Source organism: Sapajus apella, unplaced genomic scaffold (assembly GCF_009761245.1).
Source record: "Sapajus apella isolate SASKATOON/1434 unplaced genomic scaffold, GSC_monkey_1.0 scaffold142, whole genome shotgun sequence".
Taxonomy (NCBI): Eukaryota; Metazoa; Chordata; class Mammalia; order Primates; family Cebidae; genus Sapajus; species Sapajus apella.
In genome coordinates, this window is record NW_022437082.1 from 1,877,970 (window position 1) to 2,022,148 (window position 144,179).

General features: G+C 42.8%; 4 protein-coding genes across 9 annotated transcripts in view; all 4 read left to right on the forward strand.

Annotated features, from left to right (window-relative positions):
• Positions 1-8,591: 8,591 nt before the first annotated feature.
• PASD1 (PAS domain containing repressor 1) lies at positions 8,592-75,254 on the forward strand. The gene is made up of 15 exons (XM_032264119.1): positions 8,592-8,619; positions 15,707-15,795; positions 22,737-22,826; positions 28,887-28,986; positions 29,811-29,921; positions 31,254-31,384; positions 33,969-34,051; positions 49,532-49,616; positions 61,622-61,745; positions 65,823-66,052; positions 69,567-69,718; positions 70,093-70,306; positions 70,701-71,173; positions 72,437-72,692; positions 74,527-75,254. Exons 1-15 carry the CDS (start codon positions 8,592-8,594, stop codon positions 74,650-74,652), a joined length of 2,292 nt encoding a protein of 763 aa, XP_032120010.1. The 3' UTR covers positions 74,653-75,254.
• Positions 75,255-95,232: 19,978 nt separating this feature from the next.
• PRRG3 (proline rich and Gla domain 3) lies at positions 95,233-102,146 on the forward strand. Of its 6 annotated transcripts, none has more exons than XM_032264085.1 (4): positions 95,233-95,417; positions 99,338-99,375; positions 100,567-100,727; positions 101,066-102,146. In XM_032264085.1, exons 2-4 carry the CDS (start codon positions 99,369-99,371, stop codon positions 101,591-101,593), a joined length of 696 nt encoding a protein of 231 aa, XP_032119976.1. In that variant the 5' UTR covers positions 95,233-95,417; positions 99,338-99,368; the 3' UTR covers positions 101,594-102,146. The 6 variants fall into 6 exon arrangements, with proteins under 6 accessions (XP_032119976.1, XP_032119973.1, XP_032119975.1 ...); XM_032264082.1 differs by lacking the exon at positions 95,233-95,417 and adding an exon at positions 95,720-95,908 and having other exon boundaries at positions 100,543-100,727; XM_032264084.1 differs by lacking the exon at positions 95,233-95,417 and adding an exon at positions 95,750-95,908.
• Positions 102,147-116,590: 14,444 nt separating this feature from the next.
• FATE1 (fetal and adult testis expressed 1) lies at positions 116,591-123,506 on the forward strand. Its single transcript, XM_032264089.1, has 5 exons — positions 116,591-116,767; positions 117,764-117,891; positions 121,745-121,836; positions 122,262-122,340; positions 122,982-123,506. Exons 1-5 carry the CDS (start codon positions 116,662-116,664, stop codon positions 123,111-123,113), a joined length of 537 nt encoding a protein of 178 aa, XP_032119980.1. The 5' UTR covers positions 116,591-116,661; the 3' UTR covers positions 123,114-123,506.
• Positions 123,507-137,521: 14,015 nt separating this feature from the next.
• The window catches only part of CNGA2 (cyclic nucleotide gated channel subunit alpha 2), a 7,194-nt gene continuing 536 nt past the window's right edge, over positions 137,522-144,179 (forward strand). Inside the window, exons 1-6 of the mRNA XM_032264087.1 lie at positions 137,522-137,659; positions 137,852-137,944; positions 138,630-138,800; positions 139,872-139,979; positions 141,580-141,686; positions 142,014-144,179. The exon at positions 142,014-144,179 is cut by the window's right edge and continues 536 nt beyond it. Coding sequence (XP_032119978.1) covers positions 137,550-137,659; positions 137,852-137,944; positions 138,630-138,800; positions 139,872-139,979; positions 141,580-141,686; positions 142,014-143,419 — 1,995 coding nt within the window. The 5' untranslated portion in view covers positions 137,522-137,549 and the 3' untranslated portion in view covers positions 143,420-144,179. The remainder of the gene's footprint in view (positions 137,660-137,851; positions 137,945-138,629; positions 138,801-139,871; positions 139,980-141,579; positions 141,687-142,013) is intronic.

The window sequence follows — 144,179 nt, forward strand, 5'->3', positions numbered from 1 at the left end:
TTCAACATGGGTTTTCTGCCAGGCACACTTTAAGGTGCTGGGAATACAGTAAGTGACAAAACTGCCCTGACTCTGTTCTCAGAAGGGGCCACAGAACATGCAACTGTGCTCAGAATGCACCTCAGCTTTGGTCTAGGAAAGAGTGGGCATTTTACCTATGCAGGTGTGTGTGTGTGTGTGCATGCGCGTGCTTCTGTGGAAATGAACTCATTTTCTTCATAGCTTGGATTCCCTTACAACCTTGTCCAGGCCAGGGTTTATGCTTGTGCAGTGAGACCTTCTGAAAGAACTAAGGTTAGAGAAAAGCACAGTCAATCAGTAGGGCTACCTCAAAAAAACCAGGATGCCTGACTCTGCTTCTGGATCTCTTTTGGAGCATGACTTTGCCACTTGCTTTTCTTGGCATATTCAGTGTGGTGTATGGCATGCATATTACATAATCCAGTGTAGATTAATTTGCATTCTTGATTTTATCCATTGGAAAGCTATGTTCCCTTAAGACGGATGAATAACTGATAAAATATTGTCTTATGAGTTGTAATTTTTGATGGAAGTTTTGATTGAAAATAAATTGGAAATTTCTACTGACTTGGTTGATATATTTATGTCATACACATTTAACATCATTACTGTCTACTTGAGAATTATAAATATTTCATTCTTTCTCACTGATTAAATGCCTTTAATAAACCTTATATGAGAAGAGAAGATGACTTCACTCAAGTTAATGAAATATGTCATAATGCATTTTCCCCTATAAACTTAAATTCCTGGAACCATATTGAGATTTGAAAGACCATTTTCCTTTGCTTGAGCAATTGTTTATAAAGAATGTGTATATGTCTCTCCCTCTATAAAGACAGAGTTGATCCCTGATAATGCACAGCAATTTTTATAACTACAAATATATGATGTGATTATCTTCCACAATGGCATTTTAAATAGTTTGAGGTTTTTACTTTGAAATAAACAAATATTCTAACCAGAGTAATATCTAAAGATGTATTAGTCTCTGCATTCTGCTTTTCTTCTGACCTTTTCTGGTTTTCTTTAAAATTCCGTGTAAACATTTTAAATAATGTTTACATGAGCCAAACACTTTCTAGCCATTACTGCACTGTGAGGCCACAGAGTTTTCCTTCTCTCTGTCAGTCTGACTAAGCTGACTGACAGACTGGGTGGGGGAGGACAGGCTCATCTGCAGAGCACATTTCTGGGTGCTGCTTAAATAAGAACATTCTGACAAATTGCTGATTAGGCCTGCCAGGAACTGCCTAGGATTTAGGCAACCCCACAGAGAGGGCAGTTTTTCCGTGGTTCTAGGGCACTGACTAGTTAACTTCAACCTCTTCAGATGTGGAAGAGTGAGGATATGTTCTCTCTTGGTTTTTCTTTATGAAAGATAGAATATTGTTCATGATTGTACTTGGCATCATTAGAAATTAGTGCTGACATTTTTAACTTAATTCTGCTCAATTAGGACCAGAAACCTCAATCTTTGCATTGCTCTTTCTCTGGGACTTTTAGTACCCCTGCCCTTTGCCTGCTTAAGATTCATTCCAGCCCCTTGACTTCTGTATTTTTTCTCAGGGAGTTTTCCCCCATCCCTGCCCCAACTTCTTGACTTAGTCAATCTTTACATCACAGTTCTTTTTTTTTTTTTTTTTTTTTTTTTTTGAGACGAAGTTTCGCTCTTGTTACCCAGGCTGGAGTGCAATGGCGCGATCTCGGCTCACCGCAACCTCCGCCTCCTGGGTTCAGGCAATTCTCCTGCCTCAGCCTCCTGAGTAGCTGGGATTACAGGCACGCGCCACCATGCCCAGCTGATTTTTTGTATTTTTAGTAGAGACAGGGTTTCACCATGTTGACCAGGATGGTCTCGATCTCTTGACCTCGTGATCCACCCGCCTCGGCCTCCCAAAGTGTTGGGATTACAGGCGTGAGCCACCGCGCCCGGCTATACATCACAGTTCTATACTTCAAGTACTGTGGCTAATATTCTTAGTGTCTCTTGTCCCTTTTGATGCTCAGAAACCCTTGGAGTAAGGGCTAATCTGAGCATCCCCCCCGCCCCATTCCTATATGTGGGCTGTTACATGCTGTTGGGGACAATGTCACTTCAGTGCAGATCAGTACAACTACAGGGTTATTTTCTTCTACCACATGTTGCACATTACAAAAACATACATTAAGTGCCATGATATCCTGACTCTACGCTCAGACCTTGGACAGCACTTATTTATGACATGTTAGACTTACCTGGCAGGCCCGCTGCATGGAGATTGGTTTCCACACAGTTCTCTCATTATTGCCTGAACAGGTGCTGTGAAGAAACGTCTCTGTATTGCCATATTTTTGCCATTGCTGACCCCTCTGAGAAGACTGCATTCTTCTCATAGTCTTTTAGATTAATACTGCTATTAACAATCTCTAATTAAAGCCATAATTTATTGGGTGGCCGCCATGAGTCAGTCATAATGCTACCCACTTTATATGCATTAACTTAATTCTCATAAAAACCTTGACGCATAGGTATTATAACTACCATTTTAAAGTTGAGATAATTGAGACTGCACCCAGCCAGGACAAGCTTCACTTTGATTCTAATTCAGGATTACAACTTTAGTGTCATTTAGTCCTGAAATCTTTGTTCCGGGAGATAGATCACATGAAATGTATGCCAGATAGAACCCCTGCAACATGTTTCAGGAGCATTAGCAACAGGAGCCCAGATTTTGATCAGTAAGTGGCTTGTCTCTAGAAAAGGTTGGTATTGATGTGGAACTTGAGCTAAAAGTCTGAAATTTGGGTCCTGGAAGTTTTGAGACTGAGAGAGTTAGACAGAGGATTCTTTTGACTGGACGTTATCCCAGTTAGACACCGATAAACTTATGTTATCATAGCGGTTACACTGGAAAGTATGTATCTAAGTGATTCTCAACTACAGAGAACCAGTGATGAATTAAATCCATCTATTCAGTGTGTTTTCTTGTAAACTAAAACAAATATCTATGATAGATGTACACACACATCTATCATGCATTTTTCCAGAAAATTAAAAATGGGTAAGAACAACACCCTTCCCTCCACCTCTCAGAAGAAATGTTTGCAAGTGTGACCCTCTTGACCTTTATATTATACTTCAGTAATAAAATTTGATGGGATTTTAGATTATTTGCCATTGATTTTGGAAAAACGTGCTTATGCAAACTGCTATTTCCAACTAATTAATTATTATTTTGCGTAGGAGGACTGACTATTCTTGGCCTGAGAGATTTTAATTAGCCTTACTCTTTTTCAGTCTTTCCATGTTCTTTCACTGACATAAGTTTCTGAATCTGTTGTTTTAGAATTAATTACTGAGTGGAAAAGAGGCAAAGTTCATTAGCAGTTAGGTGTTTCAGCCGACCTTGTCCAGTAGGTAAGGAGAATGGTCAGGTGTTTATCTGTGCATTTTGAGTGTCTGCTCTGTGTGAAGCTGGGTGCTGTTGGAGGTATCCAAGATATGCAAAGCATGGCTCCTGTCTTTACAGAACTGTAAACAAATTTTGTTGCCCCAAAACACAGAAAGGGCTATAGTAAACACACACATACACACACTCTCTCTCTCTCTCTCTCCATTTTCTATCTCTCCATGATAAAACTTCAAAATTTTAACATCTCTTTTATAATAAATCAAATTTCAATTCATGCATGGATCTTCTGTACTATATGTGTGTGTTTCACCATTATTCATTAGCCTAAATACTGTCGCTTTATAATAAGCTTTGATGTCTAGTAGGCACACCCTTTATATTGCTGTTGTTCTTCAAAGTTATTGTAGATATTTTGGTCCTTTACTTTCCACAGAAATTTTGTAATTAACTTGTGAAGTTACAGAGAGAAACAAAGCAAAACAAAACAAAAAACTTACTGGTTAGATCTGAATTATGTAAATTCATAGATTAGCTGGGAAGATCTGATAAATTGATGATATTGAGCCATCTTTTTCACAGACTTGGCATTGTCACTGCATTTATTTAGGCCTTCTTTTATGTGATACAATAAAGCCTTATTATTTCTAGTGTAGTATTTCTGGGCATTTTTGTTAAATTAGCTACTAAGCACTGTATAGTTTCCTTTCTATATGAAGAAAACTATAAATGTTATTTAAGAACATGAAAGACAGGTTTGAATAATTGTAGAGTGAGAGAACTTTTCTTGATGGAAATATATACCATAATGATTATAATATAATTTTAATAAATTACAATTAGATTATTGAAGTTTTTGGAATTAAAAATTAATTTTTATAGTAAATCATCTTGAAATATTTTCTAATTTTATTTGGGGTTTCTTCTTTGACTCACAAATTATTTAGAAGTATGGGATTTAATTCCCAAATATTTGAGGGGTTTCCAGATATTTGTTTGTTTATTATTGATTACTAATTTAAACCTGTTGTGGTCAGAGAACAAAATCTGTGTGATTTTAATGCTTTAAATTTATTGAAACTGGTTTATGGCCCAGTAGATGTTGAATCTCATTGGCTGTTTCATATACAGTGGAAGATAATGTACATTCCATAGTTGCCTGGATGTGGTGTTCTGTAAACATAAATGGGACCAGGTTTGCTGGCAATGTTGTCTTTGATATCCTTATTTATTTTATCTTTACTTATTCTATTGAATATTAAGGTGAGTGTTTTAATTATCAACTCTTAATTATGTATTTATTTATTTCTTCTTTCATTTCTGTCTGTTTTTACTTCACTGTAAAGCTTTGTGATTAGATGTAAAGCTATTTAGCATTGTTAGGTTTTCTTGATTGACTTCCTTTACCATTTTGAGATGTCCCTCCTTTTTCGTAGTGATATTCCTTATCCTAGTATCTATTTTGTGTAATATTAATATAGTCACCCAAATCTTTTATCATTATATCTTTGTGATATATATATTTTTATCCATCTTTTAACCTGTGTCTTTATAATTAAATTGAGTTTCTTATAGACAAATATAGTTTGGTCTTGCTTTTTAAAAATCTAGTCAACATTCCTAAACTACATTTGTGTGTTTAGTCCATTGATAGTTTATGATTATGAATATGTTTTGATTTAAGTCTGCCATCTTATTATATGTTTTCTGTTTGTCCTGTTTGATCGCTGTTTCCATTGTTTTCTTTTTTCTGCTTTATTTTGGATTAAATGAATTTTTAATTAGTATTTCATTTTATCTCTTTTTTGATTTATAATCTATATCTGTGCCTTTTATTTGTTGCTTTAGGCAGTTTGTCATATAAATTTTTAATTTATTACAGCCTGCCATGAATTAATATTGTGCCACTTCATGTATAATGTAAGAAGCTTACAACAGTAGATTTCTATTTTCCACCCTCTTGTCCTTTGTGCTTTATTGTCACAGGTTTTACTTCAGCGTATATTATAAACTCTAGAGTATTTTGCTTTTACAGCAATTATCTTTTAAATAAATTAAAGAAGAGAAACATTATTTTATATTTATGAACATAATATATTCTTGCCAGTGCTTTTCATTCCTTTGTGTAGATCTGAGATTCCATCTGGCATCATTTTCCTTCTACCTGAGGTACTTCCTTTAACATTTCTATTAAGGCTGGTATGCTTTCGGTGACTTCTTTCAGGTTTTGTTCACCTGAAAATCTTTACCTTTAGTTTTCTAAAAGGGTGTATTGTTGCTGGATGTAGAATTCTAGGTTGATTTTCCAACCCCACTCTAAGCACTTTAAAGATGCTCCATTGTTCTTTGGTTTGAGTTGTTCTGATGGGAAGCCAGACAGAAAACATCATTTTTCCCCCTGTATTAAATGTATCTTTTATTTCTGTATGCTTTTAAGATTTCTCTTTAAAATTGGTTTTTGGCAATTTGTTTTAGTTTTTCTTTGTGTTTATTTCATTGAATTCACCAATATTCTTGAATATATTAGTTTATATTTTTCATCCAGTATGGCAAAAAAATTAGTAAATTTTTTTCAAAAAAATTTTTTTGCCTCGCTCTTCTGGGAATCTAGTTACTTATATTTTAGATTGCCCGATACCATCCCACACTGAGAGAGACTCTGCTTATTTTCCTCTACTCTGGCTGGATAGCACTCACATGTCTTTCACTTGCGCATGAGGTGTGGTTGTTATTTAGTTTTGTATTCATAGCATTTATTCTCTCCCTGGTAGTTGATCTTTGACTGGTCTTGTAGAATGTCACTTTGCATAGGCACAGCTTAGCAATCAGCTAAAGATTCAAGATGACATGTATGCAGATTTTTGAAACCCTTTTTCCCTCAGAACTCCCTTCTTTTTGGTACTCTGCTCCACAACTTGTAACCATCTTGGCCTTCTGAACGCTTATGTCTGTCTCCTAAAACTTAATGAGACCACTCTATTCTGCTTGAGATCTTTCTCCCTCAATCATGGTCTGGAAGTGCCCTCAGGTAGAAATCTGGGATTATTGCAGGGCTTTTCTCATTTTTGCTCTTATCTCAAAGATCACAGGCATGCTCTTCCTTCTTTCCAGTGTCTTAGAACAGGCATTTCCTATAATTTGTCCAGATTCCTAGTTGTTCATGGCACTATTCAAAGTGCTGGGATTACAGACATGAACCACCACACCTGGTCAATTTACTAATTTTGTTTACTAATTTGTTTACTAATTTTTGTTTACCTTTATTCCTAATAGGCATTTAAGACTAAATGCTTTGGCACTGCTTTAGCTGCATTTTACTTTAATATGTTTTTAATATGTAGTATACTTGTAATAGTTTAGTTTTGAATATTTTCTACTTTTCAGAGGTATTTAGGAAGTTTTGTTATTTTGAATGTTCAAATCAATGAGGTTTTGTATTGTCTTTTTATTCTTGATTTCTAATTTATTTGCATTTGGGCCAGAAAATACGACCTATACGATAGTATCCTTTGTTGTTTCTTGATCTTTTTTATGGTTTAGAATGGCTTAGCTGTTTTTTGTGCTCTTAAATTTCACCATGATGTTTCTAAGCATGGTTTTATTTTAATTTATCCGTATTGGGTCACATTTTCCATTCTGGAAAATTTAAAATGATCTCCTTACTGCCCATCTCCCCTTGCCATTATGTCCATCTGGAACCCCTCTTAGATGTATATTGTGCCTTCCCATTTAGTCCTTCATGTCTCATAACCTCTTGTTTCATATTTTCCATCCTATTTTCTCTTACGGTATGCTAAGTTTCCTCATAGCTCTATCTCATTTACTAATACCCTCATCTGGTGTTTCTAATACATTGTTCAACCCATCTTTTAAAAATTAATTTCATTGGATATATCTATTTATATAATTTCAGATTCATCTTTTTCCACATTTATTTGAAGTTCCTGGGGGTTTCATACTGCTGAGGTATGATGGATTTTTTGGGACTGATAGATTATTTCCTTATGTATTTTCTGAATTTGAATGGTAGGCTCATCTTCAACAGTGCCTTATCTGTGGAAAATCTGTGGAATCTGTCTTTAGAGAGTATCTCTCCAGAAAAGGTTTATCTTTGCTTTTTCTGGAACCCCAAGTTTGATTCACTATGGTGGTATCTTTTCTCCTTCACCTAGAGAACATGCTGAGACAGGCAAGCTTCCTGTTTTCTTCTTTTGTTGGTGGGAGGATTTTTTTTTTTCAATGTAATGTTAGCCTTTGAGGGTCCTGGCTACATGTAGGGAGACGTGGTGAGTTTTAGTTTCACTTCCCTGTTTGGGTTATTTTTTATCCAGTATATTGTTTTTCAATGTAATGTTAGCTTCTGGAAGTTCTGGCTATACATAGGGAGAGGTGGTGAGTTTTAGTTTCACTTCCCTGTTCGGGTTATTTTTTATCTAAGAGAGCATTAATGCCAAGCACAGGTTCATGTTTTGTGCTCAGTACCTTTTCAGTGTTTGACTCCCTGAGCTTTCCCTTACTTAGAGAACATTTAAAGGATGTTTGCTATATTTTATATCACTTTTTGTGACAAATATGTATTGCGATGCCATTGACATCTACCTTGAGGCTTTGGCCTTGAGGTGATGTATGAGTCTAATTGCACAACTCAAAGCAGAGGACTTCAGTGATTTCAGGGCCATTGTTTTATATGCCAAGGATATCTGTGAACATCAACAATAATGCAGATTTTCCCTTTTGTGGCATGGGCATGAAGCTTTCAAACTACATCTGTCTTCATTTCCTCAAATTTTCTCAAAGTTAGTGAAAGTTAAATAAATTTAAGGGTATATAACTAAAACTACAAATATTTGTTTCTTTGGATAAAGTGGTGTAACCACAGAATGTTTTTGTTACTTTTACAAATATATGCTTCATTTATAATGTTATTGTCAAAAATATTCATTGGGGATTACACAACAAAGCAAGTCTTCAACATCTACATAACATACGAAAGTGTTATTGGTGCTTAATGAAATTCTGTCTTTAAAAGAAGTAGGCATTCCTTGAGGGAAAAGTGTTACGCAGTTGAGAATTTTGATTAGTCTTATTGCTTTACCGTGATTCATCGTAGATTGATTTCTTAGTAAAATGTTTCTTCACTTTGATTTCAGGAGTCTTCCTTATACCACTGAATAATGAATGAAGATGAGCGAGAAAAAGAGAAGAGGTATGCATTCATAACTGACTGACATTTTTCTCAAAGCCCTCTCCCTTGTCCTCTGTTCCCATTTCACGTCTAGCAAAATCCTACTTCCTCAGGGAAGCCTAACTCACTCAGAGAAATATGAACAGACACTTATGAGGCCCACAAACATATGAACAAATGCTCATCATCACTGGTCGTTAAAGAAATGCAAATCAAAACCACATTGAGATATCATCTCACACCAGTTAGGATGGCGATCATTAAAAAATCAGGAGACAAACACCGCATGTTCTCACTCATAGGTGGGTGTTGAACAATGAGAACACGTGGACACAGGGAAGGGAGCATCACACACTGGGGTCTGTGGTGGGGAACTAGGGGAGGAACAGCGGGGGGTGGGGAGTTGGGGAGGGATAACATGGGGAGAAATGTCAGATATAGGTGAGGGGAGGAAGGCAGCAAACCACATTGTCATGTATGTGCCTATGCAACAATCTTGCATGTTCTTCACATGCACCCCAAAACCTAAAACACAATAAAATATATTTTAAAAAATCAGGAGACAAACAGATGCTAGAGAGGATGTGGAGAAATAGGAACACTTTTATACTGTTCTGTTGCTGGGAGTGTAAATTAGTTCAACCATTGTGGAAGACAGTGTGGCAATTCTTCAAGGATCTAGAAATAGAAATGCCATTTGATCCAGCAATCCCATTACTGGGTATATACTGAAAGGATTATAAATCGTTCTATTATAAAGACACATGCACACATATGTTCATTGTGGCACTGTTTACAATAGCAAAGACCTGGGACAAACCCGAATGCCCATCAGTGATAGACTGGACAAAGAAAATGTGGCAGATATACACTGTGGAATACTATGCAGCCATAAAAAAGGATGAGTTCATGTCCTTTGTAGGGACATGGATGAATCTGGAAACCATCATTCTTAGCAAACTGATACAAGAACAGAAAATCAAACACCACATGTTCTCACTCATGGGTGGGTATTGAACAATAAGAACACATGGACAGAGAGAGAGGAGCATCATACACTGAGGTCTGTTGTTGGGGTAGGGGAGGGACAGCAGGGGCGGTGAGGTTGGGGAGGGTTAACACGGGGAGAAATGCCAGATATAGGTGACGGGGGAATGGAGGCAGCAAACCACCTTGCCATGTATGTACCTATGCAACAATCCTGCATGATCTGCATATGTACCCCAGAACCTAAAATACAATTAAAAAAAATGTGGTTTCTCCAGTGGTTTTCTTCATAACCCTCAGCCCAACTCTATAATACTTAGCACATTACCTATTTACCTAACAGCCCTCTTCCTCAAACTGTGTCCTCCATGCCTTGCCCAGTGGCTGCCTAGAGCTGACTCTAAATAAATGGTTAACAAATAACTGACAAGTATACAATCCCTGATATGTTTTGAGCCTTGGCTTGCCTACAGCTTAAATTCGTTTATGTTTGAGAAGATTAAATTAACTTATTTTTTCATATCAAACTTCTAAAATAAATTTAAGTACACTGATCAGAAAGCTTTTGTCAAAAGTTTTCAGTATGATCTGTGGTTTTTAAAAGTTAAACAAAAACTCAATTAGCATTTTACAGTTCAGTCTTCTGAAAAGCAGCATTGGCTTTGAAGAGCCTCTTGAGTAATTATAGACCATTTAGAAAAAATTTTATTTTATCAGAAACGCTCTTGTTAAAACAGGTAATAATATGTGGTGGAACAAAGACCCAGCATTAAATTCAAATTAATTTGGACTTACTTTATGTAATTCTTAGGCCACTGTGCCAGTTACTGTGCTGGGCTTTGTTCTGGAAGAGATGAAGAGACAGATATGGTCCCTACCCTCAAGGGTCCCACAGCAAAGGGAGATGAAGTTGGCTTTCATTTCCTTATTTTAATAATGATTATTATTGTTGCTCTATGGGTAATCAAGGGACTGGATTTTTGCTCAGATATTGACACTAACTTCTCCTTTTCTCTCTTCTCACCTTCTATTGTTCCATCATCTGAATTCCATGCCTGACCCTTGCCATTAGTAAGCCTGACGGGTTTTCTTTTTCTCAATTAGGGATAAATCTGATGAATCCCAAAAGTCAAAGAAGTTCCAATTGGATGCTGTCTTGACAAGACTGCGCACAATACTGCAAACTCATGGCTATCCTGTAAAAGGAGGCAAATCTAAAACATCACAGGGCACTACTACCCTTTTACAGAAGGAAAAAGGTTTGATTTGTTCAGCCTGTGCCATACTTATAGATTTTCAATTAGCCACATTGAAAATTAGCTGTGAGTGGGAAAATTTGGTCTCTCACTTTACTTTAGTCATTTTCTGGGAGGGATTAATGATTAGAGGAACTCTTGAAGTACCTTCTAATACACAGATAGTTTGTTTCTTTCCATTCACAAGTTTGTATATGGTTGAGACTTAAAATCTGATTGAGATTTATGCAAAAGTGGACCAAGGAAATGAAAATTAATGGAAGCATATGTGGGAAATAATGCAAATTTCTGTATCTTAAGCACTTAAAGGCATGTGGTAAATATTGCCAAGGGAAACATGGCCCCGAGGTTGTAAAATATTACCTGTAATATTTTAAGGTTTAACTTAGAAGGTTTAACTCAACACATCTGAGTGGGTCATGCCCATAAATATGTAAATATGCTGTAATAATCTCTTACCTTAAATTTTTTGACCCCACGATACCTCCAGGTATTACCCTATTTATGTGTCCTCCTTCACAGAAAAGCTTACTAAAATGATTTTATAGGCCCTGTTTCCACTGGCTCACATCCCATTCTTTCTTCAACCCACTTCACTGAGGCTTTAGCTCCTACCATTCTAATACGACTACTTTTGTCAGGAATACCGGTAACCTTCACATTGATGAATTATTTGGTCCTTTAACTATACTCATCTTTCTTTTTCTTTATAACAAAATATTTACCTCTTCATTTTAATCAAGTGATTAGAAAATACATGAACAAATAATACATGGGGCAGATAAGTGTGGTGAAAAGAGAGTTGGTTTGGATGAGAGTTGAGAATTACGGCCTCATTTTGAGTGAATTGAGTAATTTTCCACACTTCTAGACTCTTCAAAAACATTGGACCTGTGACCACTCTCTCCTTTTTGAAACACTTTTCTCTTAGCTTCTGGGACAGCACAATCACCAGGTTTCTTTTCTGGTTCACTGGAGTATTGGTCCACTTTCACGCTTTTGGTAAAGACATACCTGAGCCTGGGCAATTTACAAAAAAAGAAGGTTTAATTGGACTTACAGTTCCACATGGCTGGGGAAGCCTCACAATCATGATGGAAAGTGAGAGACACATCTTACATCGCAGCAGGCAAAAGAGAGAATGAGAGCCAAGCGAAATGGGTTTCCCCTTATCAAATCATCAACTCTCATGAGATTATTCACTACCATGATAACAGTATGGGAGAAACTGCCCCCATGACTCAATTATCTTCCACCAGGCCGCTCCCTCAATCAAGTGAGAATTATGGGAGTACAATTTAAAATGAGGTTTGGGTGGAGACACAGAGCCAAACCGTATGAATTGGCCACTCCTTCTCTGTGTATTTTTACTTCTTCCTCTCCTTTCAACTTCTAAACAGGGGTGTGCCTATGGCTCAGTCCTTGGACTTTTTCCTCTTTTATATTTACACAGTACTCATTTTCCACATTATCTCATCTATTCCCTTGATTTGAAGTGTTATGTAGATGTCAGTGACATCCACTTTTAAAATCTATCTCCAGCCCTGAACTCCATACCTGAGAATCGCACTTATAAAATCATCAAAAGAGTTTTCTACATGATGTCTTCACTTGGATATTAAACAGAAAGGTTAACATGGCCATAAAGGAACTGTTGATTCTCCTCCACTGGATTGGCTCTCTCATCCCCACTTCTGGTTCTCTTCATATCAATAACTGGCAACCACCAGCCATTCTGCCAGCTGCACAAGCACAAAGTCTAGAAATCATTCTTGTTTCCTCCACTTCATTTACCATCTTATCCAATTCCTCTGAAATTTTTTTTAGCTTCTACCTCTGCAATATGTTTCATATCTATACATGTCTCACCATTTGTGTAGCCTTGATGTACCACCCAAATCCAGGCCACCATCATCTCTTACTTTTTTTTCTTTTTCTTTTTTAAATTGACCAATAAAAATTGTGTGGATTTGTGGCATAGAACATGGTGTTTTCATATATGTATACATTGTAGAATGGCTAAATCAGCTAATTGACATATGTATTATCTCACATACTTACCTTTTTCTGATGAGACCACATAAAATCTACTCTCTTAGCAATTCTCAAGTGTACAACATACTGTTATTTACTATAGTAACCATGACATGGAGTAGAGATCTTGAACTTATTCTAACTGAAATTTTGTATTCTTTGCCCAGCATCTCCCTATTCCCTCATCTGTTACTTTTGATGAAGGTTCATAGCTAGATTCTGCTTCTACCTTTGCTCCCCACTTTATTCTGTTTGGAACAAATAGTCGTAGAGATCTTGTGAAAACCTACCATGTCACTCTCCTGCTTAAAAGCACTTCATGGGCTGGGCCCAGTGGCTCACGTCTGTAATCCCAGCATTTTGGGAGGACAATGTGTGTGTATCACCTGAAGTCAGGAGTTGAAGACCAGCCTGGCTAACATGGTGAAACCCCGTCTCTACTAAAAATGCTAAAAATTAGCTAGGTGTGGTGGCAGGCACCTATAGTCCCAGCTACTCGGGAGCCTGAGGCAGGAGAATGGCTTGAACCCAGGAGATGGAGTTTGCAGTGAGCTGAGGTTGCGCCACTGCACTCCAGCGTGGGAGACACAGCCAGACTCTGTCTCAAAATAATAATAATTAAAAGCACTTCATGTTTCACTCAGAATAAAATATCAGTTTCTTACCATATACCCTACATGATCTGGCCCTTCTTATCTCTCAGGCTTCATTTCCTACTACTTTACCCCCTGATCATCCCACTGCAGCCACTCTGGGATCCTTTCTTTTCTTTAAATAGGGAAAATTATTTCCTGCTTCATGTTGCACTTACTGCTTCATCTCCCTGAGATGGTTTGGTCCCATGTCTTCACATAGTTGCTTTCTTGTCAATCAAATCTGACAAGTTTGACAAATCTGACAAACAGCTCAGATGTTACCTTCCTAGTAAGGCTTTTCTTGATCACTCATTCTTAACAATTATTGTATGTGCAGAAGCTGTACCAATTATTGTACCTGAAACTGTCTGTTCTGTTGTCTATGCGTTGATTATCTGTTCACACTGCTCCATCATTCTGTAAGATACAAAAGAACAGTCACCTTGTTTTTCTTGTTTATACTGTATCCTGAACCTCTAAAGCAGAATATGACCCACAGCAGGAGCTCTGTAAACATTTGTCAAATAAATGAATAAAAGAGGCTCAGTTTAACAAATACAGAATCCCTGCTATGACTTAAGCACCATGTCAGACATTGGGGATATGATGAAGAATTTGTATGATACGCACTGTAGAGGGTAAACAAAAACAAGTTCATGGGTAATAGTAAAGTAGAAAAGTCCTTTGTGGTTTATTTATAAAATACACTGGTTATCCTTTCTTGGCAATATATGGACTTCCCTATTGTTTTATTTCTTTGAAGTATAGGAGATGAAAGTTATTAAATGGAACTGGAAGGCAATGGATAAATTTCTTCAGAAGTTGACTACGGAAGAGTGTCATGGTTGTTTTCTGAATTTGAAGAGCTCTGCCTAGAATTGAGTCTCCAAACTGGGACAGTGGTCAGGATCACTGATCTTGAAGCATTTATGCAGTTGGCATGGCCTACTTTTCATGTTATTCCTATTTCACACCCAGTTACACACCCTATTTTTTACATTGTACTTTAAGGTCTGGGGTACATGTGCAGAACTGGCAGGATTGTTCCATAGATACACACATGCCATGGTGTTTTGCTGCTTCCATCCCCCCGTCACCTACATCAGGCATTTCTCCCAATGTTATCCCTCCCCAACCTCCCCAATCCCAGCTATCCCTCCCCTATCCCTTCATACCCCAACACACTCGATTATGTGATGTTCCCCTCCCTGTGTCTATGTGTTCTCATTGTTCAACACCCACCTGTGAGTGAGAACGTGCAGTTCCACACCCTATTTTTATTCCCTCATCATTGAGGGCTCTAAAGCTCTCCTTATGCATGGCCTCCCTCTTATCCAACTCTATTCCTAGAAAAGGTTCAAAGACCCATGCCTGTCAAGAAAGCAATAGCCACTGTCAAAATTATCCTTGTCATAGGATTTTACACTTTTAATGGAGATCAAAGTTGTATGTGATGGGTCTCATTTTTCTGTAAGGAGAAGGAACTAATGTTTATTGACATGAAGCATTAAAATAACTTGAGATTGGAGGGCCGTGTTAGTGAAATCCCTTTGCTAGTGAAGTTAGTGGAGTAGGTAGAGTTGAGGAGGTAGAGAGGGGCACATGTTGACAGCAAAGACTAAGCACAGCAGCAGAAACACTTCCCATTGGGGAAACCAGAAAACCTTGAAGAATGTGATAAGACAGATGGTGGAGAGGTCAGTACCAGTAGCTTTGAAAAGATAAAAGATAAGGCTTGAAGATATTCTATTTAAGGGCCTTACTTAAAGCTTAAATACATTAAAGTAAACAGTGAAGTTCCATAATTTAGTCGGGACTAGGGGAGTGCTTTGGGAGTCTGGATCTGTTTAGAGCCCTTGACTTACCTGGCAGATTATGGATACTGGGTTTTGGTAGAACTCAAGAGAACAAAAAAAGAACTAGAAGTTGAAAAATCATAAAATCTTTGGACAGGTCATAATGTGTGTGGCAGAAATTGAATTGGATGATCTTCAAAGTCTTTTTCAATTCCAAACACTTCTGTTTTTATGATCATTTATATACAATTAGTTAGTCGACATCAGATCCTTCATTAGCACTCAGCATTTTCTCATCAGTCTTTTCTATAAATTAAGTATAACTTTGAAAAATCTAATACCCATAGCTAAGTATTTTAATGTGACACTGTTCCGTCCTTCGTTCTTTTTTTCTAAAAAGTTAAAGTCAATCCAGAAAGGTCTCAAAAGAAATTAAATTGGATGCCATCATTTCGTACCTATGATGACTTCAACCAAACGACGCTTCAGGTAAGAGGGCTTTTGTTCTTTGATTACTTCATATGTTGAATACATATAATAGATGACAAAGAATAGTGTTTTTCAAAGTGTGATTAGGAGATCATATGCATCGGAATCACCCAGGGAGCTTGATAAAATACAGATTTCTGGGCCCTAACTTAAATCGTCTGAATCAGAATCTCAAACCTGTGAGGGCCAGGAGTTTGTATTTCTCTCAGGCTCCCCAGATGCTGCTTATGCCAACTGAGTTTTGAGAACCACTGATTTTGAGTTACGACAAGCACAAACAAGTCTCTGCATAGGTTAGTGGCAAGTTAAGTGGTTATCTGGTAGACTCATTCAACATAGATTGCTATACTCTAATGAATTAGCCTTCAGGTAGTTTTCTACCCTTCAAGAATGTAAGGTGTTTATAGTTCCTATCTCCAGGAGAACCAGTTAGTTTCACAAGCCACAAGCACACTGAAGGACAACAGTCCTTCAAGGTGGACAGATAAGGATCCAGATTTTGCCTTTCTTACTTACTTGCTGTGTGTCTTGACTGAGTTAACATCTCTAAGCCTTGATTTCTTTCTCTTTAAAGTGGGTAAAAAATATCTTTATCTCGCTGAGATGATGTGAGAATAAAATAAACATGTATGAAAATTTATACTATAGTGTTTGGCACACATTAGATGCCCGGAAATTATGAGTCCAGTCCCTTTTCCCCTTTGGTACTGGCTGACCACCCAGCACTATGACCATTAGTGGTCATAATGGGGTCTGAGAAAGGCATTGTGTGAGTGAATCTTTTCAAACCTATCCCAATGTTAGAGGCAAAATTCTACTAACTGTGAATGAGTGGAGCCATATTTTAATACTCTGCTTCATCTTTCTTCCTTTCAAGCAACAGACTCTCACTTTTTTTTTTTTTTTTGAGACAGGGTCTCACTCTGTCATCCAGATTGGAGTGCAGTTATATGATTGTGGCTCACTGCAGCCTCAACCTCCTGGCCCCATGTGATCCTCCCACCTCAGCCCCCAAAGTAGCTGGGACCAGAGGTGCACACTACCATGCTCAGCTAATGATTTTTTATTATTCTTTATAGAGACAAGATCTCACTATGTCACCCAGGCTGGTTTCCTGAGCTCCTGGGCTCAAGCAATCCACCTTGGCCTCCTAAAATACTGAGATTACAAGTGTGAGCCACTGTACCTGGCCTTCTCTCAATTTTATTAGAAGTTTTGTTTTAGGGATCTTATACACAAATATTTGCTAAATAGAGGACTTAAAATGTGTTATGTGAAACCCTGTTACTAATTTTATGAAACCAGATGCTTATTTGAAATATTTTAGGAGCTAGACAAAGTGTAACTATACCATACAGGGATAGTTATGTTCACAACTACGGAATATACAACATTCAACTGGAAGGATAAGACTATCTTGGGTAATTCCCTCCTTTTCACTTTTTTCCCCTCCATTAGGCTTTACTAATTTCCTTGGGAAAGCCTATTTCTTATTCATGAAGTTTTTTCATGCAATAAACAAGCTATCTCAGTCTGGCTAATCAGAGCTGACTTTAACCAGAGATGGAGACATCAGGGAATCTGAGAAGAGAGACAATAGAGGCTCTTTGTCTTTACTTTCCAGTTTCATTACAGCTTTGGCCGTTCTTTTGAAGCATGAAAGAAAGTGGAGTTTGGAGAGCAAGAGAGTGAGGTGGCTTTGTTCCTTATGGCTTGTATTTTAGAGCAATGACTTAGCTTTGGATGTTTCCTTCCTGTTTGCCATACTGTTGGTCAAACGTAACAGCCTCTTGACATCTGCATAACAACCTACACAGTGCTCTCATATAGAGTAGCTAATTTCATTCTCACAAGAAGCTTATGATTAACTTAATAATGATGTCAATCCCCCTTACTGTAGGAAAGAGGAGACCAAAGCTGGGAGAACTTGTGCCTTGCCCAAATCCAAGACTGTTGAGTAGCACAGCTGAGTAGTACACCATGTTTTCTCACCCACACATCAGCCCACAGGGGTCCAGACTAACTCAGAGCAAACCATCTCAGTAGAGAATGTGGTAATCAAAATGCCAAAAGCAAGCAGATATACAGAAAACGAGTAGAGGAGCAAAGTGCTTTACCACATCTGCCTAGACTCTTTTCTGAACCTATGTGTTTGGAAGTTCACTTCAGGCATGTGGCAGTTTTGGATGTCATCTTTTGATGTCTAATAGGAAATAGCAAACACCCAATTTTAAAAGCTTTTACTTAAAATTGTGTCTTACAGAAATGTATATAACGTATATGAACAGTTAAAAAAAAACTACAAGTAACACTGAGCTTAAGAAATAGAGCATTATCGGATCCTTTCAAACTCCTTTGCCGTAATCTTCTTTTTCTACACCACTTCTTTCCTACCATTTCCTGAGTTCTGTGTCGAGCTTCCTTTGCTTTGCTTTGTATTTTTAGGACATATGTATGCATCTCTAAGTGATATGTTGTTTTCTTTTGCATTATGTTCACCTTTATGTAAATATATTGTATGTATTCTTCTCTGACTTGATATTTTTGCTCAACCTTTCTTTTTCAATTCATCCATGATAATGCATGTAAATCTAGTGCATTTATTTTTACTTCTGTATTCTTGTTAGAACATACTACACAATTACTTACCCATTCTACTGTTGATAAGCCCCTGAAATCTGTTTTAGCTCATGCTCCTTAGGAAGTAGAGGATGAAGCAAAACTGATATGCTAAGGTTTTAGTGGGATATGCACTCTCAGGGTAGTGAGGGTGAGGGGAAAAGTAAGGCAAAGAAGAAGGGAATTGAAAGATAGGGTGGTTTATTACCAAGCTGGATGCAGCTTCACAAGAACACACAGTGGGTTGTTCAGTCACTCTTAAACTATATAAAAGGCACCACACCTTGTAATAGTCTGTATAGGGGAAGAAGAGAAAATATTGTGTCTACCACTTCCTTTCTATCTCCTGTCATTAGTCAAAAGTCACATGGATGTTTACATGGATTTACATTCTGTCCTTTGGGTTACCTGGCTTTTCTGGAAACCCACTGCGGTACCCAGATCCCATGCCCTGAGGTGGATGAAGTTTACAGCTTTCATGAATCCAGTCACTTTGGATGGATACTGAAGCCCCTCCTGCTGGTGGAGTTAGGAGACTAGACTGGAACTGCAAAAGCAGAGCTAACATCCCTGGCTTGATTGAAGGTGGGATGGGGTATGAATCTTGAAGAGGCGCATAAACTGGGTTTGGTTTAGCTATAGGTTTTTGTTATTGTGAGCAGTTCTGGTTTGAACATTTTTGTTCATATATCCTTTTCCATATAAGCAAGAGTGTTTCTAGGTGTATATCTAGGAGTGAGATTGCTGGATGGTAGGGTGGAGTGACAGGGTGGCTTCCCTCTACATGAAAGTGACAAATTGCTTTTCAAGTGGCTGTGTTTCACTGTGTATTTTACTGTTCATTTATATTCCCAGTAGTATGGATGAAAGTTCTTATTAATCCACATCATTGCTAATAATTTATTGTCTAATTTTTAAATTTTTGTCAATTAGGTGGGAATGGAATGGTGCCTTGTTTCATTACAAATGACAATGAGCATCTTTTCACAAATTTTGAGGCCATTTGTGTTTCCTCTTCTATAAGATGCTTGTTTCTAGCCTTTGCTAAGTTTCTTATGGTATTGTTCTTTCTAACTATTCATATGTTGGAGATTTTTAAAATAGATTCTGGAAATGAATCACTTGCTAGTTATGTGTTGCAAATTTCTTGTGCTAGTTTGTAGCTTACCTTTTCACCATTTAAAATGACTTGACAAACAGAAATTATTAATTTTAAAGTAATCAAATTTACCAGTCAAAGAGCGTTTATTTTCTTGTTTAAGAAATCCTTACCTACCACAAGGTAATAAATATATTATCTTATGTTTTATTTTAAAAGCTTTAACATTTTATCTATTATATTTAATGTGTTTATACTTTTTGAGTTCATTTTTGTGTATGCTATGAAGGAGAAACATTATAAATATAAGAGAATATTTTAAATTAATGATTCTGTTCCTTAATGGTGATGTGATTGGTCATATTTCCTATTTCTTTCAAAGTCACTTTTTGTAATTTATGTTTTTCTAAAAATTGCTTTCAAATTTATTGGCATAAAGTTGTTCATAATTTTCTCTTGTTATTTTCATGTCTGAAGCTTCTGTAATTATATCCACTTTTCACCACTAATGATTCATATTGCCAGAGGTTTGTCAGTTTTAATGTTATTTTCACAGAATTGACTTTTAACTTCCTTGATTCTCTCCATTGTGTCTTTATTTTTTTTATTTTATTAATTTTTGCTTTTAGTTTTATTATTTACTTATCCTACTTTTTTGGGTTCATATTTTGTTCTCTTAACAATTTTAGATTATTTAATTCATTGATTTGTCACCAGTCTTCTTTTCTAATATGTACATTTAAGCAAAGATTTCCAAGTGTTGTTTTAGCTGCATTTCACAGTTCTTGATAAGTAGTGTTTAAAAACTATTTTATTATTCTTTCTAATCTCCATGATAACTTATTATTTGTCCTGTTATTTATTGTGGTAAAATTTATATAACATGAATTTATCATTTTAATTGCTTTTAAATATGGAGTTCAATGGCATTAAGTACATTCACATTTTGTGCAACCATCACCACCATCCATTTCCAGCTTTTAAAGCTTGCATAACTGAAACTCTGTACTCAAACAGTAACTCCCCATTCTCATTTTCTCCACATTCTTGGTAACCACCATTCTACTTCCTGCATCTATCAATCAATTTGGCTATCCTGGGAACTTAATATAAATGGAATCATACAATAATGTCCTTTGGTGATGTGTTTCACTTAGCATAATATCTTCATGTTTCATCCATGTCGTACTTTGTGGCAAAATTCTCATTCCTTTTAAGACTGAATAATATTTCATTGTTTGTTACACATTTTGGCTATCCATTCTTCTGTTGGACATTTAGATTGTTTACACCTTTTGGCCATTATGAATAATGCTTCAGTGAGCATAGGTGTACACATATCTATTTGAGCCCCTGCTTTCAGGATTTTTTTTTTTTTTTTTTGGTATACATCCAGAAATGGAAATGCTGACTCACATGATAGTCCTATGTTTAGTTATTTGAGAGACTGCCATAGAGTTTTCTATAGCAGCTTTGCCATTTTACACTACTACCAATAGTGCATAGGGGTTTCAATTTCTTCATGTCCTGTCCCAAAACTTTCTGTTTTGTTTTAATCATAGCCCATCCTAATGGGTTTGAGGATTTCATGACTTTATCCAAATGTAGAATCCTGCTTGCAATTATTTGGGCTTCCTGAATATTAAGATTGGTATATTTTATTACTTCTGGATGATTTTCAACCTATATCTCATTGAGTATATCCTCTTCTCTATATTACTTCCTTCTGGAACGCTGATCAGACATATGTTGGACTTTCTCATTCTCTTCTCGGTTAAATTAAATTATCTTATTTTCCATTTGTATGTCTTCTAGTGTTACATTCTGAGCCATTTCTTCAGCTCTTCCCAGTTCAAAAATTTTATTTCTGGCTGTGTTCTAACATACTATTTAACCTATACATTAAGTATCTAATTTTGATGGTAATATCATTTATAGACATTTTGTTTGATTATGTTTTATAACTCATTAGTCAGTTTTGAGTCTCTTGTTTCTTCATGTTTGTAGTGTCCTTTATTATTTATTTAAGCTTATTAAGCATACTTATTTTGTATTCTGTATCTGATAATTCCAATATCCGCTATTTTTAAAATATGAGTCTACATTTTATTATGTCTATTGCCTCTTGTTTGTAATGTTTCATCTCTTCCTGGGTTTTATTTTTTATTATAAGCTCATATTATTTGTAACTTTATCTGCCGGAATTCTTTGAACATTCATTTAAAAATAATTCTCTAGATGTGATTTTGATTTCCTTTTGTTAGACATATGGGGTCAGTACCACATTAAACTAAATACTAGACTTTGATTGTTGAGGTCCACACAGGTAGTGTATGAATTCTACCTCCAAGTTTGTGTGAGGGTGGGCTTCTGTTTAGCACCTCTTAAAGTTGGCTATTTTTTCTTTTCCTACTCTTCCCAGGACTGAAGCTGAGGCAGGTATGCACATTCCCTGTCTCCTTTCATTGGATAAGATTTTTCTGTTTCACCTGTTGAAGGTGTCACCCTTTTGGAGACTTGGCTTTATGTTGTAATCTTTGATTTCACCTCCTACCTTGTACAGGCCTCGGCTTTGCTTTTGTCCCCTAAACTTTAGGCCATCAGTGTTGGCAAGATACTCTCAAGGCAAATACAGGGTCTGATATACTCTGATGTCATAATTCTCACAATATAGTCATTTTTGACACCAGATTATTTCCCTTACTTTACCAATAGCTTGTTTCTGTTTTGAAAAATAAGTTTTATTCGTCATTTTAGATATTCTCTACCAGGAGACATTTGTCTGGCTATTGAATCCATTATATAGCAGGGAAGTGATGGGTATATCCATATTTATAAGGAGATGACTAACCTAACCACAAAGGAAAGTGTCCTTAAAATATTTTTAACATTTTTGAAGTTAAGTGTTCTAAAAGTGAAACAACCTACACACAGAAATGAATCTTCTTGGCTTGTGTTAGAGAACTTCATGTTAATTGGGTGTATATTGAAATTTGTTTGTTTAAATGACACATCATTTGATAAACATTTCATGCTTAAGGTTAAGTAGATTCTGTGTAGGAGGCAGAATAATGGAATTTTAATTAAGTCTGTGCCTACTTTATTGACATTTAAGGACTGCAATACATTTTCAGTGTGCTATTATAATTATGCATTTAGAAATAAAGCTATCATTTTATTATTGTTCCACTATTTAATTACATTATTATTCTCCTGTCATTAGTCATTAGATGGCTTTATGATTACACTGAGCACAGATGGAGTGATTATTTATGTGGATGAAAACATCTCTTCTCTTCTTGGACATGTATCAGTAAGTTCTTCCTACTTTTGGGAAAGTGGATCATTCTGGTTTGTTGTTTAGGGGTTTATTATTTATTTTCAGGAGCATAAAACTCATCACAGAAGATGTTTTCAATGTTGTCAAAACGTGCCCCTGTTTTATTGTCATTTCCATGGGTTTCAGAATACTATAGATTGTCTTTGTAAACAACATAAATTTATATTTTAGTTTTAGAATCTGAGAAGTCCAAGATCAAGGTGCCAACAGATTTGGTGTCTAGTGAAGGCCCACTCTCTGGTTCAGAGACATCTCTATTCTTACCATAACCTTACATGGTAGAAGAAGCAAAGGAGCTCTTTGGGGGTCTTATTTATTTATTGAGACGAAGTCTTTCTCTGTCACCCAGGCTGGAGTGCAGTGGTGCGATCTTGGCTCACTGCAACCTCCGCCTCTCAGGTTCAAGTGATTCTCCTGCCTCAGCCTCCCAAGTAGCTGGTATTACAGGCACACACCACCACATCTGGCTAATTTTTATGTTTTTAGTAGAGACGAAGTTTCACCATATTGATCAGGCTGGTCTCAAACTCCTGATCTCAAGTGATCTGCCCATCTCAGCCTCCCAAAGTGCTGGGATTACAGCCGTGAGCTACCATGCCCAGCCTAGAGGTCTCTTTTGTAAGAACACTAATCCCATTAATCATCTCTAAAAGCTCCACCTCTTAATATAATACCATCACATTGAGAGTTAGATTATTTCAATATATAAAGTTTTGGTGGACATAAACATTCAGTCTGTAGCAAGGCATTCATATTCCACTTATATATGTGTTTGAACAGGGGTTACCCATAATACATTTACCAACAACAGTCCTCCCAAACAAACTGTCTGCCATTGGCATGGCTGTGTTAACAAAAGGTTTTGGGAGAGGATATGAAGAAATTGAAACCCTATGCACTATTGGTGGTAGTGTAAAACAATCACATCTCTGTTGTTGTTTTACATATTCCTCATTCCACACAGTTGTCTCAAGAACTTGACAAACCCTGATCCAGAGATCTATAGTACTCAAGTTTGGAATGTGGAAATTAATAGAAGCTAGGTTAGATTATCCTGTAGTTAGGTTGGAAGTAAATTAAAAACATTTCACTAGTTTAGCCAGGCTAGTTGGCATGTTCTGTGACCTTCTTGGGAACTCACAGTCTTTATACCCTTTAAAAAAAAAACTTACAGATGCTAGAATCAATCTCTTTTATTTCTAATTCTCTTTCATTCTTTAAAAAAAACAGTTTACATTTCCAAATTCAGCTTATATTTGTAGGATACGAAAACAGCTGAATAAAATGCAAATAGTAGAGATATTTATTGGATTGCACTTTAGTATGTTTAAATCATAGAAGGACAATAATCTTTTAAAATCTATATTAAAAGAAGGAATGTATGATTATGATCCATTACAGCTTAAATTTTATTATAATGAAAACCAGAAAACTACTCAAATTCTTGTGGCATCAGATATTGCATAAACCAAATTGGTCATTGACTGAGACTGGTGACTTTTTCTTATTATGCAAGGATTTTTTTTTATAGTGATGGTGTTAGTTGAATGAATAAAATGGTGCCTGTTATCATCATCATCATGGTATTAAACTTTTATCCGTCATCAAACTTTTATCCATGCCATCATATTTTCCCAGTCGTTTATTTCATTGAGTTTTTTTTCCTTTGGAAAAACTCAGTCATTTGTAGTAGTAAGTTCTAATCACTGCCCCCTGTTCTTAGTAGCCTGCCTTCCTACTCACCCTACTCCATCATTCCCCCCCCAAAATAAAATCAAATCTGGGGGTTTACATATGTTTATTCTCTTTTTCAGTTACTGACTGTACTAATATTTGTGTGACAACTAATAGGTATTTGCAAACTTTGCTTTTGAAAAACCACCTTAATTTTTTGCTTGTATTTATCCTTGCTTCATTAGGCTCTAAGTACCTTGATCTTTCTACCTTGTATAATAAGAAAAGCAAATGCTAAAAACTTACAAAAGTAACATAAGGTTGATCGTGCTTTCAGGTCTTTGCCCTTTTTTTTTTTTTTTTTTTTTTTTCTTTGCCCTTTTTCTAACTAAGGAACAGAGTCACTGGAACAGGTCCACTGTTTCAATTGGTGGTTAATTATAAGGCTTATTGTCATTATTCCTATCCCTAGACAACCAATAAGAAACTCATTATCACTAGCCGCATCCAAGGGAATGTGGACTATCAAAAGATAGCTCACTTTGAACTCTTTTAAGGGACAATCCTATCTTCATTTTAAAACTAATGAAAGAACTTATGAGACATAGCACTTTGTATCTTGTTATGGTATTACTTTATATTTTGCATCATAATTGATTGTGCATATTTAATCTGCCCTACTACACTATGTGCTCATTGGAATTCGTTGTCAGGTTCATCTTATGTAACCCTTATAAGAACTAAGTATAAAATCTTATTCAATGAATAACTTCATGTAGAATGTCCAAAATATGGGAACTGGTCTAGTAGCAAATTTTCTGTTCCTGATGCAAATTGGACTTGTGGCAGCTATGGTGTAGTGGAAAGGACATAGGCATGGAATTGGATGGAGCTTTCATGGGAATTTCATTTCTGCATTTCTGAACTCTCAACAATTGGACAAGCCTTAATTTCCTGATAAATAAAACAAAGCGTAGTTCTTCCTCTTCCAGGGGATTAAGTGAGCTTGTATATGTGAACATACCCAGAACAGTGACTGGCATGGAGCAATATTTTATCATGTGTTAGATGAGTGAATGAATGAGTGGTCTCCACAGGGATAACCTAGTTTGGCATCTAAAGTCTATTTTATAACTAAACCAATGAAAGCGTTTTTATTGAGAAAGCTAAATTTAGTTTTAAAAAATCTGCATTTATTTTGGGAAGTCAGTATTTTACTGTGTGACTTTCACTGTCAACATATATTGCCTGTTAATTTCATAATGTTTTGTTTGCCAGATTAAGGTAACATATCCATCCTTAATTAAGCCAAGCTTGATTGAGACAGCATCCATCTGCTAATTTGAGCACTGAACAGTTCATAGGCTGGCCTCTACAAATAGACCATGAAGATATATTTCAAAATATTGATTGTAGATTATGAATACTAATCAGTTAAAAAATCATTGCAATTTGTGGTTCATCACACAAAGTCATTATTCAGCTACAAAGAATACTTTATTGCTTTGTTCCTATCACATTAAAAGCTCATTACTTCTGTATCTGATATTCAATTTATCCACATCTCACCATATTTCAACTACATGATACAGTATTATTCACTCATTCAACCAATATTTACTGAGTGCTTACTAGTGCCAAGCTCTGTTCTAGGTGTTGAGGATGTAGCAGTGAGAAAGACAGACAAGGTCTCTGTTATAATGTAATTGACATTTTAATGGGGAAGGCAGATAATAAACAGATAACAAAAAAGGCAATAAGAGAATGTCAAGGAATTGGTGCTATTTAAAATACTTTCGAGTAAAGACCTGCAGTAAGTGAGGGAGAAAGCCATTGCAAATATTTGGGAATGAGTGCTTCACATTGAAGGAGGAGTTAGTTTAAGGGCTATGAGATGAGTATTTGCTCTCGTTGTGTTTGTATGTGAATGAGGAGTTAGGTGTACCTGGAGTGCAGTGAGCAACAGAGAGAGAATGAGAGCAGATAAGGTCAATAGCAGCAAGAAACGAGAGCATAGAATGGTGCAAGCCCTTATAAAGACTTTGGCTTTTATTCAGAATGACTTGGATAACCAGTAGAAAATTTTGAGTGAGCAGAGGAATAGCATAATGTGACTTATGTTTTGAAAGGATCACACTGGGTGTTCTATAGAGAATGGAGTGGTGGCAGGAGCACGGCAAGAATAGATGCAGGGAGAGCAGTTACAACTACTGCAGTAATCCAAACTGGAATTGCGACTTGGACCAGGTGGTGAGAAGTGGAATGAGTCTGTATGTGTTTTGAAAATTGGCCGGGCGCCTGTAATCCCAGCACTTTGGGAGGCCGAGGCGGGTGGATCACGAGGTCAAGAGATCGAGACCATCCTGGTCAACATGGTGAAACCCCTTCTCTACTAAAAATACAAAAAATTAGCTGGGCATGGTGGCACGTGGCTGTAATCCCAGCTACTCAGGAGGCTGAGGCAGGAGAATTGCCTGAACCCGGGAGGCAGAGGTTGCAGTGAGCCGAGATCGCGCCATTGCACTCCAGCCTGGGTAACAAGAGCGAAACTCTGTCTCAAAAAAAAAAAAAAAAAAAGAAAAGAAAATTGATCCATTAGAGATTGCTGATGGACTGGATGTTGAATTTGAGAGATAAAAGGCAAGTCAAGGACAAGTAAATGGGTAAATGGTGGTTGCCATTACTGAAAACAGAGAGGAACATGTTTTGTCAAAGAAAAGATCAGGAGTTATTTTGGATATCTTAAAATTGAAATCCTATTAGACATCCAAGTTGAGTTATCATGTGGGCAAGAGACGAGTATCTGTGAATCACTAACAGATAGGTGGCATTTAATGAGATGGAACTGGAAGAGACCATATAGGGAAACAGGCTTAATGACTTCTCCGTGGCACTCTGATGCCTAGTATTCAGGAAGCAAGAGTAAGGTCCAGCAAACTGTGAAGGAGTAGCCTTTGAGGTGGAAGCATATCCTTATGTGTGTGGTGTCCTGGAAGTCAAGTAAATGCTTCAAGAGAAGAGGAAGGATCAACTGCCTCCCATGCTGACATGCTTGGTAAGATGAGGGCTGAACAGTGATGATTTGATTTGGCAATATGGAGGTCATTAGTGACTTTGGCAAAAGCATTTTCAGTGGAGTGGTTAGATATGAACTTCATTAGTGTGGTTTCAAGAAAGAGTGAGAAGTGAAGAAATGGGACGGGACAAGTTTAGTTTGTTTCAGGAAATTTTGTTCCAAAGTGGACCAGATAAGTGGAGTTTTAATTGAAGGGAGAGGTGGTAATGTAAAGGAAGATTATGCGTTTTTAGAATTTTGTGTTGTTGGTTTTGTTTTCCTGATTATTTTTAAAATTTCTTGTTGATACATAATATTTGTACATATTTATGGCATGCATGTGATACTTTGATACTTGCAAAGAATGTGTAATGACCAGATAGATAGATGACAGATATTACCGCAACTATAATACAGTATTTTCGTATGCTTATGGGAATACCCAGTAAAGAGGTAAAGAAAACTTGATGTGTGGAGTAGGGTGAGAATTTCTAGAACAATGTCTTTGGATAGTCTACAGAAAATGGGATGCAGTGCACAGGTGGAGGACTTAAATTTAGTTAGGAGCTTATTCATTGGAAAAGGAGGGCAAGCATGTCTGTAGACACAAGAACAAATAGGTTGGTAGATTTGGTGTCAGATGTTGACATTGCCCATTTTTTTTTTTTACTGAAATAAGAAATGAGGTCGGCTGAAAATGAAGGAAGGCTGGGGATTTGAGGTTTGAAGTAGGAAAAAGAGTAGGGAAGCAAATTGTCTAAATACATGATTTTGGGACAGAGTTGAAAATGTGTTTGAAATAATATACTCTTGGTTGTGGGTTTTTCTTCATCTACATGCAATTGCTTGGGTAAAGGTGTATGGTAAATGAAAGGTTGGAAGCAACCAGAGTCAACATTTTCCCAGGCAAATATGGTAGAGGGAAAGAACACATAAGAATGATTACAATGACCATGGAATCTGAGCTCTATAGGGAAAGATGTCACGATTTGATGAAGATTATGCACAGTAAAAATGTGATAGGAATGGACTAGATGTCTCAGTGGATGGAATAATTATTGGAAAGGTGTATTTGTATGAGCGCACTGAAAAGGTAGGAGGTGGTGTCATAAAGTAGGATGTGTGAATTGTATTTTTTAGAGGTACAACAGGTATAACCGTAGATGGCTGAGGTAGGGCAGAGCATAAGCTTACTGGAGGTAAGGAGATAGAGGAACTGAACAGTATTAACACAGATAAAAAACTTTACTCTCTCTTTTTTTCCCTCCTTTTCTCCTTCACCTCCTTCTCTCCTCTCCCTCCAGGCTGAGATTGTGGACAAAAAATTATTAAGCTTTCTGCCTGATGAAGAGAAAAATGAAGTCTCACAAAAGATTATTCTCAAATATCCTTTGTTAAACTCAGGTAGGTATTTATTTTTTTTCCCCATTTATTTATTTTATTGCATTTTAGGTTTTGGGGTACATGTGAAGAACATGCAAAATTGTTGCATAGGTACACACGTGGCAGTGTGATTTGCTGCCTTCCTCCCCATCACCTACATCTGGCATTTCTCCCCTTGCTATCTCTCCCCAGCTCCCCACCCCCCACTGTCCCTCCCCTATTTCCCCCCAACTGACCCCAGTGTGTAGTGCTTCCCTCCCTGTGTCCATGTGTTCTCATTGTTCAACACCCACCTATGAGTGAGAACATGCGGTGTTTGATCCTCTGCTCTTCTGTCAGTTTGCTGAGAATGATTGTTACTTGTCCCTTAAAACCTAAGAATGTATTACTTTTAAAAACTCAGGTATGTATATTTTTAAAAGTAATACATTCTTAGGTTTTAAGGGACAAGTAACAATCACTCAATGGGTTAATTTTTTAAAGTTATTAGAGCATATCTCATATATTAATTTACTTTTATATAATATTACAATCTATATGTCTAGTGTTAAAAAATCTCTCCTCCAATAAATCTCATTCTTCACTATGGACCCTGATTATTATAGCATTTGTACAATTGCATTAGTGCTATGTAAAGAATGGACCATTGTGTATATAGTGTTCTAGCTAGTGCCCTACTCTACTGATACAACATAGATAGCTATGTAAGTGCTAATGTTTGTGGAAAGAAAATAATATTTTTGTAAAATCTAGTCTAAGTAAGACATTGGTCATATGAAATAATCCAGTAGAATATGGTAAAGTACAAATGTAGACTTGTTTTGTATTTGTTCTCTTTTTAATAGAAACACATATTGAATTTTGCTGTCATTTAAAAAGAGGAAATGTTGAACATGGTGATGGTCCTGCTTATGAATATGCAAAATTCATTTTGAATGTAAAAGATGTTTCTAACGGTAAGCAATTCTGTTTATGTTATCTATATAACATTCATGAGTTATGTAGCCCCTCATTACTAACGTAAATGCTCTTCTGCTTGGCAGTTGCAAACTGTCTGATATCCCTATGACCACAGTTTCTGACTACTCACATTAATTATACTTTAAAAAATTAACAGTGAAATGTACAAGGTGGGGATCATACCAAATCATGATACACTGAGTTAAGGATGGCTCTTTCTTTTTATAAAACAAAGAAACGATTGCAAAAATATAACAAAAGACATTTAATGCATATCCAAGCTGAAAATAAAGGGGACTCTATGTGTACCAGAAATCAAAGTTTAAAGCAGTATGAAAATGGTAAGAAGAAGCTGATTTTGTGGCGGCCTCAGTGGATATTAAGTCATGCATAGGCTCCTTTGGCTGGGGTCTGGAATTCTAACACCCAGTCAAGCACCAGTATATAAAACCTAGAGATCAATAAAGTGATCAATAAAGTTCTGGCCATTGGCCTAGAGGAATAATGAGTAGGTTTATCATCTCTCTGGGAATTTGAATGGACAAAAATGTGCCATTTGCAGGAAACAAAAACCCAAATTTTTGTTGTGTGTGGATATAGGGTCCATTTTATAAATTTTGAGGTTTCAGAAACTGCAAGCTGAGAAATTAACATAAATTAGGTAACATTAACTGGTTTGGAGCCATTAAAACATCTGGGACTTGAATCAGAGGTAAATAACCCAAATAGCTAACAAATATATGAAAAGATACTCAAACTCACTAATAAGCAAATAATGAAACATTTAAAAGCCACTAACATTAGCACTCTATGCCCATCACAATGGGAAAAATTAGAAGTGTGAATAATACCAAATATTGATGAAGATGTGAAAAATGAATAAATAAATTAAATTGAGTCATGCAAAAGCTGGCTGATGTATTTGTCACGATTCTTGGAAATTAATGGTCACACCTTTTGAAAAAATCTTACTTGACTATGTATGCAAGATTACACACACTCTCTCTCTTTCTCTCTCTTTCTACCCATGTGATCTATATAAAAGAGAGGAGCCACATTTCTTTTGGAGACTAAAATGTCCATACACAGGGTAATAACAAAAGACTGAAAACTAACCTTAAGTCTCAACATTTGATTTTTACTAACGACTTCTTTATGTTTTGGTGGGGAGGATGGCTGAAAAGGAAAGAAGACAAGAAAAATCCCATGGCTCAGAATTCTGAAAATAGTCAATGGGTTAGCAAACAGTACATGGATGTGGCAGGTGTTCGTCTTCTTGTTTAACTGACCCACCTTTCTGTTGTCACATGTGTGTCTATCTTCCTCAGAGTCTACTGTGTTCTTTAGTAGTTTCTGTTCCAGCCACCGCTATGCTGACTTGTCTGCTGCACATATTTCTTGGGAGGATCAGTTTTATCTTATGGGAACTGTTTGTATTCTCAGGACTCAGCTCCTGCAGGTGAGTACACTGTGTTTGTGCTTCCCCCATTGTGGCGATGGGGGCTTTCTTTGAAAGGTCATATCCCTTTTCATCTCTCAGCAACTGGACATTGCTAAATTACTCAGTGTATGCAGAGAGTTGTGCTAGGATATGTTAATAAGGAAAATCAGCGCCTATGTTTCAGAAGGTGAACATCTCAGTGAAAATTTAGACACAGTTGAACGAGATACACAATCATTTACAAGGATTCTTGATATAATATAAAATATTATAAAATGTAGGTGCTGGGGACTGGAACACATTAGGAGAAATGAGCATTTTGGCAGGTGGATAAAAGAAGGCTTCTGATACCAGGTGAGTTTTGAGGCAGCTCCACCACAGACCCATTGGGTTGCTGATTGTAAAGGCTTTTGCTCACTTGGTGTTCTGTAATATGGCATTCACAAATTCTAGCTCTAAAAGGAATTCACTTTGAAATTCATCAGATAGATTCAGCTTCCATTAATTTATCCATTCAGTAACATATTTAGTGAGCACCTACTGTGTTCCAGGTACTGGCTAGGTGCCAGAGAGATATTAGGGAGATAGGCAATAGCTAAGTAATATTGAAAAATGCCATGGAGGATGACAGAATAGTGTGCTAATGACTGGTAGGGGTAGGGAGTTCAGAGAGAGTGGTCAGGGAAGGTCTTTTTTGGGTAATTTGTCTTTTGAGCGGAGACCCCTAGGTATGCTAAGAAAGGAGGCAACACAGGTAGAGGGTTCAACATCTGTAAAAGACCTGAGGTAGTAACTAGCTTAGAGAGTTCCAAGGAACAAAGTAAGTTATGTGAGCAGAATAAGGTGAAAGAGGGAAGGAGCAGCAGAAAATAAGCTCCAAGAGGTAGACAGGGGACATATTATGTAGAACTTTGAGATCCATGATAATCAGTTTGGGTTTTACTCCAAGTGTGTTGGAAAGCAGGAAGGTGACATAATCTGATTTTCTTTTCTTATTTTTCTTTTGAGACGGAGTCTTGCTCTGTTGCCGAGACTAGAGTGCAGTGGCATGATCTTGGCTCACTGCAACCTCTGCCTCCTGAGTTAAAGTGATTCTTCTGCCTCAGCCTCCCAAGTAGCTGGGATTATAGGCACCCATTACCGCACATGGCTAATTTTTGTATTTTTAGTAGAGATGAGATTTCACCATGTTGGCCAGGCTGGTCTTGAACTCCTGACCTTGTGATCCACCCACCTCAGCCTCCCAAAGTGGATTACAGGGCTGCGCTACTATGGCCGGCCCTGATTTTCTTTTTTAAAGGTCAGGCTGAATACTTGGTGGGAAATGGAGTACAGAGAAACAAGAATGGTGGAAGGAAGAGGACCTAAGTGAAAGATGATAGGGGCTTGGACTATGATTGTAGTAATGTAGATAAAAGTGTACTGATTTGGGGTATATTTTGGAGACAGAGCCCTTGCTGATGAGTTAGAAGTGTCTGGTAGAAGGGAGAGAAACATCTCATGGAGGACTCTTAGCTTTTCGGCTTGTGGGACTCAGCAAATGGAGGTGGCATTAACAGATTTGAACAAGATTGGGACAATGTGGATCAGGCAGTGTGGGAGGCTAAAATCAAGGGCACTGTTTGGGCAATGTGAATACTGTGTTGACATTACAACATAAAACCTTGGCCCAGTCACATCCTTTAGCCTCAGTTTCTTTTTCTATAAACGGCACTCATAGTACCTCCTATTAGGGCTGTGAGGAATAAATAAGACAGCTTCTCCTATATGGTAAGCACTCAGTAAATGTGAGCTATTACAGTTGCCATGATCATTGTTATTACTGTCATTATTACTGCCAGTTATCCAGAGAGGGCAACCTACTTGCTTTACTTTTCATCTCTGTTTAAAATGTGGGCTTCCCAGACCACATTTTAGAAAGTATGGAGGGCACCTTTGCATTCATTTTTAGAGCAAGTCATATCATTTCTTCAAATTTAAGATGGTAAGAAAAGCAGTGTAGAAGAAAGACAGTTGAGAGAAGTTGCCTAATACGATTGCCCCATTCATTTTTCCTTCTTTGTAGCCCTCTGGGATTTGAACTGTCACGTCTGCCATGAGAATACAGACATCCCATTTTGGAAGTCAATCCCAACACCTACTTCATTGTCTGAGAAAGAGAAAATATCTGATTTGGTCCAATACCCTGGTTACCCTTATAGCACAAGGAACTCTATTTGTGATCTAATCCAGTTTGTCTCTAGGTTTATAGGATGTTTGTTGCGTATTAGCAGACACTTTGGAGAAAAAATCTTCTGCAAACAGAGGGCTTTTGGAGGAAGAATTATTTCACAGCATGACTGTGTAGTACAGTAGAACAGTGATGAACTCACAGTTCAAACTTTGAAATTCTGCTCCTGGATCTACTAGCTGTATTTCTTGAGTCAATTTTTATATCTTTATAATTCTCAGTTTTCAAATCTGTAAAACTCCAGTGCATTTCTCACATTGACATGCAGATTATTCGTAACATTGGACATGAGCATGCCTCCAAAATTAATATATGCTATGCATTTTTACTAATATATATATCAAGTATCTAAATATTTGAATTTTTTTGCAGAGACTTTACACTCCAAGGGAAGTCAGTGACAAATTTGTACTTACACAAGATTCAGATGAGGAACCTTTTGTGGGAGATCTCAGGTGAGCAGTAGTGTTGATACAGGTAACAAACATGTAGAATACAATTTTACTAAACAAAACTAAAACAAGAGAAATGATACCTGCAGATACTCTTTCCCCATCAAAATGAAAATAAAAAGAAAAAAGAAACAAATGGGCCAGGGATGGTGGCTCATGCCTGTAGTCCCAGAACTTTGGGAGGCTGAGGCAGGAGGAACCCTTGAGCCCGGGAGTTTGAGACCAGCTTGAGCAACATAGTGAGACCCATTTCTACAAATAAATAAATAAATAAATAAACAAACAAAATAAAAAATAAATAGCCAAGTGTGGTGGCATGTGCCTGTGGTCCTAGCTACTTGGGAGACTGATGTGGGAGGATCACTTGAGCCGGGGAGATCAAGTCTACAATGAGCAATGATCATGCCACTGCACTCCAGCCTGGGCAACAGAGTGAGACCCTGTCTCTTAATAAATACATGAATAAGTGAAACCAGAATAGCAGTCTACTAGTCTGAACTTCCTTTCTCGGCTAATATAATTCACATGTTTTTCCAACAGAATATAGATACAGATGATTGGCTTTTTATTTTTTTTAAAAGCATTAAAGCAACAAATAGAGAAAACTTATCTGACTCAGACATGTAATGACTTTCAAATTAAGGTAATGCATCTTAATATACTAGTTTATTACTTATTTTTTCTTGAAAATAAAGGTAATGTTTAGACACTTTTAAATGGTAGAAGAGCAAGTATGCATTGTGGTAACTGCTAATTATATAGGCATCCATCTTTTGTGAATCTAATATGTTCTGTAAAATTTGTTTGCTAACACATTTTCAGAGAATAGAAGCCAATATTCCACTATTTTATGTGAGAAAAGTAAAAATATATTCTTAACCACCAGGAAAATGCTGATTAATTTGCCAAATACCACGAAAATCCCTTTATAAACTTATTTAACAGCCCACAAAGGATTTCTGTAAAATGTAAATTATTTATAATAATATATCGTTATGTACCATTTGGTACATAAACTCATTGGTAGGTATGTTTGTATGCAGTAAGCCACAATACCATACACTATTCAGTGTCTGGTGTTAAATATATTAAAGGTGTGCACTGTATGTCAGTAATACTTAGTAAAATAAAATAAGAAAACAAGGGAACTTTGCAAGAGGTTTCTTGGGATCAAAGGCACGCTTGTATGAGTTCTGGTGGTGAGAAGAGTGAGCTGGAAGCTGAGGCCACTGTTATTATTTGGGGGCAGGAGGAGGTAAGGAAGCCAGAGTTGATGAAGGAATGAGTTAAACAGGAAATATCTGAGGCTCATCTGGATTTAGGAGAAGGCAGGGAGAATCTTCCCTTCCCATCAGAAGAGTACAGAGGCGATTGGCTCTCAACCATTGTCTGATGCCACACACAGAACAATGGGATGAGAAATAGAACTCATGGTGTCTAGCTATTTGCATCCCCTTTGCATGATTAAAAACTCTTGCTAACATAAAGCTGCATTTGTGTTAATAATTGTGTGTTGAATGTGACAACGTGACATGTCTGCTCATGCCATAATCACATTTATTTGTACCAGCATGCTGCTTTTGTGGAATCTAATTTTTTTATGAATCTTCAGTATTTTATTTTTGGTTTCTAGGAGTGGGGAGCACATGCATGACCAAGCTTAAGACTTCTAGCCAGTCAACTCTCTGAATGTGCTTTATCACTCCCAGCTTTTCTTATAGTACATGGACTTCAATAGGTCTGTTAGTCTTGCCCATTTCCTTCATTAGTTTCTCTACTTTCTTAGAAGAAATTTGGAGAACAAAATAGCTACAAGACAACATGTTTAAACAACATAAACTCGATACACTATGCCATAAGGAGAATGACTGAGACACAGTAACAGCACACTGGCATGCCCTTGTCTAGGCATGCATGACTTAAACATATTCTTGCATGTGCCCTAAAACAGATTTATTTAGCAGGTTTGGGTAATGAATTTTGTTTAAAAATTAGCATATCAGCATAGCAAATATTCAGATAGTGAGAGTTCAGAGAGCAAAGATACCTGTATTTTTATTTAAAGGTAGAGTTGGATGAAAAATATTCCGATGCAGCAAGGAGCCAGCTACCACATCTGTGGCATGATCTTCATAAGATATATAAGAAAAGTGTTTTCTGAAGGCTTAAAATTATATCTTTTCTAATATTATAAGAAATTAAGACTCAAATGTGGGTGAATGCACACTCTTTCCCCTAAAGTTCAAAAGTAGACAATGAATTTTTTATCATGTAGGAAGTAAGATAGAAGAGTGATGCTTAAGGACAAAAACGGATGCATTTAATGAAGAAAAGTCTGATTAATTCCAGACTGATTGTACGTCTCATATCCCTCCCTCCTCCAACTCCATGGCCACTACTCTGGCCCCAATCTCTTCAGCTCTCATATGATGGGTTGTTGGTGGACCTGGCTGACCCACAAACCTGAGCTCTGTAAGGCAGGACCTGTCACCTTCATCCCTGTCCAGTACAGAGCCTGATAATAAGTAGACAGAAGTGACATCTGCTTATTAACTGATTGATTAATTGAGCTTATCAAAATAGTAATACATTCCAGGCCATGAGATTTCTCAAACATTATGCAGTATTGTTAGAAAGCAGTGCAAACCAGTACCCTATTGTTTTATTTTTTTCATGGATTTGTCCCTTGTCCCCTCGATATTTTAAATTAAAAAGAAGAGATCGCATCATATCACGGTTGTAATTTTTAGTTATTAATAGTCTGGCTCCCATTTTACCCCCTGGGAGATGGTTAGAAAACCAATCATTCACAAAGATCATAGGGACCTACAGCTCCAAAATGTTTTCCTTATCTTGGTAATTCCATTATTTTAAGATTAAGAAGCATCCTGCTAAGAGGCTTGAAAGTTTTGTCTATGCTTATGAAGGAAACACAAAGATGGGAATTTGAAGTGTTTAAAATAAAGGGTGTATTTCCACATAGAATGTCCTGTTTGTGCATGTTTAAGATTTGAGGCTTAAAAATATTTCATTCCAGGAGAGGGACTGAATAGCAGGAGTATTTTTTTACTGAGGCTACATGTGTACTGGAGTGGAAACTCTTGCTTTCCTGGACCATTGAAGGTAGAAAGAAGTAAGGGATTTATGAGTCAGTGAGGGGCAAGCAAAGAATTGAATACTGAGTAGCCCTCTTCTGTCTTGCTACTGCTAGAGTCAAAAGTAAGCAACTAAATTACTCTTCGGATTTTCCCAGTTGTTTGTAGTGGTAAGGCCCAAATTCCTATCATAGCATCATCTTTTAACACAGTGCATTTTGTACTTTATGAAGTTATTTTATGTTTATTAATTCAGTTATTTTCTACATATCTACGAGGTAGATTTTAGACTCATTGTACAGGTGACAAAGTACACTCACAGAGGATGTATAATTCGCCCAAACTCACACAGCTGGTTAGGCAGTAGAGCTGTATTTGGGACCTAAATTACCCTGGGCTCCATTCTGTGAGGACACCAGTTTCAGGAGCTGTGGCCAGTACATGATTCAAGGGAGAAAACTCGAGGAGTCTTTGGGAAGTACATGACCAGGGATGTTACTAAGAGAAAACATGTTCTTTTTAATTTCACCTTAAACTTAGAGGAAGGAGACTATACCAATTAGTTGGCCCTAATACTTTTTACAAAGATGGCACTTTTTCACCCAAGCGTAAAGTAGAGAACACTGGAAAATGAAATGGCAAGTATTTCCCAGGTTCCAGTAGCTCTTACCTGTGCTTGCCAAGTCCTTAGAAACTCTGCTTCAGGACTGGAATTGGTCTCTGAGGAAACTGCATCTGTCAGCAACTCCACCAAAAAGAATGTTCCTGCCTAATTCCTCTTTCAGTGAAGACACACCTTGTACAAAGGTGTGGGGAAAATTTGGCAAAGATGTACAATGGTCCTAATTAGTGAGTTTTTATTGTACTGGGTCTTTATACTGTACTATGCATTATACTATACTGTACTGTACTATACTATACTATACTGTACTGTACTGTACTGTACTATACTATACACTATACTATACTGTATTGACTCCATTCCTTATGTCTGCCCCATCGTGAGCAGGGGAAGAGCCTTGCACATAATTGTAGATGTTGCTAGCATACCTAGTCTTACCACTTTAGTCCCAGTGAAATTTATTTGTTCACACAGAAAATATTGAGCATCTACTATGTGGAAATTTCTGTTCCAAGATTTAAGGATATAGCAGTGAGCAAAAATCTTTATCTACATAGTGATTACATTCTTATGGAGGAGAAAGATAATAAATAAGTCAATAGACTATAGAGTAGGTGAGATGATGAGGGCCAAGGGAAAAAAGGAGCTGTGAAATGAGGATAGGGAATGTTATTGGGGGAAAGTTAAATATTACTAGATTTTGAAATGGCATTTTTACAGGTTAAAAAATAGAGTAATATTGGCAATTCCCTGTGGTTTCCTTGTGGCCAGAAAGGGCCTCAACAAGAAGGTGACTTGAGTTAACATCTGAAAGGAGTGGAGGAGCAAGCCTCATGGATTTTGGAGGAGATATTCAAGACAGAAGGAAGAGCAGATGCCCGGTCCTTGAGGCAGAAGCACATGGCAGAAGCATATGTTTGAGAAAAAGTAAAGGAGCCAGTGTAGGTGGAACAGCCACCAGAGAGGAACATTCAGAACATACAGGGCCTGCGATCAACTGTGCAGGAAGGGCCAGGATCATGTCAGCTCGACCCTGCCTTGTGGAATAGTTCCTTTTAGTCATTCACCATTATTTCTCTTGTTTGTCAATGTCGTGTGGAGACCTAGTCAACACTACTTGCTCTCCCTTTGCAAGTTACTTTACTATTTCTACTGATTCTACTCCACTAATTCTACCTGTCATCTTTGGCAAATACTTTGGAGGTCTTCTGGTATAGTTTTAAAACAACATAAAATTAGGATTTTTAAAAACTAGAATGGTCGAGTTTTGTGTCTTAGCTTTGCCATTTACAGGTTGTGTGATCTTGGAGAAGCCTGTTAAGTCTCACATTCTTTATCTATAAATGGTGAGGATAGTTACTGCAGAATGGGTATGAGGCTCAAATAAAAGAAAGAAATAAGATTTACATGTTTTGTAAAATACTATGCAAAGTCAAATTATTACGGATTAGAAAGTAGTTCATTATTTTTTGTATATGGATGTCCAGTTGTTCCAATATCATTTGTTGAAATATGATCATGTTCCTGCCCTGCTCAAAAACTTTCATTGCTTTCCCCATTGCACTTAGAATAAAATCAAAACTCCTTTTGTATGGTCTGTAAAGCATACTGCTCTGATGCCTGCTTATTTCTGAAACCTCATTTTGTATTATACTCCCTTTTGTCTGTTAGACTTCAGCTTCCCTGGCTTCTTTCTGTGAATTCTCAACACACAACACAGAGCCTTTGCACATGTTTGTGTCCTCAACCTGAAATACTTTTCCATTATGTTGTTCAATAGTTGGCTTATACTGGTTCCCCTAAGTCCATTTTTTATTATCTTTGCTGGCATTCTGCCCCTTTCCTTCATCATACTTATTACAATTTTTAACTTTATAGTTATCTCTAAACTAATCATTGACTGTCTGGATTTCCCATGAAACTGTAAGATTAATGAGGCTGCATTCACAGTGCCCAGTACTGTGCCTATCGTCATAAAACTTGCTGCCTAGTGCTGAGATGGACAAATAAACAAGAAGCTATAATAAATACACCATTCTGCATAAAGGCCATTTAAGTTCTTTCACTATTTCTACATGGACTAAAATGTTTTCCCCTCTATATTTTGTATACTTTAATCCTCCTTACCTGTCAAGAAAAAGTTCCATCTTCCCTCTCTGAGAAGTTCCTCCTGCTGCCCAGTTCAGAAGAGCTCTTCCCTCCCTGCTTTCCACTCTCCTACTGACACTCTCCACTTTGCCTTGAGATCACAGAGACTGACAGCTCTTCTCCTAGAAAATCAAAAGCTTCATGAGAGTGGGATCCAAATTGCATTCAACTTGTGTCTCCCTCAGTACACAGACTAGCTCATTTTATTCAATTAACTCATTTTTGGATTTCTAGAATACAATCATGTGTTTAGCCATGTCTCTCTCTTGCCATTGGAAACTAACAGAGCTGATTTTCAGAACAAAAAAGAGAAAACAAGGCCAAACTTCAAATTATATCTCATATTTACACACCTAACACATTGGCCATCAGCGTTTTAATAAGCAGCAAAGACATAAAACGTTTTCTTTTAACATATACTGGGACTTGACTGGTCCCTGTTGCTTTATTTCCCTAACAGTCTCAATAATAGTCCTATAAATGTGACAGAAAAACCATATAACATGTTATCTTAGAGGGATGATTGAGGTAGTTATAAAAATAGGAAGAGTCAGATGCCAAATAAAACATGGGCTGTTTGGCAAAACCTTACCATGAATGTATGTACATAGTCCAGATCCTCTGAAGTTACTGGCTGTATTAAGAAGTTGGTCCTGGTCTGTTTTATGATGTAAAAATGTTTGTGTGTTTTTCTGTGTCTTGTTTCATTGAAGTGAAAGCAAATCATTTTGACTGAATAGTGACAAACATTAATTGATAGGATAGTTTTTAGACTGGAAAAAGATTTGATAATAGAAATATTTAATGAATATGAAATTAATGAAATATTAAAGTCAATGTGGTACCTTATGAACTGTAGAAATTTTATCTGAGCTGTCAGTTCTAGTCCTTCAAAAACCCTGTCCTCTTTGAGTGAGAGATAGATCCCTATAGAACACCCTGTCCTCAGCTGGAAGGCTTGGCCTTAAGGGCTTTTTAGTTAGTGGGAACAGAGCAAACTTTCTTTATATCTTACCACACAGTGCTAGTCTTAGTATAGTCTTGTGTCTGATTTATGAATTTCTCCTGGAATGAATTTTCCACAAATATATGATGGTTAACTGTGTAGCCTTGACATTCATTCTACCTATGAATGTCTTTAGTGTTAGCAGCTGGCATCCAGGCATGTTCCAGTGACTCACAAACCAAAGCTATATGTTGCCTTCTCTACATTTAAAAAGGGGCAGGGGGCGGACCACAGAACACTGATCAGATTCTAAAATTGCCTTCATGTTTGCTTAGTATTTCTACACTGCTCAGAGGCAGCCAATATCATTAGTATTTTTTTGAGATGACAAAACCTTGAAATTTTGTTTTGTTATTTTTATAGCAATAGAGTTTCTGTTGACTTAGTGCTAATTTTTCTGTTTTCTCTTTATTCTTTGACATTAGGGCAACTCTTACCATAGATTACTTGCTCTTCAAGGTACATCAGACTAAGGTTTCTACCATGTCGATGATTTGTATTTACTTTTTAAGTAATGAATATTGTGCGTTACTTTTTTTTGTTTGTTTGTTTGTTTTTAATTCTGGTGAGGAAATATCACCAAGCGCTGTTCGGTATTTTTCCTCTTTTGATGTGTTTGTGGAAAACTAGTGTAACCAAAGAAGCACATTAGAGGAGTTCAAAATGGCCCTTTAGAGAGTGATGCTTTCTATGAAATGGGTAGAGAATGATTTTAGTGGAAATTTTCCCATTTTGACTTCATCCTTTGTAAAACACCTAAATATATGAGAGTCAGAGCATTTAAGTTTGGTTTCTTTTTAGTTGTATATTAGTAGTAATTTGAAACAGGTCTTCACCATACAGCTAAAAGAAAAGTTGAATTTTCTTAGCTATGCTATGAAAGTAATTACCTGCCAGATAAAAGGGACCTTATATTCTAAATAGTTAAAACTCCACATTTTGTTTTAAATCTTCATTTTCTAATATGAAAAATCATCTGAGTTAATCTGTATGGTGTAGGTTCAGTTATGTATCAGCTTCAGATATATATATATATCCACACAAAGAATATGATTTTGAAAGTCTCAAGAATCCATATCTGTGTCTTGTACAGGAAGACAGGAAGACCAAAATGGAAGGATTATAAACTCTAACTTATTGTCTCATAGATGTCAGCCCTCTTTATACTGTGGCTAGGGAGCAGTAAGGGGTGTGACGCTCAGGATAGGAAATTAGAGAGGAGAAGGGGGCATTATTTCCTGAGTCATTTTGTTTCACATTCTGCCTATCTCTCAATCCCAACACACACCATAGGCGTGTGCCTTTGCGTGTGCACGGACGCACATGCACATGTATACCAGACATTTTCCTTTTCTATCCTTTTAGGCCCTGGAGTAATACATTACTCTGCTATAGAGGACCGGTAAATTCAAATAGTACACTCCTTTCATTCAGAATATCTGAATAAAATATTATACTTTACCCCTCTCATCAAAAAAAAAAAAAAAAAAGACAGAACATTTTGTGACTAAAAGTTAATTTCTTAAGCAAAAAGAAAATTTCTGGAAGCAGTCACTCAGGAAGAGTTTCCAAAAACATTGATATGCTAAGATGGTAAAAGATGGGATTTGTTGTCCCCTTGTTAGCAGGAAACCATGATCTTGAGCAGCTTCAGGTCCATCAAGATCTTTCCTAAGTGAGAATGCAATGGGTTCCTCTGGCTGTAAGTTGTCCATTGTCTCTGCTGTCATTGGAGAGAAAGAAACCATTCACCTGCTCGTGTTTTTTCAAATTTCAAAATCCAATCTTACGTTGTAAAACAAACAAACAAAGAAACAAACAAAATATTGCTGATTTTGGATCACAGGCCATAGTTTAGACCCCTTATCTATTCAGTATACTAAGTATCTCTTCATATCAGTATATTATTCTTGATTATATGCAGTGACTACATTCTTGATTATAGTCAATAGATATATTATTTTTTCAACACTTTAAGGAATATTCAATTTGTAAAAAGTTAAAAGTCACAGAATGGTTTACCATTCTTTGGAATAAAAACAGAATTTTAGGATTTCATATGAATATTTTTAGCTTATGCTAATTTAATGTTTCATTTTTAAACAATTCATTTTCTAATTTCTCAATGATTTAGCATGTTTTCAGATTTTATCACCAATATTATCAAATGACTCATTTGCCAAATTTGCCATTTTTTCTCCAAACTTATATCTTTGAACTCTGATAAAGCTTAATGACTTACAGTAGATTGAAATATTTTAACAGCTCTTGAAGATACTTAGGATATATTGTGCTTGACCAATTTTTCTATTAACATTTTAAGGAAGATTCCATTTGTCTGTACCCCAGGTCCCTTACTGCTGCAGCTGAATTGAGCAGGGGACAAAACAGGGGAACTTGTGATGGGGAATAGAAACAAAGGAGAGCCAGCATCCAGCACAGCTTGGGCTACTAACCCCTGAAGTTGGGTTGGGAGGAAATTGGAGTCCATGAGAGAAGGAGATGAAGAGCTAAGCAGGTGTCTGAAGGCCTCAGAACTCTGAAATCCTTCGTTCCTACAATAGTCTTAAACTCTGCTAACTCAGCATGCTGCAAATTTTATGACTAGCTTAAAGAAACAGGTTTTTAGTAAATCAATATATTTGGATAATTCGACAAATTGATGTTTTGATTCATGTTCGGTCCATTTGTCTCCTGGCAAGTTGGCTTTTGGAAAATTTCGTATTAATAGATTGACTTGGGAAGTTGGTATGCTTTCTTACTGAAAAGCAATGGCTTTCCAAAAGCAAAACTAAGATGGAGCCAGGAGTGGGTCAATATTGCATCCTTTCTGGAAACAATAGTGTGCACAAACTACTTGGCAAAGTTAGTAATAGCTTGTAGCTATCTGAAGTTCATTCTGTGGAGGATGTTAGTAGGTTAACTTATGGTACGAATATAAAGTAATGTAACTGATCTTAACATATGGGCCTATCAATTTCAAAGACATACACATTTTGGTAATAGAGACAAATGAAGGCATCACATGCTTGTATCAAAACATTTCATGTACCTCATAAATATATACACCTACTATGTACACACAAAAATAAAAATAAAAAATAAAAGTAAAAATAAACAAATTAGGGCATATTGGACATGTGCCCATGACAAAATTAAGAGATTTCTGGCTGGGGTTGAACAAAACTAGAGATTATTTTACTGCTTCCTAATGGTGACACAACTATTGCCTTTACTGGTATAAGGACTTAGCAGACTGGGTTCATATTCTGGCTTTATCATGTACTAGTTATTAACTTATATGTTATTAATGTTATAAAGCTTTATTTTCCTCATCTATGAAGTGGAGACGACAACAGAACATATGTCATTGAGTTATTGTAGGACTCAGAAAGATAATATGTGTAAGATACTGACCCCATGGTAGAAAGTTGATAAATGATAGTGTTTCTTCTGTCAGCCAGAGATGAGATTGGTTGTGGATAGGGAGTATGGTTAGTTAGCAATTACCTCAAGATTGAGGGTGATGATGAAGCATTCACTTAAAGTTATTGATATTCTGAACTGATCAAAATTACATCCATTGACTATCTGCCTTTAGGTAAGTTTCCTAAAATGAACTAAATTCATCTTCAAATAATGTAAATTATTAAGATGAGGCTGGGCGCGGTGGCTCATGCCTGTAATCCCAGCACTTTGGGAGGCCGAGGTGGGTGGATCACGAGGTCAAGAGATCAAGACCATCCTGGTCAACATGGTTAAATCCCGTCTCTACTAAAAATACAAAAATTAGCTGGGCATGGTGGTGCATGCCTGTAGTCCCAGCTTCTTGGGAGACTGAGGTGGGAGAATTGCTTGAACCCAGGAGGCGGAGGTTGCAGTGAGCCGAGATCGCCATTGCACTCCAGCCTGGGTAACAAGAGCCAAACTGCATCTCAAAAAAAAAAAATTATTAAGATGACTATCTCCAATTATTTATTTAGTAAAAGAGGCTATATTGACAGGGAAGGACCTATCAAATATTTAGAAGGCAGAGTAGTTATTTTGTATTAGGAAGGATTATGATTTGTACATTGATTCAGAGAGTATTTACAAGTGTGCATTGTATGCAGAGCCTTGTAGCCACAGAATGTGCTTCTCTTCTCCCCCTCAAAGGAGGGTTTTGGTCTAGGTGATCTATAGCAATAGCAACATTCCCAACTCTCTCAGTGCAATTTCAGGTCACAAAACCCAGGCTCTTGATCCCTAGTCTGCTCATCTTAACACTGGAGCATTTGCTTCTTGGTTCCAAAGGAATAGAGAAATGATACCGAATGCAGAACTCATCTTGGAGGAACATGTTTTCTAGGAGAGAGAATTAAAATTACAAAAGAACAATTGTAAAGCAAATTGCAGTATGATACCTCTCAAATCATATAGTTAAGTGGAATAGAAACTTAGAGGCAAGCATAGGGTGGTCAATGAAAGAATGGCTGAGGGCATTTGAGCTGACCAAACTTATGGGGACTCTACAGATTACAATGTGCTTTTTCTCTTTTTTAATTTTTCAGAATTTTGTTTTCACTTTTTGCATGTGGAATTGAGAAAAATATTTTTTCCAGCTTTATTTAGGTATATTGACCAGTATTTAGAGTGTGTGACTCCAGCTTCTATTAACCTTCCATGGTACTCCTAGAATACTGAATAAAATAGTGGGGGGCTGAGGCAAATAGGGTCTGTTTCAGGCTTGATTCCTAGGGAGCCACTTAACAGGAATCCTCTTATAAAAACGTAATGACTCTTGAGGAAAGTAGGCTTTGGAGCTGCTAGTATCTATCAAGTTATCAAGGATGGCTGAGATGCAGTTGGATTTGAAGGAAAAGACGATGCCTGATCCTCGAATCAAGATTTTACATTTTAGACAGGGCATGGTGGTGGGCTTCCTCTGCAAGCCTGTAGACTAGCTTTGGTTAGAGAAACCTTAAAGATTAGCTCCTTAAACTGTTCACAATCTGCAACCAAGAACAGAAATCTGGTTTTCTTTCCTTCCATAACTTCAGATTATATCATCTAAGCTGTAAATTAAACAGGGAGAGACATTTAGGATTATATTTTTACTGTCATCAGTTTCCTGACTCTGCCACAACTGTTCAAAACACACCTTAGTTTGTACTCTATTGACGTATGAAAGGACAGTATTCATTTGACATCTTTTTCATATTTACAGTTTCGTTTATACAGCAAGTAGAAGTACATGATATTTTGAGCCAAGAACAACCTTATATTAAAGTAATTCAGCAATGTTGAGTACTTTACCAATGAATATCAAACTTCAGTAAAAGATTTAAAATGAAGAAAGAGAAGAAACATGAAGGGCTCAATTTAAGAGTAACGTTTTAAGATTTTACATAATGAGACAGAGGTATTTTTCTTTGTAGAATTAGGTGCTCTTTTCTTGTAACTACAACTGGCAAATATTCTTTGATCTTCCTCCTTCTTTTTGAAAATTAAGTGATACAATTTGGAAAAAGAAAGTTGTGCTTGTATCTGTTCCTAACCAAAGGCCAGCAGTGGATATTGGTTAGGAACAGATCCACTAACCTGTTCATGTTACTGTATATCCCATATCCTGAGCCTAAATTCATTATTTACATGAACAAACTAGTTAGATATGAAATATTCCCTAATGGGTTTTTTAAATTGTGAGTTTGTTTGTTTGTTTGTTTGTTTTTTTAGACAAGTCTTGCTCTGTTGTCTGGGCTGGAGTACACTGGCATGATGGCATGATCACAGCTCACTGCAGCCTTAATCTCCCTGGCTTAAGCAATCCTCCCACTTCACTTCAGCCTCCTGAATAGCTGCAACCATTGGCATGCACGAACACACCTGGCTCATTTTTTATTTTTTGTAGAGATGGAATCTCAGTGTGTTGTCCTGGCTGGTCTCAAACTCCTGGGCTCACTGATCCTGTGATCCTCCCAACATGGCCTCCCAAAGTGCCTGTGACTTTTATATTCTACCTCAATTATTTGCCATTTATTTTGACTTATAGACAGGCATGAAATGTAAATTCAATGAAGAATTTGGAAAATGCCTTTATTTATATTATTGATATTTAAGTAGTGACTTGAAGAAAACATATTTGCTTCAAAATATATTGTTATCAAAGTCAGGGTTTTGTCCAGTAAAACTTACTGCATCTTTTAATATAGCACTGTCCAGTAGAACTTTCTGTGATGATTGCTGTGGTCTATAACCTGCTTTATCCAACACAGTAGCCACTAGCTACAGAGCACTTGAAATGTGTTCACTGTGACTGAAAAACTAAATTTTAAATTGCATTTAATTTAAATTAACTTAAATTTTAATTTAGCAACACGTGGCTGGTGACTGCCATATTGGACAATGCAGCAAGCAATACATTCACATGTTGTTTATCTCAGATATAAAGTTACTCACTATTTAGAAGCCAATATAGAGGTATGAGATTGCTTTTAAGGAACAGATAGAAGTCCCAATTGTCCATTAAAATAATTTTGTCAATCCAAGCAGACTTGGGGTGAAACATATGAAAACATTTTGATTGAATTGACTGCTAAGTTTTATTTGTTTTTTCCTTTATTTAGAAAATAGCCGTTAAGCACCTAGTAATTGCTCTGCATTGTGTGAAGTGCCTGGGATACAAGAAGTTTAAAGCATGTTCATTGCCTTGAAGAAATCCACTAGGTAGACAAGGTGGACAGAAAGTAGTAAGAAACATCCGTATAAGGCAGAACAGAGTTGAGAAAGAGGAAAGAGTCTAGGATGACTTGCAGATTTCAGTCTTGAGTGACTGGGTGGAGGGTGGCACTATTCATCAGTAGGAGACACTAGAGGTGGAACAGGAGTCTACATCATGTTGAATTGAGGTTAGATATCCACATGCATGTGCTGAAGGTAGTTGGATATGTGGGTCTACAGCTTGGGAAGAAGTCTTGAGGCAGAGCTGTGGGAGTCACCCATAGTTAAAGCCAAGGGATACGATATGGTCTGCAAGGCAGATAATATAAAGAAATAACAGAACTCCAAGAACAGCCCTGAAGAGGTACCAGCATTTATGATGTGGAAAAACATTCTATTATACTAAATTGGCTTATAAATTTAGTCAGAGATTGAAAAATTATTTTTAAAATATATAATAACATAGTATTTTTGTTTTAAAATAATATGCGGGCAAATTTACAAGTGACTCCAGTTATGTTTGTTTCATGACACTGAAAATCAAATCAGTAAGAAACATTTTATATATTTTATATTTAATTTTTAATTATTCATTGATAGTAACAATATAAAATATTTAATTAAATATTTAATGTATATTTAATTTTAATATATTTTATATATTTTAAGCATTCCATATTTAATATTTTAGAGTCTAATTATACACACAAATGACTGAGTTAACTCATTAACTAGTTGTTTTATGCTGTGTAAATCAATACTTCCTAAATATTACACATTTCGGATATTCAAAATGAATTTTCAAGCTCTTAATATTTTACTGTTAGATATAAATTATGTAAATAAATTGATTTTGTCCAGTTCCTGTGAAATATAGAATGGAAAAATTTCTGCCCATTGGATCAGAATTCACTTTTTGAAACCATGTGGAATAACCCAGTTTTTCTCTTAATTATGTGTCTTCTGAGTATGCTTTGAAAGTTTTATAGATATCATTTTGCCACTGTCTTGCTGCTCTGAGACCTTGTTCATTTTTATAATATTTATTATCAGATTTTAATTTCTCATTTTGTGGAGTAATAGGGGTTTTTCAAAAGAAAAACTTGTGAAAAAATACATTTCAATAACAGAATCTCAGCTATGAAATTTTTAAGGCTTGAAACACTGTTGTCAATATTAAAAATAAGATTCTCATTCATTCATATTTTCTCCCCCCATACTTAATTGGTGAAAAGTAAGCTAGTATTTAGACTCTAGTGTGCCATGAAGCTGCATCTCACCTTGGGCATCGAAATTCTAATTTTGATAGAAATGAATTGTTAATGAACCCCAAGAATAGAGAGTTTCTGTAATTATAGGAAACAAAATTAAATTGGGCCTAAAGGCATTTTTTGGTAATTGCAGTTGGTTTAAAAATTGAGAAAGAATATTCACTCACACACCTTGGCTTTTAAAAAAATCTTGCTTTGCTCCCCACTTTTAAAAAGAGGCATTGTAGGGGGGAAACGGGAGGGACAGCAGTGGGTGGGGAGTTGGGGAGAGATAGCATGGGGAGAAATGCCAGTTATAGGTGATGGGGAGGAAGGCAGCACATCATACTGCCATGTGTGTACCTATGCAACAATCTTGCATGTTCTTCACATGTACCCCAAAACCTAAAATGAAAAAAAAAAAAAGAGGCATTGAGACCTGCAGCAAACTTCATTCTAGTGAGGGTCCAGATGATTTTTTTTTTTTTTGTAGATGTGAAGAACAACTTTGTGGGAAAAATGATACCTCAAATATTGATAATGTTCTGTATTAGGGAAAATAAAACAAATTTTTTATTTGAACCTTTTTATTGTATGATAGAAAATTTTGATTTAAATGGCAAGTGAGATATGCTTACCATCTCTCTTTTTACCTATTTATAGTAGATCTCAAGGCCAAAGAGGACATACTAGCACAGAAGTTGTTTGTGCTGAACCTGCTGCTGCTGCTGCTGCTGCTACCTTAGACGTATGTACATTGAGGGCCATAGACTACAATCTTGGCCCTTTATGCATGTGATGTTGATTATTTAGTTAATGTGTGTTGCCAAGAAGCACGTCATAAGGATGTGACACATGAGCAGTGTTTCCCAGTTGCCATCTTGCAGACATTTCTTATTAGGAGCCAGTAACTTCCACATATGGAATGGTCTCTGTAGTAGCTTGAAAAAGAATTAAGCTAAGCTCCATACCAGATGTTGTTCAGGGTCTTTTTGTCTTGTGAGTACATTTCATAACGAAAATTTACTGACCTGCCTGGTATAGAAGGGTATGTGAGCAGACCCATCAGACTATATCATACCATCAAGGGGAGAACCCAGTGCCTAATTAGCCTAGGTTGTCCCCATCTGCTCTCTAAGACAATCAATGTATCATCCATTTTTTCATTAACCAGATATTACTAGAAAGAACCTTTAGGGTATATACATTAATAGAAATCTAAAACCTGGGTCTACCCTCAGTGATCTGATCAAACTCTAGTCTGGGAAATAAAATCAAACTACAAGAAGGGAGGTACAGAAAAACAGAAGAGGTATCCCAGAAGGCATTTCCCAGGTTAAAAAGTGACAGGGTGGTTCTTCACCTTACCTGCCACTCCATGGGTGCATGTACTACAGCTGGTAGGCTGGATCACCACAGTGGTAACAGTGCTACAGAGAGAAAACATGGTTGAGACATGAGAAGACAAGGATTTGATTCCTAATACTGCCACTTACCAGTTACGTGGCCTGGAGAGTTATTTTATCTCTGACAGCCTCAGTTTCCTCATCTGTAAAGTGGAAGTCGTAATAATAATCTCTGCCAGACTACATCATAGGGATATAATAATGCTCAAAGGAATCTTGGGATATTTTTTGTACTCCTGTAATAGAATGAAATCTCTGTGAGAGGAGAGACCATTGGCTGTCTTGTTGGTGAGCATATCCCCAATATTTTGAACAAGGCTTATTACACATGCTAGGCACTCATAAATATTAGATGCACAAATGAGTACTCTCTGTTAAAGCACTCTGTTATTTTTATATAACTCTTCAAATGTTTGGTAAAGGGATTTCAAGAGCAGTACAGACAGGCTGCATGCATAGACTCTAACTTTGGTTTTCAGACCTCCATGTGTTTTGCCTGAATGAATTTGTACTGGGATCAGTGCACACAGCAGGTCTTTTCAGTATTTAAGTTCTCCTGTAACATGGAGATGTCGTGAGTTCATATTTTAAATATGAAGTGCTGATTTTATATTGAATTTTTCAAGTATTGCTCATTTAACAAAGTATATCTATGTAAATAAAACTTTCTCCATTCTGAAAATGTGTCTCTGCTTAACCTGATATTCTGTTCAAAGAAATATGAAACAAAGAGAAAAGTAGGTAGAAGAAGGCTAATTTAGACAGAGCAATGTTTTGTTTACACACAAACTAATTACAGGTATTAGTTTGTGTGTAACAGCCAGTCAGTAAATAAATATTTACCCAGGGTTTATACTATACAGTGTGTGAAGAATCCAGAGTCCTTAAACTTGGTATGTGTTGAAGAAAGCTGGATTAAAATATTCTCATTTTACAAAACATATAATGCCTAAGTAATTATTTAAAGAAAATTGTTTAAAAAAAAAAAAAAAAAACAGAAAAGAAACAAGTAATGCCACTGCAGCGGCACAGCTGCTATTTCATTTTGCTTATTCCCATTCAGTCTTAGTCCACCAACGTATATATTTCTCATGTAAAATATAGCTTACATGCTACTGCATACTCTTGGCTTCCACTTATCACTAAGTTCCATTTTTTCTACAGTCACATTGATCGTTTTAAAATCTGTGTAATATTCCATGAAATTGGGAGACGTCTGCTTCCAGCCAAGATGGAGTTAGGGGGCCAGGTTAACTTGCCTACCTGAAACAGGCAAAAATAAAACAGACAAAATATATGACATAACAATTTTCATGGTAATGGCCATCAAGTATCAAAAGCCACGGACTCTTGAGCAATTGGAAATCAATGAGGGGAGCTCCACAGTTACCTCAGCTTACTACATAGCAAGTTTCTGGGCCACATTGCAGAGAAAGAGAATACACATGTAGCCCAGTGAACTGCCTGAGTTGAGATTCACGTAAGAGTATAGGAAGACTAAGTTTGCTAGCAGAGTCCCAGAGAAGAGACAGCTGCATGGAGAAAGAATGCAGAGATCTGTGAGGGACCCCCTCTAGTATTCAGCAGCATATTGATTGGTATAGTCACTTGCAGAAGCTGCTTGAAGAGGGGCTAGGGGAAAAACCATTCCAGAGGATTACAGAGAATAATGCTAGTACTCAAAAAGGATTGATAATAGTTCTTGTTCCTACCAGCCATACTGGAAATCCTCATAAAACACAAGAGATTAAGTGAGAGTACACAGAAATGTCTTGAATCAAGTGTGGAGAATAATTAACCGTAGTGATATGGTTTGGATCTATATCCTCACCCAAATCTCATGTTGAATTGTAATCCCTAGTGTTGGAGGTAGGGCCTGGTGGAAGGTGATTGGATCATGGGGGTGGAGTTCTTTTTTTTTTTTTTTTGAGGTAGGGTCTTGCTCTGTTGCCCAGGCTAGAATGCAATGGCACAATCTCGGCTCGCTGCAACCTCTGCCTCCCTGGTCCAGGTGATTCTCGTGCCTCAGCCTCCCAAGTAGCTGGGACTACAGGCTTGTGCCACCATGCACCACTGATTTTGTATTTTTAGTAGAGACAGGGTTTCACCATGTTGGCCAGGCTGGTCTCGAACTCCTGACTTTGGCCTCCCAAAGTATTGGAATTACAGGCATGAGCCACCGCACCTAGCCAAGGGGTGGAGTTATCATGAATGCTTTGACGTCATCCCCCCTTAGTACTGTATAGTGAGTTTTCATAAAATCTGGTTGTTTAAAAGTATGTAGCACCTCCCCTACTGTCTTCTTCCTGCTGCAGTCGTGTAAGAAGCCTGCTCCCACTTTGCCTTCCCACATGAGTAAAAGCTCCCTGAGGCCTCTCCAGAAGCAGATGCTGCCATGTTTCCTGTAGAGACTGTGAAACTGTGAGCCAATTAAGCCTCTTTTCTTTATAAATTACCCAGTCTCAGGTATTTTTTTATAGCAGTATAAGAACAGACTAATACACTTAGGCTAAATGTTGCTCTGGTGCCCACTAACAAATCAAAAAGGAAAGACTAAAAAGGATCAAACTATTTACAAATGTCTTAGTGCATTTTGTGCTGTTAAAGTATCTGTGACTGGGTAATTTATAATGAACAGATATTTATTTCTTACCATTCTAGAGCTGGGAGTCTAAGGTCAAGGGACCTGCATCTTGTGAGGGCCTTCTTGCTGCATCATCCCTTGGTGGAAGTTGGAAGGGCAAGAGCACAAGTGTTGAGAGAGGGGAAAGGAGGCAAACTTATCTTTTACCAGGAAGGGATTCCCATGATAATGACATTCATTGATATATGAGAGCAAAGCCCTCATCACGTAATCACCCCTTAAAGATCCCACATCTCAATACTGTTGCACTGGAGGCTAAATTTTCAAAACATGAACTTTGGGGGACACATTTAAACCATACGATTCTGTCCCTGGTTTCCAAAATTTATGTCTTTTCTCACATGCAAAATGCATTGATTACATCCCAATGGCCCCCAAAGTCTCAATTCACTCCAACATGAACTTAAAAGTCCAAAGTCGCTGGGCGCAGTGGCTCACGCCTGTAATCCCAGTACTTTGGGAGGCCGAGACAGGCGGATCACAAGGTCAAGAGATCAAGACCACTCTGGCCAACATGGTGAAACCCCGTCTCTACTATTAGCTTGGCACGGTGGCGCGCACCTGTAGTCCCAGCTACTCGGGAGGCTGAGGCAGGAGAATTGCTTGAACTCAGGAGCTGGAGACTGCAGTGAGCCGAGATTGCGTCACTGCACTCCAGTCTGGCACCTGGCAACAGAGTGAGACTCTGTCTCAAAAAAAAAAAGTCCAAAGTCTCATCTAAATCAGATATGGGTGAGACTTAAGACATGATTTATCATGAGGTAAGTCCCTCTTGTGAACAGCCTGTGAAATTAAGTTATCTGCTTCCAAAATACAATAGTGGGATGGCCAGAGATAAACATTCCCATTCCAAAATGGAGAAATAGGCAAGAATAAAGGAGTAACTGGTGCAAAGTTAGTCCAAAACTCTATAGAGAAAAAGTATTTTGTAATTGAAAAATAATAACTGTACGTATTCATGAGGTACATAATAATGTTTTGACATATATAATGTATAGTGATCAGATCAGGGTAACTAGCATATTCATCACCTCTGATGTTCATCATTACAACACTAAATCTTAAAGCTGGAGAATAGGCCAGGCGCAGTGGCTCACGCCCATAATCCCAGCACTTTGGTATACCAAGGCAGACGGATCACGAGGTCAGGAGCAAGGTTGGTCTCCAGCCTGGCCAACATGGTGAAACCCCGTCTCTACTAAAAATACAAAAATTAGCTGAGAGTGTTGGCAGACACCTATAATTCCAGCTACTCAGGAGGCTGAGGCAGGAGAATTGCTTGAACCCAGGAAGTGGAGGTTGCAGTGAGCTGAGATCATGCCACTGCACTCCAACCTGGGCAACAGAGTGAGACTCTGTCTCAAAAAAAAAAAAAAAAAAAAAAAAAAAGCTAGAGAATAATCTTCCTTGACTCCGTGCCCCAGGTGGTTGGGTCCCTAAGGCCTTGGGCAGTCTTGGTCAGCCCCTTCCCTATGGCTTTGCCAGCCTCGTCCACCCAGAAGCTCTTACAGACTGGAGTCTGGGTTGTAGTCTTCTGCCAGCATGCTGGTGACTCCACAGTATTGAGATCTTAGGGGTAGCCCCATTCCCACGACTCCACTAGACATTGCCCTAGTTGGGGCTCTCTGTAGTGGCTTCACCCCTGCAACAAGTCTGCCTGGGCCCCCAAGCTGTCTGCGATATCCTTTGAAATCTACGTGGAAGTTGTCACTGCCCTATAGCTCTTGCACGCCACCCTCTGCAGAATCAGTACCATGTGGATGCTGCCAAGGCTCACTATTTGCATGTTTCAGAGTGGCAGGTAGAGCTGCACTTGAGACACAGCTGGGCAGTAGCCACAGTTGGAGAGCAGTGTCCTGAGTCAAGGCTTTCTGAAAACCTTGCCTTCAAGGTCCTCGCTTGTTTCAAAGATCTCTAAGATGTGTTTGGGGTCATTCTTCCATTTTCTTGATGAATAGTACCTGGCTTCTGAAAGGGTCTCTTTAGCGAACACTAATCTCTTTAAAACAAACAAAGAAACAAAACCCTTAGTTTGCGCTCCCAAACAAGACTTTTTACCTATATGACCAGGCCCTGAATTCTAACTTTTTCCATTCTACTTCTCTGTTAATTATGAATTCTGTCTTTAAATATATTATCTCTGCTCCCACTTTACTACATGGAGATAAAAGTAACCATGCAGCTCCTTCAGTATTTTGTTTAGAAATTTCTTCCGGCAGAGATCCCAGTTCATAGCTCTTAAATTCTACCCAAAAGAGAAAAGCTTTTTGACATGGATGCAATTCAGCCAAGTTTATAACAAGGATGCCTTTACTCCTATTTCCAATACCTTGTTTCTCAGTTCCATCTGAGATCTCATTAGAATGGCCTTTACTGTCCGTGTTTCTACTAACATCCTGATCATGACCACTTAAGCAATCTCTGAGAAGTTCCAGACTTTCCCTACATTTCTTTTCTTCTGCTTATCCCTCACCAGAATCTCCCTTAACATTATATTTACAGAAATCTAGGCTTTTTCTAGCCTACTCCTCTAAATTTTTCCAGCCTCTATTCGTTACACAGTTCCAAAGCTGCTTCCATGTTTTCAGGTATTTGTTATAGTAGCAAACCCACTCTGAGTACCAATTTTTTGTCTTAATTTATTTTGTGCTGATGTAACAATACCAGAGACTGAGTAATTTATAAAAAACAACAACAAAACAAAACAAAAAAAAAAACAGATTTTTTAAACACTCTGTAGGTTGGGAAGTCTAAGGTCGAAGCACCCACATTTGGTGAGAATCTTCTTTCTGTGTCATCCCAAGGTGGAAGAAGGGCAACCACACTAGTAAAAAAAAGAGGGAAGGGGCTGAACTTATCTTTTTATTGATATCTCAGTCTTATGATAACGAATCTACTCATGAGAGAACAGCATTAATTAATTTATGAGAGAAGAGCCCTTATGACCTAAACACCTCTTAAAATTCTAACCTCTCAATATTGTTTCATTGGGGATTAAGTTTCCAACAAATCAACTTTGGGGCACATATTCAAACTATAGCACTAAGTATATATCTATGTTTCAGAATAAAGATAAACAATATAGTGATACAAAATATTCATTGCACTACAAGTTAAAATTAACAATAATGTGGCATTCGGTCAAAGATTACTAGGCACACAAAAAAGCAATAATATAGGAACTTTATTGAAGGGAAAAATTAATCAATAGAAACTCATCTGGAACAAACCCAGAACTAAAACTCATGGACAAAGATATTAGAACAACTATAACTGTATTGCATATGTTCACAATTTTAAGTAGAGATGTGGAAGATAGGGGAAATATCTCAAATTAAAAGTTTAGGTAGATCTCTGCTGGGTGGGATTAGTTGCAGATTGGATGTTGTAGATTTAGTAGATCAGTGGATTTAAAGACAAAGCTTTGGAAACTCTCCAAAAATGAAATACAAGGAGAAAAAAAAAAGTAAGAAAAGAACTTCAGCTCACTGTTGGAAACCTCAAACACCCAAAGACATATGTAAATGGAGTCTCAAAAGGGTAGGAGGGTGGTACAGAGAGAAAACTTTTGAAGTAATTATGACCAGAAGTTTTTAACATTTGATGAAAGCTATAAACCTAAAGATTCAAGGATCTCAACTAAATCAAAGCAGAAGAAACTTGAAGAAAAACACACCAAAGCACTCAAGCCCCCTTCCAGGAAGCATCATAGTCTGGTCCATCAGCTGTTGTTCTAGGCAACCCTGTATTCAAAGAAGCATGTTCTATTGAAAACGGATGTTAATTGACAAGGTATTTAAAACAAGGTGTTTGTATTGGATATAAAGTTCCTTTCACAAAACTACCACCTCACCATTTGGTCAGAAATGGCTAATGTAAAAACACTGATGCCAGTCCAAAGAAAATCCTTTTTAATTGACTCTGACCCAAATACTTCTCTTAATGATGAGTGTAGGGAACTTACGTTACTAGCCACTCACATTCTGCCACCCATCCCTAGAAATAGGTTGCTCCTTAGCCATGTTATGCTAAACAGGCATGTTTGTCAGAATTAGAGCTTGTGCATTGTCAGATTTCTTTTGCACCCAAATCCATTGTGCCAGGAGGTGGCAGGTGGGGTGGGATCTTCAGAAGCAGCTGTCTTTGAGTATGAACTAAGGGCTGAGTGGGATAGCGGAGACATAGTACTTATCAGACACAGAAGCAATCTGCTAGAGCTGATTATGTGCAAACAAGAGGCCAGGGCAAACCTGTTTTAGGCAATAATCATGAAAGCATCTTGCACTGATTTTATACCTACTATGGTAGGCACTTAGTCATTTACTCATTCAACAGATACTTATTTAAATGTCTAAAAAGTGGTCAAAGAAGGTAAGTCCTGAAGAATAATAATACTGAAAACTAAAGTGTATTGAGAACTTCCTATTTGTGCATTTGGCCGGGTGCTTAACTCCCACAGCAGACCTATAAAGCATTATCATTCCAGTTTTACAGATGGCAAATCTTGGAGCCTTGCTATTGAATAAGTTGCCCAAAGTCACACAATAAGTGTTAGAGCCAGGATTCAAACCCAGATCTGTCTGATTTCAATATCTATGTCTCTTACTACATAATGAGGCATCTACTTTTAAAACTATTTTGTCATATGGTTCTATTTGTTGAATGGTTTCCCTTTTGTTTTTTATATCTTCATTTACTGATTTATTGAACAATGATTTATTGAACACCTACCAGATACCAAACACTGTTATAAGTTGGGTGTTGGATTCATCAGTTAACAAAACAGTGAAAAATTGTTGATCTAGAGAAGCTTACATTCGAACAGTGAGAAACAGACGATAACAAGATGAAAATATTAAATCAAGAAATCATTGATTAGAAGGTGACAAGACATTGAAAAAATAGAGCAAGGTGAGGAGAATTGGGAATGCAGGAGGTGTGGAAGTACGATATTACGTATAAGCAAAGACTTGAAGAAAGTGAGAAAGCTAGCCATGAAGACATCTATGATCAGGGGAGACTATTTCAAGAAGAGGAAAAACTACTGCAGGGTTTTGAGGTGGATGCATGCTCGGTGTTTAGAGGAATAACAAGAAGGTGAGATCAGCTGGAGCAGAGTGAGCAAAGTTGAGAGTAGGTATTGATGAAGTCATAGATGTAATGGAGATCAGGTTGAGTAGGGCTTTCGAAGCCATTGTATAGATTTTGGCTTTCACACTGAATGAAATGGGGAACGATTAGAGTTTTGAGCAGAAAAATGGCAGGACCTGACTTGTTTGTTAAAAGAGTAAGTGTTGAGAATAGACTGGGAGGAAGGGCAGGGATGGAAGCTAAGGAGTCCAGTTAAGAGGCTATCAGCATCCAAATGAGAGATGATAATGGCTTGGAGCAGGTAGCAACCATAAAAGTTGTGAGAAGTGATCAGATACTGAATTATTATTATTTTTTTTTTTTGAGACAGAGTCTTGCTCTTGTCACCCGGGCTGGAGTGCAGTTGCTCGATCTTGGCTCACTGCAACCTCTGCCTCCCGGGTTTAAGCGATTCTCCTGCCTCAGCCTCCCAAGTAGCTGGGATTGCAGGTGCATGCCACCATGCCTGGCTAATTTTTGTATTATTAGTAGAGACAGAGTTTCACCATGTTAACTAGGCTTGTCTGCAACTCCTGACCTCGTGATCCACCCACTTGGGCCTCCCAAAGTGCTGGGATTCTAGGTGTGGGCCACCATGCCCGGCCCTCTGAAAATATTTTGAAGGAAGAGCCCTTGCATTTGTTGGTATTTGATGAGGGGTGTGAGAAAAAGAGAAGAGTTAGGGATGACTTCAAGGGACTTGATATGAGCAACTGGTAGGATAATGTTGCATTAACTAAGATGAAAAAAATAAAAAATATGGAAAGAATTCATAAGCTTAAGGGTGTTTCTTTCTTTCTTTCTTTCTTTCTTTTTGGAGACAGGGTCTCTCACTCTCTTGCCCATACTGGAGTGCAGTGGCATGGTGGGCTCACTGCAACTTCTGCTTCCCAGGCTCAAAATGATCCTCCCACTTCAGCCTCCCAAATAGCTGGGACTACAGGCACACACTGCCACACTCAGCTAATTTTAAATTTTTTTTGTAGAGATGGGGTCTTGCTATATTGCCCAGGCTGGCCTCAAACTCATAGGCTCAAGCAGTCCTCCCACCTCAGCTTCTCAAAGTGTTGAGATTATAGGCATGAGCCACTGTGCCTAGCCAATGGTGTTTTCTTTTGGGGGAGGAGTAATATTAGAGACTTAGTTTTGAAAATGTTTATGACTGAGATGTCCATTAGACATCCAATTGGAGACATAATGCTGGACTGGAAATTTGTATTTCGGAATCATCAGCATGAATGGTTTTAAAGCTGTAAGCCTGGAGGATGGCCAGTAAGGTAGATAGTAACAAGGGCCAAGGACTGAGCCTTGAAGTACACTCAAAGGAAAGAGATTAGTGAAAAAAAGGAGGAATTAGCAAAAGAGACTGACAAGTGACTAGTCAGGTAGGAAGTAAACAAAGTGAAGAAAGTATTTCCAGGAAGAAAGAATGATGAACAATGTCAAATACCACTGATAGATTAGGTAGGTTGACAATTGAGAAATGGCCATTAGAGTTAGGACCTGTAGGTCATTGATAAACTTGACAAAAGTTTTGGTGGAGTATAGTGGGGTTCAAGGAGATAATGTCTGATGAGAGTAGGTTTACAAGAGGATGGTGGAATTGGAGGCATTGTGTATAAAAAACTCTTTTGAGATATTTTTCTATAAAGGGAATCACATAAATGTAGTGGCAGGTAGATAAAAAATAAGGTCCAGAGACAATTTCTAAACTGAGCATATTTTTTAAAAAAATTCTGCTCTGTTTTATCTAGCATTTTGCCCATGTCTGTCCGATCTGCTGTCTTGATTGGAATCCCTATGGCCATTTTCCCACCACCCCCAAAAAAGTAAAATGCAAGGATCTCCTAAAAATTAGCCAGAGCACTTTTAACATTAAGCCACCACAGGGAAAATGCAAAGATCCGGGGACAAACTTTTGAATGCCCTTGTCCCCTCTCCCTTTACATATTTGTAGTTTACCTAACCATCAGATATTGAAGTTTGCATTTGAAGCCTACTCTATGTCCAACCTCAAAACCCATGTCTCTCTCTTCATATCCTTCAGGACACTATTCATGGAGACAATTATAGAATAAAAGTGAATCTAAAATTTCACTCAAAACTGTAAAAGCATGTTGATTATCTTCCTATCCCCATGTATGCATTTTCACCATACTCCTAATTGCATTTTAAATTGGTATCTTTTTGCTTCCAAAGTAGTTTACTGGCTTTGTTTTTTTCCAAGCCAATTACCATTACTGCATGTGATGCTGTCATTTAAGTTAATTTAAGCTCACTGCATTTATATTGATAAGCTAAAACATATGAGTACCCAAAGTGGACATCTTAATTAACATTTGAGAATATAAATTTATATTGAAAAGAATCCAGGAAAGAAAGAGGTAGTGATTAAATCGTTAGATGGCTATGAAGAAGAACCAAAGGAAGAGGACAGAGGCAGATCATATCTCCTCTTAATGAATACCAATTCACCATAGTATCATAAATAATGAAAAGATTGTCACATCTCCAACAACATATCACTTATTTTAAGGAGTATAAAACATAATCACTTGAACAGTGAGGTTTCACAATTTTCTGAAGTTAAAATGCTGGGATGTGATCCAACAAACAGATTCCTTGTAGAAAAATCACCGTGGGTCTGTGTCTTAAGCCAATCCAAAACAAAAGCAAACACAATATTTTGTAAGGGATGTAAAAGATTTAACTGCCAAACCAGGTACTTAAATTTCATATAGACAGTGAACCACAGACTATTCAAAAAAGACCCAGTTGTTAAGGAACTATCACTCAATAGAAACATGTACACAGTTAAAGGCAACAAATGGCTCAAAGGTAGCCAGGCTTAGGAAAAAAAGCATTGAGTTTGGAGCCAATAGATTCTCTCTCTCACTCTGCTTCTGCCTGTCTATATGGCCTTACCCTCGTTGACACTATCAAATGATAACATTGCACTAGAAGCTCTTAGAGGCCTTTTCACCTCTCTGCTAAAAGTACTTTTGCCAATAATACTTACAACTTTAATCTGCCAAAAGATATGGAATGGTTGTTAAACAGCCCCCAGTTGGCCTTTTCTTGCTCTAAGCCTAGGATGCATGTGCAGGAACTCTGGGAAAATAGCCTTATCAGTGAAGGTGCAGCTCTCCCACTGCTGTCCCATTTCTCTGTGAACCAGTGTGTTTGGGTTTAATAATGAGGAATGGGAGATGAGATGACTACTATCCTTGGCTACTATCATGACAGCATCCTACTGACACCACTGAAATCCATAATTGTTTTTGCCATGCCTTTTGATCTATAAACATTTTTGATGCCTTTGTTTTTAGTGTTATGTATACTGTGTTTCTCTTATTGAGTTTGTTAATGTATACCTGTGGCATCTATAATCTCTGCTTGTTATCTTCCAGCGATATTTTTAAGGAGGTATTTGATGATTTTGTGTTAGGTTTTCAGTTGATTGCAGCAGTGTTAGAAATTGTGATGTGAAATGCATCAATTTGTATTCTGCCTGTGTTTCCTATTCTAACTCCAAATTGCAATGTCCTATCTTTCTTTTTTGGAAATTTATAGGACCAAATTGAGATTACACAGGTTAAGCACCGTGGACCACAAGACATTCGTGTAACTGCTGTAGATTCTGATTCAACTTGTTGCTCCAGCACAGTTTCCCTGGATAATATTCCTGAATCTGCAGGTAGGTACATTTATGCATTTGGATAGGGACTATCAGAAGAAAAATAGTCACCTACAGGGTAATTACAGTTTTTCACATGAATATAACGCTGTATTTATAATAGTGTGAAATCACAGAGTGAAGTCCAACTTTCTTCATCTCCTGTAAATATTTGAGGTGATGATTTGAGAATAATAAAAATAAGTATTTCATCACAGTTTCAAGTGCTTGGAAATGGTCTGCTCTCCTATGTAATTTCAATCTTCTAAAAATTGATGCTGGATCTCAGTCCTTGAAGGAATAGCATTTTATCTTTTTATACTCATGTAGTCTATTCTGCTATGACACAGTATTTGGATTCCAGAGAAATCTCTTGTCATTGAGTTTTCATGGCAATAAAAGGGGAAAGTGAGTCTCTAAAAAACAGTGATATTTATTTCATGAGTTTCAATATGAAAGACATTTCATAACTATAATTGTATAAAACGTACAAAACTTAAGGAAATGGTGGATGCATAACACAGATCATATCTCCTAATTAATCCTGTCATAAATAATCAGTATGTGGAATCTTCATATATAGAAATAATAAGCTTTGTTTTAATTTTTATTTCACTCTTTTTTCAGTTTTTTAAATCCTATTTTAATATCTTCACTTAACAACTCTTAGTTAACAACTTTTCCATTGTTGCTATCAATCTCAAAGCTGTGTTTTAAAAAATCCTTCAAAAACAATTGATTTTTGGCAGGAGAGGCCAAACTCCATGAACTCATAATTGTGATTTCTAAAATTTATAAGAGCAATGATTACTTTAAACCTATTTATCTGGACTTACCATTGTAACTTTGCTATAGATAATTATTTGTATTTACTACTGTTAAGCCAATGGTCGAGAAATCCTTATAACCTTCCACAGATGACTATTCCAACAAAATGAGCATACTGAGATGGTTAGCAGTTATGGCTCATAAGGTAGAAGTCAAGTAGCTCATAGGTTTCTCTCTGTCACTTATAGATAATTTAGTAGCTTTGTTTACTTGGAATCAGAAAATTAAAAAATGCTAAACTGATTTGGAAAATGGCTTTTAGTGGAAAAAGAGTTAAGGAGAAAGATTTAACCAAGGATCTAAACACTGGAAGTATCCAGAAATCAGAATTTTCCAAAATATTTTCAATGGTCATCCCAAAATCACGCTATGATTAAAGGGCAATTTGTTCACATCCATAGCATGGTACGGTATGCAACCCCACACTGCAAAGAGCAGGTAGGAGGTGACAGAGTGGGTCACTTTGCCTAATCAAGATGTTTCTCTTTTCCAAACTTTTAATCTTGAAATAATTTTGGACTTAAAGAGAGTTGCAAAAATAGCACACAGAAAAAAAAAATAGAAAAATAAGCGAAAGATCCCATTTAGGATAACCTTCGTTTAGCTTCCCCTAATGTAACATTTTACATACCCATAGTACAACTGTCAAAACTAAGAAGTTAACATTGATGCAAAACTTTTAAGTGAGATTCAGCCTTTATTCAGTTTTCCCAGAAAGGTTGTTTTTTTTTTGTTTTGTTTTGTTTTTTTGTTTTTTTTTCTGTTCTGATAACTAACCCAGGATCCCTCATTGAATTTAAACAATACGTCTTTTTAGTTTACTCCAGTCTTTAACAGTGTCTCAGTCTTGCTTCTTTTTTTTTTTTAATCTGATACTTTTGAAGAACATGGGCCAGGTATTTGGTAGAATGTCCCTCAATTTGGACTAGTCTGATGATTTTTCAAGATGAGATTGAGGTCTTGCACTTTGAGAAAGAATACAACAGATGTGATGTGCCCTCCTTAGTGCATCATATCAGAATATACATGATGGAATATTTTATTGCTGGTGGTGTTAACTTGATTGCTTGGTTAAGGTGGTACTGTTTTCCCCTTTGTACTTACCAAATATTTGAGGAGAGGTACACTGATAACATACAAATAATGTTTCCTGTTTCTCCTTAAACTCTCCTTCACATTGTTGCATCATCAGTGGAATTGGCCTGCAGCAGTTACTCCTGTGGTGTTCTAGTGCCAATTTTTTTATTTCCCTCATTCCTTATGTATTTAGAAACTGCAATCTTGCTGTACTAAAGAGTTGTTTCTTGTCTCTCTTTCATTCATTTATTCATTCATTCATTTACATCAGGATGATCTCGTGGGCATTTTTTAATTATTTGGTTTGTAATTCAATACCATCATTTAAAAAAATTGTCTCAACTTTGGCTCATGGGGCTCTTTTAGGTTGGCTCCCTTGTCCTTTTACCATGTCTACGTCTTTTTTTTTCCCTTCACTTCCTTATTTCCATTATTACAAGTTGTTGAAAACAACCCCTTCTTTAAGGAACCTTACTTAGGTCCTTTATTTGGAGAGTGGAATTTAGAAATGAAGATCTGGGTGGTAGTTGCACTCATTGTTACAGGTGTGTCACCATTTCCAAGCCCTCTCAGTGGACAATGCCAGGAAAGATGTCTATTCATACTAACCTGTGCATAAATACAGATGGGTGCAAGCATAAACACCCATCTGTATTTATTTCAGCATGTAACAAACAAAAGCAACAACAACAACAGGAGTTCATTGATATCTCCTACTCCAGTCCATTACCATAGGGTTCATTCTACACTTTTCTGTGTGTTTATTTGTAATTTGTATCTCAGACAGTGGTAAACCTGGCTCTTATTATCTATCATATATTTATTGATTTTTTTTCAATGCATAAACATTCATAAAAAGTAGTTTCACAATTGCTAACCTGTATCCCTTAAGAAACAAATTTACCATTTGGAATAAGTTTGAGAATTAGTTTGAGTGTGCAGGTGGTGGTTGTTGTTATTGTTGTTGTTGTCTTTAACCTTGCAGCATCTAGGCAAACCTCTGTTTTCCAAAGTTCCTACGTCAGCTTCTTTATTTTTCACCCCGTCACTGTGGATATGCCATTTATTTGTAATAGAAGTAGATTCATTTATTACAGGCTGCATTTTCACCTGGGTTTTCCCACCTCCTGATCAATTCATTTTCAAATTTATGTACAACAAAATTCACTATTTGTGATATATAGTTCTATTGATTTTGACAAATGGTAAGAGTCATGTATCCATCACCACAGTACCAAACAGAATAGTTCCATCATCCCCAACATTACTTTGTCCTCCTTTGTACTCAATCTTGGTTTCCCATCCCCTGACAACCATTGAGGTGTTTCACCTCTGCAGGTTTCCCTTTTCCAGAATGTCATGTAAGAGGAATCATATGATATCTAGCCTTTTTGGCCTAGCTCCTTTCACTTAGCAAAATGCATTTAGGATTCATCCATGGTTCCATAAATCAATGATTCATTCCCTTTTATTGCTGAGTAGTATGACATCTTATGAATATACCAGGTCTTAAAACTTCATTCACCAGTAAAAGAATATCTGGGTTGTTTCCAAGTGTTTTTTGATCGTGAATAAACTACTTTAAACCTTTGCATAGAAGTTTTCGTGTTGTGTGCATATACGTTTTCAACTTCTGGGTGTAGGACTGCTGGGTCATTTGGGAAGTATGTGTTTAACTTTATTAGAAACTGACAAAATGTTTTCCAAAATGACTGTACCATTTTACATTATTGAAATAATGTTTTCCACTGTGCTTTTCAGGGCTCCTGAAACCAAGTCATGTCATAACACCTCCCAGAGCACTTTGAGCACTCCTGAGGTCCCACATTCTGGGTAACCCAATTGTTCAGAAGTCATTTATGACTAGATTAATTTGGTTTTATCAGTTGGATGATACCAAATCTCCAGAAGCAGAGCCAAAATAATTTTATAATGAATGAAATGACACTAACAACTGCAGTGGGCTTAAGCACTAGCTTAAGGTGGAGAACAGGCAGTGGTAACTTCACTCTCTCCCTGTTCTTCATTTTCAAATATGAACAGATTTTTAAAATAATATTCTGAATGATTCCTGGCACCTGGCACACCTCATCCTTAACATGGAGTAAAATGACTCTCTTATCCAGTCTTTTTGATAGCATTAATACTTTTGCTTTTAAGTTCTGAACTCACCTGTGCTTTCTTCCTCAACATTATTATCCTTGCAAGGTTTTCAATTTGAGCCTGAGGTGAATCCGTTGTACAAGGCAGAGCCAGTGGACCTGGAGTTCTCGGTGGACCAGGAGGACTCAGTGGACAAGGAGGGCCCAAAGGGCCAGCAGGACCCAGAGAACCTAGTGGATCTGTTGGACCAGACAGGCCTGATGGATTCCATGGACACAGAGGACTCAGTGGACCTGGAGACTGCTGGCACCAGTGCTCAGGTACCTCTGAAGGTCTCAGTTCACTTGCTTCACATATTTATCTAAACAGCTAATCTTGCAAAGCCCAAATTTTCACTCTTGTGATCAGCTTCACTTTGAAGAAGGTATGTTTGTTACTTTTTCAAAACTACCACTATTTCTATTGTACTGGATTTTCAAATGCAGCTGATAACTCAATGGACCTTCACAAACAGGGAGGTGGGAGGTTCTCTAAGTACCAAATCCCTGTGCTCTTCTTAATATGAAATCCCAAGGACAAATAGGAAGCTTAGCTACTAAGAAAAGGTGGTATTTTTAAGAGCCCTGCTCTTAACCACCTGTTAGAGCAGGCTAACCATCTAGAGGGAAGACAACCTTCTGGCCTACTCATACCAACCCTCTGCCTGCACTACAAGCTAGGTTTTCCCAGTGGAATTTTTATTAGGTTAGAGCATGCATTTCAGAGTATTAGATATACCCAATCTTGAAACGTTAGTACCAATGTACAGTGCAAAGCGAAATAAAAATGGTTGGATTAACTTCTGTGTAGCTCCTCTACCCAATTTGTACAATCATCTTTTATATTAGACAGAATTATTAAAATCAGGATTAGAACCCAAGCTAATGAGTTTATGGTCAGTTAATGTGGAATTGCATGCGTTTGTCACTGAGCCTAAGATTAGTCACTCAATTTCTAATGTCAAAGGGATTCTCATCTAATGAAAATAATTAAGGGCTAGAACACAATTGAGTTTGGCCTCAACAGTGTGGCCTTGGAAAATTCCTGAGCCTCAGTTTCTCCATGTTGAAATGGTCTTGGTTTGCAGGGATTTGCAGACAGCCATGAAAAACCTTTGAAATATTTAAAAGGAAATTTCTGTGAAAATTCATTTTGTCCTGATTTATGTCCTTATTATGACAAAATTTGTGGTCCCCCCTTTCACTGTTGACAGGTTTATCTTCTCTTTTGAATTAACTTGTAATTAAATTTTTGAGTATTACTTTTTTGAAAAAAATCACCAAAACAACCAGCAATGTAAGTGTGTCATCTGGCTCTGCATGTGCTAGTGTATTAGGCTTATTTCTGGATGCCATGTATCAACAACCTGGAGTGTATCCGGAAGATGGAGACCAGGATGAGGAAGGGGCTGGAAAACATCTTAATCAGTTGCTGAAGACACTAGAGAAGGGAATAATGGTGAGGGACAGCACAGCTAAATAGTTAAAGGGTCATAAGGTGGAAGATGTGGTTCCAGAGGATCAAGGAAGCAGTCTGGCACTATTAGCCCTTCTCAGATAGATTAGGTCACCTCTCAAAATAGCAAGTCCCCTGTAATTCAGTGGAAAGGTTAGAGCCAATGTTTGGCAGTCCATTTTCCAGGAACAGCAAAGAGAAGATTCCTACTTGGAGAGGGTGAGAGGATGTGATAACCTGTAAAGTTTGTTTCTTCCAGTCCTAAGTTTAGAGGGGTGTGTGTGTGTGTGTGTGTGTGTGTATTGGGTTTTTTTTGGTCTAGTGAATGTCTGCTTTCTTATAGGAAGAGACATATAATACATAGAGAAAGAAGGACAATTTGAACAATTTTCAATGGACTAAAAATACATATATAATTTTTATTCCAAATGATGAGAAAACAACTTGCAGGGTATTCTCTCTCTTTCTCTCAACTCATCTATGTACTTATATTACTCGTAAAGGTTATTGATGGACCACAGTATAAGTCTATTTTTGGTTTCTAGAAGTTGCAAGTGTGTGGACCTTTTTCTTATTTTAATATTGTAAATTATTTATGGATCAGGACTGTGGCTCTCTGACCTTGTTTATGGGCATGGTATACAGCACAGTTCAGGGCAAATAGCAATTGTTCCCAGGCCCTACTTCCAGCCTTGAAAGATAGTTCCTTTCCAAGGATCTCATCTCTTTTCTGTCCCTCTCAGCCAATCAGCTGATAAGTCCTATCCACCTTTTTTGTGTTTGTTTTTCAAGAGACAGGGTTCTTGTTTTGTTGTCCAGGCTGGTTTCGTGCCTCAAGCAGTTCTCCCACATCAGCCTCCTGAGTAGCTGGGATTACAGATGCAAGCCATCACACCCAGCTCAGTTTCTTTTTTATTATTGCTTTTCAAACTTCATTTTACTTTAAGATATTGTGGATGTTAATCTTTTTCTTAGAATTTTGTTTGTTTATTTTTGATATAGTTGTACATGGTTTTGGAGGTAATGTGATATTTGAATACATGTATACAATACTTAATGATCCAATCAGGGTAATCAGGGTAACACATTTTCTTTAGCCATTTGTCTGTTGGGCTAATTTCAAATTTTGGCTATTGTGAATAGTACTGCATGAACATGGGGGTGCAGGTATCTTTTTGATCTAGATTTCCTTTCTTCTGGTGTATACCCAACAGTGGGATTTGTTGGATCATATGGTAGCTGTATTTTTAGTTACATGAGGAATCGCCATACTGTTTTCCATAGTGGCTGTACAAATACATTCCTACCAACAGTATATGAGTATTCTCCTTTCTCCGCATCCTCACCAGCGTTTGCTGTTTTCTTAATTTCTCTCAAATGGTGTCCTTTTCTTTTTATATCATCTACCTCTAGTTTGTTCCACGCCCCTGTTATCTCTACCTTGAATTACTCCTACAGCCTTATAACTGACTTGTCCCAAACTCCAAGCTTCCTTTGTCGCACCACTTCATCTTCTGCACGGGTACCAGAAGGGATGTTTTACAACTGAGATCTGAGTATGTTACATCCCTGATAAGAACACACCTTCTAGCAGCAGTGCCACGTGGCAAATGAATAAAATCTGAGTTCCTTGGCTGCCTGAACCTGTACAAAACTCTGGCTTCTCCTCCATATGTGACCTGCCTTACTCCTTCTGTTCCAGTCAATATGGAGCATCATTTGCCCTGTAACACACTCTCTACTTTTATAAACCTGTATGTTTGCTTCCTTCTAGATGTGAGGCTGTTATCCAAGTTAAAATTAGATTTCCAGGACCTACAGAAGAGTCCACCTAAGTACTGTAATTGTTCATGAGAACAATGACAGTATGTACTTTTCAGGGCTCTGTGAAGATCAGACCTGTGAGTTTTCATACAGTGCTTAGAAGAGTGCCTGGAACAGAGGAAGTGCCAATTGATGATTTTCATTATTGCATTGCTAGCAGGGACCCTATTGGTGGACTGTCATTTGTGATTTGACCTAGGGGTAGAATACTTTGGCACTGGCCTGTGACTTTTCCACTAAGGACTTTAGGCAGGTCGTTTCATGTCTCTGGGCCAATTCTACATCTTTCTTTTTGGGAAAAGAATCAGGTTAAATGATCTGCATGGTCCATTTCTTATCTAGAAGTCCCAAATTCTCTAACCATGTTTTCAAACTTTCTAGTAATGAATGAAATCAGGATTTGAGTGCTACCATTTGCATTCTCAGTCTTTCAGAAATTTTGAAGTGAAACACTATGGTAAGACTTGGAGAAACCACTGTCCCCGTACATGAACCATAAGTAATTCCTCCCCACAGCCATCGCAGCTGTTATCACCAGTTGTATACAGCATCATTAGCCAGGAACTGGACCTGATAAAGAAGTTGAAGGAGCAACTTGAAAAGAGGACTCAGATGCTGCATGATGCCATCCAAAACCAGCAGGATGCACTGGAAGTGATGTTGAATCAGTTTCAGACACGTCAGGCTGCTAGGTTTCAGGTCAGAGACCGTTCTATATAAGTGGCAGATGGAAGAGGAGAGAGGGACCTTGGGAGGCCTTAAGGAGTTAGTCAATAGAGCCTGAAGTTAGTGACAGCTGCTGCCCACAGGGTGACATGGGATATCTAAAGTGATCTCCAATGGGGACTTAGAGTTTTTCCCTTTTGCTCTTGACTACAAGAGCTGAGATTGGCCCAGCCAGGCCTTGGCAATGGTAGGTGTGACTTCCATATAGCCAAGGCTTCCTGCAGGCTTGCCTATGGGCAGTCCTGCTCCATGCCCAGCTTGTCTTGTGCGCTAAGGAAAGTGTGGACTGTGAATAAGACCTTTGTGATACTGTGTCCTTACAGAAGCAGCCAAACACATCACACCACATTGTCAGTCTTGATCATCAACCTTTGGAGGCAGTGCCCATGAAACAGCAGAAACAACACACTGGGCAAGTGAAGCGGTCTCTCCCACATCCCAAGGAGATCAAGCGACTCTGTGATTTATCTTTATACAACTCTCTCAAAAACACTAGGAAGCTTCAGGAACCTTGTGCTGCCTTTACCCAGGTATGGAAATGCTGTTTTAACTGTGTGTCTGAAAGGGGATTTTGTTTTCTTGAGGACTTTGACTCACCTGTTTCTCCTTAAGGGGTAGAGGCTATCCAGTTGGCTGCAATTTATTTGCCCAAGATAGTAAAAAATCCTGGGCTACCTAGACCTGAATGCACATGCTAGACCATGTATACATACATGTACATATGTGCTAGATTAGCAGACTCTCGCTGCCAGGTGTATGGCTGCAACTAGTATCCAGTCTAACAAGTAAACAGTCACAGTATGTGCAGAGAGGCTCAACTGTTGTTGCCTTTTGCTTTGCGAAAATTGAATGGGAGTGTTAAATAAATTTCTGGTAGGCTCTTGCAGACACCAGGGTCCTTTTATCTCTTGCCTTTTGATACAGCAGCAACTGGCACAGCAAGAACAACGTCTGAAGGAGCAGCAGCGGCAGCTACGAAAGCGGCTGCAGCAGCTGAGGGAGCAAAGGAAAGTGCAGAAGCAAAAGAAGATGCAGGAGAAGAAGAAGCTACAGGAGCACAAGATGCAGGAGAAGAAGAAGCTGCAGGAGCAGAGGCAGCAGAGAAAGAATAAGCTGCAGGAACAGAAGAAGTGGCAGATGCTGCAGAAAGGGACAAAGAAGGGCCAGCAGAAGCAGCAGCTGCAAGAGCAGCCACTGAAGCGTAATGTCATCGTGGGGAATCATACGCTGCAGATATGCCTGCAAAACCCAAGTGGTGTAACTGAGCCCCTCTGCAATAACCCTGTTAGATTTTTGCAGACCCAACCCATTGTTGTTCCTATCCAGATAGTAGCTGAACAACAGCTCTCTGGCTGTCAAGATGGAAACTCTGGGCAACAAGAAGATGAGAGTCAAAGGTAAGACATGCATGGAATGGTGATAGGTGCTGTGATCATTGCTTTTCCCTCATGGCTGGATCCCATGCCTGAGACCACAGACAAATGACCTGTCCATGTGACACCAGCAGCCCTCTCATCAACAGCAGCTTGCTCTCAACTTATCTTCTCTGTGGCTACTGCCATCATGCCTCTGCATGTGTAGCACATGGCTAAGCATCCATTGATGGAACAAAGGGGTACCCATGAAGAAAGGACTAGATAAGGAAGCCTCAATGCTAGGGAATTAGCCCACAAACCTTGAAATCACTTTGTTGGATTCCCCAAGCCCGGTCTGTTGCACAGGGCATCTATGGACAAGTCTTTTGTGTCCAAAGCTGAATAACTTCTGGGCTTCCAGTTTCATTCTCTAACTTTCCTGGAATCTGGTGATTCCACTAGACCAAGTGCAGGTATCTCCATAGCATTTATGAAAAGTAGGAGGGAAGTGAGAGTGAAACAATTGCTAAATTGCTGAGATCAGCCAAGAACACGTGAAGGTTGAGTCCTGAGTGGGAGTATAAGGACACAAACACATTTCTGCTCGATAATAAGGTCTTCAGCTTCAAGTGCTAGAAAGAGAAGGTTCTGCTCAGCAATGAAAGGATTGCTTAGCACATAGCGGGGGCCCACTAAATAGTTTTGAATGAATACTAGGTTTCTGAGACGGGTCTCCCAAAGCTCTCCGGACTTCCTTCTGGGCTTTTATTTAGAATCAGTGACTTTGACACGTAGACTGCTTTAGGGCCATATTGCCCACCTGACCTGATCATCAGAATCCACCTGAGGAGGGTGTGGAAAGTATAGATTCAGAGCCTGGATGGGGCTCAAAAATCTATATTGATCACAAGACTTCCAGGCTTAGGGTTGTGTAGAGAGCACTGGATTTGGAGTTTGGAAATCTGCCTTACAGTCTCTGCTCAGCCACTAGCTTCCTGAGTTCTTTCAAGGTAGATGAAATGACTTGCCCAAGGCCACAGAGAGCATAGTTGTGGCAGAATCAAGACTGTCCAAGTAATTTAAATAAAACCATTTGAGACAAGGGATTGTAATTTCTTTCAGTGTCTACATTCACTTTCCTTTGACAAGTTGAGTCTTAGTCAGCCCAAAGTGAGAATACAAACAAGTAAATCCTGTGGTGTGGCTACAAACCAAATGTGCCTGAAGCACCTACTGATGACCATGTGGGTGTCTCATCGGTTATGTCCAGATCCATGTCACTGCAACAGATTATTTCTCTTACAGTTTTCATCCTGAGGAGAATCAGGAGCCCACTATGAGCCACCTGCCATTGGTAGATACCCCAAACTCTGAGGCAATTTCTTCTTCCAGCATTACTCCCATAAGTTCAGACTCAACCATAAGCACCGTGGAGATCCCACAGGATTACGTCCATATTTGGGAACAGCTGTCTGATCCATGCGATCAAGTTGTTATCCAACTGAATACTTGGACTTGCGATGAGCAGGGCACCATGCACAGCCAACCCATCTACCGTCAGGTATGCTACAGCCTTCTCCTTTTCCTTCCAGCACAGGTCAACAGGGATTCTGGGCCCTTTCCTCATAACACACACCCCAAGAGCATGCTGTGTGTGAGAGCCAGACTTCAAAGCTGAATACACTTGAGGGCAGTTACTCACACGACGGTAGCACTCATTGCTGAGTAAAAGTATTCTCTGCAGGGTTCCTCAAAAAAGTGAACTGGCCTAGTGGATCTTGGATGCAATCTGACTGAAACTTCTCTCAAAAGTATGTTACATGGGCAAAGTGAGCCATGCCATTTTTTGAATCTGAGCTCATTGTCTGATCCCAAGCCTCTTGCCAGATTTATGGATCTTTAGTTCTGCTACAAAATCTAGGACCTAGTGTAAGTATGTTTCCTTGCACTAAAAATAAACCTAGGGCCCCTCTGTTTAATGTGTTTGGTATCCGTCTATGGGGTAACCTGTATTCTGAAGGGCAGGCCTACCTTGGGGACCATCTGCAGTGACCATGTTTCCAGGATAGAAGCTGGTCCAGATGGCAGTTACATAGCAGGTTTTGCTCCCAGCAGGCCATGTGGGGACTCCCCACACACAAATTTCACTAATGAGCTGAACTTACAAAAGGTGTTTTCACTGTAGCTTTAAAAATCTTACTATAGCTTAACCTTTTTTTTCTTCAAACAAAAAACTAAACCAAAACAACCACAAGAAATAGTAAGCTAAGGCAAAAAGGAGTTTAAATATTTTAAGCAAGCAAAGGCATGATTATTTTCACATATACACCTTGATCATCCGTGCCACCAGTACTGCAAGAAACTTGGTCACTTAGAGGGACTGCTCACATGGAGAGATCAGAGGGGGAAATAGGTCCTGTGGTTCCGTTACCAAGCCAGACTTTGTTGAGAACTTTTCATGCCTTTATGCCTATTTTTGAGGCACTTTCCCTCCTAGAGGGGATCCTGAGAGGCCAAACCAGCACAAGGCTGAGCACATAGCCCAGGGAAGTGGGGAAGGTCAGATTCTGCAAGGTTGCTCAGCTGGAAGAAAGCAGTGGAAGAGCCAAGGGCAGGACCATGTCAGAGCTTCCCTGGCCACAAATCCTCAAGGGCTCACTGCTATCCTCAGAATGAAGCCTAAGCTCCTCCTCTTAGCGTCCCAGCCCTCACTACCCTGCCCTGGCTTATCCCTACTGCCTTCTGGAACCTTTCTACCTACAAGTTCCCAGACACCTCCAGCTGTCTGCCCAGAGCCCAGCCATGCTCCTTGTGCTCCCGGTGTCTTCTCCACCCCCTTGAGTCCCACTCACTGAAATCTTGCATCACCTTGCAACATAACCCAAGGAATCCCTCCTCCCTAACCAGAAAAGACCTCCACAGCCAACACTTTGTAACACCATCTTTGTATTCATTCTTCCTCTCTCCTCCACACTCCAGTGTGGATTGGTACCTCTTCTGCCATTTTGTTAAAGTGGGTCAATTAGCTGCAAATCAGAGTCAGCATGGAAATCACTGAGTCCAAGGCCCAAGACTAGTGGCCTTGGCTGGCCATGGCTGGCAGAGAAGCTGGAAAAGGGAAGGCCAGACACAGACCCAGGAGCTTTAAGGCAACTTTGAGAAAGTCTGGGTCTGCTTCTGCTGCTCTTTAAGCCAAGATGCTGTTGGGAGAGAGAGGAGCAGATGAACGTCATCTTCTCCAGCTCTCCCGCCTACCATCACCTTGAAGGCTCATGTTCCAAAGAGGTATTTCTCAGCAGCTTGCCTATTTGAACTAAAGGGATCCTCCCACCACCAAAAAATGGGCCCATGAACTCTAGTAAAACATTCCACCTTATTTCACTTTTTCCTGGCAGGTGCAAGTTTCTGACATAGGAGACGAGGAACCTCCTAGTCAACAGGCTTTCCAAGGCCCTGCTGCATACCAGCCAGACCAGATGAGATACTTGACACCTGAGGAGCAGCCTGGCTCAAACAAGTAGCGCTAGCAGTACTTTCATGACCAACGATGAGGGGAAATGGGGGTGGGGCCAAGCCAATGAGGTCTGCATGACCAGGGGACCTTCAAGGTGCATAAAATCCCTTGGAGTAGGGGTTGGGGTTAGAGAAATAATTGTTTCCTGATAGATTATGTTTGTAATTGTTTATTAAGCACAGCCTGTTTCCTGGAAGTTATGCTGCAGAGGCAGCCTGTGATCCGTAGTATGCTAGGGTGTGCCAGCAGGCAGCCACAGCTGGCTCTGGTGTCCCATCTGCCCTGTGTCCTGCTTTGCATATCCATATTCCACCACAGGAAGGTAGTGTGCTGAGAGTTTGCTCAAATTTTTCAACACAAAGAAAAAAGAAAAAAAAATGCCAGAGTCCTTTTTAATCCAGTAAATCTAGAGGCTGTTTTGTCTTAGCCACAAGAATTCTGAAGTCTTGACCCTGATGATCAAGCCCTGCCTTCCCTCCATAGTCTTGCTGGAGAAGCCCAGACAGAATGGGACTCCAACTAAGGGAACCTGAAATCAGCTCAATGGAAGCACTTAAGAGCTTAAATAATTATGGCTTCCTTGCTTAATAAACGTTTACATTCACTGGAGCTTTGTGAGTTGATGAGTGATGTTTGGAACCCGACTGTGCCAAAGTCCCTGGTGAAGGGCTCATTTCCTACAGTTAGGCCCTTTTGAGGATCCTGCTCCCCTGTCTCTGGTTCACACCTCGGCTCCATGCCGCATTTGCAGAGACCAGCGACTGCTGCCTTCACATATGGCCATGTGCCCAGGCCTGCTGTGTAGCCTTTCTTTGTGTAGCTCAGGCATGCTGATTCCTTCATTGACAACAAGGGCAGCCACAAGCCCACTGAGCTTTGAAACAGTTGGCCTAGGGGCTACCTTCTCAGGGTAGATGGTGTTTGTGCCTCACATATTACCTCAGAAGTAAGCCTTAACACTAAAAGACAGTGTACCCATTCTTTTTACATGTGGGTTCTTTCTCTCCCATCAGTAGACTTTTTAATGGATAGAGGTACCCCTTAGAGGGAAAATGATTTTTCTTACTAGTCAGGCACCAAGAAGGACATCTTCGCAGTTGTCTGCATGGTGTAGACAGAGGCTTGGATAGCCAAACCAGGGGTCATTGTGTGCCTTTCTTAAGGTAATGAACCATTGCTGGGAAAAAGCAAGGGAAACCCCAGTCTCTAGTGGCAAGTTAAAATAAAGGAGGCACATTAGGCCTCACACCACAGGAGGAGCCTGAGATTCCTTAGGAAGTATCTCTACCATGGTTTTATGGACTGAATGTTTGTGCCCCACCCCAGATTCATATATTGAAGCTGTAACCACCCAGTGTCAGGGTGTTTGTTTGAAGATGGCACCTTTGATGGGGGTGATTAAGGGTAGATGAGGTCACTAGGGTGGGACTATCATGATGGGATTACTGCCCTTAAAAAAAGAAACACTAGGAACGTTGCTGTGCCCCCCAGGCCCCTGCACATGCACATGGGCACATGCATGCACACATGTACGTACATGCATGCAAGAGGTCATGTGAGCACACAGCGAGATGGTGGCTGCATGCAAGCCAAGGAAAGACGCTCCAGGACAAAACCTACCTTGCCAAAGCCTTGATCTCGGACTTCACAGCCTTTAGAACTGAGAAATGCATGCTGTTGCTGAAGCTACCCAGTCAATGGTATGTTGCTATGGTAGCCTAAGCTGATGAAAACACACAGGCTGTTCTCAGGTGTGTCCCTTTGCAGCCACTGGGAAAGGATAGCTGATGGCTCAGTTGGTTGTCAGAGTCACCCACTGACCCATAGAGGTAAACCTCCCCTCACAATCATCAGATGCAGAACATTGCTAAGAGCCAGTTAACGGTGGCACCAGAGGAGACAGAAGTAGAGTTTAGAGACATTCTTTATACCCTCTGTGACAAGGGACAGGAAGAGTTGGAAGTGTCTGGCATTCTCAGCTGTTGGCAAGAAGTCTCTTGACAGGCCAAATGCAGCTAAGAGGCAGAAGCAGCCACACCTGCCGTCACCTCCCCTCCTGAATGTGCAGGACTGTACAATTGGAAAACCAAGCCACATCTGTCAGAGGAATGAGGAACGTGTGCAAGGGAGTACGAGGGCACTGACTGCTGGCATGCACAGTGGAGGCCTACAACTGGAGCAGGGGAAGGAATGGTGGTAGTGATATGTGAACCCCTTCCAGCTACTCAGCCAGCCTGGTAGAATTCTGGTCACGGGGGAGGCTCAGGGGTTTACTGGGCAGCATCAGTAGCTCCCAATTATAGGCTCAGTTTTACCTCAGGTTCATCACTTAAGTTCTCTGGGCCTCACTTTCTCTATATGAATAAAAGGGAGTTTGGAGGAGATAATGTCTTTCCCACCTAGCTCTTAGAGCAGATGAGGACACATGAATGGAATGGTAGAGCTAAAACAGCCTTAGGGAGAGGCACTGTGAAAGCCGTGGAGGCTGGAGACATTAGGCTGGGGTTGTTGTTTGAATTCAGTGTTTAGAGTGTGCCTGGGCTAGGGTTTATCTGAACTGGGAGAGTCTGTAGTCACCCACTAGTCAACTGCTTACCTCATAGGTCAGCCCTGGAGCCAGGCAACCAGAGGGATTGGTGGCTGACTTGGTCTGCTTTTACCTAGAAATCCTCTCAGGAGTAGCTCCAAGGACAATCCATCTTTTCATTGAGGGTAAGAATGGGTTACAGGGACCAAAAGCCCAGAACCAGTGCTCCTGTGCCAGACTGTCCAGTTGTGTTGTGAATTACTAAAGTCAAACTCTGATGAGTGAATGCTCTGTGACCACTTATGCAGTTCCAGGGTTGAACCCCTGTTTTAAGGCATTCGTGGTGCCGCTGGCAGGCCTGTTCCAGCTTGCTCCTGGCCTAGACACCTTACCCTTGGCTGCCTTAGCAGATCAGTATCTCTGCCTGGACTCAGTTGGTGCTTATCTTTTTGCTCATTGTCCCAGGCATGAGCTGTAATTCCCCCAGCTCCAGAGCACCAGGGAGAACAGTCCAGGGTTTTCGGAGAGGCAGACAAGGCACAAGGATGGCAGTGTGAAAACTAAGCAACAGGGCTTATACCAGCCTTGCCCAGGGTAAGAGAGAAGTCTGGGCACAGCTTGGGTCAAGAAGGCCTGTCATAGACCAAGCTTTCAGGGTCACAGCTCACACTTGAAGGCAGTATGGCTGTCCCCATGGTCTGTGCTAGGCTGCTCCATGAGGCTCTGGGGGACTCTGCCATTCATACCACAAAGTTTCGCCAGGTAAATCTTCAAATGATTGCTTCATCTGGAACTACTCTGGACAAACATTTTCTGTCCCTTGGTCTCCCTTCTATCCTCACATACTGCATGCACACAATGTACCCCTTCTTTACCCTCAGGCTCTTCTTGGGGGTGAGGGAGAGAACGGTGGGTGACGACATGTCTCACCAGCAGCCCAAGGCCAGGCTGACCCCAATTAAGAGGTTAGGAGGGCAAATCTGAAGGTGCAGCAGTCCTTGAGTGCAAGACCCCACTCCCAGCACCTCTAGCCTTGGCTGATGGGTGGCAGCCTCCTTCTTGGGTGTCCTCAGAGTTCCAGCAGCATTCTGTCTCATGCTTTGAGCACAGTGGCTCACACACTACTAGATGGCTGAGTACCTGGCTTTGGCCAAAAGGGCTGCCTGTTCCCAGAGGTTCCTGGCCTCTGCTGGGATGTGGCCTCCTGACTTGCTATAGCAGCCCAGCCTGCACGAGCTTCCCTTTTGATAGTGTAGAGGCCCAGAGGGGCCAAAGCACTGCAAGTTTGTTGGCACAGGGATCCTGCAGCAGGAACCCATCCCTTCTTTCCCCTCCCGTTCCTTCCAGCAGAACCGCCGATACCACCTCCAGATCCAATGCCATGCCAGAAAAGGAGGCCCAAGCCCAGGCCTTCCTCCACCCGTCGACACAGCCACTAGCAGCCCCAGGATTGAAAGTGGGCAGTACTGGGCCCTTTTCATTCTCCTACAAGTTGATGGTAGTTCAGTTTGCATTTCTTTACCTCTCCAGCATGAAGCCAAATTGGCTTTACCTGTCTGGAAAAGTGCAAGAGTTGCACTTGCATGTGGGCTGGTAGGGTAGGGGAAATTGGAAGACCATGACAGAGGTAGGCCAGCCACGACACATGGCAGAGCTTCCAGAAACAGCCACTGCAACCTCCACATCAGTTCATCACCAGGTGGGCAGAACAGCACTCCTCATTGAGCAGTGCTCAGTCTGTACATAATAGAACATTGCATGCACAGACTTGAAGCTGAATATTCACGTTTTCTAAACACATCAAACATTCATAAATATTCTGATTCCCAAGAGCATTTTCTAATAAAGAAGGAAGAATGTTATTAAAACTACCAGCCCCAGTTCATGTTTGTAGCACACAGCACAGCATGGGCTGATGCCCAATGTGGTGTCTTCAGTGTGTTTTGAAGTATATTTTGAAGACAATGAAAAGGAAGGTAGCTGTAGAATGTTCTTGGATATGAGTTTTGTTCATCTCTGCCAAAATCACTGGGAAGGAAAGGTTGGGGAAGAAAGGCTGGAGTGACGGGAAGCGGGTCGGGCAGACATGGGAACCGGGAACTGCTGCTTCAAGCCAAACTACCTAGGAGGGGAAAGGAGGGAGCTGGTCCTCCAATGCCTTGGAATGCCACTCTACCCTCAACGAAGATTGCAGCCTACTCTACCCCATCTCTTAAAATGGGCTACATCAACCTTAATAAAGACTCTCCGGTTTGCAGCTAGGAACAAATTAAATATTCCCTAGGGGATATTAAATAATTGGGATTTTTATTTGGTTTGTTTTAATGGGCAGGGAAGACAGCGTTGAGTGGTTCTCCATTGCCTATCAAATAGAATCCAGGTTCTCCATCCGACCTGGCCTTGCCCTTCCTCTGCAGCTGCATTTCTCTTCTCCAGTCATGCACTTTGCCCCCAGTCCCCTGAGCCCTTGGGTTTCATAGACTCCCTGGGCCTTTCTGCCCTTGTATGTTTGTCACTATTCTGTATGCTTGAATGCCCTTGCCTCCCAGCTCTACATTTTCAACCCTTGCTCACCACCATGCAGATCCTGGCTGGGAAGGAGCCCTGCTCCATGTGCCCCTACTGCCTCCTGTGCCTTATTTGGAGCACACAGGCCATTGCCCTTCTACACTGAGCTACAGTGGGCAGAGATTGGGACAGATCTTGGATACCCACACATAACATAGCACCTTGCAGGTGAGACTTCCCGCTATGAATGTTCACAGCTCTCAGGCCCCAGGAAAGCCTTCCTCCTCTGCTCATTTTCCATTTAGGTAGAGCTGTTCTTAAGCTTCTGAACATTAACCAGAAACCTTGCAGCCCTTCCTCAGGCTTCTTCCTCAGGGCTGAACTCCTCAATGAGGGACCGTCAGACCTGCTGGCATGCCCTGCAATGGGGGTGCAGTTCTGACCCTGGGACTACAACGTTCCTATGGGGCTGGGGGCACAAGGGAACTTGGTAGATGAGACAGCAGGGTGTAAGTTATGAAGTGTAAAGCAATGCATACAAGTTGGTGAGCATCCCTGGTGGTGACTATGATTAGTCTCTGCAAATCCCTTTGTGGCATATGGAAGTCAGGACCACTGCAGGGAGATGGTGGGGAGTGTGGGGAAGTATAGGGGGAATTGACTGTGACAAATGCCAAGAGGCCCAAAACTCCTGGAGCCATGGATATTTCCTGTCCAGATGGAGGCCGTGACCCCAAAGGTCAAAGGGTAATTAACCACCTAGTCACCTTGTTGATGAAACAAAACCCACAATCCTGCAGAATCAAAACATGTCAAATACAGAGAGGCAAAGGTCGGCTGACAGGACAGACAAATTGCAGTATTTAGAATAGTGCAGTCAAGTGTTTGTGCAGTCTATTTCCAGTTCTAGCCTGTGGGGAAGGTAGGTGCGAGACGGGCTGAAAATTTGGCTTACCAGAAGTGGGGCAGACTTCAGCAGAGAAAGAGGCTCAGGGCTGTAGGTAAGAGCCATGCTCTTGTGGCCATTTATGTCCCAAACTTTGAACGTGTGGTCTGCTAGGAAAGGCAACCTGGGACTGCCCACAAAAGGGGTAATGGGACAGTGGAAGACTGAAGACAGGAGGATGGGTCCACCCACTAAGTTAAGTGCTGCACTTTTATTTTTCCCTTCACTTGTCAGTAGGCAGTGCCCACCAGTTTCCATGTAGGATGTGGTGCCAATGGAGACAAGATATTGAATTGGGTTTAGGCTTCTATCTGCTACCCCTCTACTGTTAAACCCTGGGCAAATCACTTTACTGCTCCCTGTCTCTTCTGATTCACTGGAATATAAAGACAAAGATAAGACACTTGCTTAAGAATTAGGCTAAAATCCAGAGGCTCTCCTGAATCAAGAAACTAATGAATGAGTGAGAGAACAAATGTCAGTCTGTCTCCCTGCCATTCTTAATCCTGTGTCCTCCTTCTCATCTCTGATGAAGACACAATGTGGGTTCCTGGTCCCTGGGAGGATGGCCATACCACAGGCTGCACCTCCACCCTTGTTGCATTTACCTCCCCTTCTCTCCTCTCAGGCCAATTGGGTCTTCTCATCTGGTCTTTATTAGCACACTGTTCCTTCCTTTAACTCTTGCACTGCCCCCTCTCTTGGACAGGCACCTCCATCCTCTGAGCCACCCAAGCTAACATGCACACTCTGCCTGAATCCTCTTTTTCTTCCATCTATCACCTTAGACATAATTGTCTGTTTCTTCCACTGACACATGAAAGGGGACATGAAAGTGTGAATGAATGAGGGAGTAAATAAATGAACAGATGCATGTCCAGTCTCCATTCTCTTTTGTTCCCAGGTGTAGCATGGGCTGGGCTTACAGGAGGCATCAGGGGCAATCTGGTGGTCAGTGGGATCTCTCCACCAGAGCCTTCCCATTTCCCTCCTTAGGCATAGACACGTTTTCCAGGCTCAAGGCCCTTAGCTCCAGGAGCACTCTAGGTTATGGCCAGTCCCTAAGACTATAGGAAAGATGTTCCATAGCTCTTCAGGGCCAACAAATAGATTGGGATTCCTGGTACCATATCTCAGGGTGCCCCCATAACACTCAGAGTCAGCTTCCTGGGGTTGCTCAGGGCTGGGACATTGCCCAGTACCCAGACATGGACAATAGCACAGGATGTGTGCAAATGGAGGTTCCTTTATCTGTGTCTTAGACTCATGGTTTCTTCTGTCCTTGCCCCACACACCCCACCACCACCAATTTAGTGGTATCTACGGTGGGCTCCAGCTTATGTAAGTAGCATCATGCACCCCAACGCCCTAGGGAAGCTCAGAACGAGCAGGTGGGCCAGTGAGGCTCAGGACACACAGCCCCCAACTCCTAGGGTGGGTGTGGTCAAACTCATTTCTTGTCATCTCTTGCCCCCTGGTGTGTGATCACAGTATTGCAGCTTTCCAGGGTCCTCCCTTGTGACCAATTCGGTTAACATTTCCTGACTACCTACTCCAGGTCAGACCCTAAACTGGACAGAATTTTATTCTCAAGCTTTAAGGTCAAACCTTGGTCAACTTTCTGATGACTCTTCCTTTTCTGTTCTCCTCAAGTAGCCCAGAGCCACGATCCATCATAAAATCATTTTCTTTCCTTTTTTTGCCTCTGTCACAATTGACTAATAAATTCCCAGCCTTGGATGAACTCAACTACGCCCTCTGTGTGTCTGCACTTATGCATCTCTGTGCTTTTAGAGGGAATCACACACATCAGCAGATTGTGTACCACTACAGGCTCATGATCTTCAGCCTCACCAAGGCATATCTCACTGCTCAGTAATTCTGTGTTAGGTGTCTTTCCAGTCCAATTATCAGAATGCTGATTTGCACTTTCCTCAAACTCCCCATGTCTTCCCATTTCCCTCCTGCTTGCTTTGTCAATACTCAATTTAGATATTAGAAGATGTGGAATAGAAATTCCCTCATCCTCTCATCACAAATCCCTCCTGTGCCATCCTCTGATTGAACTCAGCTTTCCTCAAGCTAAAATGAAGGAAGTATTCCTTCTCCTTTCTAAGACTGATGTCTTCATTTGCATTCTGGATCCCGTCCCATGCCACTTGCCCCTCCCTCCAGCGTCAGTGAATCCCCCCTTTCTACTTGACCAGTCCCATCACCATGGAAACTTGCTATATTTTCTGTCTTTACAAAAAAATCAATCCTTGACTCCCACATCCCTCTCCAGTAAGTGCCACATTTCTCTGTCCATGTTCGAAGAACTTGTCTGTATGTACTGTCTCCTCATCCTCTGTATTCCCAGTATACCCATCAAGTTCAGATTGTGTCCTTTTAGGAAGGCTCTCTCTCTCTCTCTCTCTCTCTCACCACACATGCACAGAGGAAAGGCCATATGAAGACACAGCAAGAAGGCAGCCATTTGCAAGCCAGGAACAGAGCCCTCACCGATAACCAAATTTGCAGACACCTTAACCATAGACTTTTAGCCACCAGAGCCAGGGGGAAATTAGATGCCTGTTGTTTATACCACCTAGTTTGTGGTACCTGGTTGTGGCAGCTTAAGCTGACTAATGCAGCCGCCTAGTCTGTGGTACTTTCTTAGGTGGCCCTAACAAACTAATACAACTGGGATCATCCTTAGCTACATCCTTTCTCCTGGACTCCAAAATTCCAATTAATGTTCACATTTTGTTGGCTGTGCCTTCAAAATCCATCTGGAATCCCTCTATTGCTCCCCATCCCCAAAGGTCTCATTATCATCTGTCACATGTATTGCTGGTAAAACTCTTAGCTAGTCTCCTTATTTCCATTCTTGCTCCTTATAGTGCATTCCCCACACAATATCACAGTGATCTTTACAAAGTATAAAGCTGATCATGTCATGCTCTTGCTTAAAACTCTCCAGTGCATTACATTATTATCAGAAAGAGGATCAGTCCCTCGAAAAGTCCTGTAGAGCCCCTCTCCAAACCATCTCCTCCTACTGCGCCCACCCTTGCTCACCATGTCCCAGCCACACTGGCCTCCTTTCTGGCCAGTGGACATTGAGCCCCAAACTCACATCAAATAACTGACTCTCTCTCTTTAGATCTCAGCTTAATTGTCACTTCTCAAAACAGGATCTTGCAATTGTGAGATCTGAAAATGGATTTTTTCCCATCTTATTTCCTGACTGGTTATTGTTGATTTGTAAGAAAGGTGCTGAGTTTTGTAAAATTGGCTTGATTCCATCTGCCTTGCTAAACACAGTTCTTAGTAAATAATCTTTAGCTTTCTAAGCAGCTAATCATATAATTTGTAAGTAATACACATTTTTGTAGTGGGGCATTTCCAATAGGTTTGCCTCTTGTTTCTTGTTGAAATCTTACGACATTATTTTAAGTAAGATTCCCTTCCTTGTCATAAGTGCTCCTAACAACACAGCACATCTCAATCTGTACTTATCTATTGTTGTGTCTAATAGATAAGTGAATACATGCACTTACACAGATTGAATGAGTAACTGTGTGGCTTCTGCCCTCCCCTCTGAACTGCAAGTATCATAAAGTGGGGATAGTGTTTGAGTCCAGGCAATAAGGTGGACAGTCATTAGAAGTCTATTTGAAAAAAAGAAGGAAGTAAATGAAGATGCTCTAATGGAAGCATGTAGTGGCTTGTTAAGTGAAGGGAAAAACTGACAACATGACCATTTCTATATGAAAGGGGAGTGTCAGCAGAAGTTTCTACCGGATCTCAACTCCAAATGGATGTTGCCAGGTAGAGAAGGGGGGTGCACATCACAGGGAGAGGAAGCAGCCATGGCAAAGGCCAAGGAGCTATGGAAGCCTTAGAAACTCCACCTCACTAGATGGGCTGCCACACTTGTGGGCCTCTGGATTTCCTGTTTCCTCCAACTCTAAAACCACAGGAAAACTAAAAAAAAAATTTGTGAATTTTATATATATATATGTGTGTATATATATATATATATATGTACATACACATACACACACACACACACATATATATAACAACTATGTGTGAAATGTTTTAAAATGTGCAGGATCTAATCTGTAAGAAGAATACTGGAAAACTTACCTAGGAATATTAAACAAGATATAGGAAAATATTAAGAACACGTAAAGCTTGATTGAAAAGATTTATATTGTAAAGATACCAGTTTTTCCCAATTTTAATCCAAAAATTTAATACCATTACAACCAAGATAGCAATGATATTTTTTGTTTTGTAACTTTATGAAACTATTCTAGAGGTTAGATAACAGAATAAATAAGCCATAATGAACAAGAAAATTGGAGGGAAACAAGCAGAAATGATTAGGGACAAAATGAGAGAAGGTAATTGATCCACTAGATAATAAAAGTTTTGTTAAAGCTACACTGGGATAGGAAAAGATGGGCTATAGCAGTGGACTATACCAGAAACAAAACTAATAACACACAAAAAAGAAATACCTGGTAAAACTAGTGCTTCCATCAGTGTGGAAGAATTGTGGCTCCAAAATATTTTTAAAGACAGATCTGAATGATGGCTCTCTGGTCAATAGGGAGGGGAGAAGATTCTTAAAGACTGAGGAAATACTAATTGCCCATATCAAAGAAACACTTAGAGAGCGGTTAATGGATATTAAGTCTCCTAAGCTACCCCTTCTCTCCAACAGTGGTGGAGAAATGACAGTTCCCAAACAGAATAAACACTTAGAAAAATACAGTTAATCCTTAACTTAAATATTAAGTCAAATTCAATTTCACACAGGGATTGAAAATTTCCATGTTATTTAATGAAAACATAAAAATGTATGTGAAAATAACAAATATTTTAAATGTCGGAAGTGGAGAAAACCAAAGCATTAAAGCAAAGGGAGAAAATGGTCAAATGTACAAGCAGGGCCTTGACAGCATTGTCCACGATGGTTAAAAAAAAAAAAAAAAGTAAATAGGTAAAGAAGTATTAGTTCAGCCATACTCTGTACTGCCTTGACAAAGAGAGATGACCATGAGATCACAAGTTATTGTTAAGGGGAAAAAAGCAGTTTATAATTCCATTGTGTGTGTGTGTGTGTGTGAAAAAAATGTATGTGAAAGAAAACATACAAGGGGATAGACAGGAAAGTGTTAAAGTATTCTCAACCAATCAGGGGATTATGGGTGAATTTCAACTTTCTATTTCATATATTTATGTTTTGCCTGAATATTTTATAACGTATACTTTATGAATTTTATAATTAGATAAAAAAAGGAAATTAAAAAACTTTTTATACTGTATGAACCAAATGATGTAAAATTGAATTTGTGTAATGAAAAATAAGGCAATATGTAAACATTTTAATAATGGCTTTCTCTTGCTGGTGTAATTGTGAGTGGTGATTTCCAAAATTGCCACCATGAGAGCACATTAATTTTAGAATCAGAACAAACCTATACATATGTAATTCCTATGCTACATGGTGTGCAATGATATGAGAAAAGCAGGAGGGAGGTGAGGCTACAGAAACGTACAAGACAGAAATGTTTCTGTCCTCATGGAATTAATAATCTGGTGGGGAAGACAGACCGATCACAAGGAAATATGAGTGAAAATGGGAAATATGAGAAAGCTGTCAGCGTGGCAAATGCTCTGTAGGAAACAAAACAGGAGCTTGAAGGGGATGAGCTATTTTGCAGAGTATCTCTGGGAAGGCTTCTTTGAAGATGTGACATCAGAACAAAGAGCTAAAGGACAAGCAGGAGCCAGCTATGGAAAATTTAAGGGAGAATCGTATAGCTAATCTTTACCACTCTTCCATGGTGATGTAGACACACTGAGCTTCTGTCAGATTCCTGTGTCCCTAGTTCCACAGGACAGTGCCTAATCAAAGATCAGATTACAGGCAACAAAAGGGGGTGGGTATTCTGTTACTGAGGAACCAATACCATACTAGAAACTATACCCTAAGGTAGGAGGGAGGCGTCTTAGTCCATTTGGGCTGCTATAACAAAACACCTTAGATTGGGTAACTTATAAACAGCACAAATTTATTGCTCACAGTTCTAGGGGCTAGAAAATCCAATATTAAGGCACCAGAGTGTCTGGTGAGGGCTCTCTTCAGATGGCTCTGTTTTCATGACCTGATCACCCCTTAAAGTCACACCTCTTAGAATTTTCACATTGTTAATCAGGCTTCAATATATGAATTTTGTGAGAGACATAAATATTCAGATCAAAGGAGGGGGCTAGGTGGAAAGTCCCATCCCTCACTAGAACCAGGGAAGTGGGTGAGAAATTGCTTCATGGCAGCCTTGCATAATAGAAAGGAGAGTTGAAAAGGGTTTTGTGACAGCTCATTACAAGACTTCCCATCTTCTAACATTCCTGGGAGGATCATCAGGCACTTTGCCAAGACTGGACTCAGGCTGTGGTTGAGCCTTGCTTCTGTGGCCTGTGTGAACTCTTTCCCTTGTGCTCCCTGTGCCTCATACATGTCAACCACACTTTTGCCCCAGGGCGTTTGCACTTGCCATTTCCTTTTACAAGAATACTCTTCTCCTGGCTGTCTACATAGCTATCACCCTTATTCTTTTAAATGCTGCTCAAATGTTACTTCTCAGTGAGTCCTTCCCTGACCAGCTGGGTTAAAACTACAATCCAGAAGCAGAGCAAGACAATGAAATAGAAAACTCCACTGATCATCCTCACAGCAGGAACACTGAATTTAACAACTGTCCACACAGAAAAAGCACCTTTATAATAACTGAAAATCAGGTGACCAATCACAGTTCCTGGTTTCATAAGAACCAAAAATCAGGCGAGCAATTATGCTCCCTAGTTTTAACTTGATATTACTGAAAGAGGCACTTAAGAGGGTAGGAATGACAGTCTTGAGTCACCAATACCACTTCTCCCCCATTCCCCTGGTAGAGACCAGTAGTCTGGCATGGAGAAAGAATCTCCAAACCTGGTGGAGGGAGAGTGCAGTGATTGTGAGATTTTACATTGGAACTCAGTGCTGCCTTGTCAAGTAGAAAGCAAGTGTCAAGTAGGCGCAGCTCAGCTGGTACCTATGTAAGGAACATTTAGAGCAGCCCTTGCCAAAGGGGAATCACTCATTCCAACAGTCAGATCCTGAGTTCTGGCAATCCCCACGACTCTGGGCTAACATGCTCTGGGGTTCTAAATAAACTTGAAAGGCAGTCTAAGCTACAAGGACTGAAATTCCTGGGCGAGGCCTGGTGCTGAACTGGGCCCAGAACTGGTGGACTTGGAGTGCACGTGACCTAGTGAGATACCAGCTGACATGGCCAAAAGAGTGCTTATGTTACACCTCCCCTAACCCCAGGCAGATCCAGGAGGAGAGGGAAGAGTAAAATGGGTTATACTATAGTATTTATAAGCCTCATGGTAACCTCAAATCAAAGAAATATACAACAGACACACAAAAAATAAAAATAAAAATAACTAAGAAATTAAAACATAACACCAGAGAAACTCATCTTCACTAATAGGAAGACAGAAAGGAAAAAAAAAGAAGGAAGACAAGACCACAAAACAACCAAAACACAAATAACAAAGTGGCAGGAATAAGTCCTTACTTATCAATAGTAACATAGAATGCAAACGGACTGAATTGTCCAATCAATAAAGAGATAAAAAGTTAATTATTTAAAGAGAAGCTGCCTCTACAACACTCCTGATGTCACAGAGGGTGATATATGTAGCAACAGAGGGACAGCCACAAGCCTAGGTCAAGAAATGATTCAGATGAGTTGGACTCTGAATGCAAGCAGGTTTACTTTAACCAATTTATTTTGTTTCTATTTTCCTTTTTATGTAAGCACCGGTGAAGTCTATGATAAAAATCAGTCTGATTAAGTGTAAAAGAACTCTTTCAACAGGCATATCATAACAAAAAATTCTATGTGCTATAAAAGCATTTTATTATGGCTTAATTGGAAGCCTAACTTAATCAGCAGATCATGTAATTGATGTCACCTTAAATTGGATGAAATCCGATCTATATTGTGCTGATTTACTAATGTAACTGTCTGTCTTCCCTTGCTGTAACATCCATGAAGACAGAATCTTCAGTCTGCTTGGTTCACTGATAGACTCTTAGCATGTAGAACATACCTGTGCATCGTGGGTGTTCAATAAATGTTTGTTACACATCTTGAAGAAAGAGAATTCCAGGCAAAGGGAACAGCAAGTGTAAACATCCTGAGGTGGGAACATGCTCATGGTGTTTCTGGAGTATCATGGTGATTTGAGCAGGGTGATAAAAGAAGGTTGTTATTTGACCTCTCAGGGTTTTTCTTTGGCATCTTCTCCTCTACAGTGTCCATTCCCAATGACCAGACGCTGGTGGCTGGTGGTAAGTATGATGCTTGGTGAATATTCAAGTAAAGAGAGTGGCTCCGGAAACTCAATCCCTTCTGGAAATCAGCATGATTCCCATCCCTTAACTCCAATAATAAGATTCAGGGGTGAGGAATGCATCTGGACTTGAGTTTAGAGCCCTCAAGTGTGGTTGATGACAGTTGTGTGGTAATGACATGTCGAGAGGTCTGGCCTAGGAAAGGAACATGCTCTCAGGGGTGGAGGTGGTAGCTACAGTGCCTACAGTGTCCAGGATGTGGCAGTAGGGAAAATGAGATGCACTGGGGCTGAGACCCATGGGAACTTGTCTACCTAAGCACTTTTTTCCTGGCTTAGGGTGTATGTGTAGGTTGGGACCCAGGGTGCGTGTGGGTGGGAGGATGGCAAAGTCATTGGTATTTTCAATATTTACACAGATCATCCTACTCTTTGGTCTCTTACTCCCTTGACCTACTCTCTACCAGTGTTCTTGCCCTGTTCTGTAACTCAGACATTTCCTCTACAGTCATCCTAAGAACTAGTTGACATCTATAATCACCCTCTATCCAGAACCTTCATTTCATGCATCCAGCTCTCCAACCACCAGCTCACTCCTTTTAGTATTACGACAGTCCTTTGACCTCTACAGCAACCCTCAAACCAAAGATTCTACTGTTTATTTCATTCTCCTTCACCAAACCCTGACTATGCCCTTACCTCCCTCCTTACCCAGCCTAAAATCCATGATCAATCATTACCATTTCTCCCTTGAATCCACACAAAACTACTCTGTCTCTCTATTATATCCATATACTAATCTGGCAAAATCCCAACCCTGATGAAATTCAACTCTACCTTCTCTAAATCTCCACCAGAACAATTGAATATGGTTGGAGAGAGCCATACACATATGCTGAGTAGTTTAATTTTAAAGTAATGGCCTTCAACCCTCAAGAGGGCCCTTCATGCAGCCCAGAGGGTTCTTTTCCAAGCTCTGTCATTGCCTCTCCTACCTACCTCCATCTATGTCTCTCCCTTCTGCATCACCATTTTTTCCCTCTTTACTGGCTCATTAGCATACAAACATGTTACTGCACTGGAATTTATCTCGTATTTTTAAAATACTTTTATCTTGTCCCCTTATATCCCTACCACCCCCGACCCCAGTTTCTCTGTTCTCCTTTACAGCAAAACTCCTTACAAGATTTGTCGATCATTGGGTACTCACCGTTTTCAGTCCTTTTCTACTCTTATCCCTCCACATTTTCCTGGAAATGCCCCTGTAAAGACTTTCATGACCTCCACACTGACAGACATGACACTCAGTTCTTTGTCGTCTTCTTACTTGTCCAGTCCATAGAATTGGAATAGCCGCTCACTGCCTCCTTCCCGATGTAGTTTCTGCCGTTGCCTACATGTCTTGCTGCGCCCCTCCTGCCTCACCCATCAGTCCTTTCTGGCTCACTTGCTGGCTTTTCCTCATCTAAATGTAGGACTGCCTGGGGCTTCATTCTGGGGCTGCTTTGCTTTCTCTACAATCACTATCTTGTGGATCCGATCCAGCCTCATGACTTCCAACACGAATGAAATTTTACTTACTCTCTCATTATATCTCCAGCCTTGATATTGCCCCTGAACTTCAGACTCGTCTATATAACCTATTCCACGACTGTTTTTCTTATCTCAGTTAAAGCGCCTCCATCCTTCCTGTTCCCCAGACTGAGAACCTTACTGCCATAATTGATTTCTGTCTCTGTCCTAGCCCAACTCCAAACTGGCATCAAACCTTAATGAGTCTTCCATAAAAATCTATCTAGAATATGCCTGCTTCTTATGACTTCCGTTGCATTGCCTGATGTAAAATAGAAATCAGATCGTGGTTACCCTTCACTCAGAATCCTCACTGTCTCTCCACATGATTCTGACTAGTAGCCAAAGTCCTGACAGTGGTCTACAGTGCCCCTCATGATCTCTCACTATCCCCATCTTATGTTGACCTAATTGCCTACCACCCTCTTCTCTGACTGGCTTCACTTCAGCACATCAGCCTCTTAGAACATGCTGAGTCTCTGCTCCCAGGGCTCTTGCACTTGTGAATTTCCTGACCTGGAATAAGATGGCCCCTTGCCTCTTTCAAATCTTGATTCAAATGCCATCTTCTCAGTGGGGCATTTCCTGACTACTTTATTCGAAATTGCTGCTTCACTTTTCTCCATGGCACCAATCACCATCCTGCATCCTGTATCTTTGACTTTTTTGTCTAATATCCATGAAGATAGGAGTTTTTATTTACTTTGTTGGCTTCTGTAATCCTAGATGCTAGAACAGTGCATAGCGCATAATATCACTAGATAAGTACTTCATGTAGGAGTTGGCTCAGTCTGTCTTAACAAAGTAAGTACTGTGGACTGGGTGGCTTGAAGGACAGAAATGTATTGTCTTCCAGTTCTGGAGGCTGGAAGTCTGGGATCAAAGTGTGGGTAGGGTCGGTTTCTCCTAAACCTCTCTTGGTAGCTTGTGGATGGCCACAGCACACTCTCCCTGTGTGTCCACATAGTCATCCCTGTGTACATGCCTCTGTTCCAATTTCCTCTTCTTATAAGGACTCTAGTCACCCTGGATTAAGGCTCAGCCTAATGACCCTATTTTACTTTAATAACCTCTTTAAAGGCCCTGTTTCCAAGTATGATCACATTATGGAGTACTGGAGATTAGGATTTCAATGTGAATTTGGAAAGGGACACTATTCAATCCGTAACACCTGATTAACTTCTTGATTGGGTTGCAGAGATGGAATGAATCTCTTAAAGGATAAGGATCAATATTTAGGCTCAGTCAGGACATAAAAGGATGGGGGCAGCAGGGCTCAGATAAAGAATTCTGGAATGGATGTGGAGAAATAGGAACACTTTTGTACTGCTGGTGGGAGCGTAAATTAGTTCAACCATTTGGAAGACAGTGTGGTAATTCCTCAAGGATCTAGAAATAGAAATTCCGTTTGATCCAGCAGTCCCATTGCTGGGTATATACCCAAAGGATTATAAATTGTTCTATTATAAAGACACATGCACACATATGTTCATTGTGGCACTGTTTACAAGAGCAAAGACCTGGAAGCAACCCAAATGCCCATTGATGATAGACTGGATAAAGAAAATGTGGCACATATACACCATGGAGTACTATGCAGCCATAAAAAGGACGAGTTCATGTCCTTTGTAGGGACGTGGATGAATCTGGAAACCATCATTCTCAGCAAACTGACACAAGAGCAGAAGATCAAACACTGCATGTTCTCACTCATATGTGGGTGTTGAACAATGAGAACACATGGACACAGGGAGGGGAATACTACACACTGGGGTCTGTTGGGGGGTGGAGGTCTAGGGGAGGGACAGCAGGGGATGGGTAGGTTTGGGAGGGATAACACTAGGAGAAATGCCTGATGTAGGTGATGGGGGATGGAGACAGCAAACCACCATGGCATGTGTGTACCTATGCAACAATCCTGCAAGATCTGCACATGTACCCCAGAACTTAAAGTACAATAAAAAACAAGAATTCTGGAATGAATGAGTGGTACAGAAAGAGTGAAGCTCTGGGAGTAGATGAGGTTGGTAGAGAACGCTCCTCTTAGACAAAGGGTAAGGCATACGGTTGGGGCTGGGGAGGGACAACATGGAGGAAGGTAATGGAATTGGTGGTATTGAGACATGATGAAAGAGGCAACTGGCCAAGGCTTGCAGAGGGGAGAAGGTGAGGAGTCAGACAAGTGGTGGGTTATTGAGAATTCTGTTCCCTGGGATAGGAATGGGGACATTGGAAATGCCACCCATAGGCACGATAGCTTACATACTTTGTGGGATCCAGTGAAAGTAAAAATGAAGGCCTCTTGATCCGAAAGCATTAGGATTTCAAGATAGTAATAGGACAGCCTTGAGCCAAGTGTTCAGAGCCCTCTTAAGCACAGGGCCCTGTCTGATTCCATGGGTCACACATCCACAACTCCGGCTCTGCCAAATGGGATTTGGAACAGAAATGGGAACAGGTAAGAAGGTGGGTCAAGTCTGGGATGGAGGAACTGTCCTCTCACATTGTGTGGGGAATTTTTACTGAATTATGATCTGTCTTTTCCCACTTCTTGGAGCTGTGCCCTCCACAATCCTTAATGCAGTGCCTTACACATGATAGGCATTCGGAAAACTGCTCAGCAATGCAGAGGGAAGTGGAGGGTGAATGTTGAATGCGATGGAGGCTGGGAGAGTGAAGTGAAGGTTCATTTAGTTAGTGAGGGTCAGACCTATGCCAGTAGCCTAGGGGAGGCTAACATCATTGCAATTTGAGTGGAAAAGGAAAGCCACTTGAGGGCATCCAAGTGTCTGGTGCCTGGCCAGGTGGTGCAGCCAGTGGACAAACCTTCAACATACTGGTGCAGGGGGCACCATTGAGACCACAATCTAAAATCATCTGAAATCATCGCAATCTAAAATCATCAGTTCTCAGCAGTATGTGGAGCCATCCTGAGGATAGTTAGAAAGCCTTCTCACTGAGCGAACCGAAGAGTATGGACAAAGCTGGTACCCCATGACCCAGGCTTCCCACAGGTAGGAAGCAGCAGAGCTGCCTTTAGTGTCAACTGGGAAAATAGAAGCCATCATGGTGCTAAGTTGAAGGCTGACTCTCACGCCAACTCCTCATCTCAGCTCCAGCCCCTCCAGCCTCAGCTTTACAAGGCTCTAGAGAGCACAAGCTGTGGATGAGGCTCTGTGCAAGATGCTAGGGACACAGGAAGAGACAAGATCCCTGGCCCCAAGAGAGAGGAGGCAAGTGTGCACATAAGTGAGCTATCAAATGAACAAAATGTAGATGGATACAAGCCACAGCTGATGTGCATTAAGCTCACACTGAAACTCGAGGCACACTCTATGTGATTAGCTCCATTGCCTGCTTAGCAACGCTTTGAGGCAGGCACTGTTAGCATCATTCCCATCTGAAAGGTAAGGAAACTGAGATGCAGAGAGGTCAAATCACTTGCTGGAGATTAAATAGAGCCTATCGTGTAGTACCGCCAAGAGCTGCAGCAGGCAGTAGGAGGCACTGCTCTTCCTCCTCCCCACACTTGTGATCCACAGAGGCCCCATGCTCATAGTCTGCAAATAGGGCTGAGAGTGGAATGGTCAACAGGGGTGGGAGGAGGATCCTGCAAGACCTCACAGTAGAGCAGTCATGCTCGCTGTGTGGGAAGAATGAATGCAAGTGCACCAGGTCCACAGTGGGAGGAAAGGCATTCAGGGCAGAGGGAAGTAGAAGTAGCCTCCTGTTGCTGGAGCCAGAAGCTCAATCGGGAGTGCCAAGAGGAGGGAAAAAGCCATAGACCCTTGTTCACATACTGGAAGAGCTCCCTTTTCAACAGTCGGGTGTACAAGGTCTATGCAGTGTTACTATCAGGATAGGAACATGCTGTTGGGCTAAGAAACTCAGTAGATTAGTTCCGGAAGAGCCTGCAGAACTCTGCTCCACAGGCTCCGGGGACTTGGGGGGAGGTCCATAGAAAATCTGCATGGACAAGGAAGATTCCTGCAGCTATGGAATAGCAAACAAGCCGGGGGGAAGAAATGGAGGGAAAAGCACCATGCTGGGAGAGAAGCATAGGGGTGGGCATCCAGGGAGCTAGGGAGCTGGGCCCTGGGGATTAAAGGGGAGGCCTGTGGTTATGAAGGAATTCTCCCACCCCTTTTTTGCCACCTGGCAGGGCAGGTTGCTATTACCCGCCTGGGATAGGGGTGCGAGTGATTCTGGAAACACCTTCTGAGACTCTTCCCATCAAAGGCATCACTTGGGGTGGAGGGAGGATTCGGATGCCAACCCCAGTGCCTAGCCGTGTTCTAGAGGTGCAGAGAACAAAAAGGAACCCTGAAAACCCAGCAGGGCATCTGGCCCCCTCTGATCCCTTTTGCCCCTCTCTTAGCAGTCGACTTGTCACGTGGTTCCTCTCACCTAGTCTCATCTCTGCTCTGCGTCTTGTCCTGCCATGCTAAACCTCTTACAGTGCGGCCTCCAAAGGAGCCCTCATCTAGTGGTCCTTGAATGCCAGAAGATTTCTTCCTCTCCCCTTACTGAGCCTTTTCCAAACCCATTTCCTCCTTCAATTCGCTGCAGCCTCACGAGGGAGGCACAAGTCTACCCATTTCTCGGACTTTGCAGAAGAGGAGCCTGTCTTCCCGGGTCAGGGTGGGGGTAGGTAAGTGAGGAAACCAAGGTCACCCAATCATTGGCAGAACGCGGCCTCGACCCGGCCCTTCTTGTGCGGGCACTGTGGAACCCTGGCAAGGCAGGCCTTGGCTGCAGGCTAGCGCCCCGCTCTTTTCGGCGGCCTCAAGAGCCGGGCGGGCCTGAATGGCAGGTGAGCCGGGTTGAGGACAGGACGGGGGTTGGGCTGCTCAGGGAAGCCTGGCGCGAGGGCCTTGGGCGCGGCCGCCCGAGCTCGCTGCTGCGCCCTATCTTCCGAGGGCCCACGCTTTGGGTCATGACTGGACCAGGGCTTTGGTCAAGGGTACTCTGTGTGCCCCGAGCCCGCCGGTCAGGCCCCGCCCCCCGGCGGCACGGGCGGCGGCAGGGGCGGCGCCGGCGGAGTGGGGCGCTGGCGCGCAGTGCTTAGTGCGCGCCGCCGCCCCTCCGGCCCAGCTTACCCGGCCGCCCTCCCAACCCCCTCGGCCCACTCTGTCGCCCCCACCCCTCCTTCCTCCCCTCGGCCAGGCGGCCTGGCGATCTGGGCACTGCGGTCTTGGCGCGCGAGACGCGGGGCGCGAGGCCAGACCTGGCGCGGCGGGGTGTGGGGGGCGGGCAGCTGCGGATCCCCTAGAGAAGACCAGGGACAGGCAGGGGGGTGCCGAGGTAATGGATAGGGCCTGGGCGCCCGGTTGCAAAGGGCGGGGGGTTCCAGGAGCACTTTGGCCCTGGCAGGGCGGGCGACAGGGTGTCCGAGGCGGTGGGAGGGCAGCGGGGAGGAGAGGGAGGGAGGGAGGAGACAACTGGGCTGGGCCGGGGGGCTTGGCCGATGGGGATCAGGTGGGCGGGGACAGGGGCCCTGCTGGAAGAGGCGTAGCAGCGAGGTGGCGGGCTGCGTGCGCAAACAGGGCGGCCGCCTCCTGGGCCCGGAGAACGGTGAGGCCATTTGGGTTGGGTGTCCCAGTCCCGAGAGCACGGTTCGGTGTCCAGGGCCAGCGAGCTGGGCGCGAGGTATTGTTGGGGAGGGAAAATCTAGAGGCCCGGCCGGGCCAAGGTGATGCGGTGGGAGAAGCCTCGGGAGAAGAGTGTTGCTGGGTCAGGGCGCTGGTGTCCAGCGAAAGGTGAGTGAGGACAGGCACTTTCAGGGCTGGCCTGAGTGGAAGGGGACAAGGGGCCCCCAGAGTTTGAGTTTGAGCATAATTTGGGAGTTGTCGTGTCACTGGTTGGGTTGATGAGTCATGCGATTTGGAGATCACGGAACTCTTCCTGGCGATCAGTTCTGAGGGATGGAAATAAAGCCTAGGGTTTGGAGAAGTGCTTTGGAGGCCATGTCTTGGGACACCAGGTGCTCTGGTGGTCACCAGGCTTCATGTGAGGGACTTTGGGAGTTGTGTCCCAAAGTGCTGAGATTCAGAAGCTTCAGCCTGGGGTGGAGTTAAGCAAGGTCTTTGTGGTGACCAGTTCTCTGCCTTCCTTCCTTTCCAGGCTGTCAGGATTCAGCTGTGTTCCTGTGGGGAGTGGGTTAAAAATTCCTTCTGCTTACAGTCAGCTTTACAGTATCCACCAGGGGCAGGAGGGACATATACATGTGTGGCTGCAGCATCATTCTCTGTCGTGGAACCCTCATGCTTGCTTCCTCATTGTTGCCATAGTAACTGTCTATTGATGGTGTATTTATAGGGGAAGAAGCAGGCGCTACATTTTGGGGAGGGAGGGGGAAGAGGCCTTATGGCAGGCAGCAGCAGCAGCAGTAACGGTGGCTACAGAATTGCTAATTGCTGTTTTGTGGGGGTTCCTGGCTTGACTGAAGCTTAAAAATGAACCGATGACTTTAGCAGGTGTGTCAGGACAACATGTATTCAGGTCTATGATAGGTGTGACATACAGTCACCTTTGACCAAAGCTAGGTGTGTGGGGGACAAAAGGTGGACATATGTAATAAATTATGTAATTTTTCCACATTTGTTTAAAAAAGCACTGTCGTTTCCTTTGATAAGCAGTGCAACATATTTTTCTGTTTCCTTATTAGTTAGGACCTTATGCATTCTTTTCAAACCTAGATACAACAGTGCCATTTTTCTTCAGTCAAAAAATCCTTACCGTTAGGCATACTACATCCACACCCTCACGACAGAAATCTCAGCCATCCATAATGCAAGCAGAATTTTGAGATCATATTCCATCTTGGTTCTGAAAAACATTGAAGGCCAACTGTCTCACAAGGCAGGCCCATCTGTTGACAAATTCACATGTTGATAGCTTTGAGTAGGATTGTTGCAGGGCTCAAAACAGAAAGCCCTTGACATGGCGTTTCCACAAATGGATGTCAGATTTGCTATTTTCCCCTTAATTTTCTTTTCTTTTCTTTTCTCTTCTCTTCTTTTCTTTTCTTTCTTTTCTTTTCTCTTCTCTTCTTTTCTTTTTCTTTCTTTTCTTTCTTTGTTTCTTTTTCCTTTTTTTTTTTTTTTGATGAAGTCTGGCTCTGTAGCCCAGGCTGGAGTGCAGTTGTGCAACCTCTGCTTACTGCAATCTCCTCCTCCCTGGTTCAAGTGATTCTCCTATCTCAGCCTCCCAAGTAGATGGGACTACAGGCGTGAAGCACTATGCCCAGCTAATTTTTGTATTTTTAGTAGAGATGGGGTTTCACCAGGCTGATCACCTGAGGTCAGGATTTTCACCGATCACCTGAGGTCAGGAGTTTGGCTAGGCTGGTCTCAAACTCCTGACCTCAGGTGATCGACCCACCTCGGCCTCCCAAAGTGCTGGGATTACAGACATCAGCCACCATGTCCAGCCTAAATTTTTTATTATATCCTGTTTCCTAAAAGGATTAGGAAACATGTTATAAATGCACAATAAGACACTGAAAACATAAATAGAAAGCTGTATACCACATCGCAGGACAGAAGCATATGTGCTTAACAGCTGGGCTTCCAGGGTGCCTGTGCTTGACTGGCAATAGTGACACTGAACTTCCTGGCAGTCTAGGCAAAAAGGAGGGCTCAATGGGTTCCGCAGTTCATGTGTCTTGCATTCAGTTAGTCATAAAACCAGAGGTTCTGCTTGGGGAGTGGAGCAGTGGGGTGATTGCTCCCAGATGTGGACAGTTCAGCAAGGGGTCCAGAATGTGTGTATGAGTGGGTGTGTGTGTTGTGGGGAGGGACAGAGGGAGCAGTGTGCTGTGACCTTGGTTTAGGTACTGGCTGGATAGCTCCTTAGCAGGAGAAAGGCATTTGGACAATAGCTTACACTAGGGGCAACTCTTAGTTAGTGTCTTAGTGTTGGTCATCTAAATTCATATCTTGGTGCTCCACTGCTGTGAGCATTAATACAAAGAGGGAAGAGAGGTCTGGTTCCAGAAGATTCCAAGTATCTTGCTTCCTTGTCTGGTGAAGATGAACACAGTGGGTCATCTGGGTTTGGGCCTTCTGGATATGCCTGGGAATATGAAGAATGCAGCATTGCTGTGCATGGAGGATGTGACCCTGTAGGACATGTGTCCACAGAAGGTTACCATGGGTTAGTCCCAGCAGGGCAGTGACTTTTGAGATGGTTGATGCCATGTTAAGCTTTGTTTTCAGGGAACATGCTTGTCATTGGAGGTATCTGTGACTCACCATTGTGATCAAAATTAGTTGTAAATTCTGGTCCTGCCACTGTCACTGTTGATTTGCTTAACCTTGCCTGAATCTAGTCTCTCTGGGCTTTATTTCCTCATCTGTCTCTGACATCCTTTCCAATTGGAATTTGTAAAGATTCATTGAAGTGAGCAAGGAAGGAGGAGCCTCAGCCTGTAGGAGCTTTCCTTTTTTAAAGAAAAAAGTAAACCCTTAGGTTTTATAGAAGCTCAGAATATGTTCCTGGGGGAAAATGCTGAAAGGTTTGCTCTGGACCCTCCTGGGCCTGAGGAGGTCTCTGGAGAAAAGCTTGGGACAGAATGAGAAGCAGCAGAAGCTATGGGAGTCAGCACGGAGGGTACTGCTTCAACCTTTTGACCAGGCCAGTGGGAGGGAGGCACATCCCAGAGCCAAGAGGGTGCCCTATAAATTTCTAGATGTGGTTTCACTGCAACTTTGCTTTTTTTTCTTACTCCAGAGAGGTGAGACCCTGGAGCTGAGGGAGCATCATGGCAGGTGAGTTTTTCCAGGCCCAGGCATGTGGAGAGCAGTGGAGGGCCATGCCTAGGGGCTCATGAGTCAGGTTTCAAACCCTTCCCAGCTTCCCTGCCCCCATATCCAACCAGGTGGCCTGCCCTGGAGCCATTTTCCAATGGGCTGAGTAGCAGTTTTGTCCTCTCAACTCTTTGGCTCCTTTCTGGAGCATATGTCACTTGTAGATATGTACCTACCCAGGCTTTCCTGAGTGACAGTAATGTGACAGGCCATAGGGCCTGGGGAAGGGTACCTGCCTGCTGACAAAGACATACTAGCCTGGGCATCCAGGGAGAGTTGCTTTACATGGGAACCAGGAAGTCCCACTTCTAGTTGAACACCAGGAGCAAACATCACCTATTCTTTCATCCTTTACAGTCTCAGGTCAGGTTTATGTGGGTGCAGAACTCAAGCTATTCTGGTCAGCCAGGTTGGAGCTGGGTCTCTCTCTCTCTGGAATAAGTAGATATGCCCACCACCCAAAGACAGTATTGTAGGGGGTGTCTGTGCCCCATCTGTAAAGGTTTAGACTCTCCATCTGAACCTTTCTACTTCCCATCCCCAGAGGTGCTCTTAGGCTCATGTATGACCACTTGCCTGATCTAGCCAAGGCTGGCTTTGCATTACATTTTCTTGAGCAAGACTATTAATTCCAGACGACGTGGTGGCACAGGTAGACATTCAGGCAGAGGAACACCACCCCGGTGGAGTCTTCTAGGATTATCTGGTATTATTGGTTCCACCAGTATGGGCGTTAAAGAAGAATACATTCTCATGGCAATAGCTCCAACTTTCATTTTTCAAGGTGATGCAGAAGATAACTGGAGATTTAATCACTGAAGATTATCTCCTCACAATCCTTATTCTTTCTTGTTCCTGTGCAACGTGCACATTCCTGGCACTTGGCTCCCACTTTCTTCCATGTAGCCAGGGGCCTGAGTCTTGTTGGGACCATGGTATTCTAGACAGGTGTATCATGGCACAATAGAATGTCAGCCTTTCCCTCCCTTGTACAAAGGGTTGGCCATGTCCTTGGTCAGAAGCCTGATGTCTTGCCTGCTCACTCAGCCTTGTTTCCCTGCATAATTATGCTTCAGTTGCTGGGCTGGGCCTGGTTTGAAGGAGCCCCTGGGCATCTCCCCATTCCAGGCCTTAGTACAGCTCTCTCTTCAGTGTTTCTGGAGGCCAAGGATGCCCATTCGGTCCTGAAACGATTCCCTCGTGCCAATGAGTTCCTGGAGGAGCTACGCCAGGGCACCATTGAGCGAGAGTGCATGGAGGAGATCTGCAGCTACGAGGAGGTCAAAGAAGTGTTTGAGAACAAAGAGAAAACGGCATGTACCACCCTGGGGCTGGTTCTGGGAGTAGAAGTTGCCTCAGGAATAGCAAGAACAGGTCCTGGTAATGCAGACGAATCAGAAGCAAGGAAAGCCACCCAGCCTAAGGCATAGCCACTAGGACCATCGAGGAGCAGATAAAGTCTATACAGTCCCATTGCCTGACTCTTTTGGGGTCCTCCTCAGTTGGGAGCATTGTCATTTGCCCTTAGTACATTCTGGTAACTCTCTGAGACCAGTCAGATGGGGAAGGGTAAGAAGCACTAGACTTACTGAAGGCCTCTGAGCTCACCTGGAGCTTGAGCTTCTCATAAGTATCCTGTTTTGTTTTGCAGATGGAGTTCTGGAAGGGGTACCCAAATGCAGTCTACTCAGTCCGAGACCCCTCACAGAGCTCAGATGCCATGTACGTGGTAGTACCTCTTCTGGGGGTGGCATTGCTGATTGTCATCGCCTTGTTCATCATCTGGAGGTGCCAGCTGCAGAAAGCGACCCGTCACCACCCCTCCTATGCTCAGAACCGGTACCTAGCCAGTCGTGCTGGGCACAGCCTCCCCCGGGTCATGGTGTACCGGGGTACTGTACACAGCCAAGGGGAGCCTTCTGGGCACCGAGAGGCAGGGGGCAGCCCCCAGGTGGTGCTGGGGCCCAGTCGGGGGGGCAGGACCACAGTCCGGCTTGAGAGCACCCTCTACCTCCCTGAGCTCTCTCTCTCCAGACTGTCCAGTGCCACCCCTCCCCCCTCCTATGAGGAGGTAACTGCGCCCCAAGACAGCAGCAGTGAGGAGGCCAGCGTGTCTTACAGCGACCCGCCCCCAAAGTACGAGGAGATAGTGGCCACCAACCCTGGCGCTGACAAATAGTGGGACGTTTGTGCCCTGTCCTGGATGAACGCCTCTTTCTGAGGTCTCCTATTTTCTTTTTAACTTTTTAAAGACTGTGCCACCACAAAACAGCCTTAGCCTCCTCGTTGCCAAATAATTCCCTAATCGTGAAGTTTAGGAAGTCAGTTGTCAGAGACAGGTGCGGAGGGGGAGTAGGAACCATGCATGAGTCAAAGTCCCCGGGAAGAGCCAAAGGCCAAAGTGCCCAACTCTTTGGGATGCCCCCCAAGCCTCCAGCATACTGTCTTCCCATCAGGAACTGGCTTCTCTTATGCCAAAGGAATCACCTCGTTGAGTTGATTGTGGCCAGAATGTTCACAGGCCCAGCCTGGGGGCTGTGAGGCTGGCTGAAAGCCTGTCTATGTCTGGAGCTCTGGGCCACAGAGGTAAGGGAGGGAAGCCAGCCTTTCAGTACCCCTTTCCATCCACAGTTCTGTGTTTTCTGTCCTTGCTTACATTTGGAGGACAGGGACAAGGACTGAGTGAAAACAAATTGAAAAAAATCATGACAAATAAATAAGGAACGCAATAGGACAAAAGTCTAGCACCTGGACCATTCATGGGAGGCCAAGGGAAATTCATTCATCACATGGACCTGTAATGTCCCCCTCCCCCACACTACTGGAAGGAGGACAGGGTGTGTGAAGGATGAGGTCCAGAGGGCTGGGTGGCAGAGTCTCCTCTTCCACATTGACCAAGGGGCCCACGTGGACTCTGCCATCCAGTTTCTAGTCTGCTTGGCTATCCAGACATGTGGACCAGCTGTGCTCAAACCACTGCCTACTGGCATGAGCCTACTTTTTGTGAATGGTGCATTAAAATTGAACTTCAGATTGAGGATTTCTCTTTAATGACGGTGCCCACCTGGGGAGAAGATACTAAAGTGTCCCTTTTAAAACACTTATTTGTGGAAAGCCCATGGCTTGAGGTTGAAGGCCTATCTGGGGTTTGCTCAGCTGTTGCCAGATGCCAGTATGTTTTCAATAAGGCTTTGGACAGCAGGGGGGCAGAAGGCACCTGCTCTTTAAATGTCAGTGACCTTGCAAGACGCTGTTGATACCACTTCCCCCTACTTCTCTCTCCATCCTCCTGACCTCAGCACCAAACCGTTTTTCCTCTGTGGTGCTTTAAAAAATGTAGCAAAGTTTTGTGTGGCGCAAGAATGCATAGCCTGGGTCTATTGGCAACCACAGCAGTTTAAAACCCACTGAATTGACAAGCTTCCTTCTGTTGAAACATCCCTGTAAGGCAGACATTGGGACTCATTCCTTGAATGCAGCCCCGCCTTCAGGCCACAGAGGACTTCTGGAGGCTGCTCTAGTCCTGACCCTGGGATGTGTTTCAAGTCAGAAGGCTTGTGTGCCTACCCCAGTGAGGCCACCAGCTTGGACCACTTGCCCCTGTGGCTGGGGTTTTCCATCCTTTCCCCTACTTCGCAGGCCCATTGGAGGTTGACTAAGCAAATACCTGTGAAGTGCTTGAAGTGCCAGGGAGCCAGGGAGGTTTGCCTTAGGAAGAGTCTTCTAGAAAGATGTAGGTTATAAGGGAGCAGTCTTAGCTGAGGCCCTCATATGCCTCTGATGTTGAGTTTCCACTGAGGGAGTCAATCTCCTGTCAGTTGACCCTTTCCATTCCCTCATCCTCCCTTCCCAGAGCTCCCTGGCCAGAGATGATGAGCAGGTGCCATTCTACCTTTCATTTCTTTTTCTTTCCCTCCCCTGGGCCTTTAGCATTGTACTCCTGCCCTTCATCACAAAGGGGTTTTTGGCTTAGAAGGCCCCTGCTTTTTCCATGTTGGGGGGCCTGAGGAAGCCTAAAGCTCAAGGCTAGCCCTGGCTTTCCCAATATTTCTTCAAGCAGGTACCCAAGTGTGACCCAATATGTCTCCTCCTCAGTTAGCACAGAGCCAAACATGAGCTCCACTGATCAGAGCCAAAGGGTGTTTGCCAAGAAATGCCTGCTGCCTTTGGCATCATGGTGAGGCTGGGTGATACTGGGAGAAAGCAGGAAGAAGCCCAAGATCAAGGGCTGAGAACAGGCCGTGGGAAGAGCCACAGTGGTTCCTTACAGCCTATGGTGTTCCATTCAGATGCTTCATAGTGTTCTGCCAGGTGGGGTTGCACCACAGTCTCTGGGATGGTTTTTGTAGCACATTGTAGACAAAAGACTGTACAAAAGACTGTACAGCACACAGCGAGCATCACTCCTTGTGGTGCACATTTGGCTTTTACGAATACCCTGTGCATATCTTTTCAAACTTTGTCTTTGTATGGAGGTGGATTTGATACAATGCTAACTCCTTTGTGGCTACATTTTTGTTATTTTTGGACTTCTAGGTGTGTGTGTGTGTGTGTGTGTGTGTGTGTGTGTGTGTGTGTGTATGTGTGCATGTCACCTTTTCCCATTGCTTATCTGAAACAATAGCCAGTGTGCGGCTATATTTGTACCAGGAGGGATCCGGTCTGCAGAGAGAAATGTCACCTCCCCTCCCTGGGCTGGGTAGCTTGATGACAGGGCCCTGAGCAAGGAAAAATGACATTAACTATTGGATGCCCAACCCCCGAAGTTGTCACCATTTGCCTCATTGCAAAAGGCTTTGGAAGAAGACAAAGCAGCTCCACTCTGCAGGCCCCCACCCTGTGCAACTCTCGCTCACACCACGCCCTTTTGGCATGGTGCCCCTGGCCTGGGCTCCTGTTCTGTGGGCGTCAGCAGCTGAAAGAAATCTGAACACTCCTGGGCATGCTTTTTTTTCTTTTTGTGGAAAGATGTGTGACTATTGACTTTGGGTACGGCGGGGCTAGTTATGTAGATGTTTTCATTTTTCAAAAAGAAAAGGCTTTAACAATTTCTTGAAATGTGACTGTCACTTGTTTTCAACCAAAAACTTTTAAAGATATTTTTAAAAGAAAAATTGAAATCCTGTCCCTCCCTTGCTCCCCATTGCCTCTGGTTTTCAAAATGAAAGCACAAGTGCAGTAGTGGGGTGCACAGGTGGCTGGCGTGTGCACACCACCCACACATCTACATCCAGCCCTGGCTGACAGAGACACAGTGCTGAGCAGTCGGCCCTGGGGGACCTCTCTTTCGACTTCCAATCCCACTGCCATGAGTGTGAATTCCTTAGGGTGCTTCCAAAACCAGGAGTCTGCCTGATCTGTTGCACATTACCTTTTTGGTAGCCCGAATATGAAGAATTCAGGACAGGAATGTGTCTGTTTGTCAAGTAGTCAGAGCCGGATGCTTCCCTTCCCCCAGTGGGTGGAGCCTTGCAACCCCCAGCCAGAGTTGATCTTTTGACAACCAAATAACATCCCATAAGAAGAAGAAAAACAAAATTCAACACTGCCTCTAGGTTTTTCTTTTGTCCGAGAGAGAGATCATAGAGAGAGTCTCTCTCACAGAGGCTCTTTCTTTCTAGGAGTATGCATGTGCACTGTCTCATGTGTGGACACTCACAGTTGAGGCTGAGATGGATATCTTGGCAGCAGAGCTGCTGGTCTAGATGGTTTTTCAGCTTGACAAGTAATGAAGCTCCATTTCAGGACATCACTGATTCAGAAACAAGCACAGCCCCCGCCCCCGCCCACCCGCCACTGAACTCTACTAATGGTAATCACTATAATTAGCTAATTAAAAGTACTGTAATCAGACTGCTTGCAACTATAGCGAAAGCTCATTAATTTGAAGCCCACTGCTTCAGAACTTTGAGAAAATCACAACTTAAGACAATTCACAGTAGCTATGATTCTGGCTACATAAAAATATTTGAAATATTCCTCCCTTTAGTCAATGTTCAGGGTCTTTTGTGTAAGAGGAATCCAGTTTAAAATGAGTACCCTTTTCAAAGAAAAGGCTCAAGATATTAAGGATCCCTTCACTGTGCCTTCAGCTTTGGGGTTCAGCACTTCTTGTATGTACAGGGTGATCTCTTGTTCTGTCTCCATCGCAGGGATGTTGGATATTGCAGCCTTTCACTCTACTCCTTTATTTATCCTGTGAATAAGATAGTTTGTGAACTAGAATGCAGTTTAAAGTAATAAACGTGATGTATCTTTCTAAATATTCTGTAAAGCAGATGCTTCGCTGTCAGACTGGCCGCTCCACCATTCGCCCCCAAATATTCAAACGTGGGAGCTTTTCCTTCCAGACTGTGGGCAGCGAGTCTCTCTCTAGCAAGAATTTCTCTGACAAAGATATCCAAATAGCACACCCTCTCAAGCTCAATGCCTCAACAGTTGTTTCACTGTACTAACATCTGACTGCTGAACAGTGCCTGCCCTGCGCTCACCCCCAGACCCAGCATTAACACAGATCTTCAGGATTGGGACAAATCCCCAGCTGCTTTTGCTTCTCAATCCGTCTCCCCTCACAGATGCCACTTTCCCAGGCGTGAACATGTCTATTATTTCACTCTGTCATTGTGATTTTGTGACAGTGGAAACCCTGATATGCGCAACCGAGCTTATAGAAATGATTACTGTGAAATGAATTAATTTTGGTACCACTTTAAACTGTGTTCATGTTCATGTGTTGACCCTTGTCAGCTGGGAAATCTGTACATTCAATATGTCAGCCTTTCACTGGAGCCTGGTGGCAACAGGCACACTTGCTTCTGATTTCTCTCCCTCTTTCTTTTTATAATTGTTAAGTTTAGCTGTTACATTTTGTCTCCTTCTGTACAAGAAAACAATAATAATAAAGAGCAAACAGCATCCACTTGAATCCTGTCCTCATCCATCTTGGATTCCTGCTGACTCTCAAACTTCCAAGGGGTATGGGTGGTTTTGGATCAGGCTGTAGATAAGGAAGTAGACAAAACCAATCCAGGAGGAGGAAGCAGATATGTCCTGGGTCCTAAAGTTTGTCCTCAGTGTGTAAGATGATCTCCTGACCAATCCTTCTAGGATGAGGTTAGTAAGATCTGTCACAAATCACAGCTATCAACTTCCTTGTCACGTGATTCCTGCTTACTAACAGAGGTGTGCCTTTCCGGAAGGATGCCTGCTTGGTTTCAGAGCTGGGAGAGGAGGAGTGGGATGGGTACAATATTCAGGCTTTGTCCTGGTTGTGCTTCCTAAGTTCTAAGGAAGGGTCAGGGACTGTTCAGAGGGCAATGATGCCCAGCCTTTGCACAAAGGAGACATGGTCTTAGCTCCCAGAGATTCCTAGCTGTGGGTATGCAGAGAGATAGCCATGGGAAGTCGCAACTGCTAGTTGTATCAATCCCCAGTAATGAAAGTAATTCATCCTTTAATCAGGAAGGCCCTGGGTGATGCAACAAGCAATGACAATTAAATTTGGAACCTCCTTAGAGGATTGAATATGGAGCCCAAATGCCAGGAATGGCAGCCATAGGCCTTGGAGAGCTGGGGCTTAAGTGCTGCTAACCTTCTGGGAATGTTGGAAAGTCAAAGGAAGGTCCTTCAGGCACATAGATGGGGTCATATTCTGAATATGGGTTTTGAACTTTAGGCTGTTTTGCCAGAGACAAATGTTCTAGGCAGTGACTTAGGGTCCCAGGCTAGCTTATGCAATGAAGCTAATACATGAGGGATGCCCTGAGCTTTCAAAATCCCCCTTATCCACCAACTAATGGACTGGGCCTCCCTTGCTAATTTACTATAAGGCCACAGGTTTTAGGGCCAAGGCACTTGAATTGCTTGTAGACAATGAAGGCAAGTCAGGGGGAGGGACTTAATGGAGTGATGGCAGAGAGAGATGGTTCTACCCCCAGAGACAGGGGACCAGGTGAAAGGCAGAGGCTGTGGTTCAAGGGTGTGGCTTGGGAAGGTAGGGTCCCTCTCCTTGTCCTCTCCCCAGCCTCCCATCCTATACCACTGCCACTCCCACATCACAGCCGGCTTGAGACTACAAGGAGTGACAGGATGGAAGGGCAGTGGGGAAGATCTCTGAGTTTTGATTGTAAATGATCATAGCCAGCATTTATTGAGCACTTAGTGTATGCTAGGCCTTGTATATGCATTGACTGACAGCATCCTCTTGAGAAACTTGTGATATGGAGTTTATAACTAACCCTAGTTTATAGCAGAGGGAAGCAAAGCCAGCAAGGGCATGCCATTTGACCTAGAGTTCATGGAGAGGAAGTCCTGGCTCCATCATGTGAATCCAGGTCTGTACTGATGGCCCCAGCCCAGTCCATGCACCTAGCACTGATGGTCCCTTTTGGGGAAGGGTGACTGTGCATTGGTTTTGTGTTGACTATAGAACCCTCCAGAATGCCCTCTTCCTCTCCCTGCCCTATACGTAACCATATACAGGCAGGGACCATGTATAATCTTTCTCACCACTTCTGCCCTAGAACACAGCACAGTGCCTGGATCACAGTAAGTGTTCAATTTAAAAAAATGTGTTGACTGTTTTCTACAGTCAGAGCTCAAGCTCCATGCAAGTTTGCTTGGGCTGCCAAAACAAAATACTAAAGTCTGGGGGGTTTAAACCACAGAAGCTTTCTCATGGTTCTAGAGGCTGGAAGTCTGAGATCAAGGTGCTGACAGAGTTTATTTCTTTTGAGGCTTGTCTCCTTGGCTTGCAGATAGCCATCTTCTCCCTGTGGCTTCACAGTATCTTCCCTCTGTTCTTTTCTGTGCTCCTAATCTCATCTTCCTATAACAACAACAGTCAGATTGGATTAAGACCTACCCCACTGACTTCATTTCCACTTAATTACTCTTTAATTACTCATACAGTCACATGTTGACATCCTGAGGGTTTACAACTTCAATATAATAATTTTAGGGGAATAAATTTTGGCTCTACTCAAGGCAGGGGGAGTCTTTTTTGCTCCTTCCTCCAACCTAAGCACATCATGCACAGTCTAGAAAAGCTTGAAGAGTCAAATCATAGCTTCTTTGAGATGATGGCAAAGATAAGCAGGGCTTCTTGTTAGTCTCCAACCAGACCTCAAAGCAATTTCTTCCCTGCAATGCTGGACAGACTTGGGGCAGCTGCCCAAAGTCTCCTCATGAGAGGCGAGTTGGGAGAGGAGAAGTGGGCTTCAGAATGCTTCTTCCAGGGTTCCTCTGTGGAAAGTTATGTGAGGACCCAAAGCCTGATGAATAGACACAACATTTGTGTCTCAAAGGTTGTTTCTATAGACAAAATATCTAGTTTTGGGGAATCACAAGACCGGCAGCTCCAATGACATTGACTTTCAACATTTTCTCTGAAGAGCTCAAACCATGTGATGGGTTCAGTTTCACTAGGATTTCTGAGCTATAAAAATAGAGACTGGGTAACATTTCATATAAGACTGGTTGCATGGAATCACAGGAGCCCAATGGGTGGGCCAATTGGTGGTGGCACCTTGGGCTGACAGGACATACAGATGTGGGTGGTGGCAGAGCATGGTTCTCCATAAGCTAGGGCATGCAGGTTCTGGCTGCCTGGAGCTCTGGGCATAGCTGGGTGGGGGAAACATCAGAACAGCTGCATCAATGGTGTAAAATGAACTTTATGCTAGCAGAAGTCTCGGGGGCTAGGGCTGCGAGCTTCCAGAGAAAGTCTTCCTGAGGAAGCCATGGCCAACCAAAGTGAAGGATGGGTGGGAATCAGCCAAGCAAAGACCATGGAAGACAATTCAGCAAGGCAGAAGGGCAGCATGTGAAGAGGCCTGGAGTTCAGCAAGTCCATCTTGGTTTTAAGGAAACAGAAGACAGGGTAGCATGAGGGGAAAGAGCTGTGCAAGATGAGATTTGCAAGACACATAGTGGTCAGCCCATGTGACGTCCTTTAGGCAGCGTTGAGAACTGTAGTGTTTCCCTAGTGATAATGGAGGCCACCAGGTGGTGCCTTAAGGAGCGAGAGGGCATGGCCGGGCATGCTCTGCTGGCCATGTGGAAAATAGGCTGCAGAACCTGAAGAATAAGAGAAGTTAGGGAGGTCAGGTTATTGCTATCTCCCAGGCAAGAGATGGTGATGGGATAGATGAGGCTGATGACAGAAGAATTAAAGCAAAATAGACTGTTGAGAAGGATTTCGCTCAAACTTTGATAGGCACAGGATCATCTGATTGTTTAGAATGCAGATCTTTACTGCCGGGCGCGGTGACTCAAACCTGTAATCCTGGCACTTTGGGAGGCCGAGGCGGGTGGATCACGAGGTCAAGAGATCGAGACCATCCTGGTCAACATAGTGAAACCCCGTCACTACTAAAAATACAAAACATTAGCTGGGCATGGTGGCACGTGCCTGTAGTCCCAGCTACTGAGGAGGTTGAGGGGGGAGAATTGCCTGAACCCAGGAGGCGGAGGTTGCGGTGAGCCGATATCGCGCCATTGCACTCCAGCTTGGGTAACAACAGTGAAACTCTGTCTCAAAAAGAAAAAAAAAAAAAGAATGCAGATCTCTAGACCTCACCCTCAGAGTCTGATACCTTGAGTCCACGGTTAGGCCAGGAATCCCCATTGTGGCCAAATCATTCAATTGATTCTTCTGCAGGAGATCTTTGCGTCACATTGGAAAAAACACTCAATTCTCTATTCAGGAGGTAGAACCATGTATGGTGACTGATTGCATTGGGAAGGGGTAGTGAGTAATCTCAGATGACTCTCAGGTTTAGGGGCTCAGACAGTTGAGTAGATGGTAGGGCTATTCCCTGAGAAGGGTCACAGTAGAGGAGGAGCAGGTTTAGGGAAGCAAAAGGCCACAGGTTTGAGTTGACATGTTGCACGTGTGGTGTACAGTGCATTTGAGTGTAGTTGAGGACGGAGGCCCAGGCTGCAGCAGGAGAGATAAGAATTGCATGAGGCCCCAGAAAAACAATAAGGGTCTTGAGTGTGGACCCTAATGGCCCAGGAGGGAGGCCAGACAAGTGGGAGGAAAAGCGTTGGAGTATGGAGCCCTGAAAACCAAAGAACTAGAGTATTTCTAGAAGGAGATAGTGAACAATGATGTGAAGTGCTTTCAAGATGCCAAGGAAGGTGGCAGCCAAAGTGATTTCATTGGCTGGAGCCATCAGGGGGTCATTAGTGACTTTGGCAAGTGATGGTTTCATTTCCAAGGTGACTGAAGAAGCCAACTAGAATGAGCAGTGGGATGCCTGGGAGGCAACAAGTGGAGACAGTGCATATGATGGAGGCAACACTTTCCAAGAGGAGAGAAAGTTTAGCGCCATAAGACAAGATGATAAAGGGGGATTGTTTTGTTTTTTAACATTCAGATCATTCCACTCCAACCACTATTTAGTCATCTTCTAATATGCCAGGCAGCTCGCTAAGTGCTGAGGGGCCAGGAAACAAAGCAGACAAGGTCTCTGTTGGTCTCTGTCTTCTAAGAGTGAAGGGCAGGTCAGAGTAGAATAGGGGCTGGAGGACGTTTTCTGAAAATCTCTGGAGCCACCTCCTCCTTGGGACCTCCTCTTGGTCTAACGAGGACCCTAGAGTGTTAATGTGATGACCTTGGTTTGTCACTGAATCAGTGAACTGGGTCATATCTCAGCTCTCTCTGCCCACCACTGTCCAGGTTTTCCATCTGCAAAATGGGGGAGTACTGGGAAGAGTACCCACTTCATACATGGGAACACCTGTCATTTGCTTCCTGTATGAAAATAAAACAAACAAAAAAATCCAATAAAACCCCACAGAAACCCATGCAACTTCTCAGGGCTGTGCTTCCTACCTTGGGGCCTTTTTCCTCCTCTCCAACATCTTTCTCCAGCTTGGAGGGGCAGCTGCTTGTGTTTTGAGCAGTTCAGTGTCTGAGCCTTTGTACCACATTTTCTACCTCTTCCTTTGGCCTCGGATTCTCCCGATTTTTACATACACATCACAATTCCGTCATTGGGTATGGAAACAATTAAAGCAGATGCATTTTGATCTGAGGAGTCACATAGCCGAGGCCAAGAATTTTGCTGGGTCACCTTGTCCAATACCCCTTCCTGGGGATCAGGAAAGAGGCTCTTCCCTACCAGCTCCAAGCATTCTCTGGACACAAGAGCAAAGTGTCCTGGCCTCTCAGCTGGGGGACAGGGTGATGCCGGGCCACAGTATGACAGATAGGTAGGTAACAAACCCTCTGGGTCTCTGAACCTGCTGCCAGCTTTTGGGGGAAGGATTTCTTGGGCCAGTGAAGACAAGAGGAGAAGGCCAAAGAGGGAGCAGGCAGTGACAGCAGCTAGCTTCACTAGGAGGTGAGCTTCCCCCGTTTCTGGGTGCTGCTCTTTGTCACATGCAGGGTGGTCCTGAGTTGTCCCTAGGGCAGTCAACCAACAATAATTACCCTGAGCTCTTTGCAGCTCTACCTGAGCTGCTGAGGGAGCCTTTCTTTCCCAGGGGAGACCTTGAGGTGCTGTTCTGAAGTGACCCAGAGGCACAGCAGTATGGCCTCTGGACCCCTAAGCCTGGAGGACTGGGTCCCCTCCGTCTTAGGTTTGCCAAGCTCTAGTGAGCACTCACCATACTCCCAGTCAGGCAGAGTGCAGCAGGGTTAAGGGCATGGCCACCACACAAACAACTTCCTGCTACTGTCCCTACAGACAGATGGACTTCCTTCCTGTCCATTTGATTCTCTCTGCTCACTAGAGCATGAACTTTGTGAGGACAGAGACCTCATCTCCATCCCCAGTATCCAGCACACAGTCAATCTTGATTCAAGACAGAAAGCTGGAAATGGAGATGGCCCTGTCCCCATGGAGAATGGGTACCAAAGGCTGTCCCAGGAGGCCCTGCTAATTTTTATTTCCCTCTCTCTGCTCACAAGGTGGCCTTCCTTCCATGGGCCAGCTATAGTCCCTGCAGTTTAATCCTGTGTCTTTCTGTCTGTCCTTCCTGCCTCTTTAAGGAGAGGAGGGAGAGATGCAAGATTCTCCTAATCCCCTTTCCCCTTCCTCTCTGGCTAGGGAAGACTTTGGGGCTCCAGGGATGATCTCAGTACCAGCTGCTTCCAGGAGCAGGAAGCAGAATTGTTTACAGGTCCATAAGGTTCATTAACAAGCCAAGAGGAAGTTCTCAGCTTCCTGGAAGATCTGGGTGCACCCATTTGCTTGGGTTTGGGCTGTGGCTGCCTGAGACTGGGCTCTGAGAAGGGCTGGGAGATAAGAAGTCATGGCACGCAATGGCTTTTTCACTTTCCTTCAAGACATTTGGCTTGAATGACCTCTTACATAAAGCCCCAATATAAGAAAGTGGTAAGAGTAGAACTGCTCTGGATGAATAAAAGCTAGACTCTGCCTTGAAGCCCAGGTAGTGCCTAATGCATCTCCTTGAAACTGTTTTTTAGCTCAATCTTCCATGTGATGATGCGAAACTGAGGGTCCAAGCAGGTGAAGTAACTTGCCTAAGATGCCCCAGTGGCAAGGCTATGAGTCACTCGCAGATGTATTGACTTTCGGCTGGGTTCCTGCCATCTCCTGCTGCTGCCTGAAAGGGAGGCGGGAGCAGGGAGCAGACAGAGCTGTGACCCTGAGCCGCTGGGAATTGGAGCAGAGTGCACAGCTGACTGAACAGCTGGAAGAATCTACTGTTTGGAGGGCACTGGTGGAGGCAGGTGATCAGGCTGGCTGGGGGCAGGCAGGGAAGACAGACAGACCTAAGGGTAGATGGGCAGGTAGACAGACAGCAGCCTGAGTTGGACACCTGCTCCATGGGTGGCTGGATGCCCTCTAGGTTTCAGCAAAAGCGTGCTTGCAATTAACTGGATTAGTTTGGTCCCCAGTGGAGGCTTTGTGCTCACAATCACCTTTAGATAAAAAGATGATATGTTTCCTTTGGAGATACTTAGCTTGAAAGGAGAGAGAGCTTTTGTCTTATTCTTTTCTGTTAATAAAATAGCTCTTATTTTAATAAAGATCCAAGCCCTCCAGCAGACAGTTCAGGGGAAAGAAATATAAAAGATCAATAAACATATGAAAAATTGCCAGGATTATTCATAATTAAAGCAATATGAATTAAAGCAACAATGAGATAGACACAATTTTTCACCCATTATGCCTTTTAAATAGTTGTATAATATTTCTGTTGATCAGTCTGGGAAGAAACACGCACTTTCTTCTTCTAGGTGAGGCCTCACTTTGTGCAGCCTCTTTGGAGTGTCCTTTGACAATATTGGTCCATATAGGTCAAAATCATCAACACACATATACCCTAGAACCCCACAATTTCACTTCTAGGCTAGGCACCTGCTGTGCAAACACATTTACATACGTGTGCAGAGAGATATGTTCAGGAATGCTCCATGCTACATTGTTTATAAAAGTAAAAAAGCTCTAGACACTCAAAATATCCACGAGCAAAGTCAATACAGGAGTAAGGGAGGCAGCTGTGTAGGGAAATACTTTGCTGGATTGAGAAGAAATGAAGTAGATTTGTTCTGACACAGAGAGATCCCCAAGGTATGTGGTTCACTTGAAAAAATAAGTTGCAGAATGGCACACACCTCAGACGCTAGATCTCATTTGTGTAAAACACTGCACACTGCAAACATATAGACACACATACAAGCCAGATGTGTTCTGGACCCTTCCTTCCCCTATAAAGAAGCATCTGTCGAATCTCTGGGTGAGCAGAGCCTTCCGCTGGAGTGTTAGGGCTCAGCAGCCTGTCATGTGCACTTGGCCATGTGCCATCTTCCTGGACCTAGGCACCGCGTAAGATCTGAAAGGTCTCCTCTGTATCCCAGGAGCTCTAGTCCTGTGGGACCCTGAGGTTAGCACCCAGACTGTGGGGTGGGGGACTTTTCAGAATGGTTGGAGTGCGAATTTAGGGCCATTTCAAAAGGAGATTACCATGTAGATTATAATTATGAAATTACAATTAGCTAACATGCTAAGAGACAAGTTCAAAGGCACACAGCAAACTCTCTCTCACCTCCAAGTTGTCCTTGGTACTCAATCCAAGAAAGGCAGGCATGCTAAGGTGGTGAGGTGTTGGGGTTTCTGAGTGGCATTGGGGGTTCAGGGATTGGGAAGGAAGTCTCCCACCCTTTTTGCTTGGCTTTAGGTGGTGGATTTCTATGCCACCAGGGGGCAGTGCCTCCACATGAGCCTGTGCCCTGTTCCCCTGTGCCCCTGTGCCCAAGAAGCCTCACCAGGCCGAGGCCAGTTGGTAGCTAGACAGAAATCTGGCCTCCATAGCCCAAGGCCCTGTCGCAAGCCAGCGCCCACACTTCTCTAGCTTTGCTGACTTCTCAGTACTCCTCACCATCCAGCCACCCTGTAGGGAGGGGATTGTTAGCCCCATTGTCCATGGGGGAGACTGAGGCCCAAAGAAGGGAGATACTTGCAAAAGGTAAAATCTTGAGGTGATAGAATTGTCAGATAGACTACAGGATATGCAGCTAAATTTTAATGTCAGATCAACCCATGAATCATTTTTTAGTGTAAATATGTCCCAAAGGTTAGTGTACAAGAGAGCATACTTACACTAAAAATGATGTGTTTTTTACCTGAAATTTAAATGTACTTGGTATCTGTACTTTCATTTGCTCAATATGGCAACCGTGACTGGGCTTCCCAGGCTCCTGAATCCCACTGAGCTGAGCACTCTCTGCAGTTTCTCTGCTTCCAAGGTGGCACTCCAGAAAGCTCAAATTTCATTGCAGCTGCTCCACCGGAGCTGGGAAGGGCTTCTTTGGGGCCCCCAGGAATGCAGGAAGGGACTACATCAGCTCTGCTTCCCAAGAGCTCAGCCCCAGCACTGGACAGGTGAGATGGGGGCAGGGGACAGTCAGTCTCAGACCATGCAGCCCTATCTCAGCTAGTCCTGGCCCCTTCCTTTCTGCTCCCCTCCCTCCCTCCCTTCCTTCCTATCTCCCTTCCTCCTTTCCTCCCTCCCTCTTTCCTCCTCTCTTCGTCCCACTTGGCCCAGGAACTCTGGGGGAAGAGGAGGCTATTTGTAAAAGGAACCTTTTACAAACCTGTCCTGGTTCCTTTTACAAATAGCCTCCTATTCCCCCAGGGGCTCAGGGGCTGTTTCCTAGAATGAAGGGTTCACCATTGGTAGCTGTAGCAATCAGGGTTTTCCAGAGAAACAGGACTGATAGGATGTATGTATGTATGTGCATATGTATCTGCATATGCACAAATATATAGAAATTTATTTTAAGAAATTGGCTTATGCGATTGTGGGGCTCACAAGTCTGAAATGTACACCACAGGCCGGCAGGCTGGAGACTCAGGCAAGAGTTGACACTGCAGTCTTGGGGTTGAATTGCCGCTTCTCTGGGAAACATCAGTCTTTGCTCTTTAGGCCTCTCAGTTGATTGTGTGAGACCCACCCACATCATCGAGGATGAGTCTCTGCTTTATTTCAAGTCCACTGGTTGTAGATGCCAATCACGGCTACAAAATGCCTCATCAGCAACACCTAGACGGTGTTTGATGGAATCACCAAGGAGTAGTGCCTGGCCCAGGTGACTCATAAACCTGACCATCACAGTGGTCTAGTCAGTAGGGAAGATGAGGGAGAATTGGAACTTAGAAGGTGCAGGGCCTGAGGCTCCTGGGGGGTCTAGTGGCTGCAGTCAGGTCCCACCTTTCTTACCCTTCCCTCCTTTGGTTCTCATGGCTCCTGCCTAGGCTGACCTACTTCAGAAAAAGGCTACCTCCTGTGTTTGGGAACTCTGGGTATGGGAGGTAGAATATGCTCTCCAGAGAATCCCTTTTGAAGGCATTGTATGGCCTGGATTGCTGGGACCTAACTCTGCTGTGGTCACTGCCTGGCTCTTGGACCCTGTGCCAATCCTTGCCTCTGCCTAGAAATGATGGTGGGATCCCCCATGAGCTAAATCTGGAGATCCATGAGCCAGAGCAGTTCTCACAGGCAAAGGCTTGGAGTTGTATCTCTTTTCCTAAGTTGCTTACAGAGTAGCAGGGGAGAACGCCATGGACGCAGCCAATTAGATACAATGGGAACAGAAGGTACTGAGTCCAAGGCCTCAGCCTAGAGAGGGAGTGTCGCTCCACCCCCAGGTCCTACTATATCTTCCTTGAGCTTCTGTCCCTGGAAGAGGTGATTTTCTGAGTGTGACTTCTCTGTTTCTGGCACCCTGCACATTTTTAGCCATTGCTTACAAGTAAACAGCTGGTTGTGATGGCAGGAGGCCCTACCAGCACCAGGGAGGAGATGGAAATGTCCCTGGTTGAAGAACTGAATCATGGAAGCCAAGGGCAAAACCAAGATCATCTGGTGATAGCAGGTGAGGATCCCCTAAAATGCCCCTTGGCTACAGCCAACTGTGTAGATACGTGTCTATACCTGTGCATGTATGTGTTGGAAAAGATGCATGTGTGCAAGGAAGTGTTTGCACATGTGTGTGTTGGGGGGTTTCGAGGATTTGTGGGTTGCTGATAAGGGAGGTAGGGGAAAAGGGAGCCTTTTTCCCACTGTCTCCCCCTTGTCCAAGCCACCACATTGTCTGTTGCAAAATACTCAGAGAGCTCAAATTACAAGACCTGAGATCAATTCTCTCTCCCAATGCTCTAATTCATTTCCCTGCCCTTTGGAGGAAAGTCCAAACTCCATAATCTATAAGATAGTATCAGCCTCCTCAAAACATTTCATGCTATGATATAGACAGAAAATATCATTTCTATAGCTCACAAAAGGGCCAAGATCACACTGCATTTATGTTAGTTATTACAATGCTCCAAGCCTGCTTCTTCCCCAAAGGCCTTGCATTTGCTGTTTCTTCTGTCTGGAAAGTGCTTTCCCTCAATTTCCCAGGGCTGGGTCCTTTATTTCTTTCAGGTCCCGGCCTCAATTGTTGTCTCCTGCTTTTTAGAGGGAGCCCTTTCCTTCTACTATCTTACCATGTTTTGATCGTTTATGGAGCCTGTATCTCTCTGTCTGCATTTGCGAGGATAGATTACTTTCTGCTTTACACCTGTCATTCCCCCTTATACACAAACAGATGGTCAGTTCTTTGAGAGCTGGAATCTTGTTCTTGATCATTGCTTTCTAAGTGACTAGAGAGTAACCTAGTCTCGAGCTCAGCCCTCAGGAAATGCTTGATTAACTTTTGAACAGATGAACACACTGAGACCTGGGATCAGCTGGTGGATAGTGTTGGATGAGTGTTGAGTGATTCCCAAGAAGGCTGGGGACTCTATCTTCTTTTTTGGTGTGTTTTGTGTCCAAGAAGCCTTGGTATAACTTCTATGGGTGCTCCTGGGGCCTCTGTTCTTCTCTCTAGAAGTGATGGAGCATGGATCTCGGTCCCTGGGTGTCCCCCAGAAGAGGCAGAAGTTGGAACCAAAAGCTACTGGCTCTGCTGCAGGCAAACCAGTTTGGAATATGACTGGCACTCGGCCCAAGAAAATGGTACTGTATGGGGTCCTCAGCATATGGTGGCCAGGTTGGGGTTGGGAGTACTGTTTGTAGGGGCTGTAATCTCACCAGGTCAGTCAGGGCTAGACATTGACTTGGGAGGAGGAGGAAGTTCCTGTGTTCCAAGCTGGCAAATGAGGAAAGGAAGGTCCAGTTAAAGGTTATGGTCATCCTTTCCTCTACTAGAGGTTCAACCTTGGGAGTTCGGAATTCCTGAAACGAATATTGCTTGGGGAGTACATAAATACTTTATAAATCTATTGTGTGAAATAATGCTTTCATGTATTTAAAATTATGTGTGTGGTACACGTGTGTGTATACACACAATAAGTCAGGTGAGGTTCCTATGCTTTCTGGCTGTTAAGAAATCCAGTCAAGTGGCCTGCATGGTGGCTCATGCCTGTAATCCCAGCACTCTGAGAGGAGGAGGTGGGCAGATCACTTGAGGCCAGGAGTTCGAGACCAGTCTGGCCAGTATGGTGAAACCCCATCTCTATTGAAAATACAAAAATTAGCTGGGCATGGTGGCACATGCCTATAATCCCAGCTACTCAGGAGGCTGAGGCATGAGAATCACTTGAACCCAGGAGGCAGAGGTTGCAGTGAGCCAAGATCACGCCACTGCACTCCAGTCTGGTCAACAGAGCGAGACTCTGTCAAAAGAAAGAGAGAGAGAAAGAGAGAGAGAAAGAAGAGAAAGAGAGAGAGAAAGAAGAGAGAGAGAGAGAGAGAGAGAGAGAGAGAGAGAGAGAGAGGGAGAGAGAGAAAGGAGAGAAAGGAAAGAAGGAAGGAAGAAAGAAAGGAAGAAATCCAGTGAAGTGAATCTGACCATTTTGTAGCCAATGCTTTTAAGCTACATTCAATATGGGTGAAGAAATATTCTAGAACAAATAGTGACTATACTGCTGCAAATGATATTGAGAAAGCAGTCATTTTGGAGGGAGAGGGAATCCTGACTCTTCTGGAGAATTAGGTGAGTCCCACAGTTCTGTAGCCAATCCTTTTAGCTAGCTACATTCACTGTGGGTAAGGGAAAGTTTTAGAAAAATTGTTATGCTGTTGCAAAGGCTGCTGGGAAAAGGCAACAGGGTTGGAGAGGGAGGGAGGACTGACTGCTCCAGGAAATCATGTGAGTCCCACGGCTCTGTGGCCGATTCTTTAAGCTACATTCACTGTGGATGTTGAATGTTCTAGAAGGATGCTGGCCACATTATTGCAAAGGATACTGAAAAAGGCATTTATTTTGGAGAGAAGGGAGACCTGACTGTTTTAGGGAATCACGAATCCCATCATTCTGTAGCCAATGCTTTTCACCACATTCAGGTGGATGAGGGAAAATTAAGACAATTTTAGAAAATGGTGGTTTTTAGTGTTACCACAGTAAAGTTTGGAAGTTACTGGGAAAGGGCAATAAGGTTGGAGAGGGAGGGAGACTTGATTGCTGAAATGATTTGTTGGATGGCCCCAGGGAAGATTGAGAAAAAAAGCTTCCAGGTTTACAGATATCCTGGGAATAAAAATAAGTCAGACGTTGAGTTGGCTTCCTGTATCCAAAGACAGAAGCCAAATCAAGTTGCTCCAGGAGGTCAGGCTCCTGCAAGCTACTCATGTCTGAGGCTAGGGGGGATATCATCTCTGGTTTAATTAAAGCTGGTTATGAGGGCTAGAGGTAGACTGTTTGAAAATATACGCTTATATTGAATTTAGAAATTCAATTTAGAAATTTAGAATTAGGAAATGTAATTAATTAATTCTATTTATTTATTTATTCCTTTATTTTTGAATAAAACAGTTAATGGAACTGCCTCTAGGAGAACCATAATATGCAAAGGCGAGAAAAGTTAAAAATGCTACACACGAAAAAAGTAGTGTGCCTTTAAAGTTACATGGAAATAAAAGTAACATTTATTGAAATGATTAACAGAGAGAAACAAACAAACAAAATCCAGCCATCCTTATTTTTATTTTTTGCCTTCAAATCTCTCAAATATATTTTTTTATCCTTCTGATTCCAATTTATAGGAAAGTCCAGTGATTATAGTCATGGGGTCTCCATAATACCCATTATATTTTTGATGTTATTTTTGATGTGTCTTAAGAAAATAAAATATTGTGATGGTGAACTACTCTTCATAAAAAAGTTCCACCAATATCTGTGTGCTCCTCTGGAGAAAGACTAATTTTGCGTTACTGCAACAGACAGAGTGTAGTGGCAAAGTTCCTATGAAAATCCTTTACACAGAAATTGATCCGCCTTCAGTTTGATGTTGTTACTTCAGAACAGAGAAGGGCTGCAGATCTTTCTCAGTGACCGGTGAGCCTTGGTTGTCTATTTTTTTTGGAAGAATGAAGCAAATGGAAGGGCTAACCCAGGACTCTGTGTGCCTCAGTCAGGCCTCTCAAAGGGCAGGTTCCACTTCAGCAGGATGAGTGGGTAAGGAACTGGCTGTCATGTGGGGCACCCTGAACCCTGCCAGAATGAAGAGGGTTTTATTTTGTGTCACTTTCACCCCACTTTTCTCATTCATTTGGTTCAGGTTTTGGCATGGCCAAAAACCAGCAGTGCCTGGCTGCCAGCCAGAGGTAAGAAGTATGGATGACTGCTTCATACACAGATCTTTAGTTAAAATCCCTGTTTTCTGCCCTTCCCTCCTTTCTTGTGATATGCTGCCATTGTCCTTGCAGGTCTAGTTCCTCTCTGGATGCTGCTGGCTGGGGTTCCCCTTGTCAGCTGAGCCCCATCTACTTCCCATCCACACTGAGGCCTGATTTCTCCATGGACACTTCCGGGATTCCACAATTTTATGGAATTCTTTCATTGGCTAAGGCCTCTCATGTTGTCTTCTTCTTTCTTATAGATATATACTGTTTTACTGTCTTCACTGGCACTTAATGTAGCCTTAACAGGAAGGAGTGTTACATATAAGAGACATCGTACTGTGATAGTTAAGAGTATAACCTCTGGACTAAAATGTCCTGGATTCAAATTACTGCTCCGCTACTTACTAGCTGTGAGTCTTGGACAACTTAATTAATCTCTCTGTGTTTCATTTTCACCTACTTTCAAAATGGGATGATAATGATAACATTTCACAGGGTTGTGATGAGGAATCAATCACTTGTATTGGTAAGGACTTAGAGGATGGCACGCTCCCTGGCATGTGGTGTATGTTAAATAGGCAGCTTCTGAAATATTTCATCTTGAACTGGAAACCTAGGAGTATGACTTGAGCCCAGGCAGGTCTGGCACCGAAAGCCACTCTCTGTTCCTCTATCCCCTGCTGACTTTTCAAAGGCATCAGATAGCCCTGGCCCAAGGCCTCTGGGCCATAGATGTACAAGCTAGGGTGTTATTGGCAGATGGATAAAAATGAAAGCCACAAGGATGGCTGGGTTTGCCCAGAGCAGTTGATGGTTTCCCAGTAGCCGGGGCTCTAGCCTTAGCCCTGACATCCTCGGGAAGTAAAGGCATCTCGCCAGGCCTCAATGGCCTGGGCTGCCAATTGAGGTTTTACGTTCTCCTTCAGTAGGTTTCTCAGCCTCTCGGCTAATGTCTGCATGTGAAAGTTCTTGCAGAGGACAGGGACCCCTGTTACTGCTCTTCTTTTGCCGCAGCTTGCCTGGGTGAGCAACAGCTACCGAGGACCATGGTGCAGGTGGGATGGGAGCCAGCAGCCAATGTGTGGGGTTCCCAAGCTTTCCTAATGTCTTGAAGCTGCCAGCCCTTGTTTCCAGAGGTCAGGCACCACATGACTCCCCATGGGATGCACCACTGGTTCTGGGCAAACTGGAGAAGCCACTCATGTGGGGCTGGGCAGGCTACCTTACTGATCCTTCCTTTCTTCAGGGGACCCAGCTGCCAATGCCCAGAATGCTGAGAGAATCAGGCCATGGGGACACCCATTTCCAGGAGTGCCCTGGTAGTTTCCAAGGCATACGATTCCATCATGATCGGTAAGAGCTGGGGATCTGTGGGGCCTGGCTACTCAGACAGGTCCCCGAATGGGGCAGAAAGGCTGGTGAGCAGCCTGGCCAGGAAGGAGTTCTGAGGGCCTGGAGTGGCTCCTTGCCAGAGACCTTGAGCACCCTGGCTCCAAGCCCATTTGGGGCATCCCAGTACTCTGCAGCCAAGCTGAGCTGGGCTGAGCTGGGCTGAGTCAGGCTGGCTCAGGCTAGTTCAGGGTGACTCCCAGCCCTCAAGGCCATAGGCCCCCTTTACCATGGAAGAGGACTGGAGGCTGATAGGGTATTTGTCCAAAAGATCCTGATATTACCTGCTTGCCCTCACTGTCTTCTTGTGCTCCTTGCCAGGCCTTGCCAGGGACCACCAGCAGCTCTGACCCTCTGTCTTTTTTCTCTCTCAGTAACCCAGAGACAGGTTCAGTGGTGGACACTGGCCTGGAAGAGTTCAATGGACTGGAGATGGAAATCATCAAAAGACAGGTGAGGAGGGAACCAATTGGTGGGTGCAGGGAGAATCATGGTGCCTTGAAGTTGGCAGGGCTTGACAGCTGGGGTCCTGTGGTCCCTTATAGCCATCTTTCCCTTTAGCACTGGAGGTGGGGCAGGTTCCCTTCCTCTTTCTCCCCAGCTCCATGGCTCTGACACCCCACGTAAATGTCCAATCTCAAACCTACTGCTGTCCCTGAGATGCCGGCAGAGAGTAGGGGCAGAGGAAAGGTGGAGGAAGAGGGAGCATACAAGGATAAGGGTTATATGTCCAGGGACAGAGTGGTGCCCAAGGGTCTGAGAGAGGGGTCGCCTTTGTTCAAACAAAACCCAGACCTTCTTAGGAGGAGACCCTTCCTTCTTTGGCTCCCTGGCTGGAATGGGCCGCCTCTTTGAGAGAATGGAAGTGAACATCAGGGAGAAGGCAAAAGTGGTGCCTGCTGATGCAGCAGGCCAGATCTTGCGTCCCGTGGGCCAGGCCCAGGCCCCTGCTTCTTACTAGGGGTGCTCCCTGCCCCGCCGCCAAAGGGCAGCCAAGCCCCTTCTTGCTCTAACTTTATGCTTTTCCTGTGGCTGTGCTATGGGCTTTGGGAGAAGAGCCTTGCTCAGCAGCCCTGCCGTTGGCTCTTCTGCAGCTGTGTGCAGTCAGTGGGCGTCTGCGTGCCCTGGAGGAGCAGGACGCCACCTGGCGTCAGAGGGAGACCCTGATCTTCGCCTTGCTGGTGTCAGCCAGCATTGCCAACCTGTGGCTGTGGATGCACCAGTGATCGCAGCAAGCTAGGCCTACGCATTGGAGCCCTCCCTGCTTCTCCTTCTTTCTTTCCTCTTCCCTGGCTGCCCTTGCCCATCCCCCAGGCAGCATCAGGGCCATTTTTCAAGTCTGGTTAGGCCCCCTGCCTGGGGAGGCCAGGTCACAGCTTTGGGAGGTCCTGGCTGCTGCAAAGTGGAGGAGGACTGCGTGAGCTGAGATGACACCCTTTGAAGGATGAAAAGCATGGAGGCATCTGGGCCCCATAGTAACACCTGACCCCAGCGGCCCTCTGTTCCATCCTCTGTGGGCAGGGGCGTGGCTTCGCTTTCCTCCCTTGTTTGCTTCCACCTTGCGCACGAGGCTCTGCACAGACAGCATGCTCAATAAAAGTTCAGCTGTAGCAGCAAAACCCTGTGGCTGAGGTTTCTGTGTCCAGTCCTCATCTGGGGCAACAGTGGGGGCAGAGTGCTCTGGGGAACAGCTACTCTTCACAAAGACCCTGTGACTGGGACTGAGCCTTTGCAGTTGCCCCAGGGGCCCTGGTTCCCTCCTCCCTTTCACCTCTCTAGCCTCACTGTCCCTAGGCCCAGCTTTGCAAAATTCTTCCTGTTGGGCGCATGCCAATGAGTACTTATGGGGGTGTGGTTCTGGGAGCATGTCTGGGTTGTGTTGCGGGGATGCAACCAGAGGAACTCTCCCGAAAGGGACCAGAAACCTTCTCATTTGCCCAGGATGAAATTGAAATCCAGAGAGGGGAAACACGTCCCTGGGTCATCCAGTGAGACAGGGCCTGGGTGTGAGTTCTCCTGAGTCCTACGCTAGGGCTTGGCCGGCCTCCTGCAGACAGACTCACTGAAGATGAATTCCTGCCTCAGCTTTGGAGTTTGAATGGGAGGTACACATACCCACCACCCTATCCACCACACACGCTGGGTCCACAGTCATTGAAGCTCACCTCAGGCAGGGTGGATAGCTGAGTCGTCCAGTGGGACTGAGCCTGAGAGGTGCAGAGTGTTGCCTGCCGTGTGGGGGCCTGACCACAGTGCACATGTGCTTGGCAGCAGGAGGTCTGCGGAACAGCTGCAATCCCTTTCCTGGGACCAAGGGACCGACACACATGTCTCTGGGGGCAGGGACCCAGAACTTTCTCATTGGCTTTAGTTGCTAAGTGCACCTTCCCTAATCCCCCAAATCTGTCAAGAATTCTCCATCTATAAAGATGGGGGAGTGTCTTAATCACTAGGTATGAAATGAACGTGTGTGTGTGTGTGTGTGTGTGTGTGTGTGAAATAGAGAAGAGACAGAGAGAGAAGCGGGGTGGGGAGAGAAGAAAGGAGGGAGGAAAGGGGAGGCAGAGAGAGAGAGACAGTCAGAGAGACACAGAGCAGCAGAGGGAGGGAAGTTAGGGGATGGGGAGAGGGAGAGGGAGAAGCTTGGGTCCCACAGCCTGCTCTGCCCCTGCTCCACCTCTTTCTCTGGTTTTCAGTGGGCTCCTATACACTGAGGGGATTCTTCCATGCCTGACACTCTGGGACTTGTAATACTTCTAAGATGAGGATGCAGGGCCTCCTGCCAGCCCTGTGGGACACCAGGCACGTGGCCCCTGGAGCCTGGGCCTTGCTCAAAGCAGAGAAAGAACACCTAGGAAAGAAACAGTTTGGAGATTCCTTGCAGGCAAACCTTCCCCTTCCTGCAGCATCAAGACAGACCAGGGCCCAAGATGCAGAGGAGTATTAAGGGAAGCAGGGAGACAGAGCAAGGACAGCACATGCAACTTCTTGCCGTCAGCCCAGTGTTCCCACTGCCACGAGGCCAGCCCTCACACTTTCTACCCCGGGGTGCCCCTTTCTCCTACCCAGTCAAGCTTCACAGGGAAGCTCAGAGGAAGAGGAGGCTGCAGCCAGGTGTGGCTGGGTCTGCCCTTAAGACCTGAGTGTTCGTGAGCCTGTGCATACATGGACATGTTTGCCGAAAAAGTCTGGCTGAAAATATGTTGTGAAACAAAGGTTCACCCTTGGGAGCAAATTAGCTGAGTTGCAAACAAACAGCATGGCAGTGCCCCAGAGGAACATCTCCGGAGCCAGGTGAGCTCATAGGGAACCCCTGGCTGGGCCTCCACCCTGCCTTGCTGTGTGACCACTTGGCTGGTTCCCAGCAGGGCTGGTGCCAGTTCCTAGCTGTGCATTCCTGCTCTATCTCTAGAACTCCCTGCCCCACCTAGAAGACTTCAGGAAGTGCCTGAGAGGAACTGGAGTCGGAGCTGCCCAGGCTGGGTCCCTCTGTAATGTTCCTTAGGGGGTATGGGGACCATATTGTGGTGGGTGGCACATCTGTGATTCCCAAGCCCCTGGGAGAGATCCAGGGAGGCTCAGGGGGCAGAGTGCCAGGAGGTAAGTTGGCACCTCCTGCCTGGCCCTCTGGCTCTGACCCACCTGGAGCATTTGCCCATCTGATTGCATTTCTCTGCCAAGCTGTCCCTGCCTTGCCCAAGCACTCCACCCTTCCCCCAGCCCTTCCCCCAGCAAACCATGAACTTCCCCATGGAGAAACAGGATGCTGTGGGTAAATGAAGGAGAGAAAGAACTCATTCTTACTTGGAGGTTGGGGAGGGAATTCTCCTGGCATGAGGATTATCTCTAGTCTGTGAAGCTTCCCAGGGGCTGCCTAGGCTTACTATTAGAGGGGTACACAGTCAGTCCTCCACTGGATCAGTAGCTTCTTGAGTGCACAATGTAGTCTGCATTGTCTTCTGGCACAAGTAAAGGACTGACAGAATGGTCTCTGATTAGGGTTCCCAAAGAGTGATTCTAGCCCTGGCCTTTCCCTTCTGGCCTTTAGGGTGTGCCTTCTGTTGCAAACCCTTCCCCACCAAAGGCAGTCAATTCTATTCATTGCTTCCTATGGCACACCTACTCTGTGTCATACACATTGCATCTTAAAAATATTTAATTACACAATTTGTGCATGAACACATTCTACCCAAAAAGACAAACATTGCAAGCATAGCTAACAGTCCCTTGCACCCCAAATGCCGGTGACTCCATAGAGATATTTCGCGTGGTTTGGTTGGTGTGTATCCTCTCAGACTCTCTATGCTGTTCCATGCAGATTATGTGCGCCTATATGTACCCCAGGCTTCGCATGCAAGATGTAATTTAACCCTCCACAAGCAACCCCCTGAGGGAGTAGCTTGTCTTTCCAGCTGGCTGTACAGGTGGGCAAAGCTTCAATCCTCCATTTATGTAGTTCCCTGCCCTGCCAAGTGGGCTTCTGGTCCCCTGCCAGTCCTGGGCAAAAGCTGAAACTCAATATTCCAGTTCTTTTGTTACAGGCTGGCTTCTGGCAGCTGGGAGAAGGTGGGAAGAGGAAGGTGGGCATGTGAGGAGGGGAACATGAGGGTGCATGAAGGGGACTCTGGTGTACCCGGCAGCAGTTTGAAATCCTGACTTATTGGAAAGGAGCCCAAAGCTCATCACCCCAAGGGTCTTGCCTTGTTTCCCTTCCCTAACCCCAGCCCTTCGTGGATTATCCCCCTCAGGCCAGCCTTACCCCTAGTACCTCTTCTCTGAGATCTCTGCCTGGCTTGACCTTTGGTCAGGTGGACTAGCTGGGATCGTGCCAAGGCCTGGAGGCAAGTACACTGGGACTGTGAGCTGGTGGGGTTGAGTACCCAGACACAAAGCTCTGAGCATGCTCCGTGCAAGGGAGGGCTCCTCAGGGAGCTTGGGAGGGGCTGGCTCCTGGATCTGGGCAGGCAAGCAGCTTACACAGCCAGGCAGCCCAGCATCCAGCTGTCGCCTGCCAATAGCCTGGGGTGTACAGGGCCCACAGACAGGCCAGTTTCTCCAGTGGGCAGGTGACACCCTGGGCCAGCGTCTTGCGTTTGCCTTAGCCGTGGGCATGAGGTCTTCTCAGTCTCTGCCAGCTTCCCCTGCTGGCCTCAGGCAGGGTGGATCAGCTCCCTGACCTGGAGGCTGCAGCTGAGTTGTTAGGGGGTCAAGGGCCCCGCTGGCCTGAGGGGCAGGACCGGCAGGTGATCTCTGCTGGCTCCAGATGCTGATGAGCCCCAATAGTTTGTCCCTGGAGGTTGTACAAAAGGACCAACAGATGCTGACTGTGGCCAGGAGAGCCCCTGCCTCTGAAGCCGTCTGATTGGTGAGGAAAGGGGCTGACCTTGGGCTGATAACTTTCTGTGACCACGGGCCAGTTGCCTCCACGGGGTGCAGAGCTGGAGTCTGTGAAAAGTGTGTGGGCCCTACCACCTGGCTTCACATTGTCTTCATGTGCATGGGCTGCCAAGGGAGCTGAGGAAGCTGGCCATGTTGGGAAACTTTGCGCCCTGTTAAAGTAGCCAAATAAATTACTTGGGGCTCTAGGAGGGTGGAGGCACTGAGTGCCGCACAAGGCTCGTCCTGAGGCACCTAGGACTTTGTCCTTTCCTAGGAGAGTGCCAGGGAGGGTTGCTGGAGAAGACTTGGAGCAGAGGGGCTGAGGGCCTGCCCGACAGGCAAGCTTCAGTAGGAGGGAGCGGAAACCCATGGGCCTTCACTGCTGGCCTGACTCTGAGTCTTTCTGGGCACCCCAGCCTCAGAGCATGGGCAGTGTTCACCTGGAGCCTGTGGCTCTGTGAATATGACAAGCAGTGGAGGTAGGGGTGTGGGTTTTGTGGGCTTCTCCCAGGAACCATGCTGGGATTGCAGCCTTTGCTTTTGGCCTTTTGAGCTGCACCCTGACCTCTTCCGGAGATCCTTAGAGGGGAGCACCCACCCCAGGCCTCTGGGGCTTGGGAGCCAGCCACTCTGGCATTTTGGGGCAATGCATGTGGGCCTTGGAGCTTCTGGCTGAGGGAAGATTCTGGATCCAGGCAGCAGGCCTGGTGCAGAGACAAGCTTTCAGGGCTGCTGCAGGCCTGGCACCCCATTTGGGCCCTCCGGCTGTTCTTGCGTCCATCTCAGCTTGAGTCCAGAATGGCAAGTGTAGGCTGTGTCCATGTGAGACTGTGGTCATAGGAGGCAGCTTCATCTCTAGACATCCTGCCAGTAGCTGGGTCCCTGGGCCCCTCTTTCTGCATAGCTGGGCCCCCTCCAACTGCTCCTTGGCACCACTCAGCGCCACCTTCTCCAGAGGGAGGGACACTAGTGCTTGGACTGGACACAAGCATGTGGCAGATAGAATGTGTACCTGGCTGGTCCTCAGGTGTCATGGTGGCCACAAAACTACCAAGATCAGCCGTGGCCCCACCCCACTAAGCTCCAACACAAAATGGCCCCATAGGAGATGAGGCTGCAGAGTTGATTCTAGTGAGATCCTGAAGGAGTTTGAAAGTCCAAGTACAGAGTTTGGAATGTATTATTTAGATGATCCCTTCATCCATCCAACAAATACTTGACATGATCCCTAATCCTGGGATGCAGCAGGGAATAAGACACATGTGGTCCCTGCTTACATGGAAGTGAACATCCAGTAGGGACAGACAGTAAGCAATTAAATCTGTAGTTCATTATCAGGAGATGATAAATCTATGATACAAATAAAGTGGGGTACAAGTGAACATGAAACAAGGTAGATTTGGGAGAGTACAGAGCAAGTTCAGGGAATTCATTCATTCATCCATCATTCATTTATTTATTTGCCAAATACGTACCAAACACTTATTATGTGCTTACCATTGGGTTAATGACTAACAAAATTAGATGAGTTCTTTCCATATAAATTTTATGTCTAGGGTGTGGCCTTCTTTCCATGGGTTTTAAAAGAGGAGCAACAGACAGGACCAGGTGTGGTCCTATGGAACTCACCCTGGTGGCATGGAAGGTAAAGGAAAAGAAGAGCTGGGATCGGAAAATACAGAAACAGTGAGGCTGTGACAGAGTCTGGGCAAGGCCCAGGGCAGCAGCAGTCACAATGGATGGAGAAGAAGATGCTGGAGAGAGATTCCAGCAGAATAACAAACACTATTTGAGGAGCGGGTGGAGGTATCAAGGATTACTCCTAGGTTTCTTAATTGAGCACTTATGGGGCAAAATGTACCTTTCTCCAGATAAGGTGCTAGGGACAGAGGAGCTGGGGCTGAGGGGCAGAAGTTCATGGCAGTTAGAACATGTTGGTTCCAGGGGCCAGTGGCTGCCTCTAGGAGATAGAGATGGCCCATGGGCACCTGGAGATGTGGAGTTCAGGAGGGGTTTCTCAGTGAGGACAGGAGCATTTAGTGAGGTGAGCTACAATCACTAAGGTCCAGCCTGTCTTGGGCGGCCTTCTAGAAGGAGCCTCCCCTGGGGTATGGGCTATATGTGGCTGATTCCAGGTATATTGCCCCAGCCCCATCTTTGTCTGTAAAGAAATGAAGTGTCCCTTGGCAAAAGCAGCCCAACCATGGTAAGTTTGGCACACTGGTGTCCACACTAGGTTGTAGCCCCTTGTCAAGGTGGTGATCAACCATGCTGGCCTGCCAAGCCTCTTGGGCAAAGCCCTGCCTCTTGTGCATCCTTCTGGAAATTTTATTCTTTCAACAAATAGTTCTCAAGGACTTAGTGCATGAAGCTGCTGTGCTGCAGCCTGTACTCAGGGAGGCTGGGGCAGCTCAGACTCAAAGGCCCACTGCCTGCCTAGTGAGTGCTGGGGATGCTCTCCACCTCCAACTCCTGCAGCTCACCTTACCACAGCAGGGCCCCCTCACACTGTCCCTCCTGAGCCTGAGCACAGGGGGTCATGGCAGCTTCGGCACCACACTCAAAAGTCAGCCCAGGAGCCTGCTGCTTCCAGTGCAGTTCTGATCATACCTGTCTTTTTAGTAATTGCCTACTCCCTGGCTCCTTTTGCCTTCCAAGCTGGCCCTGTGACTGAGTGTGCTTCTGGAGTCAAATTGCTTACGTACGAATCTGTGCAATGGGGATAAGAATAGTGTTGGCTTTGTCAGGTTGTGACTAGGATTAAATGAATTAACTTATGTCAAGTATTTAGCACAAGGTAGCTGCTCCATGAATGAGAACCTGCCCCTGAATCACCAGGTTCCAGCTTCCTGTCAGGCATACCCACTGCTTCCTCTGGGACTTTGCTATTGCTGCTTGCCCACGCACCTCCCTGCTTCCCTGCCTGCCTGCTCTACCGCCCTGCCCCCATGATGTCTATGACTCTCCCCTGTACCATTCTCTGCCTGCTACCCAAGACTTTTGCTGCTGCAATGGAAAATATCTGATGTTAAAATGTATCAGATATTGCCTATCTGGGGACTAGTTTCTGGCTAAGACGTGTAGTAGTCTGACTCTGTAGGCTGTTAACCATGGAAGAGATCCCTTCCCAGTCTCAGTGAAAAAACTTTGGCTTGACCCGGTATTACCTTGAACCTGAAATCAAAATGGGCTGGATTTTTGTCGTTGTTGTTGTTGTTTTAAATTAAGGTTTAAAGTAATTTTTATTTTATTATACAGCCCTATAACCTCCCTTCCTGACTACAGACATCACACATTACAAAACATAATATTGGATACTATAAAAAATATACAAAGGAAAACAATTTCCCCACCCCCTCAGAATTGAGATATAAAGTCTTGATCTTGTGAGTTTATGTATCTATGTGTGAATATATATCACACATGTATGAATGGACTACATTATTAACACTACAGAATATTCCAGTTTGAAACCTGTTTTCCCCTAGACAAGAAGTAGTCTTTTACAATAGCAATACCATTTTAAGGGCTGCATAGTATTCCACCCTATGGTCTTGGTTCACTGGGTTAATTGATTAATTCATTAAGGTATACATCATGGTGACTAGCATCCTTGCACCTATATTCTTGTGATTTTACTGTTTTTATTTTTCAGTATGTTGATTTATGAGATCTCTGTTTATTAAATAAATCAATTTTTTTTCTCTGTCAAGCATTTTTTTCAGTTTGTTGTATTCCTTCAAATTTTTGGTTTAATGTGCATTTACGTTCAATGTTTTCTTTCATGGTATTGTCTTCCAATCTAAACATTATATAAAATGTTTCCTCCAGTTTCATCATCATGGTTTTGTAGCTTACATTAAAATTTGTTGTTGATGCATAGAGATTATACATATTTATGTGGTACACATGATATTTTGGTGCATGCATACAATGTGTAATAATCAAATCTGGGTCACTGGGATGATCATAATCTCAAACATTGATCATTTGTGTCAGGACTATTTCAAATGTCCTCTTTTAATAGTTTTGAAATATACTATAAATTATTAACCATAGCCTATTTAAAACGTTTCTTTTTATTTTCAGTACTTATATATTTAATTTATTTTTCTTGTTTATTGCACTGGTTGAGAAATCCAGCACAGTATTGTGTAGAAAAGGTGATAGTTTACATCCTTTTAAAAATTCCTTTCCTTCAGGCTCAGCACTTTTCTGAGCTCTGTCTTCTGACATTCCTCAGAACTTTGCCAAGTTCTAGCCTTTATGTTGTTTTCCCTCTCTCTCTCTCTCTCTCTCTCTCTCTCTCTCTCCCCCTCTTCCCTCCTTCCACCCACCAACATGTATGCAATGCTTTTCAAGAGCCAGCCCGGTGCTGTGTAGGGATGTAGTGGACAAGAACACAGACACCGATGTCTGCTCTCAGGCAGTACACACTCTAGTGTAGGCGGTATTGGCAAGAAGGGTGGCATAGTCTGAATACAGGTTTCATCCCAGGACCCAGGAAACTTGGCAGAAAGCTGCATACAGGGAGAAGGAGCCCGGGAATGCTCTTCAGGGAGAAGTTAGAATGCCAAGCCACCCTGAAAGCCAGCAGTTGAAGGTCTGAAGGCCCAGTCAGTCACAAATGTCTATCTGTCAAAGGGCCGATGGTGGCAATAAACAGTGTGACTTGAGGCAAGATGAGCTGCAGCTTTCCAAGGGCAGCCAGAGAGTAATGTCCAGTTGGAAGTTGGAAGGAAAGCCTGAAGCTTAGCAGAGAGGTCTTGCTGTCACCTGTACCTTTGTTAGTGGATATTAGATGCCATTCATACTTTTGTGATTCAGTGCATAATGCGTCTTCTTTCTTGGGCAACTTTTACGATTTCCCTATTATTAATGGATGTGAGCAATTGGATACTTATATGCCTTGGTGTAGTTTCCACTGATGCTTTGCTTTTTGTTGTTGCTATTGTTGTTTTCTGATTCTCTTTTCTTTCTGTGCTACATTGTGGATAGTTTTATTGTCTAAATAAATACTGTAAATTCATTTAAAAATAAGTTTGTACATTCACTAATTCCTTCTTCTGCATTATCTGGTCTTTTGTTAATCCCATATAATGTAATTTTCATCTTAAAAATTGTAGTTTTCATCTTTAGGAATCTGAGCTGGGCCTACTTAACTTTTCGAATATATAGAATACAGTCATATTAGCTGTTTTCATATACTTCTCTACTAATTGTACATCTGTGTCAATTCTGGGTTTATTTCAATTGGTAAAATGTTGCCTCCTCATTATGGAGAAATTATTTGCATAGCTGGTAATTTCTGAGTGGATGCCATACATTGTGATTTTTACTTTGTTGGGTGCTATGTGTTTTTGTAATTCTAGAAACATTCTTGAGCCAATAGCCTATGAACCACTAGGTTTTCAGTTTAGCTGGTGACATCAGGCACTATCCCAGTGAAAGCTGGGAAGTGTACTGTCTAATTTGGGGGGATGCTTCTTTCCTAAGCTGTGGATAACCACCTCATAAGTGTGTGCTAATAAGTGCTCAGCTGAATACTTGGGAAAGACTCTTTGCAGGTCTCCAGACATCTCTCTGTGTAGCTCTCTCCTCTGCAGTACTCTGGTCTGCAAACTTTAGCTGCTTGGGTCTCCTTTCATTCTCTGCTCTGTCTCCTTAGCCCAGGGAGTCATCTATCAGGTTCCGCCTGCATTTCCCTCTGTGCCATGGCCTGGAAACTCTCACAAGGGAGTAATCTGGGGCAGTCACAGGATTTACCTCATTTGATCCTATCTCTTAAGGGTGGCTGTCTTTTGTTGCCTAATGCTTATAGTCTTGAAAACTGTTGTGTCATGTATTTTTTCTAAGTTTGGTTATTTCATTCTCGAGGAAAAGTCTGATTCCTGTTACTCCATGTTGGCTAAGAGGAAAAGTGTTGCATGTTCCTTTAAAATCAAATAATTGATAGAGCAGATCCTATGCTGTACAATGGAAGCAAACAGAGAGGGAGTAATCGACTGGGAAAAATGCAGGGACCATGCACAGACCACTCATTTAAAAGTTATTTTTTGAGCACCTACTATGTGCCAGGCACTGAGAAAATATGGTAGCTTGGATTAACATGGTAATCGTGGAGATAATAAGTGATTGGATATGAGGTATATTTTGAACGTAGAGCCCATATGATTTGCATATATGTAGAATCCATGGGGTATGAAAAAAAGAGAGGAGTGAAAGATGGTGCTAAGATTTGTGATGTGACTAACTGGGAGTATGGCATTGCCTTTACTAAGATGCAGATGATTATGGAAGAATAAGCTTTGGAGGGAAAGATAAAGAACTCACTTTTGGACATATGGAGACTGAGATACCTATTTAAAATCCAAGTGGTTATGTGAGGGAAGTAAACTAGAGTCCGTGGAAAAGGTTGAACTGGTGTTAAGAGTTTGCAAGTCATCAACATATAGATGTATTTAAAGCCATGAGATTGGAGAAGGAAGTGATGAAGAGACAAAAGACAAGAGGTCCCTTTAAGGGCTGAGTTTGGGACATTCCAATATTTAGAGTTGGGGAAGAGGAGGAGGCCTCTTCAAAGAACACTGAGAAGTTGCCAGTGAGGTAGGAGGAGAATGAGGGGAGTAGAATCCACTATTTCAAGAAAGATGGAGTGTATAAACTGTTAGATGCTGCTCAGAAACAGAATAGAATATGAACAGAGAAGTGACTTGGGATAAATCGTGTTACTGTGTGTCTCTTACTCTGGGAGCACCACTGTGATAAGAGACTGCCAGACTCTTCTTTCTAAACCCAGCACCCAGCACAGAATCTGGCACACAGTAGGTGCCCTGGGGATGTGTATGAGGTAGATGAGTGACTGAATGGGCTGTGAACTGAAACTTCTAATCTTGGTTATATGATGAACTTGTTCCTTCTCTCTCTCTAACTTAACTTCTCTAGGAAGGAATTTTCCTCAAAATGCTTTCAGTGAACTCCTTGACTAGGCTGGTTTTTCTTTAAAGTCTCGGGATGGCAACTTAGCTTGTGGATAAGGAGAAAAGAGGCCTACGAGTCCACCTTGTCTGTGTTTGGGCTTTTTGCCAAATCATTATGCCTTACTCTAGGTTGTTAAGCCACACCCTTTTGAGAACCCCACTGCTCATCTAAGATCTGTTGCCCATCTCTGTTCTCTTTGGCAGCTACATGGTCGGTCGTCTTCCTTGCCAAGGCTCTTCCTGTCCTCACACTTGTTTGGAATCCCCTGTCTGTCATTGCAGCAGCTATTGCAAACCTTCTGGCCGCCTCCTCCAAAGTCTGCACCTACTGCTGCCTGGTGTTCTGAAGATAAGACCCCTCCCATCCCTCCCATTTCACTTAGAACACTGGGGTTTTGCAAGAGTGAATCCCTTCAACGGTCTCATGGCCCGTTTCTCGGCAGCCCCTTCTTCTTGTCCTGGATCTATCTCCTTTCACTTCCTCTGGTTCGTGAACCTTCCCATTCCACCTATCTTTCATGGCTCCAGCCTCAACTGAAGTTTCTCACAAGCACATGTATTTTTATTATCTACTGAATTCCTCCTCAAAACCTTTAAGCTTGCTTTATTATCTTCTTGACGTAGAATTATAACAACAGTAACACAGGGAACCTTTGTCAGCCCCACATCCCCCTCCAGTTTCCACTTTATCTTTCCTCTTTTTTTGGGGGGTCAATCTCTTAGAAAGACTGAGCTATGTGCTCTATCTCTTATCTGTCCCTCCTACTCCTTGCTTGAAACTTCATGAACCATGTTCTCTTTGACTACTACTCCTTGACGTCCCTCCTGATAAGGTCCCCAGCAAGGCTCCTATTGTTCCACCCAGTGCCCACTCCAGCTCTCATCTTGGGGAAGAAGTACCTGGCATAGGGCACTTATCTTCCTGATATGGGAGCAGGGCATTGGCCTTGCAGACAGCTCCCTTCCTGAAAGTCTGCCTTCCCTGGGAACTCCCTCATGTTTCTCACATTCCCAACCTCATTCTCCTTCACTCACTCAGCCCCTCTGCTATCTTTCATGGTTGCAGCTCACGAGAGCTCTACCCTTAGCTTTTCTCTGCTCTCACGGTATAGGGATGGGCACATCCCCCCAAAAGCTTTACCTGCAATGTAAACCCTGGTGGTCATGTGCCCCCTTCAGTCCAGACCCCAGTGAATGCTGAGCCATCCAGCCTGCTGCAGCAGGTGTGGAGAGTCGTGTTGAAGGCTTGAGACCAGGCCAGGGCCTTGGAGATGAAGGGCAATGGGTGGACAGAACCTTGACACTTTTGGAGGGACAAAGAACTCAGGACAGAGGCTGCTTGGATGTGATAAAGGAAAAAAGGAGTTATGGGTGACAGCAGGCTTCCAGCTTGAGTGACTGGGAAGAGGGCAGGCCCCTTTCAGAGGTGGGTAAATTTGACGAGCTGATTTAACATGATGGTAGTTGGAGTCCTGGGACTTGGGGTTTCCTGGAGAGGGTGTATACATGAGACCCACCACCCCAACTGCCTTGTTTCCAGCAAACAGCTTGAGGGGGCAGTTTCTGACAAAGGGGAGTATATGCAGGCAGTCAGGCTGAGGGATCAGGGTAGGGAAATCTGTCTTTGTGACAGAACCTTAGAGAGGTTATGAACATGAGCTGTGTCCCCATCACTGGCCTGGCCCTGGATTACAGCCCTTTTGATCTGTCAGCTTCAGTTTCAACAACACCTTTTCCAGGAGGCGAGCCCTGTAACTCTGGTGTGAACAGCTCTGGCTTTGTTTGCATTGCCTGAAACTTTTTGTCTCCATGGTCCGCTGCCTCCAGGGTCCAAGCAGGGACTCAGTGATGCTGCTTCCTTTTCCTCAAGTGCCCTCATTACTATCCCAGTGCCCTAGTCCCACAGAGAGCACCAGGTGAGCATCTCTGAGGCTGTTTGACGCGCCTGCCATCGCCATGGTGACAGCTTCAGAGGATGGAACAAAGGTTGGGCGGGGCTTGAGGGAGCTCCAGGAACAGCTTCGGGACTGTGGGTCCAGCAGCAGGGGCTGTAGGAAATCTAGGGCTCATGCTGACCATTTCTGGCCATACCTGGTAGGCATGCCAACCAGCCCCGGCGGGAAGAGCTCCTCCAGGTGTCTTCTGACTCCCTGGCAAAAGACAACATGGGACACAATCTCCTCCCTCTCTTCTAGATTGTTACCTTCTGGGCTATTCCTTCTCCATCTATTTTTTGGACGCCTTCACCTCTGCTCAACTCTTAAATATTGGGGTTCTCCACAACTGTGGCCCGGGCCCTCACTCTGTCTCCTCTTCTTTTGTGATCCCACTCACTCTCTCTCTCCATTGCTCCCCACACCCACTGCTTCTCTGAGTGCCATCCATCCTCTTCTTAGATAGTTCTGCCCTCTTGTCTTGGTCTCCATCAGTGCTCTTGCCCAGCCTCCTTCCCGCTCCCCACCTTCACCCTTGCTCTGCCTCTAATGCAGGCTCCACAGAGCAGCCACAGGGATCTGCCCTTGTCACACTCCTGTTCTGCAAGGAGGAGAGAGCCCTCACTATCAAACTATCAAAGCTAAAAGAAAACAAAAGAAACAAAAACTGTTTAAGCCATCTTCCTGTGCCTTCGCTTTGCGGATGTCTGGCATGTGCTTAAGCTGCCGAGCAGCTCCAAGGCAACCACTGCCCCAAAGCCCTGGCCCAAGGGAGGAGATGTATCTCCCTGGCCCAGAGCAGCTGCTCTCTATCCCACCCCTCTCCAAGCCACCGCTTTCTGGTTCTCCTCACTGGAGACCACCTCAGAGCTCATGCTCCTTAGGGAAGAGGGAAGCTACTCTGGGCCAGGGAGACACACCTCCTCCCTTGGGCCAGGGCTTTGAGACAGTGGCTGCCTTGGAGCTACTTGGCAGCTTAAGCATGTTCCAGGCATCTGCAAAGTGAAGGTACAGGAAGATGGCTTAAACAGTTTTTGTTTCTTTTGTTTTCTTTTAGCTTTTGTGGTTTGTATGAAAAAGATATATACTGTGGTAAAATAAAAAAGCAAACACTTTTTGTAGTTTAGCACTGTTTACATATTAGGGTTGGGGGAGTACCCCCATTGTCTTGACCACTGGGGCCTGGCACTTATACAATGCTGAATCCCACTGCCCTGACTGCCACAGCAGTGCAGTTGGCCAGGTGGCCCTGGGTTATAATCCATCCATTCACTTGCCACTCTGCCACTCTCTGTGGGTGTCAGGGTCTTCTGGAACCTTTTTCTTGGCCCTCTTTCTGACAGACAAGGGCTCTGGTTGTACATGGAGGATGACTGAAAAAGCCAATGGTGTGAAGAGCTCCCCAGCCAATAATCACAACCATCATGCAGCCCCTGCCATCAAGGCCAATGGCAAAGATGACCACAGGACAAGCAGCAGGTGAGTCTGCGTGGTATCAGGGAGGGTGCAGATGCTGCTACTTCTCCCACCTCTGCATCATTGTCACAGAGCCAGCAATCTTTGTCTCCAGGACACCCTCTTAAAAGATCATGGAATTTCTAAGCACAACCCTGGAGGGGAAACAAGTCATGCACCGAGAACCCTGAGTCAACTCTGCTCTTTCTTCTGCAGGCCACAATCTGCAACTGACGATGACACCTCCTCAGAACTGCAGAGGCTGGCAGACGTGGATGCCCCACAGCAGGGAAGGGGTGGCTTCCGCAGGTGGGTCCCACCACTATCTTGTTGCTTCCTCCTCCTACCCACGGGGCAGGTCAGGGTGGCTACCATGGCCCTCCTCTTCACAGTCCCACTAGTGCTGTCCACCAAAACCCCAGGGCACAACGTTAGTGCTAGCCAAACTTAATTTTTTCCTCCTGAGGCCTGGGCAAACCCCAAGGCAGGCAAGCTCAGAGGGGCCAGAAGAGGCCTCCCTTTACACTTGGCTGTCTCAGCTTCAGGGGGCAATAACCTTCCCAGTAGAGAGGCCTGGGTAGAGGACCTAAGACCTCTCTATCCCAGAGTTACAGGTTCCATAGGGAAAGCAGGAATCTCAGGGAAAGCTTTATTCCTGACAGGTCTTGCCTTAACACAACCTCCAACTTGCCCTGAAGACATCCTGTTGGCTCTTCTCACCATCAACTGAGATGGCACTTCCTATAGGAAGTCTTCCCAGGACTGCAGTCTCCCCCAGACTGCATTCACCATCATGCCTAAGGCCTAGCCCCATGCTTTAAGTGCTGGCCTTTATCCCAGCTTTCAGCACATGTGAAATCATGGCCTGGCCTGTTTCTAGGTTTCACTGTCCTTCTTTCATCTTCCTCAGCAGACAGTGAGCTCCTGGGGACGGGTGCTCTATGAACAGCATGAATCTTGGCTCTAGTTCATACTTTCTTTCTCTCACCTCTAGGATAGTTCGCCTGGTGGGGGTCATCAGAGAGTGGGCCAACAAGAATTTCCGAGAAGAGGAACCTAGGCCTGACTCATTCCTCGAGCGTTTTCGTGGGCCTGAGCTCCAGACTGTGACAACACAGCAGGGGGATGGCAAAGGCCACAAGGATGGCGAGGACAAAGGCACCAAGTACAGTGTTCAGCCTGTGGGGCTCAAACAGGCTCCAAGCATGCAATGGAAGAGCTCACTGGGGTTTCTATGCTATTGCCAGGGGCTATGACAAGCCCTGCTGTAGTAAGCAGAGTGGAGGGCAAGGCTGACTTGCAATGTTTTCAACTCCAGAATATCTCCATTGTGCTCCCCCAACAGCCAGTGGCCTACTTGCCATGAGAACCTCTGGTGTCTTTTCTCACCTTAGTTGCCTCTTGCCAGATGTCCTTTTGCTGCACATTAATGTACAGCCCAGTTCCAGTGGTCAGGAAATGCTGAGAGGGTGCACTTAGGGAGTGCCCTGGAGGGGATGCCAATCTCAGCTCCATTGTGGATGGGGAAGTGGGTCTTTGAAGAGATCAAGTAAAGGTCTGAAGGAGAAGGGATGAATGATGGAGCAGGACAGCATGGGGATGGCAGAGAAGGCAGAACTGGAGGTTCTGCCCTTTGAGGCATGAGTAGGCAACTGCAGATGTCTGGCCAAGCTGACATTCCCCACCTATGGCCAGTGGAAGGAAAGGTCCTTTGCCAAAGCGGGGCATAACATCTGGGAAAGTGATTTGGAGGTTGGAGGCCAATGACCTAAAAGGGAGGGTGAGGTAGGCAGGAAGCTTGTGGTGCTCACTCACCTGGAGCCACTCTCTTTAGGGAGGGATGTAGGAATAGGGCTAAGCCTCCATTACCATCCTGTGGAAATCCCTTTCCAGGCCCTGAGACCCACAACTATTAAAAGTTCTGCCCCTTGACATGCCCTCTGGGCAAGGGGCCTGCAAGGTGCATGGGAGCCAATGGACCTATCCTGATTCAGAATGGGAAGATGGGTGTCTACGCCCATGTGTGCTCCACTCAGATGCCCAGTACCAGGTTGTAGGTCCCTGAAAAATGGGGCCCTCAGCCTGAAAGATGGGTTGGGCCCTCAGCCAACCCATCCTTCACCCCACATATTCCCGTAGGTAGTGCTTTCTCGGGCACCTCTGGTTTTTGGGATCTGGGGTGCTATCACACTGAGGGGACCTGATCCCCAAGCCTGGCCTTTGTCTGTCTTCTCAGGAAGAAATTTGAACTATTTGTTTTGGACCCAGCTGGGGATTGGTACTACCGCTGGCTGTTTGTCATTGCCATGCCTGTCCTTTACAACTGGTGCCTGCTGGTGGCCAGGTGAGCAGAATGGGGCCCAGGAGGGGTAGCCAAAGTTGCCCAGTCTTCAGACCCTGGGATTGACAGCGCAGTAGTCCCTGGCTACCAGTGGCACCTCCAACTTCTCTTAACCTCAACCCTCTCCCCACTTAATATGCCACTAAGATTTCTTGTCTGTCTTGTGTCTGGGACAACCACAGTGGCTCCACACATCTATGGCGCATCCTCCACATTTGAAACAAACATACTTGATAGAGAACCAGGATTTGGTGATGTCACTCCCTCCTCACAGGCCCTTTAGCGGCTCCCCATTGTCCACAGGATGAAGTTCAAGGCATAAGCACGGCCTTCAAACTCCTCTGGACCTGGCCTTTTTCTCTTGCTCCACCTTCTGGACACACCCCAGCCACAGCATTCACCTCTCTTGGATAAGAATACGCAGTTTTCCACCTATGGAGATTCTTCTCCTTGCAGGCTCAGTTCAAAAGCCACTATCTAAATGTTCCCTAACCCTGTCCTACTCCATCCCTATCCCAGTCATTCATTTAGCAAGGATTTGAGTGAGCACCTCATGTGTGCTCAGTGCTGGGGATAATGTGGGGAGAACAACAGTCATGGTCTCTGCTCTCCTGGAGCTCCCAGGCTAGTGGCAGACACTGACTCTAAACCTGAAATGAAACAAATGGCCAGGATAATGCCAGGGGCTGGTGGCAGGTAGCTGCTAGAGAAAGGGTGGTGAGGATCAACCTCTCTAAAAAGGTGATGCCTTAGCTGGTGGGAGGGAGGCAGCTAATTAGATACCTGAGGATGGTGGAGGGAGCATTCTGGGCAGAAGAAACAGCAAATGTGCACACTCTGTCTCAGGATGGCCTACTGTGGCTGGAGACTATGAGTGAGTCATCACTGCCATGGGCCAGTTCTGCAGTCTCATTGGGAAGGGGAGGGGGCTGGAGTTTGAGTCTAAATGTGACCAAGTAGTCAGAATTAACGGTTCTCCCCTTTGGCTAGTACCTCACTGGACAATCATCCTGGGCTCTGTCCCTGACTATGCCCTCTCCTCAACCCTCTCCCTACTCAGTTGCCAAATCCTGCCACTTCCTTCTAAAAAGTTCCTGCAGCCTCTAAACCTTTCTCCATTCCAACTCCTACGCTCTCTCTCATGTATATTGGCTAGTGCTGCATGTTGGGTGCTGAATAAGGTGTATGTTGAAGAGATGAGCATGGAGGTGGTTCAGTTGTATGCTGTAGTTTGTTTTTCCAAGGACTTGTTCATTCATTAAACTCACAGCCATTGAGCCCTCAAATCCTGGTGCCCTGGTTCAGGCATGGGGCATGCCATAATGACTAAGAGGGGTCCCTGCCTTCCTGGAGCTCACAGTTCAGAGGGTAAGACAGAAAATTAATGGCCAATGGTGTTGTCTATGTAGTGATGTCTATGTAATGAGGAGAGGTGGGGCAGAAGCTACTTATAGATAAGTGTCTCTTGGCATCAGGCTGGCTGTGACTGAATGATGCCCCTGGTAGCCATCCCAACCCATTCACACAGTGAACACTCAGTTTGGGGCCTCTAGGGTACCTTTGGCTTGCTTTGAGGGTGAAGCTTAGCTCTGTCCTCCTGCAGAGCCTGCTTCAGTGACCTACAGCAAGGCTACTACCTGGTGTGGTTGGTGCTGGACTACGTCTCAGATGTGGTCTACACTGCAGACCTCTTCATCCGATTGCACACAGGTCAGTGAGCAACTGGGATGCAGGTAAGTCCAAAGGCCTGAGTCCAAATTTTTAGGAAGCTCAGTGGACGGTGTTGGACTAAATTGCTTGGGTGGGAGTCGGATAGGTGAGTACCCTTCTTTGAACCTCACGATCCTACATGCTTAGAGAGGTTTGGATCTGGGGGTGTTCTCTTACAGTCCTTCTGGCCAGCCCTGCTATGTGAGCTACATCCCTCCTTGGGAAGGAAGTTTCAGTGAGCAGTATTTTCATGTCCTAGAGATATTAGCCTATAGGGAAGAATAGGCCTGAGGGCAGAGGGGTCATGCTGGCTTGCATCTCTACTAGGTTTCCTGGAGCAGGGGCTGCTGGTCAAAGATACCAAGAAACTGCGAGACAACTACATCCACACCCTGCAGTTCAAGCTGGATGTGGCTTCCATCATCCCCACTGACCTGATCTATTTTGCTGTGGGCATTCACAGCCCTGAGGTGCGATTCAACCGCCTGCTGCACTTTGCTCGCATGTTTGAGTTCTTTGACAGGACAGAGACACGCACCAGCTACCCTAACATCTTCCGCATCAGCAACCTTGTCCTCTACATCTTGGTCATCATCCACTGGAATGCCTGCATCTATTATGCCATCTCCAAATCCATAGGCTTTGGGGTCGACACCTGGGTTTACCCCAACATCACTGACCCTGAGTATGGCTACCTGGCTAGGGAATACATCTATTGCCTTTACTGGTCTACACTGACCCTCACCACCATTGGGGAGACACCACCCCCTGTAAAGGATGAGGAGTACCTATTTGTCATCTTTGACTTCCTGATTGGTGTCCTCATCTTTGCCACCATCGTGGGAAATGTGGGCTCCATGATCTCCAACATGAATGCCACCCGAGCAGAGTTCCAGGCTAAGATAGATGCCGTGAAACACTACATGCAGTTCCGAAAGGTCAGCAAAGAGATGGAAGCCAAGGTCATTCGGTGGTTTGACTATTTGTGGACCAATAAGAAGACAGTAGATGAGCGGGAAGTTCTCAAGAACCTGCCAGCCAAGCTCAGGGCTGAGATAGCCATCAATGTCCACCTGTCCACACTCAAGAAAGTGCGCATCTTCCATGATTGTGAGGCTGGCCTGCTGGTAGAGCTGGTACTGAAACTCCGTCCTCAGGTCTTCAGTCCTGGGGATTACATTTGCCGCAAAGGGGACATCGGCAAGGAGATGTACATCATTAAGGAGGGCAAGCTGGCAGTGGTGGCTGATGATGGTGTGACTCAGTATGCCCTACTCTCTGCTGGAAGCTGCTTTGGAGAGATTAGTATCCTTAATATTAAGGGCAGTAAAATGGGAAATCGACGCACGGCTAATATCCGCAGTCTGGGCTACTCAGATCTCTTCTGCTTGTCCAAGGATGATCTCATGGAAGCAGTGACTGAATACCCTGATGCCAAGAAGGTTCTAGAAGAGAGGGGTCGGGAGATTCTCATGAAGGAGGGGCTGCTGGATGAGAAAGAAGTGGCAACCAGCATGGAGGTGGACGTGCAAGAGAAGCTAGCGCAGCTGGAGACCAACATGGAAACCTTGTACACTCGCTTTGGCCGCCTGCTGGCTGAGTACACAGGGGCCCAGCAGAAGCTCAAGCAGCGCATAACGATTTTGGAGACCAAGATGAAACAGAACAATGAAGATGACTACCTGTCTGATGGGATGAACAGCCCCGAGCCGGCTGCTGCTGGCAAGCCATAACGCCTGGGGCCCAATTGCCTCTCCATCCTTGGCTTTGATCCCAGGAGCTAGAGGAGCTATTTAGATCTCCGGATTTATATGAATTGACTTCATGTCCCCTGAATTCTCTCCAAAGCCTCTCTGACCCCAGGTTTTTGGCCTAAACATCCAAGATTCTGCCTCCAAGTTTAGCCCAAGTTTTTGGAGAGTAAAGACTGTGTTGGCCGGGCTTCCGGGAGCTTCAGCCTGCCTAAGTCTGAGGAAGGGAGAAGGGAGTAGCTTATCTGTCTTGAAGGGGTCTGTCTGGGACCAGTAACCTGGGCAATGATCTGCTCTGAAGAAGCCCATTTGCAAAATGCCATACACCTTGCTGCAGTACTGCCCCCCTCTGGCTCTTTTGCACCTAGACCCTCCTCCCTTGGTTCTGTACCCCACTTTTCTAACATGTTTTCTGAATACTCCCTTTCCTCTGCACATGCATGTACTTCGATCACCGACTATAGACATTTAGGCCAGGTCCCCAGTGTCTGTCTCCCAAGACAGACCAAGGAATGTGATAGTGTTGTTGTGAGAGGGCAGGAGGGTGCCCACTCAGGGCTGTTCCTCCCCATCACACACTCCAGTTCCTGCTCTGTGGATCGATTGGTCTGTTTGCTAGCCAGGATGAGGTCTCTGCAGACTTCTCTGGACCAGGGAGATGGACCCAGCTTCTGGTCCATTCCACGGCAGGCAGTGAGTAGGAAGGCAACTGGCAATTGTCCGCCTGGAGACAGGGGTAGCA

Bases quoted from the DNA above. Each gene is read 5' to 3' on its own strand.
- PASD1 (XM_032264119.1), top strand. From the start codon at position 8,592: ATGAAGATGAGCGAGAAAAAGAGAAGAG. The intron at 29,922-31,253 runs GTAAGCAATTCT...TATCTTCCTCAG, and splicing joins TGTAAAAGATGTTTCTAACG to AGTCTACTGTGTTCTTTAGT. The intron at 49,617-61,621 runs GTATGTACATTG...GGAAATTTATAG, and splicing joins CTGCTGCTGCTACCTTAGAC to GACCAAATTGAGATTACACA.
- FATE1 (XM_032264089.1), top strand. From the start codon at position 116,662: ATGGCAGGAGGCCCTACCAGCACCAGGGAGGAGATGGAAATGTCCCTG. The intron at 116,768-117,763 runs GTGAGGATCCCC...TCTTCTCTCTAG, and splicing joins AGATCATCTGGTGATAGCAG to AAGTGATGGAGCATGGATCT. The intron at 122,341-122,981 runs GTGAGGAGGGAA...GCTCTTCTGCAG, and splicing joins TGGAAATCATCAAAAGACAG to CTGTGTGCAGTCAGTGGGCG.
- PRRG3 (XM_032264082.1), top strand. The intron at 100,728-101,065 runs GCATGTACCACC...TTTGTTTTGCAG, and splicing joins TTGAGAACAAAGAGAAAACG to ATGGAGTTCTGGAAGGGGTA.